This window comes from Odocoileus virginianus, chromosome 16 (genome assembly GCF_023699985.2).
Source record: "Odocoileus virginianus isolate 20LAN1187 ecotype Illinois chromosome 16, Ovbor_1.2, whole genome shotgun sequence".
NCBI classification, from domain to species: Eukaryota; Metazoa; Chordata; class Mammalia; order Artiodactyla; family Cervidae; genus Odocoileus; species Odocoileus virginianus.
Window position 1 is genome coordinate 58,732,557 of NC_069689.1, and position 132,775 is coordinate 58,865,331.

A 132,775-nucleotide genomic window follows, 5' to 3' on the forward strand; every position below is an offset into this window, starting at 1 on the left:
CCACCTCTTCCTCAGATGTGTGTGTTACCCTTAGAAAGGACCTTGGAAGTGTGTGGAGAGGCCGAGAGGCTTGTGCACAGTTTACTCTCAGCCACTCCTTCCCCTGTAACACCATACTCTCCCTCCAGGTACTTTTCTAGAATGTTTTCCAGTGAAGTGATGCTCATAGTTTAAGTGTTCAATGCATTTTCAAAGCACTGGAAAGTGACATGAGTAAGTCAGGATCTCTGTCTGAGGGTGAACTGCTGCTATCTTACCCATTAAAAAAAAATTTTTTTTTAATATTTATTTATTTGGCTGTGCTGGGTCTTCATTGCGGCACATGGGATCTTTAGTTGTGGCATACAGACTCTTTAATTGCAGCATATAGGATCTAGCTCCCTCACCAGGGATTGAACCCAGGCCCCCTGCATTGGGAGTGTGGAGTCCTAGCCACGGGACCTCCAGGAAAGTCCCTTACTTCAAGAGGGCAAATCTTTCAGGTCCCATTCCTGGCTTTGGCAGGCTCACTGTCCTTGGTGACAGGTGGCATAATCTTCCATTTTGTGAAGCCAGCCTTGCCTGGTCATCTTTCAAAAGAAAGGTACAAAAAAGCCCCATTTTCAAACAGATATTGAGGCAATGCAAATGTCTTCAAAACAAGTGAGTATATTCTAGGGAGTAGAAAGAGGACCAGGCAAGGCGTCAAGAAACTTGACTAAATCAAACTATTACTCTCTGGATTATCATGCAGATCACCACTTCTCTGGGCCTTGGTTTTCTCATTTTCTTATTTTGCAGATAATATTGAAGCTTCAATATCAATTCCCTTGATTTCCCAGTCTCACAAGGAAAGACCTCTGCTGCAGGGTGACCTCTTTCTGCCCCCTTTCACCTTTTGTCTTCCAGTCTCTTGCTGCTGTGTCTTTGATCAGTGTCCCCTCAGCTCTGCTGAACATCACTCCTGTACTTACTCCTTTTCTTCTCTATTTTCAACTCTCCTTCTGTAATGGCTCCTCGCCCCCCACCCCCCACACACACACCGTGTAAACTTGCTCAAGTTTCTCCAGTCTCAAAACAAAACTGATACCCTGTCTCAGCCCTGTGTCCTCCTATAAAGATCTCGGATCTCCTTTCCCTCTCATGGGGAGCATCTTACAAAGAGTGCCCACAGCCTCAGCATTTTACCCTCCCCTCTTTTCTGTTCACTGCAGTCAGGTTTCTGCCCACAGACACGCCACTGAAACCACACTGGCAAAGTTCCCCAGACAAAGTTGACCTAGGGCCAAGTTCAGCTGCCGTTGGTTTAAAATCTTCAGTTTATTTACTATCTGGGAAGCATTTGACGCTTTTATCTCCTTCCTCCCTTAAACCTTCTTCTCACTCTGTTTTCAGATTTCTCATGATTTTTCTGTGCCCTGGATTGCTATTTCTTTCTCCTTGGCTGACCCCTCATTCCCCTGCCCATGGCCCTGACTCTGTTTTCCTGGTGTTGCCCTTGAATACTCAGGCTCTTCTATGACTTCAGCTTCCCGCTCTGTGCTGATGACTCAACAATGGATATCCCCAGACATCCATCATATCTGAGCTCTAGACTTGAAAGTATTGCTGCATGCTAGAAACTTCTATCGGATGTCCAGCAGACATCTCTAGCATGTATCTTAATGTGAATTCATCTTTCTTCCTGAAACTTCATCTGCCTCTATCTCTGTTTTCAGAGAATGATTCTTTCCAGTTACCCACATCAGAAACCTGGAAGTCACCCAGGACTCCTTTTTCTCTCGCATCCTACCCACCTAGGCCCTTCCCATGTCCTGTGGACTTCAGCTCCTGGCCATCTCTTCTATTTATTCACTCTCCTTTTCTTCCATCATTCTCTTTGTTCTGACCCTCATCCCTTCTCATGCAGACCAGGTGATGGCCTCTAACAGGTTCCCATATACAGTCAGTGCGTTTATCACAATGCATTGTAATTTGTGTATGTGCACTTAAATGATAAGCTCCTTGAGAGGAAGTCTGTATCTTTCATGCCTTTAGCAATTAACATAGAGTCCGGCAGTCCATATATGAACATTATATGAATAATGTTCAATAAATGTTTATTGATCTTGCCCCTGCCTTCTTCTCCATTGTATATTAGACTAATCTTTTCCTACTCCCTCCCCTCTTAGTACACACTCTGCCTAGGTGAAGACTCAGCTCACCTCCTGAGCATAGCACATGTTCCTCAGACACCCATTTGTCGTGGTACCTGCATCACCTCATTGAGTCTGTTTTCATGTCCATCTTCCCTGTGAGTATCAGTGCTGGAGTCTCTGCCTTGCCAACACCTAACCCCGGGACTGACACACACGAGGCAGTGAAGAAGCCTTGCGACTATATGAATGAAAGAGTTAGACTTGCTGAGCTTCAAGTTCTCCTCCAACTCCAAACCTATACGGTTTGATATAAGAACTGACATAATCTCAAAGTTTTCTCCCAGCAGATGGTCAGAACAGTCAAAACACCAATTCAAACAGTTGGCAAATATAAAGGTAAACATTTAAGAAAGTGAGTCAGAATGAAGGTGAATCCTCCAAAAGGAGTGAGAACATTGGCACAACAGTGTCTCCATGTAGTCACAAGCACCCCCTTTGCATCTGATGGTGGGTTCCATATGTTCCTCTCAAGGCGTGTGACACATATGCCTTGAGAGCTTCTCAGGAGGGTGGGTGACAAGCTACTGATGACTAAACCCCCACTGGCTAGAAGTGAGCTGAAAGCGTGTTGTTTTTCTGGAACAAAAATTACTTTTTTTCTTCAGCATTTTAATTTGCTCATTTTTGTAAACTAAACACAAACTTTAGTCATTTATTTAATATTCTGTTCAGTTAAAACTCCAGGAAAAATCCCTAATCTAAAGACTTAAGATTTGCAACTTATTTTGCACTCCATAAGCATTTATTAACACCCAATATATATTTCTAGGCTCAATGTTGGGGGAGTGAAAAGATTTTTTTAAATGTAAAATACAAATCTTAAGATCTAATTGAAGAATCAAGCAGAGGATAGGTAGGATGTAGATAAGCATAATGTAGAAGAGTGCATCGTAACCTGATGGAGTGCAGGAAAAGGTAATTCCAACTGGATATCCAAGTACGAGAGGCCTCAGAGCGGAGACACTATCAACTCAAAGGGAAATCAACCAGGAGAAATTTACTGAAGGTGGTGAATCTCCAATAAGCACATAAACACACAGAGTATATAGATTGCTGGCAGTAGCACCTGTGTGTAATTTGGATTTGAGGGGTAGAGAGGATGGAGACTGGCCATCCTTCTGTTGAATGCTCTTCAGAGAAAGACTCAGACTGCTCCATCTCCCCCTTCAGGCCGCCTCGTACTCCTCTCTCCCAAGTTCCCTCAGGGGACCCCTGACCCACTGTCGTATTTGGGGTATGAGTTGTGATCCTGGCTCACTTGGGGAAATGCACGTTTCCCTTCAGAATTTTGCATATTCCACTTAGACATTGTCAAGGACTGACTCTGTTTTCCCCAGGGCAAGCAGGAGTCGGCCCCCACCCACAGGTGGGTGGGTATCTCCACAGAAGTCGTCAGCATCTGCAGATGGGGAGGGTGTTGACTTTAGATGCAGACCAACCTGAGTGACTTTAGCCAAGAGAGAGGTTCAGTTTCCTGATTTCTGAAATGCAATTAGGATAATCATTTCCACCACCTACAATGTAAGAATGAACAAATGTCATTTTTTCAACACTTTTCCAGACCAAAGGAGAACACTCTGACTTGGCTGGTTTGAATAGTAGGAAGAGGTTCTGATGCAAACATTTCACAATAGTCCTATGAAAACAGCCCTGTCAAAATGTGGGCACCTCTACAGCTACTATTTACTGAGCATTTACTACAGGCCAGCCAGCTGGGCAACACTTATATGTTACCTCATTTTGTCCTCACAATAACATACCAAGGTAGATATCTCTTTTTTAAAATTTTTATTACATATTTATTTTTTTGCTGTGTAGCTTGTGAGGTCTTAGTTCCCCTACCAGGAATTGAATCTGTGTTCCCTGCAGTGGAAGCACAATGTCTTAACCAATGGCCCACCAGAGAAGTCCCTATCATCATCATCATCTTTTTTTTTTTTTTTTTTAAAACAAGGCTTAGAGATGACAGGTAATTTGTCCAAGGCTACACAAGCAAACAAGAGACGAGATTTGACCTCAACTCTTCTATTTCCATAGAAGGGACACCAGAAGACCTGAAGAACAACATGTTTGAGCTGGAGTGTTTTCTTTTTTTTTTTGAAAAGTAGCTGTGTGACAGGCTCTGTGAGGAGAGAATAGAATGCAGATGTTCTGTGGCATCAAAAGTTGCTAAAAGTCGTGAATCGTTGCTAACAGTCATGAATCGTACTCTTACAAAAAGTGACTCTTGTGGTATGTCAATTACATGGAGGGGTGAGGGGAGAGGAAGAGAAATGAGGACAGTAGCTTTGAACCAGCTTGAATCTATGGCTAGCACTTCAGTGAAGACCTGGAGTAACTGACCATGGAGCACAGAAGAGAAGATTTTGGCCTAGACAATGTTAAGAGTAGGAGTGAATAATTAAAATCTCTGTGTCCAAATACCTAACTCTGGGTAATCTGCCTGCTTGACATACTCCTGGGAAAGGTGACAATCCTGACATGAATAATGGCTGTGGAGAAACAGCTGGTTCTCTGTTGCCCTTGTATCAGTCCTCCTCTTCTTCCGCAGAAGAGAGTGGGTTTTCAGGCACTGGTTCATACCTGCACTGACAGAGTCAGAGTTTAACAGCAAGAGCCATCAGTTTTTGATTCCAGGAATGCTTTACAGTCTATTTGAATTTTAAAATAAATTCCAAACAGCAAGTTGTTGCATTTAAACTGTCAGGTGTAGGCTGGCTAGCCCCCCAGGCTCAGGATTCTTGGTGCCAGGATTACTGACATTTATTTAAAAATGGTGTCAAAGTGAAAAAAAAAAAAAAAGGATACCTTTAGTGGTTTTGCCTTCCCAACAGCCTTTACCCATCCTCTCCCCTTCTCTTTCTCTCTGTATGTGTATCTGTGTCTGTTTGTCTCTCTGTCTCCCACTTTCTCTCCTCCAACCCCCTCCCTTGTCCCTCCTGCCTCTGACCACCACTTCTTCCCTCACCTAGTTCAGAATTCTTAAGAGAGGAAGGACAGGAGTCCCCAGCATTGGAAACAGGAACCGTGCCCTGCTGCCCTTTAGGAAGCTGGCACAGCAGGAGGAAGCACTTGAGCTCCTTCTCCCCTCCCAGAATGATTTTAATTACCTGCACCTGCAGTGTGATCCTGAGCCCAGGCCTCAGCCAAAAAATCCAGAAATTAGAGTTGCTTGTTACCAAGGCTTGGGTCTGTTAACCAAGCTTATTTAAGCGAACCACCATACTGGTTTCTTGTTAGATCAGATACCAGCTTTTTAATTCACAATGAGAAATACACCTTCCTTTCCATCAGTGACTCAGGGTGCCCCTTCCCCAGTGTCTCAGTATCTGGGCACCACTTGGGGCCATGAACTCTGGCCTTGCACCTCTGCATCCTGGAACACAGTTGGTGCTCCATAAATATTTGCCAGACTGAATTGAATTTTGCCAGGGATAAGATGTATGTATCTTCAGCCATTTTTAGTCAAACAGAACCTAGAGATATTTTTACCCCACATATTAGTTTAGTCAAATGCTGTTTCTGAGCCACAAAGATCCTTGCAAACACTGCAAGGCAAGATTTATGAACTAGCCATTTAAAAAAAAAATTTTTTTTCCACACAGCTGACTTCATCATAAAGAACATTCATCTCGGGGGATTTACCTAGCGAGATATCATTCTACTTCATTTTGCGTTTCCTCTTTTCCTTTACATCCAAAATGAATGCAATAAAGGATCCCACTGTGCCCCAGGTAATAATAGCACAGGCAACTATAGACTGTCCACCATGTCCCTGAAATAGATTCTCGGGTAGAAAGAACAACAGTGCTGTCATTTAGTGAGTGCTACGGGAAGCAAGGGTTGGAGCCGAAGACACAAAAAGATTTATGAGTCAGTGGAGTCCAATTTAGTCTTGATGGAAGCACAGGGCACATTATTAGATCCATTTCAGGGAAAATTATATTGTTGGAAAGAAGAGTCCTGTCCATTTGTCAAGCCCTGTCACTAAGGTCCCTGGGGATAGGGACCTCTTCTCAGAGCCCCAAACAGGCTTTCCCTTTTCTTGGTTTTACAGACCCCATGAACTGTAGCCCACCAGGCTCCTCTGTCCGTGGAATTCTCTAGGCAAGAATACTGGAGTGAGTTGCCATTTCCTTTTCCAGGGGATTTTCCTGACTGAGGGATTGAACCCAGGTCTCCTGCATTACAGGCATATTATATACCATCTGAGCCAGCAGGGAAGCCCCTGAATTATTAATAAATACTCCTAAAGGTTTCCATACCCATGTGACAGCTCTGTCCTCCCCTTTCCTCCAGCAGGTAGAGTTTATGATCTGAAGTTTAGGAGGTTTTGCTCAAAACTCTTGGCTGCCATGACACTACTCTCTCTGAGGTCAGTGTGTCCAGGACTCAGCCCTTGACCTCTTCTCATTCTTCATGCATGCTCTTCATGTGAATTGTATTTATTCCTATGGCTTCCACTGCCACTTGTATTGCTGGTACCCTTGACCCTTAGTTATGGTGTATGGTTCTGACTGTGTTTAGACATCAGTATATTCTGTGCCCAAATCCTCTTCCATCCCTCATTGGATATCTCATATCCCTTTTCATCAGGCTGCCTGTTCAGTTCAGTTCAACATTTACTGCGTATGTTTGGCAGAGGTCTTCTGTAGTTGTCGAGGATACCGAGGTTCCATTCTATTTAAGTGAATATTCCTCTAATTAATTTGGAGGGTTCTTTATTTTAACTATCCAGTCATTGTAGTAATCCCTGAAGTCTTAACTATCACCTACTGTTCTCTTTCTCTCCCTGCATCCTCCCTAAGGTTATTCGTTAGTACAGTTTCAATTTCATACAGATAATTTTCAAATATCCATATCTGATTCTAGCTATCTTACTTGTCTCATTTAATGTATGCACTTAGATGTCCCTTTGTGTCCTTAAAATAAACATCTGCCGTGGCTTTGATTTCTGAATCTCTAAAATGCAGAAGTGAATGGGGAGATAATTTAGTAAGTTGCAATGTGTCAATGCAGTACAGCTTTTTGCCTCTATTTAAAATGCTTACAAACAACTATGGATAATTACTGCTTCTCTATTCACTTTCTTAACTCCCTCAAGGAGAATCCCTATGTTTTCTAATCAGGAAAGAAGTAAGGGAGTGAGATGATCAGTTATGTCTCTCAGGGGAAGGTGGAAGAGAGACAGCAGTTTGCTATCATCTTGCAGCCACACCTAGTGAATACCCAAAGATTTCTCAGAACCCTTCAGTTTCTTTCTCTCCTCTCCCTTCCAAGTGCATGGCTGTGACAATAGCTGCCTTGATGTTGAACCTTTAATTTGCCTTTCTCCCCTTCTCCAAACAGTACTTTTAAGACTGTGAGCTGAGCTGCCTGAGAAAAGAACCATTCATTTCTGTAACCCCAAATAGTAGAAGAGCATACAGTTGTAGAAAGAAGGAGGAATGTCTTTCTGTTCTGTTATAGGATGAAAAAAAGGCTGACTGCAAATCAGCAAGTGTAGAGTACTCCATTTAGGTAAAGATGGGGGAAAAGGAACTTTCACTCGTTGAAAGGGTGTATGAGAACTGGAATGCCTCCGAAGAGGGGACTGTGCACTGGAGGAAAAATGATGGGAGAAAAACTTTTCACTATAAACCCTTCTGTACCTTTTGAAATCTAACCCTGTTGAATTTTTTCATGATAAAAAATAAGTAAAATTTAATTTTTTAAAAATATGTTGAATGTATTTGAAGTATCCAGAATAGGCAAATATGCAGAGAGAAAGCAGATTAATGGCAGCCAGGGGCTAGGAGGAAGAGGGAATGGGGAGGGATGGCTTAGTTGGGTCTGGGCTTTCCTTTCAGAATAATAAAATTACTCTGTAACTGAATATTGGTCATAGTTACACAACATTATGAATGTACAAAATGCATTGTACACTTTAAAGTGGTTAAAGTGGTGAATTTTGTTACAGAAATTTTACCATAATTGTATATATGTGCTAAGTTGCTTAAGTCGCTTCAGCCCATATATGTGTGTGTGTGTATATATATTAATGAGTGAATGAATGAATGAATGAAGTGCCTATTTATAGATTTATATTAGATATCAATGAGATATCTATATGATCAGATATCTCTGCTTTGTGAAGTTTTCAGTGGAAAATTCCAAATGTAGAACATTTCAAAAAGTAGAACAGAGACATGGACCCCACTTACCTACCACTCAGCTTCAACAGTTAGCAATTCATGGCAAATCTGACTCCATTTATATCTGAACACTTGTCCTCTATACTTACTGGATTATTTTGAAACAAATTGTACATATTTCAGTATGCATCTCATAAAAGCTATTGACTCTTTATTAAAAAAAAAAAAAGAGCTTACAGTGCATTATCAACCTAAAAAAATTAAGTTATTCCCTAATGTCATCGAAGAGCTGTGTTCATGTTTCCTAGATTGCCTCACAAACGACCCCCTTAGGGCTGACTTGTTACTCTGTGGTTTTAAAGTAACCAATATCCTTTTCCCAGAACTGACTGGGTCAGTTCATTCTTAGCCCTAATGAGATCTGGAGGAATTTAAAGTTTCTTATTGGAACATCTTGAAGTTGGACAAGATGCTATTAAAGTTATGTTTCTCCTCAAACATTTTCTAAAGAGTTTCTGATGAGCTCTTTTGCCTGCTGGGGCCCACAGTACTGGATGGCAGTACATGTCAGTCATGAAAGGCCAATGTAATGATTGAAATCCTAATTTGAGAGGCCCCAGTTGGGCACTGGAACTCACCAGCAAGAACCTGTCTGTTCCCCTTCTTGATTAGTAACTTAACCATTCCTGAAAGTGCAAGTGAAAGTTGCTCAGTTGTGTCCGACACTGCGAATACATGGACTGTACAGACCATGGAATTCTCCAGGCCAGAATACTGGAGTGGGTAGCCGTTCCCTTTTCCAGGGAATCTTCCCAAACCAGGAATCGAACCCAGGTCTCCTGCATTGCAGGTGGATTCTTTACCAGCTAAGCCACAGTTCAGTTCAGTGATTCAGTCGTGTCCAACAACCGCATGGGCTGCAGCACGCTAGGCTTCCCTGTCCATCACCAACTGCAAGAGCTTGCTCAAACACATGTCCATCAAGTTGGTGATGCCAACCAACCAACTCATCTTCTGTCCTTCTCATCCCTTCTCCTCATGCCTTCAGTCTTTCCCAGCATCAGGGTCTTTTCTAATGAGTTGGCTCTTTGCATCAGGTGGCCAAAGTATTGGAGCTTCAGCTTCAGCAATAGTCCTTCCAATGAATATTCAGGACTAATTTCCTTTAGGATGAACTGGTTTGATCTCCTTGCAGTCCAAGGGACTCTTAAGAGTCTTCTCCAACAACACACTTCAAAACCATCAATTCTTCTGCACTCAACTTTCTTTATGGTCCAGCTCTCACATCCATACATGACTATTGGAAAAACCACAGCTTTGACTAGATGGACCTTTGTTGGTAAAGTAATAACGTCTTTGCTTTCTAATATCTGTCTAGGTTGGTCATCTCTTTTCTTCTAAGGAACAATCATCTTTTAATTTTATGGCTACAGTCACTGTCTGCAGTGATTTTAGAGCCCAAGAAAATAAAGTCTGTCACTGTTTCCATTGTCTCCCTATCTAGTTTGCCCTGAAGTCTAGGACCGGATGCCATGATCTTCATTTTTTGAATGTTGAGTTTTCACTCTCCTCTTTCACTTTCATCAGGAGGCTTCTCAGTTCCTCTTCACTTTCTGCCATAAGGATGGTGTCATCTGCATATCTGAGGTTATTGATATTTCTCCCAGCAGTCTTAATTCCACTTGTGCTTCATCCAGCCCAGCATTTCACATGATGTACTCTGCTGCTGCTGCTAAGTAACTTGAGTCATGTCTGACTGTGCGACCCCATAGACGGCAGCCCACCAGGCTCCCCCATCCATGGGATTTTCCAGGCAAGAGTACTGGAGCGGGTTGCCATTGCCTTCTCCCGATGTACTCTGCATATAAGTTAAATAAGCACAGTGACAATATACAGCCTTGACGTACTCCTTTCCCAATTTGGAACCAGTCCATTGTTCCATGTCCAATTTTAACTATTGCTTATTGACCTGTATACAGCTTTCTCAGGAGGCAGGTAAGGTGGTCTGGTAATTCTCATCTCTTTAAGAATTTTCCACAGTTTGTTGTGATGCACACAGTCAAAGGCTTTAGCATAGTCAGTAAAGCAAAAGTAGATGTTTTTCTAGAACTCTCTTGCTTTCTATGATCCAGCGGATGTTGGCAATTTGATCTCTGGTTCCTCTGCCTTTTCTAAATCCAGCTTGAACATTTGGAAGTTCTAAGTTCACATACTGTTGACGTTTTACTTGGAGAATTTTGAGCATTACTTTTGCTAGTGTGGGAGATGAGTGCAGTTGTATGGTAGTTTGAACATTCTCTGACACTGCCTTTCTTTGGGATTGGAATGAAAACTGACCTTTTCCAGTCCTGTGGCCACTGCTGAGTTTTCCAAATTTGCTGGCATATTGAGTGCAGCACTTTCACAGTATCATCTTTTAGGATTTGAAATAGCTCAGCCGGAATTCCATCACCTCCCCTACCTATGTTCGTTGTGATGCTTTCTAAGGCCCACTTGACTTTGGACTCCAGGATGTCTGGCTCTAGGTGAGTGATCACACCGTCATGGTTATCTGGGTCATGAAGATCTTTTTTGTATAGTTATTCTGGATATTCTTGCCACCACCTCTTCTTAATATCTTCTGCTTCTGTTAAGTCCATACCATTTCTGTCCTTTATTGTGCCCATCTTTGCATGAAATGTTCCCTTGGTATCTCTAATTTTCTTGAAGAGATCTCTAGTCTTTCCCATTCTATTGTTTTGCCCTATTTCTTTTCATTGAGCACTGAGGAAGGCTTCCTTATCTCTCCTTGCTATTCTTCCTGCATTCAGATGGGTGTATCTTTCCTTTTCTCCTTTGCCTTTCACTTCCCTCCTTTTCTCACCTATTTGTAAGGCCTCAGACAACCATTTTGCCTTTTTGCATTTCTTTTTTTGGGGGATGGTCTTGATCTCTGTCTGCTGTACAATGTCACAAACCTCTGTCCATAGCTCTTCAGGCACTCTGTCAGATCTAATGCCTTGAATCTATTTGTCACTTCCACTGTATAATCGTAAGGGATTTGATTTAGGTCATACCCAAGTGGTCTAGTGGTTTTCCCTACTTTCTTCAATTTAAATCTGAATTTGTCAATAAGGAGTTCATGATCTGAGCCACAGTCAGCTCCCGGTCTTGTTTTGCTGACTATATAGAGCTTCTCCATTTTTGGCTGCAAAGAATATAATCAATCTGATTTTGATATTGACCATCTGGTGATGTCCACCTGTAGAGTCATCTCTTGTGTTGTTAGAAGAGGGTGTTTATTATGACCAGTGCATTCTCTTGCAAAACTCAGCCTTTCTCCTGCTTCATTTTGTACTCCAAAGCCAAATTTGCCTGTAACTTGAGGTATCTCTTGACTTCCTACTTTTGCATTCCAGTCCTTTATGATGAAAAGGACATCTTTTTTTGGTGTTAGTCCTAGAAGGTCTTGTAGGTCATCATAGAAACATTCAACTTCAGCTTCTTTGGCATTAGCTTTCACTGGTGCATAGACTTGGATTACTATTATATTGAATGGTTTGCCTTGGAAACAAACAGAGATCATTCTGTCACTTTTGATATTGCACCCAAGTACTACATTCTGGACTCTTTTGTTGACTATGAGGGCTACTCCATTTCTTCTAAGGGATTCTTGCCCACAGTAGTAGATATAATGGTCATATGAATTAAATTCGCCCATTCTAGTCCAAATTTTAGTTCACTAATTCCTAAAATGTCAATGTTCACTTTTGCCATCTTCTGTTTGAGCACTTCCAATTTACCTTGATTCATGGACCTAACATTCCAGGTTCCTATGCAATCTTGTTCTTTGCAGCATCACATTTTACTTCCATCACCGGTCACATCCACAACTGGGTGTTGTTTTCATTTTGGTTCAGCCTCTTCATTCTTTCTGGACCTATTTCTCCACTCTTCTCCAGTAGCATATTGGGCACCTACTGATCTGGGGGGTCCATTTTTCAGTGTCATATCTCTGCCTTTTCATACTGTTCATGAGGTTCTCAAGGCAAGAGTACTGACGTGGTTTGCCATTCCCTCCCCCAGTGGACCATGTTTTGTCAGAACTTTCCACCATGACCTGATATCATGGGCTTCCCTGATAGCTCAGTTGGTAAAGAATCCGCCTGCAATGCCGGAGACCCTGGTTTGATTCCTGGGTCAGGAAGATTCACTGGACAAGGGCTCGGCTACCCACTCAAATGTTCTTGGGCTTCCCTTGTGGTTCAGCTGGTGAAGAATCTGCCTGCTAAGGAATATGCAGGAGACCTGGGTTCGATCCCTGGGTGGGAAGATCCTCTGAAGAAGGGAAAGGCTGAGCCACCAGGGAAGCCCAAGAATACTGGAGTGGGTAGCCTGTCCCTTCTCTCGCAGAGTGTCCCAACCCAGGGATTGAACCAGCGTCTCCTGCATTGCAGGCAGATTCTTTACCAACTGAGCTATCAGGGAAACCCGTTCCTGTCTTTATTTAATAGAATTCTGCATGACCCTCCTTCTCGCTCTGGAGACTCCTTTAGTTTTCCACATTGTCCGAACTAGTATCAGAGGGTCAAGTGGTGATGGGGTACCTACCCTAGGGGATCACAGGTTACAGCCAGCACTGTCTTAAAGGAAACTGAGGTTTGACTCTATTCTTTCTCCTCTTCCACTCTCTTCTCTTTTTATAATGTATTTATAATGCATTGATTAACCCACAGAAGTATATATTTCTTTCTATATAACCTGTTTGAAGGTTTGTTTGATTTTTTAAATAATTTTTTATGGGTGTATAGTCTATTCACAACGTCGTGTTAGTTTCAGGTGTACAGCAAAGTGAATCATTTATACATATATGTACAGCCACCCTTTTAAAGATTCTTTTCCATGTTGGTCATTACAGATCACTGAGCAGAGTTCCTGAGCTATACAGTAGATCCTCATTAGTTATCTGTTTTGTATATAGTAACATATATGTGTCAGTCCCAATCTCCCAGTTTATCCCTCCCCTTCCTTTCTGCCTGGTAACCATAAGTTTGTTTTCTATGTCTGTGATTCTATATCTGTTTTGTAGACAAGTGATTTGATTTTTTAATTTTCCTTTCCCCTACATTTCAGTGGACCCTCCTCTTCATCCCGGGTGCATCACCCCAACCTGTTCCTCTATGTTGCTTCCCAAATGAGGCATAATATATTATGATATTTTAGCATAATAGCTCTCTTCAGCTTATTCCCATCTTTTCATTTGTCTCCTCAATTCTCTCATACTCCTAATACCACATGTGCTGTACCCTTTAAAGTGACCACTAGTTTATTGTTGTTGATTCGCTCAGTCATGTCCAACTCTTTTGTGACCCGGTGGACAGTAGCCCACCAGTCTCCTCTGTCCATGGGATTTCCCAAGCAAGAATATTGGAACAGGTTGCCATTTCCTACTCCAAGGCACCTCAAGTTAATAAGTGGAGGGGTCCAGATGCAACTCCAGTCACCTGCTCACCTAACTGCTGTGCTCTTCTGCTGAACTCCAGGATGAGATTTTTGTGGTTAGATGAACGGTACCTCAGAGGGAGGAGAGATTCACCTGAGATGAAGCAAAGTCGCAACTGCTTATTTCTTAGAGGTCAAGTTGTATCCTTTATTTTATTATTTTTTCTTAATTTTTTTTCTTTTTTCTAATTTTTTATTGATGTATAGTTGATTTACAGTATTGTATTTCAAGTGCACAGCACAGTGATTCAGATATATATATATACATATACTTATTTTTCAGATTATTTTTCCTAATAGGTTATTACAAAATATTGAGTAGAGTTCCCTGTGCTGTACAGTAGGTTCTTGTTGGTTATCTATTTTATGTATAATAGTGTGTGTATGTAAGTCCCAAACTCCTCTAATTTATTCCCTCCACCCCTTTTCCCCTTCGGTAACCATAAGTTTGTTTTCTGCGTATTCTGATATTATCCTTTATTTTAACATTTCCCCAAAATGTGTCCTTTGGAAAACTACTTAAAGTTTCATTGTTAAGTTCCTTTAATTTAGGAAGTACAGTGCACTGTATTCACTAAGAGTTTCCTGAGTCTACATTGACATATTAAAAGTTCTTTAAAAAAAAAAAAAAGCCAGGGGTATCTCTGGTGGTCCAGTGGCTAAGATTCTGCATTCCCAATGCAGGGGGCCTGGGTTTGATCCCTGGCCAGGGAACTAGATCCTACATGCCATGACTAAGACCCAGTGCAGCCAAATAAATATTTTAAGAAGCACCAGTAAAGAAACCTATTTCAGTTTGTTTAGCCCAGTATTTCCCAAACCTATGGATTATGGAACCTTTCTCTGATGCTTAACACCTGTTGATATTCCATGGAAACACTGCTATATGTAACTTTCTGAAGGGATGATAACAAGGGGCTGTCTCAGAAACTGTGCTTTCATTAAAGTTTTTATCAAAACCTGCTCTGGCTCGTTTTTGTTGTTGTTGAGTCTCTTAAGTCATGTCCAACTCTTTGTGACCCCATGAACTGGGGTCGGGATGCCAGACTTCCCTGTCCTTCACTATCTCCCAGAGTTTGCTCAAACTCCTGTCCATTCAGTTGGTAATACCATCCAACCATTTCATCTTCTGTCACCCCCTTCTCCTCTTGCCCTCAATCTTTCCCAGCCTCAGGGTCTTTTTCCAGAGTTGAGTCTTTGCATCAGGTGGCCAAAGTATTGGAGTTTCAGCTTCAGCATCAGTCCTTCCAGTGAGTATTCAGGGTTGATTTCCTTTGGGATTGACTCGTTTGATCTCCTTGCAGTCTATGGGACTTTCAAGAGTCTTCTTCAGCACCACAATTCGAAAGTATCAGTTCTTTGGCACTCAGCCTTCTTTATAGTCCAACTCCCACATCCGTACATGACTACTGGAAAAACCATAGCTTTGACTATATCAACCTTTTCAATGATTCCTTGTGCCGTGGAGTAGTTGTTGGGGGTGGGGGGTCATATTATGTAGGCAGGGGCCCACTGGAGCCACTCGAATGTGAATGAGCCTCCCGGGCTTGTATCACAAGGGCCTCAAGGTGAAATTTCAGCTCACACAGTGTGGTTAGTATCCAGTGTCTCCCTCTGTAAATCCTGACCTTGGATTTGGTAGATATAAACGCCCCAACTTATTTCCATACAATGACCCAGCTGACTCTAAAGATAGGCTATGATGTCACCAGCTATCTATAGTCACTCCCTGATTAATACCTGGCCAATGACTACCTGACTCTGTTCTAAACTGGGACTGCACCTCACTGTTATCCCTCAGCTGTGGGGAGCCAAGCCAGGGCACAGGGCCAGAGCCGCCGAAATGTGGGGTCATCCGAGGCCTTCGGCATGGGGTAGAAGAGGTAGCATGTGGGCCTTGCGTACAGAAGGCCTACGGGAGTCCTGGGGCCCACTGGACTTGCAAGCGTTTGGAAAAGTAGTCTGAGTAGTTTCTAGAAACAGGAAGTCAGTCTGGCTGAAAGCCTTCACCTACACAGTTGCAGGCAGGAGTTTCCTTCTCCCCCCACTACAACCCTTGCTGATAGAACTTTCTTTCCAAATTGCCTTTCATAGGAATTACTCCAGGCACTAAACATGCAGCTTTCCACACTCCACCCCCGACATACTAAATTGGTCCATTTAATAAATACCCTGAGTGATCTATATGATGAATTTGTGGAACAATGCCCTAGTTATTCCAGGTTCAGTCCATTCCTCCAAGTACTTTGTTTCCTGTTGAGGAGGAACAGAAGATGCCACCCCAAAGTATTCCACTTTGGCATGTGGATTATTTTGAGCTGAGGACAGTCAGGACCCAAGACTCACAAAGAGGTTTTTACTTTCCCTTACGTGACTAAAAGAATTTAAATAGAGGGCATGTACCAGGAAAACAAACCTAGACAACATATTAAAAAGCAGAGACCTCACTTTGTTGAGAAATTCCATGTAGTCAAAGCTAGTTTTTCCAGTAGTGTGTACATATATGAGACTTGAACCATAAAGAAGGCTGAGTGCTGAAAAATTGATCCTTTCAAATTGTGGTACTGGAGAAGACTCTTGAGAGCCCCTTGGACAGCAAGGAGATCAAACCAGTCAACTCTAAAGGAAATCGACCCTGAATATTCATTGGAAGGACTATTGCTGAAGCTGAAGCTCCAATACTTTGGCCACCTGATGCAAAGACTCAACTCATTAGAAAAGACCCTGATGCTGGAAAAGATTGAAGGCAGGAGGAGAAGGGGGAGACAGAGGATGAGACGGTTGAATGGCAACACCAACTCAATGGACATGAGTTTGAGCAAGCTCCGGGAGACGGTGGAGGACAGGGAAGCCTGGCATGCTGCAGTCCATGGGGTCACAAAGAGTCGGACATGACTGAATGACTGAACAACACAAACATTAGACCAGCCAAAGAACCTAGAGGGGACAAAGGGAAAAGCTTTCTGTCCCTATACTGTCAATTCATTGTTTGGCCTGTCTTGGGATCCCACAAGGGTCTTGTGTTCTCTCAGAAGAAATGGCGAGGACCTACCCTCCTCATCCTCATCTTCTTCAGGGCCTTTGGACTTCTAGCCCCTCTGACTGAGGCCTGTGGCTAGGCCTCCAGCTAGAGTAAGTTTATGTTTTCTCCCTTTTCTTGGGTTATTGTTCCACCACTTGTTTTAATAAGAATTATTTTAGAAGAGGTGGTTGGGTGGACTATTGGTGCTCTTTTGGTGCCTTTTATATTAAACCTGTTCTTTTATATTACCTCTGATTAGCCAAGAGGATTTTTGGAACACATGTACAGAACTAGGAATAAAAAGTGAATAAAAAAGTGTCTGTACTTTCTGGGACATGTTTGGATTTGGGATAAAGAAAAAAATGCTGGAAATAGATGGTGGTGATGGTTGCACAGCAGTGTGAATGTACGTAATTCCACTGAACTGTACACTTAAAAATTATGAAAATGCTACAATGAGGCATCCCCTCATACCAGTCAGAATGGCCATCACCACCAAAAAGTCTCCAAATAACAAATGCTGGAGAGGGTGTGGAGGAAAAGGAACCCTCTTGTACTGCTGATGGGAATGTAAATGGGTACAGCCACTATGGAAAACAGTATGGACATTTCTTAAAAACGAAAAATAGAGTTGCCATGTGACCCAGCAGTCCCACTTCTGGGCATATATCTGGAGAAGACAAAAACTCTAATATGAAAAGATACAGACACTCAATGTTCATAGCAGCACTATTTGTAATAGCCAAAACATGGAAAATAAATGCCCATAAACAGATGAATGGATAAAGAGGATGTAGTATATGTGTGTACATATGTGTGTATGTGTATGTATATGTATGTATATGTGTATGTATATATATACACACACACACACACAATGGAATATTACTCAGCCATAAAAGGGTTAAATAATGCCATTTGTAGCAGAATGGATGAATCTAGAGATTATCATACTAAGTCAGAGAAAGACAAATATTACATGACATCACTTATATATGGAATATAAAATATTGTACAAATAAACTTATTTACAAAACAGACTTACAAGCATAGAAAATAAACTTATGGTTACCAAAGGGGAAGATTGGGGATAAATTAGGAGCATGGGATTAACATATACATTACCATATGTAATATGGAAAGGAAATGGCAACCCACTCCAGTATTCTTGCCTGGAAAATCCCATGGACTGAGGATCCTGGTAGGCTACAGTCCATGGGGTCGCCAAGAGCTGGACACGACTGAGCGACTTCACTTTACCATATGTAAAATAGATAAGTAACAAGGATTTACTATATAGCACAGGGAACTATATTCAATATATTGTAATAACCTATAATGGAAAAGAATGTATATATGTTCATATACATATATAAACATGTATCACTGAATCACTTTGCTGTCCTGAAATAAACAGAATATTGTAAATCAACTATACTCCAATAAAAATTATGAAAATGATAAATTTTATGTTGTGTATATTTTACCATAATTGGGGAAAAAAATCTTGTTCAGACAACAATACACCCTAAAAACAAATGAGGGAGACATTTATGAAGTAATCAGCCAATAAATGTGAAGGAGCATGTGATTTAAAGGTATACTGGCCTGAAGTAGACCAAACACTGAAACAGCTTTTGTGCTAGTTTTGATGGAGGTAAAGAATTGGTAGATTGGAGACTTAAAACAATGAAAGACGTGGCGTGTGCAAACAGAACAATAGATCAGATCTAGTAGAAAGCAAGTGTCTAAAGGGAAGCGTCTGTCAAAGAAGCAGCCCTTACACTACTGACCACCCTGGGCATGGGAAGTGTCCTCTGGGAGGATGAGGTGATGAGAAATCGCAGAGAAAGCAGTGAAAGATATCTCCGCAGGTGGCTGGTGACTGTACTTTGAATGAGTTAATTTATTTGGATTGCCAAGTGTTAGTTGCAGCACACAGGATCTTTGATCTTCATTGCAGTATGCGGGGTCCTTAGTTGCAGCATGTGGGATCTAGTTCACTGACCAGGGGTCAACCCCGGACCCCTGCATTGGGAGCATAGAGTTTTAGCCACTGAACCACTAGGGAAGTCCCAAGACATATTGTCTTGATTCAGAGTGATTTTCTGCTAAGTATTCTGGTAGTATTACTGTGAAGTTACCAAAAGGAAACTCCTGGAGAGCACTGAGGGGTGAGATGTTAGAGAGATGGTTAGAAGTGGCCAGAAAGAAGTGTACTCAGTTCTGGACCCACTACCTGATCATGCATCTCTGCCAAGTGCAGGAGCCGGGAAGGGACTGGAGGTGGGCTTCCGAGCAGAACCCGACTCAGTGGGGAGCCCAGCACACTCAAGGGATTTGAGAAACAGACAGAGCCACAAACCTGCTGGGCAGCTGTTACGAAACAGGTGGCTTTCAGAAAAGGTGTTTATGAGGAGGACCCCAGATTTGTAGGGGGACCTCACTTAGAACAAGTGGCAGATGAGCTGAGCTTGATGGGAGGTGGAGATGCTAGGAACCTGGGCCACGGTGGCCTCCAGATGGGGCTGGGAAGAGAATGGGACAGGGGCTGTGTTTGATAAGCTCCGCATGCCAGCCGAGCCATCTGGGGCAGGGCTGGTGCATGGTAGGCGTTCAGTAAATATTTGCTACATGGAAATGAATTGAAAACCCACTTATTTCTGTGCCATATTATTTGCTTTTTGTGTGTTTGTTTTTGTTTTGTGCTTAGTTTTCTAGTGAAGAGTTACTACATTTTTGTAAAGAGAAGATACTTGATTCAGCTAAATCAGGCTAAAAGTGGGTGGATCCGCATCTAGAACAGAATGGCCTTCTGGGCGCTGCTAATGGCCACTCTTTCATCCTCACAGGCTCCCTTTCCTCCCCATGCCTTCCTGTACCTAACCTGTGCTCCTAGGACAGGCTCTTCCTGTGTTCAGATATTGTCTTTCTAATGGCTCCCAGGCTTCCTTTCTCAGCCCCATGCCTGCCATGTCTAACTACCTATTGGACATCTCTTGTTTATTCCTCAGTATTTGCATCTCAGCATGTCCAAAGCTGCATTCATTGGGCTTTCCTGGTGGCCCAGTGGTTAAGTGTAGGGGGCACAGGTTTGATACCTTGTTGGGGAAGTTCACATGCCACATGATGCAGCCAAAAAACAAAACTGTACTCATCAGCTTTCCACTCTGACCCACTGCTGCGCTCCCCTCCAGAAGTCCACGTATCTTTGAGATGTGTCTTTCTGTGAACAGTATCTCAAGTTGGACACCTCAGTGCCACACATGACTCCACCATCTTCTTAACTCATCCTCAGTCTTGTGTTTACCCCAGATGTGACTCTGGAATCTCGCCTCACCTCTCCGAGCCTGTCGCATCCCATCTATTCCAGGTACAAACAGGTAACTCCCTGTTCTACAGCCGCTGCCAGTCAGAGGCAATTCATCCACGCAACTCCCGCCCCTCTCGGGGAGCTCTGGCAGGCTTTAGAATTCTTCCTGCCCTGTGCTCAGAGGAGGTACAGCTCCTCTTTGGCTCAACAAATTTTTTGGATTTTTGGTTCTCCTCTGGAGTCCTAAGTCTCAAGAAAGCCTAGCCAGCAAGTGTGTTCCTTTTTGTTCCTAAAAGTTCCCAAGCTCCTGGGGCTCCGAGTCTCACATCCACTTCTGTTGGGCACCAGGAGGCTTACAGCAATGGCTGGCAACCCTGGCTGTACATTGGAACTACCTGGGGAGGGTTACTGAAGCCTGGGCACCAACCAAACCAATTAAATCATTCTCTCTGGAGGTGGGACCTCAGCACTGCATTTTGTCATGGTGATTTTAATCCTCAGGCAAGGTTTCGAACGACTGATTTAAAGCATCTATTTCCACTTTCTCTGTCCTGGGGTCTCAGAATTATGCCCATTCGCCAGCTCTCCAGCCTGGCCCTTTCAAATTCTTCTCCAGGAACTTGGAATAACTCTTCTACATCCTTCATTATTGTTCATCCAACAATTCACCCATCTCCTCTGTACCCGACACTGGGAAACAAATATAACTATATACTCAGAGTGGGCATCTATTATTTGGGGGCACCATCCTGTATCCATTGGCTTTGATTTTCCCAACTCTTGCTTTTCCTTGGAGCATCTGCTCTGGTCCTACTCCCAGTTCATGCCCTCCTGTAAGAAGCTAGCCCCAGGGCTGCATGTGACCCAGACTGAGGCAGTGAGGGCATTTCATCCTTCTGGCCACAGCGACTGGCTCAGGGATGGGCCCACACCCCAAGGCAGGCCAGTCAGGCACAGTGCAGCTCAACCCTGGGGCTTTGGTTTGAACTGGTTGGGAATTTTCTCATTTCCTGCTGCACATAAATGTTCAACTAGAGCCACGAAGAAAGCTTGTCTGAGGATGAGCCCAGACAGAGCAAGGAAGACCCAGGGAGGGACCCTGCCCTTGAAGATCACCGTCTAGTGGTGGAGACTCACTTGTTGACAAGTCCCAAAGGAGCAGTGAAGGGGAAGTCAGGGAGGTGGAGCAGCAGGACTTGAATGTCCCTGGAGCTGGTAGTGGCTGAGCTGCTCATGTGGTCATTCCCATTTTGTAAACTTTAATGTCTCTTTTATATCAGAGTGTAGTTGATGTACAATCTTGTGTTGGTTTCAGGCGTACAGGAAGGTGGTTTAGTTGTACACATGTATCCATCCCAGGATTCCCCCGTAGCGCAGCCAGTAAAGAATCTGCCTGCAATGCAGGAGACCTGGGTTCGATCCCTGGGTGGGAAAAATCCCCCAGAAAAGGAAATGGCAACCCACTCCAGTATCCTTGCCTGGAGAATCCCATGGACAGAGGAGCCTGGCAGGCTAGAGTCCATGGGATCGCAAGAGTCGGACACTGACTTAGCAACTAAACCAGCACCACCACCATACGTCTATCCATTCTTTTTAAGATTCTTTTTCCATATAGGTTGTTGCAGAGTATTGAGTAGAGTTCCCTGTGCTATGTATACAGTATATACAGTATATCCTTGTTGGATATATCTTATATACAGCAGTGTGTCTATTTTTTTGTTAATTTTTTTTGGAGTAAATTTGCTTTACAGTGTTGTGTTCATTTCTGCTCTACAGCAGAGTGAATCAGCCATATGTGTACATATATCCCCTCTTTTTGGGATTTCCTCCCCATTTAGGTCACCAAAGAGGAGTGAGTAGAGTTCCCTGTGCTGGACAGTAGGTTCTCATTAGCTATCTATTTTATACATAGTAGTGTGTATATGTCAGTCCCAATCCCCCTGTTCATCTCCCCATCCAGTCATTTTCTGTTTTTGCCTCCTATAGTTAAATTCTTCGTGGAGGCAGCCAGTGAGGTCCAGCCTCTCCTGGAGGCTGGATTGTTGGATGATTCATCTCTCTGCCCAACAGCTGAGCTTCCCAGGGCCCTGCATTGTAGGAGATCCCTGGTCTTCCTGCCTCATTCAGGCTCCCATCCCTTACTGGAGGCTAATAGAGACCCTTCCTCTCCTTTTCTGGCCTTGGCTGAAACCTTGCCTAGATTCTCCTAACAGACTTCTTGCTTCCAGTCTCTGCCTCTCTGGACCATGCTCCCTACTGCTGCCAGAGAATGTAAGATGCTAATCTGATCACACCAGCCTCCTATTTCAAAACTCTCATGTGCTCCCTGTGGCTCTCAGAATCAGGTCCAAACTCTTTAACATTCCCCTGAGGTCTTTCACAAGGTAGTGCCAACTCACCTCTCCTGCCTGGCCACTCCCTTCTTATTGTTACTGGTTAGTCTTTAAGTTGTGTCTGACTCTTTGTGACCCTATGGACTGTAGCCCACCCGGCTCTTCTGTCCATGGGATTTCCCAGGCAAGTATACTGAAGTGGGTTGCCATTTACTTCTCTGGGGCATCTTCCCAACAAAAGGACTAACCCATCTCTCCTATTGGCAGGCAGATTTTTTACCACTGAGCCACCTGGGAAGTCACTTCTTACCACACTCTATTGAGCTAAACACGGGGACATTCCCTTTATGAGTCATACTCTTTAATGTCCTGTGACTTAGCAAGTGCTGGTCTATTTACAGGTATTGACCTTCTCTCCCATACAGCCTTTAAGATCCAGTTTGGGTGTCCCCTTTCGAAGTCTTTCCCAGATAAAGCCAGTATCTCATGGGAATTTATTCATATCTTGGTTACATTATATTTTACTTATTAGATTGTTTGAGAATATAGATTGTCAGATTGTCTGATCTATGTCAGAATAGGTGCTAAGGTTAAATGAATGAATGAATGAATGCTGTCAGAATCCTCAGAGGCATCTAGAACAGATAGACTTCCCCAGATAGGAAGAGGAGAGAACAATAGCAATGTTGGAAACCATTCAGAGTTCGTCTCTCCAAGAGCAGGTCCTTGGCTAGATCAGAAGCAGGTGCTGGAGCTAGCATCTTAAAGAGATGGGCCATAGTCTTCTCTGACCCTCAGGTGCCCTGCAGGGACATCCTGAAGCTATGAAGAGCTTTGTTACACAGGTTGGCAACATGTTACCAGGCAGGAAATGCATGAGCTGTTTCCATACAGTTTCAGAATCCTCAAACCAACTCTACTAAACTTTAAATTACCAACTCTATAAATACCATTATAACAGTGTTAATTCAGTCACAATAAAGAATGAAAAGTTTGCCCTGGTCCCACCACAGTAACCAGTAATAATAATAATACTTGAAATGTATTCAGATGTATTCAGAATGTACTGTACATTCAATGGACATGAATTTGAACAAGCTCTGGGAAATAGTGGAGGACAGAGGAGCCTGGCATGCTGCCGTCCATGGGGTTGTAAAGAGTCGGACATGACGTAGTGACTGAACAGCAATAGCAAATGCCACGGAACTCAGCTAAGCACTTTATATGTTTTCTCATTTCGTCTTCCTCACAGTCCAGTGAGGTATCCCCATTTTACAGGTGAGAGAACTGAGGCTCAGAGAGGTTAAAAAGCTTGCAAAGCATCACAGAGATAGTCAGTGGCAGGGCTGAGACACAGGCCAAGTCTGTCTGACTCCAGTGTTTGTGCTTTTACCCTGTGTTCCTTCTGTCCCAACAAATCAAACTTTTCGTTTTCTATACTTCCATGCCTTGTCCATGCAGACTAGTAGCTTTTACCTAATTATAGCTGCAGCTCAATGAATATAATAACATGGATGATTTTCTGAATTTAACTTTATATCATAATACACACCTAAAATACACACCCATCACCAAGTCCTGTCAAATCTCCCTCTAAAATATACCTCTGATCTATAATCCACTTCCCTTCCTCTCAACCCTTGTCTTCTGTCTGGGTTTCTGCTAGAGCCTCTTAACTGGTCTCCCTACTTTCACTCTTGTCTCCTTATCTCTTCTCTTCCCAGTAGCCAGAGTGAGCTTCAAAAAATGTAAACCAGACCATTCTCCAACCTGTCAGTGTGGTTGGATAAATCCCCTTAACCCTGCATCAGGGCCCTGGGGACCGCTCCCAGCTCATCACCTGCCTTGCTAAACTCTGTGCACTCTAACCACACTGACCCTGCACTTCCTCAGAACTTCCTAGCCTTCTCCACCTCTGTGCTCCTCTGTCTAGGACCTCTTCCCTCCACCATATCCTGCCCTTTGTTCTTCAGGCCTTTTTTTTTTTTTTTTAATGTGGACCATTTTTTTAAGTCTTTGTTGAATTTGTTACAGTATTGCTTCTGTGTTTTATGTTTTGTTTTTTTGGCCGAGAGGCAAGTTGGATCTTAGCTCCCCAAACAGGGATCAGAACCCACACTCCCTGCTCTGGAAGGCTAAGTCTTAACCACTGGATCCCCAGGTAAATTCCCAGTCCTCTTCTTAAATGCCTCTTCAAAGAGGCCACTCCTGACAATCCCTCTCAACCTACATTAGGACCATTTTATTCACACAGGTAACAGTTTACATGTTTCTGATTTTTAAATATTTCTACCCACTCTTATAGTTCCATGACATTATAGAAGTACTTTGTCTCTTTTGTGGAGCACTTTATCCCTAAAACTCAGCACAGTACCAGGCACATAGGAGATGATTAATATTTCTTAAAAGAATATTTTTCTATGTTACTATCTAGAAATATAGTACAAATTATACCACAGATATCTTAATAGCTGCAAAATAAACCTGATTGTTACCTGTTTAATTAATGACTTTAGTAAAACACTTGTTTCATATGTAGTGGAGAGAAGGGTTAGAAGACAAAAAAGTTGAAGTCCCTGGATTAGCAATACCAGAAATCTGAACACACTAATAATATTATACATACACCGTGAGCCTAATTTTGCTGTTGAAAGAAGAAACATACATGGATTACAGGTTTTGAAATCAATTTAGTGGGTTGTGAACAGCATTGCTTTTAAAAATAGAACAGAATGGAAAATGTCTGAATGCTTTGCAGGTGAGAATTGCTTTGTGTAACTTTCACTTATATATATAATTTTTGTTTCCATTTTGTCTAGGTATAACTGTAGATAAAGTGGAAGTACATACCCGGCCACAGTGTAAAATCTGTTTCTTACTGCAGGTTGCAATTTTTTTAAAAACTGGAAAAGCAAGATTTTGATGTGTTGCTTTTGGAGTTATGCAGACAATTTCAAATCCTAGACATTCCCTGGTGAGGTTCTTGTTCAGTGTTCTACACGTTCATCTTTCTGCGATGACCAGTGATTGGACTACTTAGAGGATTCTAGCATACAGGAAACTCCCAAGGCTACTTTCTTTTATTTGGGACCAATTTTAGATTTGCAGAAAGGATGCAAAGACAGTACAGGAGTTCCTATCTATCCCCACCCAGTTTTCCCCCTGAAAAAAAATTTTTTTAAAAATTTTGGCTGCACTGCACAGCATGTGGGATCTTAGTTTCCCAACTAGAGATCAAACCCACACCCCCTGCATTGGAAGGGTGAAGTCTTAACCACTGAACCACCAGGGACGTCTGTCCCTATTGTTAACATCTTACATTACCATGGAATGTGTGGCATAAGGAAGAAACCAACACTGGTACATTACTATTAACTAAATTCCAGATTTTATTTGGATTTCAAAATTTTTTCTTCTTTATCTTCCAGGATCTAAATACAGTGTTTAGTAAATCTTTGTGTCATCGCCTTGGGGCTTACCTGGTAGCCAAAATGGTAAAGAATCTGCCTGCAATGCAGGAGACCCGGGTTCGATCCCTGGGTCAGGAAGACTGGAAGATCCCCTGGAGAAGGGACTGGCAACCCACTCCAGTATTCCTACCTGGGAAATCCCATGGACAGAGGAGCCTGGCGGGCTATGACCCCCATGGGGTTGCAGAGTCGGACACAACTGAGTGACTAACACTCAGCAGCCAAATAACAACTCATATCACCTTAGTTTCCTCTGGCCTGTGACAGTTTCTCAGTCTTTTCTTGCTTATCATAACCTTGACAGTTCGGCAGAGTATTGATCAGGAATTTTGTAGAATGTCCCTCAGTGTGGGTTTGTCTGGTGTGTTTATCATGATTGTGTTGTTCAGTTGCTAAGTCGTGTCCTATTCTTTCGAGACCCCTGCAGCCTGCCAGGCTCCTCCGTCCATGGGATTTCCCAGACAAAAATACTGGAGTGGGTTGCCATTCCCTTCTCCAGGGGATCTTCCTGACCCAGTGATTGAACCCGAATCTCTTGCCTTGGCAGGTGGATTCTTTCCCACTGAGCCACCAGGAAGTGCCCCTTTCACGACTAGGTTATGGGCTTAGGGAAAAATAACGTACAGGTGAGGTCTACTTCTCTTCCATCGCATCAGAGGGTGTGTGATTCCAACATGGCTTACAACTGGTGATGGTAACCTGGATCACTTGGCCAAGGTAGTGTCTATCCAGTTTCTCCACTGTAAAGTTCCTGTTTTTCCCTTCCCATTCTCTCTTCTTTAGAAACAAAGCACTAAGATGCTAAGACCAGCTTACTGTCCAGGAGGTGGAGGAGGGGAGAGCACCTGCACATGTTGTTTGAGATTCTTCTGTAGAGAAGGTTTGTTTCTTCCCACTTATGTAATAATTTACATCAGTATGGATTTGTGTGTATTTGTTATATTTTGTGTTATAATCCTATACAGTGGTTATTTATCATATTGCCCAAATTGTTCCAGCTTTGGCCAGTGGAAGGTCTTTCAGTTAGCTCCTGTATCCCTTCAGCAGACGCCCAGCCCTTATGTTGTTGTTGTTGTTGTTGTTTAGTATCTCCTTACTTTAGTATTACAAGATACTCTGTGCTGGTTTGCATTTTTCCTGCCTTAGACTACTATCAGCCATTTCTCCAGAAGCTAGCTTTTGGGAGACAAGAAGCCAGTGGTGTGGACCACAAACCTCTTAGGCACAGGGGGTGCACAGCGCTCTTCTGCCCAGGATGCCTGGGAGAATTCATTTGCAGTACAGAGGACGGGCACACGTGGAGCCGCTGTTTTCCTTAATTTCGCAGGTTCATGTAGCTCTCTGGTGAGCCATCCACAGTTATCCAGCTTGCCCCTGTTGGACCCAGGGTGTCCTTCCCGTGCCACCTATCAGGTTCCGGAGCCTCTGCTGCCTGCAGAGAACGGCAGGAATTCCAGGTCCCTGAGGTTGTGCTGGTCAAGACATGGCCTCCCAGACTTCTGGGACATCTCTGTCCTGCTCATTTCCAACTCTGAGTCTGTTCAAACACTGGTTTTATTTTCCCAATGCTGTCAAGTTTGGCTTCTGCCGCATCTCCTCTGTCTTGTGCACATTCGGTAAGTGTCCTTTCTTTCCTTAGGAAAAAGAGCCCAAGGGAAGGACAGTGATTCAGACTTCACCTTCCAGTGAGGGGTGTGCAGGTTTGGTCCTTGGTGGGGGAGCTAAGATCCCAGGTGCCTCCTGGCCAAAGAAACAAAACATAAAACAGAAGCAATATTGTAACAAATTCAATAAAGACTTTAAAAATGGTCCACATTTTTAAAAACAAAATCTAAAAAAAGAAAAAGGAGCCCACCAGACAAGGGTTCCCTCTACCTCTCTCACCTTCCCCTCTAAACCCTCCACCCCGCTCCAAGGCCAGCGCCTCTGCCTGGCCTGGACCCCATCATCTCCTGCTTTCCCCAGGATTACCCCTTCCTTTTCACATCTTCAGTCTTGTCCCACGTCACTGACTTCGCTTGGTCAACCTAAAAGGATCCTGAAGTCTTTTGGCCTAAAAAGACTCTCCTTGGCCTCACCTCAACGTTCAGTCAGCATGGAGTCTCTCCCTTTGACTATGGGACTTTTTTTTTTGATATTCATTTATTTATTTGGCTGCACAAGGTCTTTGTTGTGAATTCTTGAGGCATATGGGATCTAATTCCCTGATCAGGGATGGAACCTGGGCCCCATGCATAGGGAACTCAGAGTCTTAGTCACTGGACCGCCAGGCAAGCCTCAACTGTGAGACTCTTGAACAGGAAGGACTTCACCCATCATTTCCCTTGGCAATTGGGGCCACGAAGACCATGTTGATGGGCGATATTTCACAGAAAAAGGGTTACTGTGTTGGCTTCAATGGAGGGAGGAGGCACTAATAGGGAAATTAAGTGGCCTCTTTCTAGGGAAAACTCCAAGATGATGAAGTACTGCTGGCAAGAACTGGAAGCTTAGACAAGGCTCTGGGCATCTGGGAAAGCTCCTGAGAGGCAACACCCAACCTGGGCCTGGAGTTGGGGGTGAAGGAGAGGAGTAGCGGGTACCCCCTACCCCCAGGGACAGCAGCCTGAAACTGGGGGGAAGGAGGGACATCTATTTCCCACTTTTGTCTGATCCACCCTTTCCTGTAGGGAAGCTTTGGTCACTTTAATCCCAGCGTATTTAACCTTACCAGACTTATACCTCCCGCACCGCCCTGCTTTTTGCTGACTGTGTGAAGCAGCCCGGGTGATTCAGCAGCCCCACCTGTGTGGCTTCAGTACCTCTTCCCAAGGTAACTTGGGTGTTGCCCTTTCCACCAGCGGAGCCAAAGGAAACTCCCTCTCAGGCACACTGCCTGCTCCAAGTGCACCGCGAGTCTATTCTCCAATCCTCCTACTCCAGCTGAGCCGGGTTCTTCTAGTCCTCGTCCCTGACTCCTTTTGATACTGCTGGGAACCTCCACCCCCCACCCCCACCCCAACCAGCTTCACCTGGCCTTTGGAATTCAGCTGGGGATGAGTTTCCTCCAGGATCAAATGCTTATCCAGTCCTGGCTTTGTGTGTTGTGTGCTCATTTGCTTCAGTTGTGTCTGACTCTTTGTGACACTATGGACTGTAGCCCACCAGGCTCCTCTGTCCATAGGATTCTCCAAGCAAGAATACTGGTGTGGGCTGCCATGCCTGCCACCAGGGGATCTTCCTGACCCAGGGATCGAACCTCTGTCTCTTAATGTCTCCTGCATTGGTAGTGGGTTCTTTACTACTAGCGCCACCTGGGAACAGAGTTACTTGTGCTTACAGACTCTGGCCAATTCTGTTTATCTGTGGCCTAGCCTATTCACTCATTCATTCATTCAACAAATGTTTGACAGAGGACTTTCAGGCACTGTTCTAGGCACTGGAGATGCAGTGATGAGCAAAATTTATAACAGCTTCATAGAGTGTGCAGATATGCCTGAGAGATGGTTAAATTATTAATTTCACAGACATTATGTACAGTGAGTGCAATGAAGAAAAAGTACATGGATTCACAGTGTTGTCTGGGGCATCAAATAAAGATTCCACAAGGAAGGGACAGTTTAACTGAGATCTGAAAATGAGTAGGAATTGACGAGGCAAAGGGGTTGGGGTGTCAGAGACAAGAGAGGAAAGTATCTCCCCAGACTGAGAACAGCAGGTGCTGAAGGGAGGATGGCCAGTTGGCTGCTGCACAGGAAGCAAGGGGAGAGAATGCAAGGAGAGTCTGGAGAGGGAGATGGAGGCACCATGAGGCCAGCCCTTGTGAGCACGTTCAATATCTTGTGTTCATCCTAAGGATGGTGGGAAGGAGATAGGATCAGGTCTGTAATTGAGACAATTACTCATAGCGGGTCACCAGCCCCAGGAGGAGACCTTGAGGGTTCCCAGGTAAAGCTGTGGTCCCAGGAAACTTGCAGGTAGGCTTGGGGTGGTGGCCCTGCTTCATATGCTTGTCCCTAGACTTTTGTTTACTGTCCTGAGTAAAGAAATACTGCCCAGGCTCAGGTGGGCAGCATGTTCTCAGGAGGAAATGATCCTGTGAAGGGCCCAGAGTGGAGATGACGATTAGTTTGGTCCCTGAAGGGCCCAGAGTGGAGATGAAGATTAGTTTGGTCCCCTGCCGGCCTTTAGTAGGGGATCGGGCCCTGACGTGTAGAAAGAGGACTCAGCGATCGCTCTTCTTGAAGCTCCACCCTTACCATCCCAATTTCCTTTGCTCTAAACCAAGTTGATTAAGCCTCCTGAAAAGCGATTATGCTCTAGTCGGGAGACCTCAACCCATCTTTGCCCATAGAACACCTGCGGCGGGTGTAGGATCCGGAATTTCATGGTGGGGGTACCCTGAGCCAACACCCTGGAGTGGACTTGCAAGATGAAAGGGGGCTTCAGGGCGGCACACGGCCGTGCCCATCGCAGATTCTGAAGACTTTGGGCTCAAAGCTGAACGTATGTCCTTGGGAAAGTCACTTCCTTTTCTGGGGCCTCGTTCCTGCAACTGCAAACAAAGGGTCGCCCAAGTCCCCTCAGTCCCACAGGCTGAATGCTTGCTCTGGCACCAAGCCCCGCGGTGGGCACGGGGCGGGGGAGTGCCAGTGCCGGGTCTCCAAGGGAAAGGCGAGGGGGAGGCGGGTGGCGACCGCAGGGCGGCGCCTGGGGACGCCGCACACCCCGCCGCGCCCCCCACCCCTTAGCCGGGCGCCCAGTCCCGGGGGCCACAAGGTTACGTAAGGAACCGGGCGGGGGGAGCGGGGCGGGGCGGGCGCCGCCCGAGCGCGACCGCCCAGCCCCCGGCGGCCCAGCCCCCGCCCTCCCGCCCGCCCGCGCCTGTTGGCGGCGGCGGCGGCGGTAGTGGCAGCCGCGCAGCCCCGCGGAATGGAGCGGCGCCGGGGCTGAGCCGGGCGCGCAGGGGCCGCCGCATGTGCCGCGCGGGGAGCGGCTGCAGAGCCGGCGGAGAGCGAACGCGAGAGGCCCCGTCGGAGCGGCCGCCGGAGCAGCGCCGGAGATGGGGTGAGTGAGCCCGCGCCGCGCGCGCTCCGCGCGGCACCCCGAAGGGCTGCGGTGCCCCGGCTAGCGTCCCTAGGCTCGAAGCCCCCCTGAGCGAACCGGCCTCTACGCCTAGCGCCGGGAGCCTGAGCCAGCGCGCAACTGGCTCCGGAGAGCCTGGGGCCGCCCGACCCCGCGCTCTCCGCCCCGGAGCGCGGACACCGGGCAGGGGCACCCCGGCCTGGGCGAGGACTTTCAGCGCAGCGCGCGTGGCCTTCGCCCTCTAAGGCAGCCCGGGCGCGGGGGCACCAGGCGGGGACAATCACACTGGCCGGCCTCCCTGCTTCGGCCATTCTGCCGCGGTCCCTTTGCTCCAGGCGCGATCAACTCCAGGGCCTGTGTTTGGGAGTCTAAGAAGCAGTTTGTCTGTCTCCACGGTTGGATTTATTACATACAAAATGGAAATCGAAGTTTTCCTGGAAAGGGAACTCACCAGATAATAATAACCCCCCGCATAGGAATAGTGGACTTTATGCTTTGAGATGACTGAGGATGTGTAGGTAAGGCTTCAGTCTTTGAAACAACTGAGTGGATGCTCAGGAGAGAAGTTGAAGCACTCTGTCGAAGTGACTAATGCATCCGAGTATATAAAGTAATTTAAAAAGCAGGATTGATTTCTCCTTGGCGTCTCTCTGAGCAGTAGGCGCTGTGAGTCAGGGAGCCGCTGCGCTAATAACACAATTAACTCCGTGCATCTGCTCACCCGATGTGAGCACATATTGATGATGTGCTGTGCAGGTTCAGGGAGTGGTTATTATTCCCATTTTACAGATAAGGTAGCAGAGGCCTGAAGTGGTTGGGTGACTTCTCCCAGGTTGAGCAGGCAGCTGATGAGTGTTTGTAGAATGACCCCTGAGCGCAGGGGCAGAGCCACCAGCGCACCCTGACAGCAGCCGTGGGGTGGGTTGGTGGTGGGTACCTGGAGGGGAGTTCCTGAATCTCTGTGTCCCCTGCTGCTGAGCTGAGCGCCCTTCACACATTCCTCAAGACCCAAAGACTTCTGCCGGGTGGTATAGGTCTAGAGCGCTTGCTTTTCTGGGCAGGATTGGTGAGCAGTGGAAAGGGGAAGGGTCCTCCTTGTGGTCTGACAGGGCTCCCATGGTGGCTTTGTTGTGCCTTAGTCCTTACCAGTTTGTGGAGTCATTTTACCCAGTGAATTTTTATCTCTGGGGTCTGTGAAGTGTTTGGAGAAACCAGAGGGAGGCTGAAATGAATTTTGAGAAGGGAAGTGTGAGAACTCCAGACCGACGTGAGCAGGTCAGGGGGGACAGAGAGGAGCCTGGAGATTTGCTGAAGACACTGGTGCTGATCCAGATTTCACACAGACAAAGCTGTGAGTGGTTTCTACCAGAGGCACCCTGGCCAGGAAGCTGTTTTCCTGTAACATTTCCAGTGACCTCTTGGTTGGCTATGAAACGGCTGTTCTTTGTACAGTGGGAACCTTTGAGGTTCTCAGATTTCATACTTTTAAAAAAAATGTATAGAAAGAAGGAGTTGGCAAATGTAGGTCTCAAGATGGAAGATAAAAGGAACCTGGTAATTTTAACTCTTTCTGTACACCGCCCCCTTCCCCTCACTCCCAGCCAACACAAAACCAACCCAACACATTGGCAGGATCAAAAACAAATATTGAAGCTCCGTGGTTGAGATCAAATGATTCTGTGGAAATGAAAATGTTTACTCATAAAAGCTTAAAGAAAATGTCAGAAAATAATTATTGTTTGTAGAGAAGCAGGGAGGAGTAGCTTGGGGATTTTGTTTAAACACTGAATATGTCTTTCATGTAATTTTAACATCATCTGATAAATGTCTGTTACTCACTTCTCGTAGGTAAGGGGTGGTTGGTAACTCCTACCTACTTCTGCCATTTTTAATATATCCACCTCTTCTATAATTTATGTGAACATACAAACCATGGCTGTAAATTGAGATGGAGCTAAGGGCTGGGTAAGCTGTTCACACAGAGGAGGGAGCCATTTTCACCGAAAATAGAACCAATGTCATCCTTTCCGAGGGTTGAGTAGGATGGAGGGAGGTGAACTAAGAAAGGGCAGCCAGTAGAAGAGCTTGCTGTGATCCTACAGCTTTGTCACAGCGCTACTGTGTAGACATGACCAAAATTTAAAAGCCAAAAAAAAAAATCAAGCCTGAGTTTCTCTCTCCCCCACTTAAGATGCTTTTCCTCATTCAGAAGTTTACTGCTGTTTCCCGCTTCTCTTCTGAGAAGTGTTGTGCGTTGTATGTCTGGTTTCTCCAGTAAAGTTGTGTTTTCTCTCCCCAAGGAAATTGTTTCCTACTTTCCTCCTTCCTCAGGTCTCCCTCTTCTCCCCCCTACACATCTTGCCTCCCTTTTCATTGACAAAAGACAGCCACAGTCCAAGGAAGTGCCCCACCACCACCCCCATGCCTACAGTCCTGTGTGTGGCCACCCCCATGTTTTCCTTCCTACCTGTTTTCCTGCCAGAGGCTCTCCCCTCCTGGAGGACCAGCCATCACATCCCCTTTCACCTTGTCAAGAAACATTTCTTGTTTTCTCCCCTCCGTCTGTCTCTAGGGTCTTTCCCATCAGTGTACAAACATGCTTTGGTTCAGTGCTGTCCCGTGGAACTTCCCACACTGATGGAAACATTCTTATCTGCGTGGTCCAGTAAGGTGGCCACAAGCTACCTGTTCCTGTGGGGCACTTGAAATGTGGCTAGGGTGACTGAGACCTAATTTTTTTAAGTTTGAATAGCCACCAGTGGCTAGTGGAGCTGCCATGTTAGACAGCACAGCTTTAGCGTCTCTCATTTTATTGGGTTGGCCAGAAAGTTCATTTGGGTTTTTCTGTACCATCTCATGGAAAAACCTGAACGAAATTCTTGGCCAACCCGATACATCCCTGTCCTTCTTCTGTTCCACTTCTTTGCTCCCCTTTACCCGAGAACATCTCAAAAGAGAAGCCCGAAACCACCATCTCCATTCATCTCCTCTGCCTGTCATTTGTCAGCCCTTCATAGCCTGCAGTCTGGCTTCTGTCCCCACCTTGTCCCCAGCACTGCCGGGTCACTGATGACCTGCATGTTGTCAGGCCTCTGTCCACGTCTTCCTCCCCTCCTCAGCAGCGCTGCTCCCCTGTGGCCACTCCCTCCCCCTCGCCTCCACACACTCCTGGGTTTCCTCTTCTCTTCCTCTTCAGTCTGCCTGCTGGTTGCTCCTCTGTCTGACCTCAGAGTGATGGGGTTACTTAGGGACTGGTCCTGGTTCCTTTTTGCTGTCAACACTCTCTTCCTTAGTAATGTTATCCCATCCCTCCATGGCTTTAAGTACTATCTATATGCTGGCAACTCCCATTATTTATATTTCTTTCTTTTTTTTAATGTTTATTTTATTTATTTGGTTGTGCCGGGTCTTAGTTACAGCTCTTGTGATCCTTCATCTTCGCTGCAGCATGTAGGATTTTTAGTTGCGGCACTAGATCAGGGACCTAGTTTCCTGACTAGGGGTTGAACCCAGGCCCCTTGCATTGGGAGCTCAGAGTCTTAACCACTGGACCACCAGGGAAGTGCAGTCCAGGCCACTGTATTTTTAACACAGCACTTTCCCAGGGCTTCCTGCTCTTGTTCATGCACAGAGCTCCCCAGACCTCTCCTTCCCTCTGTCTCCTCCATCCCCAGTTCTTGACCCCACCATCCACCCACTTGTAAGAGTCATCCTTGAGTCTTCTCTTTCTCACCCCCGATATAGAGGCTGTCAGTGGTTCCCCGGGGTTCTGCTCCTGGAATATTATCTGGGGGTGCATTCACCTCTCCCTAGAATCACAGCTCCTACCCTACTCCTGGCCATTTGCCTCCATCCTGGACTAACTTCCTAATAGGCACCCCCAGCATCCACTCTGGGGTGTCTCTGATCCACTCTCACACAGGAGCCCAAGTGATCGGTCACACTACTTTTCAATCAGGTCACACCACTCTTTGCCTTAAATCCCTGCCAGCTGACAAGGGGTTGTCCTGTGCCCCATCCTCCCAGCCCCTCTGACCTCCCTCCCTGCCTTCTGCTGACCTTGGCCTCCTTTCTTTTCTTGCCCTGCCTGGGAGGTCTTGGAATTCATTCTTCCCTCTACCTAGAATGCTTTTGCCCCGGCTCTGCAAAAACCTTCCTCCTTCTCATCCTTGGCATTTGGGCATGGAGATCACCTGCTTGCCGAGATGGCCATACTTTGTTCCCACCATTGTTCACCACACCTGCCGTTGTTTGGATTCTTTTGTGCTTGTTTATCATCTGCCTTCCCCAATAGCATCCCGAGAGGATAAAGTATTACGTTCTTCACAAGTGAATCCCAACACCTAGCACCATGTCTTGCACCTAATAGGCTTCCAATAAATTTTTTGATTGAGTCAATGCTTGAAGTGGTGGGCAGCCTTGCCTGGACGCCAGCCTGGAAGTCGTGATCATTTCTGGATTACTTTTTATATAGCATGTTTAATTGAGAGTTTCAAGGGCCAAGAGAGAAGGAAATCACATTTGGAGGCAGTTTTCTTTTAATGCTGAAGTATGCTGTTTAGCATTTATTGTGACTTGGGTTAATTTTCAGGCTGTCGGCTGTCACCCGAGCATTGGGGTTGTAAATTGTCTTTCTACCCGCCTGCAGAAGGCTAAGAGAAAAGCCAGCTTGTGTGCTTTTGTTACTTTGGGATGCTTTTGTCAGTGTTTACAAACAACATCTACTGTATTTCTGTTTGGCTTCAGTTTACACTCATTTGTTTTGCCCAGCCAAGATTACGTTGCACTTGGTTATCTAACACCGGGGGCCTTCACTTGGTAATCTATACTGGTTTGCTTTCTTCTGATGATCGTTCCTTCTCCTTTAATTTTCCACTCCTCCTGAATCACGCCTAATTTCATAGTTCTTGCAAGTTAGAGACTTTTGTGGGGGGTGGTTCGCGTTGACCAAAATAAATAACAGGCTCTTGAATATATTGAGGAAACTTGTTTTCTTTTGGTTCTGTTATGGGTTTCGTGTGTGTGTGTGTGTGTGTGTGTGTGTGTTGGCCACAGACCACAGCTTGCAGGATCTTACTTCCCTGTGTGTGTGTGTGTGTGTGTGTGTGTGTGTTGGCCACAGACCACAGCTTGCAGGATCTTACTTCCCTGACCAGGGATTGAACCCCAGCCCATGGCAGTGCAAGTGCAGAATCCTAACCAGGTGCAGAATCCTAACCAGTAGACCGCCAGGGAATTCCTCTGTTGTGGGTTTTTTTGTTTTTGTTTTAATTTTTTAAATATATCTTTGGCTAGTAACTTTGTTGCTGCTCTAGGGCTTTCTTTAGTTGTGGCTAGCAGGGGCTACTGCTAGTTGCAATGCCGGACACGGACTTTGCCTTATAGTGGCTTCTCTGACTGGGAAGCACGGGCTCCATGGTGCGCAGGCTTCAGTAGTTGGAGTGAACAGGCTTAGCTGCCTCACGGCATTTGGGATCTTCCCAGACCAGGGATCAAACCTGTGTTGTCTGCTTTGGCAGGCAGATTCTTAACCACTGGACCACCAGGAATGCCTTGTTGTGGGTTTTTTAAACTTGACTTACTGAGGTCTCAAGCTCGTCATCTGTTAGGCAACTGGAGAATCTGTTGAGGATCCAGGATGAGCAGACCTACCAGTTAGTTCCTGCCTTTGTGGAGTTTGTATTTTAGAAGGAAAACATAAGCCACATACACAAGTGCCAACTATATGTGTGAGTTTTAACAAAATGCTGTAATACATAGGTGTCAGAGGAACTATCGGGGGAACGTAAGAAAGATTCCCCAGTGCACTCGGCAGAAATGCTTAGGGAGACCCTTAACATGTAGGATCATCCTCATTGTTCAGACAGTCCTCAGTGTCACCCTTAGTGTCAGAGTTGGAAAAATACACAGTGTTTGGTGTGGGGTAGATAACAAGTAGATATGTGCTGAATGAATGAATGACTCATTTTGGGTCAACTTTCACTTTGGGAAAATGCCATCATGCTTATTGGAAACAGTCCTGAAACTCCTGAGTTGGCTTCAGGATGGACTTGAGGGTACGTTTGCTGCTTGTGCACAGTTCCCTGAAGGGGGACCTAAGAACAGAAAGGGGGTTTGTTTTTTGTCTGGTGGGCTCAGTGGTTTGTGTAAATTATTGGGTTTCCTTTCTGCAGTGGCTTCTGGGGAGCTTAGGAGACAGATGTGTGGTGACCTCATCACATTGACGAGATCTCATTGTTTACTTCTATTCCTCACTCAGTTTTTTGACCTTGTCCTTGTTTTGCCTTCACTCTTTCACTACGTAAAAAACAAAAATGGAAATAGCTTTGCTTTTTTCTAATTATAAAAGTATTATATGTTCATACTAAAAAATAACAGTGTAAAGAAGGAAGTGAAAATTACTTGTCATCCCACCTTGCAAGGATAACCTCCATCAGCAATCAGATGTCCATCTTTGCAGACTCTTTTCCATGTATACATGTCTCAGTGTCTAGATAGATGTTTACGTAGAGCAAGCAATATTAAAAAAATTGGATATTTTTATCAAAATTGAATCATGTCACACATCTCTTTTGTAACCTGTTTTTCAACTTAAAATACCTTGAATGGACATCTTTCCTTGCCAATTACTATAAATATACACCATCATTCAACTCCAAACCTACTTCTGATTTATCATTTTGCTGAATTTTATACATCTCTGCAAACCTGCTGAAATCCTTTCTAGAGCAAGGCAGGGTATAAATTACAAAATAAAAGTCACATTTTGATAATCTTTTAAATGAATTACTGAAGGAAAGAAATGGTAGAGGAGACCAAGATCACAATTAACATTGGGTAATTTGTGGAGACGGTGTAATTTTGGATGAGTCACCGCTCCTTAGTGAATCCTGGTAAGAACAGAGGATCCCTCGTGGTTGCTAAGGGTGGCTGGTGGACGAGGACCCAGCTGCTCAAACTATCTCTGCTTGTTTGGAAATATTAGGGCAGAGTAATTCTGCTGTAAGACCTAGAAGAGAAGGCTGCCTACAAGCCAAAAGCACCCATGCCCACCCCTTAGACGTCTTCCTCTGCAAAGCCCTGTGTCTCCTGGGCATCAGGCCCCTCCTGCAGAGAGACTTCCCTTCGTAAGGGTATTGACAGGAACGCACAGTCAGGGAGGTCGGTACAGTCCCTACTTCAGTTGTCAGGCAATTTAAAAAAATAAATCTGAAAATGAAAAAAAAAAAAATCTGGTAAATCCTGTGACAGATTACCTCTGCCAGCATTGGCACCTAAAACCTTTGGGAAAAGACTTCTTTTGATATATGAAGTGGGGATGGGAGTTCCTTTTCCCTTTGAAAAGGAAAACTCCGTGCACCTTTGTCAAAAGTAAACAGCACCCCCAAACAGAGTTACAATAGAGAAAAAGCATTCTTCAGAATATTAGAACTCTCAGGTGTGCTGGGTCCCCACCTTATGGATCTTAAGAGTTAGACTTTTTTTTCTTCCTAACATGAAAATAAATTAAGCACAAAGGAGCCTCGAGAGGAGTTGGGGCCAAGAGCTGCTGATTTGCATAGGTTTGGATCCTTGGGTCCCCGAACCCCACATGTTCCCTGCCTGCACTTCTAGGTATTGCACACGCGGCCTGCCCCCCCACCCCCAGTCATATTTATAGGCTTGGAGGTGCGTGTTGGCAGCCGGAGCCGGTTTCCTAGCGGGGTGTGCGTTGTGTGGGAAGAGTGTCAGGTTGGGAACCTCTGCTGAATGTACGATGAAGCCTCCCTCCAGTAGTTCTGCCGCCGGGGGCTGTTAGTCATATGGTATCATTCTGGTAGAATTTATTTAAATTATATTTCAAATTAGCTTGTTAGAATAAAAATATGCATGTGGGGAACACATTTAGACATTTGTCAACGACTGGAGATTTTTTAATTTTTTATTCACAAGCCTGGTTGATAGTCGTTTTCTTCTTCTGAGGAATTGGGGACCATGGTATCCCCCACCCTGTGCAGAAAAGCTTAGGATAAAGCATTGCCACCAGCCGAAGCAGTTAGCTTAAGAGCCGTGCATTAAGAGACCCTGGTAGTTGTTGCTGTTTAGTGGCTAAGTCATATCTGACTGTTTTGCAACCACATGGACTGTAGCCCACCAGACTCATCTGTCCATGGGATTCTCCAGGCAAGAATACTGGAGTGGGTTGCAATGCCCTCCGTCAGGGGATCTTCCCGACCCAAGGCTCCAACAAAGTCTCCTGCGCTGGCAGGCGGATTCTTCACCACAGAGCCACCTGGGAAGCCGAACAGACTTCCTAAAGGGCTCTAAACACCCGGGTACCTCCAGCCAAGTGGAGGCTGCGTCCCAGCTGCCGGCAGGGCTCTGACCAGTCCTCTGCAGTTGCCTTGTCCTGCGAGGTCTTGGTCCAGCTCTCGGGTGATGAGCAGGACCATCCAACCAGCCTTTGTCCTCTTTCCTCCCCTTGTGCACTGGGGGATGTCTTGTCTGTGGGTTACAGGGTAGGGGTTGTCCACAGGGATCTAATTAGTGAGGCATATTGCAGTCCCTGCTACCCTGGCACTGGATCCCTTTTGGGATTTTTAATTGGGAAAGCTTTTAATTGGAGTTGTTCAGATAAATGGAGAATGGGAGGGTTGCTTTGGTGTCTGTGTCCTGGGGGAGAGGGGTGATGGAGAAGGTCCTCCGGGGGACAAGGAACAGAGCCTGTGCTGGGAAGCTCTGAAGGGCAGGAGAAGGACCTCCTGGTAGACATGGCTGATTGCAGCTCAGTTGGTCTGAGGACAAGCTCTCTAACCCCTCCAGGCAGACAGAAACTAGAACTGGTTATCTCAGCAAGATCAGTCTGTTGTCATGGAAGTCCACCTGTCTGGGGACTGGAGAGGATGCTGAGTACAGATCCCAGCCTTCCTGGCTGGCTGTGTGAGCTTGGACAAGTCATTTTATCTCTTTAGCTTCACCATCTACATCTATCAAAGGACTGAGAAACTGATGAGAAAAATGTGTACATAACATTTAACACACTGTTTTGACACATAAATGGCTTCCCAGATGGCACTAGTGGTAAAGAATTCATTTGCCAATGCAGGAGATACAAGAGATGAGGATTCGATTCCTGGGTCGAGAAGATCCCCTGGAGAAGGAAATGGCAACCCACTCCAGTATTCTTGCCTGGGAAATCCCATGGACAGAGAAGCCTGGTGGGCTACTGTCCATGGGGTTGCAAAGAGTCGGACACAACTGAGCATACATATATACTTCACTGACATGAATATTTCATCAGTGGTGGCCAAGTTCGCTAAGATCATCATGATCATTTCTGCCTTGGGTGGAAGGTCTGCAGGGGGCTCCCGATGCACCTTTCCGGGGTACATGATTAGACACGGTCCATTCTTGGGCGCTCCTCAAGTCCTCAGCTGCTCTCTCCCAGTCCTGAGTGTTGTCAGAATTGGTTCCCTGTCACCATGTGACCCAGAGGATGTGCAGTTTGCCTTCTGAAGCTTCTGCTCATATCACTAAGCCTCTCAGTTCATGTAGGTAGAGAAATGTTACTAGCTAGTAGAGAAGAAAGGTCAGGAAGCTGACCCACCTATCTTCACAAGAAAACCAGTCTATCAGCCAGTTACTTTCATGGGGAGGTGCAAGAGTGAACCAAAAACAAAAAACAAAAATCAGTGTCTCCCCATTGTGGGCGTCAGACTAGTGATTTGTGCTGCAAGTTAGGTAGCCCTTTGATGTCATTCACTTATTCATTCAACGAATCATGGCCATCTACCTATGTATTGTGAACAATCACAGTGATGGCCCCATGATGCTTTCAGACTAGTAGGGGAGCTAGACATCAAACAAACATCACCTAATGGACTAACATGGGAGATATAGATATGGGACCAGGGCCTATGTGGACTAGACAGTAATTGGTTTCAGGGTCTCATATCTCTGATTCCCACCCACTTATATGGATCTGAACTCCTCTCTGATCACCCTTCATCTGTTCATCAGCTCTGATAACTTTCTTTTTAATAGTTATTTATTTATTTTCAATTTTTTTGGCTGCACCACAGGGCATGTGGGACCTTAGTTCCCCAGTCAGGGATTGAACCCATGTCCCCTGCATTGAGAGCACAGAGTCTAAACCAGTGGACCACCAGGGAAGTCCCTCCTGTAGCTTTCTTGGCCATCCCCTTAGCTCTTGAGCACCTTCTCTGGGCCAGGTGACAGAATGACAAAGCCTTTTGGGACAGGGTTCCTGCCTCCCAAAGGAGATGGATGGTGGGTAGCTAATTAGGACAATGAAATAGGCTTTTATTGAAATACGCCTAAGGATAAAATTCCTAACTCTTTGAAAAGTTGCAGAAGGCTTCTTGAAGAAGGTGACTTTGGAACTGAGTCTTGAAGGATAAGAAGGAGTTTCTGAGGCAGACAGAACTGCAGGGCAAAGGGAAGCATTGAGATGGAGAGAGCTGCCCACAGGAGGCAGTGGAGTGTTCAGGTCAAGAACAGATACTTTGGACTCAGGCCTGGGCTGGCCATTTGCTGGCTGTATGGCTTGGAGCAAGATACTGATCTTTGTGAGCTTCAGTTTCCTTATGTGTGAAATGGGACTGATGATAGTACCACCATCAGAGTGTGGTTGTGAGGATTAAATGAAGCACACCCTGTGACGTGCGTTAGCTTAGTAGTGGGCAGGGAGGTGAGAAAGAATGTGCAGTGCATGGTGAGCGTGGAGAAGGGGGTCAGGAAGGTATAGACATGAAGGAAAGGCCTTTGTGCTACGTGTTTGGGACTTTATCCCATAGGTGGCAGGGGGAGCCAGCCATGGGTGAGGCTGGAGGTGGGAGGAGCAGTTCGTCTTGGTACCTAAGAATGAGGCCTGAGTCCCAGGCAGTGGCAGGCAGTGGGCTCAGAGAGGATGAGGTAACTTGGGTTAGAAGGCAGAAACATGCTATATCCTATGGAATTTTGACTTCAGTCTATAGGTAATGAGGGAGCACTCAGTTTTGAAGAGAAGAACATTACTTGTGTTAGGAAAAGTATTCCAGAGATGATAATGAAGGGTAGCACAGCAAGTTGAGAGATCAGAGGAAAGATACCTCATAGGAAATAGCCACAATCCAGGCAAGAAGTGTTGAGAGCGCAGAGCATATATGGCACAGAGTTATATAATGTAAGCCATGCCCTGTTCTGTACTGGATCTGTGGCAGCTTCTAGGAATATATATAATACAATAAATCATAAAAATATATGTAAGGCACCTTGCCAGAGATGAGAGAGTGAAAGCTTGAATGTCTTTCCTATAGAGTTGCCAAATCAGGACACAAATTAAGCTATTACTTAATGAGAACTTAGTGGGTTTGAGTTAGTATGCAGAGTGTGTCTATACAATATCTCGTTTAATACTCACAACAACCCTCACTTTCATACTTGGAGAAACTGGGCTTGAGAGGTTCAGTAATCTGTTCAAGCTCACAGCCAGGAAACCAAGCTCATGCCCATTTGAGAGCAGAATTCATGTTCTTAAGATGCATCTTCTGGAGGCAAAAGGCTCCCTGAGAGTCACGTGGGAGGTGGACCCACAGCTCTTGATTGTTGTAATGAGAGGAAGGGAAAGGCGGAGCTGCCAGCAATTCAGGTGTTTCTAGACTGTTTGAGTGGATGGTGGTGCCATTGACTGAGATTAAGAACACAAGAGGAGATGCAGTTTAGGGGAGAGAGTTGATGAGAGTTTAGTCTGGGTGAATACGGTGAATTTCCACTTGTAGTGGGTCATGTGGAGTGGCCTCTATCAATAGAAGTTCAACTCTAGCACTCAGCAATTAGGGTACAATCAGAGGTCCAGATTTGAGAGCCATCACTTCTGAGATGGACTTGATCATCCAAGGAGAGAGTGGATCAAGAAGATGAAGATGGGAGGCTTCCCTGGCCATCCAGTGGTTAAGACTCTGCGCTTCCAGTGTAGGGGGTATGGGAAACTAAGATCCCACATGCTGCACAGCACAGCCAAAAAATAAAAATAAATAAAATAACAATAAGAATAATAAAATATTTTTTTAAATTACTTTAAAAAGATGAAGATGGAACTCTGGGAAAGGACAGTTGAAGAGAAGGAAAAGAAGCCAGTGGGTAAGACTTAGAGGTGATGATATTGGAGGCAGGCTGGAGGAGAGAGGTGTTGTGAAAGCCAGGGGAGAGGCGGCCGCAAGGGAGGTGTACTCAACATGGGTGAAGGCCTTGGGAAGCTGGGTGGGGACCCAACGTGCGTGCTGTTAAATCCTGCCGTGGGGGTGGGAGAGTTAGGGCACCGATGGATTTTAAGAGCAGCTTCAGCCAAGTGTGAAGGCATAAATCCATCTGCAGTGGTTTAAGGAGTGAGTGTACGGCAGGGGAATAAAGAAGTCAGGCTGAGCTTGAGGATGAGTCAGGGTGGAAGGAAGGCTGATTTTCATTTCATCAGTTGAGCATGTTGGAGGGCTGAGAGGGAAACAGGAATGGAGATTAAAGATATTCAAGAAAGATGGCAGGCAGTGTGGTTGGCACAAGGAAGTGGATGCAGGGAGGAACTAGAACAAGAGCTTTATGCTAGGAGGATCACCCTGAGAGACCAGGCAAGGTGCAGGTATGGTGGCATTTTGAGGCTGAAGTGGAAAAGGGAATGAGGGAGCTGGGTTGCCTGGCTTTTCCTTCTCTGTGTGAGCTAAGGAATTGATCTGAGAACCAGGGGGTAGATTAAGAAGAGAAGAAATGGTTTGATACAGCTGACTGTGGGCATTGAGGTAGAGAGTTAGCTGGGACAAATACAGATTTGTGAGCAGCCTTGCAGTGCCCATTGAAGACTGAGGAATGTGTTGGTAAATGTGCTAGTTGCCAACATGTGAGGTGACCTGGGGGCAGAAGCAGAGGCAAGCAGCCCCAGACCCAGAGGGTGGGCAGTCAGAGATGGCCAGCCCAGTTGGGCTCCAAGTGCTTTACCTTCCACAGTCCTGGGGGATACTGTGTGGAGGAGGGGAGAGCCTGCTTCATCTCCATCAGTCACCTGTCTGCCCTTGCTTCTCCGAATAGCCAGCCATTGTTCTGTTGTTAATAATCTTCCAGACCTTTTCTAAAAAATGCATTAAAATTTTTGCCAGCATGACCTCTTTGAGTAATGAGATCTGTAAGTTTATTAACCTCTGTGAGAAGTAGATTTTCTTGCTCCATGGGAGCAGATAATCTCTTGGAGGGAATGAACATTAATGTGGTGACCTAGAGGGTCAGCTCAACACCTGAGGGCACAGGCTTTTCTGTGGGGATGGCTCATCTTGTGCCCTCGCCCCCATCAGCTGACGTGGCATGTGCCCCATGGAAGATGGGCTGGGTGCTTCTGCATAGCCCTCTCCTTGGTCCCGCTCTGAGTCTTGCAGTGGCCAGAAGCTGAGACAGTCAGGGAAACCAACATAGCAAAACCTCACTTCTTTCCTTCCTTCCTTCCATGTTTTGCTGTGCTGGGTCTTCCTTGTGGTGTGTGGGCTTCTCTAGTTGTGGCGCTCAGTCTCAGCATGTGGGATCCTGGTTTCCCAACCAGATATGGAACCTGCATCCCCTGCACTGGAAAGCAGATTCTTAACCCTGGACCACCAGGGAAGTCCCCTTGTTTCTTTTGATGAATCTAGTTCTCTAAGTATGAGGAGGAAAAGGCTGGGCATGAGAGCACTGAGTTATATGCAGACAAGAATATCTAGACAGTAGGTCTGTTCATAGAGGCCCAGGAACCCATTGGAGTTGGGAGGGGCTTTAAGACATGTGCTATATGGCCATGTTGAAACACACCCTCTGTTGTTCCAGTGGCAGCCTTCAAATCTGCACATGTATTGGATAGTTGGCGTAAGCTACTTTCAGGGCATTCAGTGAAGTAGCAGTGATCCATGACTTCATCCTCATTAGTTTGGTGTTTCAAGTCTGTTCTATCCTAGTCTGACCTACCTGCCTTCTGTGTACCTGAGTGGTTGGCCTGTGCCTCTCTATATTGTTTATCACATAAAACAGTTGATTATAATACAGTGTTATATCAACAGCATGTCATAATCCTGCTTCCTCCCACCCTTGCTAACTAGACCAGCACAGTCCCATAGAAATATGAAGCCACATATGTAATTTTACATGTTCTAGTGTCCAATTAAAAAAACAAACAAGTGAAATGAATTTTAATGTATTTGATTTATTTATTTATTGGAGTATAATTGCTTCAAAATGTTGTGTTAGTTGCTGCTGTACAACAGAGTGAATCAGGTATGTGCATGCATGTGTCCCCTCCCTCGTGGCCTTCTTCCCTCCCCATCCTACCCATCTAGGTCACCACAGAGTACTGGGCTGAGCTCCCTGTGCGATACAACAGGTCCCCATACTGTTTTACACATGGTGGTGTGTATATGTTGTTGTCTAGTCACTAAGTCGTGTCTGACTCTTTTGTGACCCCATGGACTACAGCCCCCCAGGTTGCTCTGTCCATGGGATTTTTCCAGGCAAGAATACTGGAGGAGGTTGCCATTTCCTTTTCCAGGGGATCTTTGTGATCCAGGGATTAAACCTGTCTCCTGTTTCTCCTGCATTGGCAGGTGGATTCTTTATACCACTAAGCCACCTGGGAAGCCCCAGTAGTGTATATCTTGTCAATCCTAATCTCCCAGTTCGTCCCACTCTCCACTCCCCCACCCTCCGTGTCCACATGTCCACTCTCTACATCTGCATCTCTATTCCTGCCCTGCAAATAGGTTGATCCGTATCATTTTTCTGGGTTCCACCTATATGCATTAATATACTACATTTGTTAATTCTAACATATTTTAACCAAATGTATAAAAAATATTATTATTTTTAACATTTAACAATTTAAGTCAGACATGGCCCCTCTTATTTCCGTGGAATTCTCATTCTAGTGAGGAAGACAGATTCCACCTGTCTCTGCCCACTCCCAGCCCTCTCTTCCCCCAACAAGCATCCACAAATAAAATAGCTGCAAGTTGTGCTCAGTGCCATGAGGGAAGGAAGCAGGGGCTGAGCCCAGCTTTAGGCCGTATGCTTATGGGCTGCCTCCGAAGAGGTGACATTTAAGCTGCTGTATCACGTGAAGAGCAGGAGCAGATCGTTCTAGGTGGAGGGAGGGGCGGGGGTAAAGACCCAGTGTGGGAAGGGGCTGCCCAGAATGTTTCAGAAACTGAAATCAGACCTGCGGGACTGGCTGGCAGTGAGGGAGGGAGGGGCGCCCAGGCTAGGGCTGGAGGGTAGGTAGGCATGAGGGCAGACCAGATCTCAGAGGCTGTGGCATGGACGATGGTTTATATTTGAAATGCTGTGAAAGTAGATAAGACTGCAGGGTTAGAAAAAAAAAAAAAAAAGACTGAAGGGTTAGGACAGACCTGTGGGTGGTTAAGATTCTGTACTTCCAGTGCAGTGGATGTGGGTTTGATCCCTGATCAGGGAACCAAGATCCCACATGCCAAGGGACGCTGCAAAAACAAACAAACAAACAAACAAAGGTGTTAATAGGCCTGTGACACAGCCCTTCCTACCTGTTAAGAAGACTTCTCTGGTGCTCTATGCAGAATGGATGAAAGGGGATAAGACCTGAAGCGAGAAGTGACAGGGCTCCTGTGTTCTAGTTCAAAGAGGATGCTGGCTGAGCCTGAGAAGGTCACAGAGGGAATGAGAGAAGTGAGCAGACTCTGCAGATAGTTTGGGGGCAGATTTGTTAGAGCTTGGTTATAAGGTAGGAATAACAAGGAGGGAGGGAATGAGGAGGACCCCTTTGGTTTGGGGTTTAGCAAGTGGTGGCCACTTGATGCAAAGAGCTGACTCTTTGGAAAAGACCCTGATGCTGGGAAAGATTGAGGGCAGGAGAAGGGAACAACAGAGGATGAAATGGTTGGATGGCATCACCGACTCAATGGACATGAATTTGAGCAAGCTTTGGGAGTTGGTGATGGACAGGGAAGCCTGGTGTGCTGCAGTCCATGGGGTTGCAAAGAGTTGGACACAACTAAGTGACTGAACAACAATAAGGTGTAGGGAAGCCTGGAGGAGCAGAAGGTGAGGGGTGGAGTGGGAGACTCAATGTCAAACGGCCACATCATGTTAAGCTTGAGGGGGTGTGTGGAGCTGGGCAGAAGACAGGGAGTTAATATAGCTTGGGTTCAGCAGAGATCAGACTGGAAGAGACTGGGCGACCTCATGATGGATTGAGAGGGAAGGCAGAGGAGGAGAGGGCTCAGAACTGTCCGTTTTCGAGGGGGCGGTAGAGCAGAAGGAGCCAGCAAGAAAGATAGAGGAGGAGAGCCCAGGGAGGGAGGAAGCACTGGGGCTGTGTCTCAGTCGGGGGTTGGGTGTCAGTGTTGAGTGTTGCACAGGTGACCTAGGACTGAGTGGCATGGTGGCTGCTGGTAGCCCTGACCTGAATCCAGACAGCGGCGAGTCAGGTGGGGCTAGGCACCAGATGGACTGGAAGATGAATGGGAGGCTGGGATGGGGGTTGTGTGGGGGATGTGTGGACCACTTTTTCAAGAAGTTGATTGGAACTTCCCTACTGGTCCAGTGGCTTAGACTCCATACTCCCAATGCAGGGGACCCAGGTTTGATCACTGGTCAGGGAACTAGATCCCACATGCCGCAACTAAGAATTTTCCTGTCTGTGTTAGTCACTCAGTCGTGTCCAACTCTCTGCAACCCCACGCACCATGGCTCACCAGGCTCCTCTGTCCATGGGATTCTCCAGGCAAGAATACTGAAGTGGGTTCCTCCTCCAGGTCTTCCCGACCCAGGGATTGAACTCAGGTCTCCCACATGGCAGGCAGACTCTTTACGCCTGAGCCACCAGGGAAGTCCCTAAGAGTTCGCATGCTGCAACTAAAAGATCCTGCATGCCGCAGCTAAGACCCAGTGCAGCCAAATGAATGAACGAATGAATGGAGTTGACGGTTGAGGGAACGGAGTACTGAGACAGTCACATGAGAGGCTGTGGGTAAAGGGAGAAGGTATTTAAGATAGGAGAACTCCAGCATGTGTGGATGCTGGCGGGAATGCTGCCCAAGAGAAGCAGGGTGATCCAGGAGCCCAGGCCTTACGGTGACAGGAATGGGTTCAGGATATCAGGGAAAGATTGTCCCTTGGAGCAGAGAGAGGGAAGGAGGGAAGGAGGCCACAGTGGGAACAGATGGAGGCAGGTCTGGGTGTGGTGGAAGGTGCTTGAGTTCTAGTCCAGGGCTCTTGTTTCTCTCCTGGGTGTATGAGGCAGGCTCATTAACTCAGAGCAAGGGTGGAGGACCAGGGGTGGGAATCTGAGGAAAAGAAAACGGAGTGAAATTGTCTGGGACCAGGTGGCCAGCCTCCCAGAGAAACCTAGGCTTTGTGGGCCTTTGTAGAGCAACAGTTTGAGGTCAGAGAACATGCATTTAAAATGAAACATGGTCCACCCAGTTTTGTCCACCCGGTTGCTTGGGTGTGGGCGCGGAGGAGGCAGATGGCAGAGTGCATCAGGTTGGGAGGCAAGGAATTCCCACAAGGTGGGGAACAGTGGCGGTCTGTGGGCAGGGCATGGGCCATTCAGGGAAGAGAGTGAACTCACTGAGGGGCATGGGGAAGAAGGCGCTGGATGGTAGGAGCTGAGTCCAGGCCGAGGGGTTTGTCCTGTGGATGGGGGTGGTGACAGAAGGTGGACGGAGGATGAGGTAGGTTCGGAGCTGAAGCCCCATCAGTGGCAGGAAACACTTGGAGGCTGGCACGGATGTGGCAGGGGGCAGGTGACTGGAATGGCCTCACCTCCAAGGGCACAGAGAGAGCCACATTCTGGGGGCCATGAGGACACCAACCGCCCGTCTCCCCTTGTGTTCTGCTTTTGTGGCGGGTGAGAGGAGTGGACCGGCTGTGTGTGGTGGGGCAACGCTGTCCTCACGGACTAGCTTTGTGTCAGTTACAGTGTGAAGGTAAAGTGGGTAGTCTGGCTGGGCAGCTGGTCCTGCAGGTTTCAAGGACTTCAGGAGATTTGATTGTGTAGAGAGGAGGGAAAGACTGGCTCCAGTTCATCAGGGAGGACCAAGAGCCTGGATGATGCTGGATGACTGGGAGGGTGTAGTCCGGTGGCTGTCCACCAGGTAGAGAGATGAGAAGTGAGACGGATCTTTCCGAGCACGTGAAAGACTTGGGGATTTGAGTTGGTGATGAGTTCCCTGTGAGTCAGCCCCAGTGATGTGGTCATCTCGAAGGCCGGCTAAAACTTTGAAGCTCTTAGCCGAAGTATGAAATAGGTGGAGGCGAGGGGTCTGCCTCACGTGACATCTAGAATGTTGTGTTTAGTTCTGGATGCTGAAGTTCACCTGATTTAGGAAGGAGAGCAGAGCTGGAGGGGTCTTGCCACATATTTCATGATGGTGACACAGAGAAAGGTTTCTTTTTCTTTATCTGTTTGTCTTAGTTGCAGCACATGGGATCTTTGTTGCAACATGCAGGATCCAGTGACCTAACCAGGGATCAGACCCAGGCCCCCTGTGTTGGGAGTGTGGAGTCTTAACCACTGCCTACCAGGGAAGTTCCCTGAAGGAAGGTTTCTTAAAATGAAGTTTCTAGGGCCTTCCTTGGTGGTCCAGTGGATAGGAATCTGCCTGCCAAAGCAGGGGACATGGGTTTGATGCCTGGTCAGGGAAGATTCCACAGGGCAACTAAACCCATGAGCTGCAACTAGTGAAGCCTGCCTGCATGCCTAGAGGGTGTTTTCTGGAACAAGAGAACCCACCACAATGGAAAAACCCATGTACTGCAACTAGAGAGCAGCCCCTACTTGCTGGAAGTAGAGAAAGCTTGTGCACAGCAATAAAGACCCAGCACACCCAGAAATAAGTAAATACACAATTTTTAAAAATGAAGTCCCTATATGCAGTTCAGAGGTCTTTGAACACCCCTCCCCACAAACTGTATGGAGCACTGTATATGTGTATGTTCTTTTCTAGGAAGGATGGCTGTAGTTTTTGATGAGATTTTCAAAGTAGTCCTTGGCCCTAAAGAGATGAGAATTGCATGCTAAAAGGGTCTGGGCATGTTCAGCTGAGAGACGAGAGAACTTGGGCCAAGAGGCAGGGACAGGAGAGAGTGGCTTTCACATAGAGGACCACTGCTGTTTGGAGGAGGTGGTTTGCTCCTGTGGACACATCTGGAGGAACTGGGATCAGAGGGAGGGAGGCGCAGGCAGAGGGTTTGGCTCTGTGGGTGGCTGAGGGGGTCTGAGCGCACCTGGATGTACACAGGTGGGGTGTACACAGGGCAGGGACAGAAAGACGTGGCCTGTGATGGCTGTGAAACCATTGTCCAGACCTTCTTGTTCTGAGAAGCAAAAAGTTCTGGGCTCTGCCAGGCTTTCCTCTAAGGTGAGGACATGGTGTCATGGGCTGAGCTTCGCTGGGAGATGTGAAGCCCCTGCAGGGGCTCAGGGTTGCAGCTCATTGAATGCTGAGGCCCCGGGAAGCCTGCCAGCCTGCCTTTCCTCAGACAGTGTCCTCTCAGGGTGTGGGCCCCTCGCCCATCCTGGGGCCTCAGTGGACCCCTCTGTGTGGTGTGGTGGCTGTTCCCTGGGTACAGACTTGAGGGGTGCCTAGCCCTTGCCCACATCTCAGCCAGGGCTGTGAGCCCACCTTCGTGGGCCCTCAGGCGCCCACCTTGGTGGTCTGTGGCATCTCTTCCAGGATGTGGAGTTGGGTGAGACGAGCACTGAATCGGGCCTGGGGTGGAGCAGTGTGCTTGCTCAGGGGCCCCATCCCTCCCCACAGCCAGCGTGCTTCCAAGAGGTTCCTGGCCTCCCACCTGACTTTGGCACCCACAGCATTTGATCTGCTAAATCTGAAAGCGACTCCCCTGGGACAAAACTGATGATTAATCAAGTTTGACTTTTGTCAGAGCTTCCTCTCTCTCTCTCTTTTTTTTCCTCCTCTCAGTTTTTTTTCTTTTCTTTTTTAAAGCAGGCATGTTTCACCAAGGATGGAAAATTCTGGAAAATTGGAATCCCACCACCCTGATTGAAAGCCGTATCACTTGCTTCAAGGAAGGGAGCTTTAAAAAGTCACTCCTTGGCTTCGCCCATGAGTTTTAAGTATTCTGAAAGCTTTGCTCACAAAGGCAGCAATGCCTCATCCCTTGAATAATTAAGTAGAGCACCCTAGGGATGGCAGGACGGCATAGGCCCAGGCACACCGTTCCTCTGGGAGCCTCCTTCTCAAGTGGGGAGCTCAGGCAGTAACCCAAGGAGGTCCTCCTCGCAGAGAGATGGATGCAGCTGCAAACAGCCACAGTGGCTGAGGTTGGCACAACCCTCGCAGTGTCACGGAAGCGGATGAAGGTGTCCCGTGATATGGCGCGTGTTTTTCCCCTGAGATACTGCCACGGAGCAGCTGTTTGCAGCGCAGCCCTGTGAAGTCTTAGTTGGTCTTTCTTGTCCCTTCACTGCTGCGTGACTGCCCACATAAGGTGTCCATGGTCTCGTGCCATATCTCTGATCTCCCGGCCACTGTAATATTGGCATTGGTTTCTCTGTGTACTTGGTGGAAATTTCTGGAGACTCTGTGAGGGCAAGAGAAGGCTATTTTATCTTCTGGCAGGTGACCCTCCCATCAGGAGCCATGGTGGCATCTCGGAACTGGCTAATTTTTTCCTGGCTGTCTTCTTGTTCCATGATTACACAGGCTCTTTATCTGTGAGGCCACAGAATGGTGTGCTGGACAGCCAGAGGTCATGCCAGATGGTCACTGTGGTGTCTTCCTTGAATTCTGTGGAAGATTGAGTTTTGCTGGGAGGAAAGGAAGGAATATTTGTTGATTATCTATAGGTATTATTTCATTTAAGCTTCATGTTTTATGGGTAAGGAAATGATTTCAGAGAGGTTAAGTTACTTGGCTAATGTCACACAGCCAGCACATTGAGTGGGCTGGTAGTTATGTATGTTGTCTGACTCTGAGACTTGTACAGTTCCAGGAGAAAAGGAAAACACTCTTTGTTTCAAAAGTACATCTTGAGGTCTAAAAGAAAAGATGTGTTTAAGGAAGCTCTGTTAGCACACCTTCCAAACGGCAGGGGTTAAAAGCAGGTATCTTTAGTCTGGTGTGAGCACATAGCCATTCACACAGCTGAGTTTTCTTTACTTTTTTTTTTTTTTAACATTTATTTATTTATCGCTGCACTGGGTCTTCACTGCTGTGTGTAGGCTCTTCTCTAGTTGAGGCAAGTGGGGGGCTACTCTCTAGTTGTGGTCTGCAGGCTTCTCGTTGGGGTGGCTTCTCTTCTTATGGAGCACAGGGTCTAGGCGCTCGGGTTCAGTAGTTGTTAACAGGCTTAGTTGCTTCCCCGCATGTAGGATCTCCCTGGACCAGGAATCAAACCTGTGTCCCTGTATTGGTGGATTCTTAACCACTGGGCCACCAGGAAAGTCCCTCTTTCTTTCTTTCTTTCGTTCTTTTTTAAATCCAAAATGTGTTTATTGTGATGGTTTCCCATTCATCTGGGCTCAGGGTGCTTATCATGCTGCTTCTATCTGAAAGAGCATCCGTCTGCAAGCCTGGCTTTTCCTCTTGTAGGCTGGCAGAGGACAGTAAAGCAGCCAGCACACAAAGCTAAGTTTGTGCCTGGCTAGAGATGGGGAGCCTGGTGGGCTGCCGTCTGTGGGGCTGCCCAGAGTTGGACACGACTGAAGCGACTTAGCAGCAGCAGCAGCAGAGATGGTTGTAGTATCCTGGGCATTTCACATCCGTGAGATGGGAACTGGGGCTTCACACCAGGCGCTTCTTCTTGTGTGTCCTCTTCTCCTCTTCTGTAGAGGGACAGAGGAGATCGTTTGTGAGAGGCATGTTCTGGTGGGGAAGTTGTCACCACCAGAACACAGACAAGTTTTCTACAGATTTCTTTCACCCTGAACCTACTGAGCCATTCCTTGTTCTTCCTCTTCTCATCCTTCTCTCTTCCAGTTTCTCTCGGCCCTTTTCCTCAGATCTAATTAGAGGTTCTCAGAATGACTTAATTCTTCACCCTTGTTGAGTTGTATGTTGCAATCGACATCTATTAAGACGTTGTTCAGATCACGTAATAGGAGTCCAAGTCCCCAATAAGTAAACCTGTTAGGCTGGGTCTGTATCTGATGACTTACTTCGATATTAATCTTGACACAGGGCAGGGTGGTAAGATCACCAAAGCCCACACTGTTCTCACCTGCTTTTTGGCTGTGAATCAGGATCTTTCTCATACTTGCCAGGGGTTCAAGTTTTAGTTGATTGCCTGCATTGCTTGTCTTAGAGACGCACAATAACTTTTGTCTCCCCAAGTGTTGTGGCTGAGGTTCTCCTGGCTGGAATAGAAGGACTCACCTATCAGGAACCTGAGAAGCAAGGTACTTGAATGATGTGATTTTCAGGACTGGTTTCCCTGGCAGCACTTTATCTCTGTAGAAGAGGGGGATTTTCAAGCTCCTCCATCTTGGGTGAGAGGTCAGACTAAGTCTGAAGTAGTGAAATTTGGTTCTCTTTGTGCCTCTTACAAAAAGTGTTTGGTTTATTTATGTGTCTTTTTTCCTGAAGCAAATCTCTTACCCATGAATGGCGAAACTAACCTAGTGAGCCGTGAGTACAGCTTGAAGAGGAAGTCACAAACTGAACTTCTAATCTGACGCCCAGATAGGACACTTCTCTGGTAGTCCAGAGACTTAAGACTCTGCACTCCCAATGCAAGGGGCCCGGATTTGATCCCTGGTCATGGAACTAGATCCCATATGCTGCAACTAAGAGTCTGCATGCCACAACTAAGAGTTTGCATGATGGCAACTAAAATATCCCAAATGCCGCAGGTAAGTTGCAGGGCAGCCAAAATAAATAAAAATACTAAAAAAAAAAAAACCCAGTTAAGATCTTGTTAAGTGTGTTTTCCTGAGAGGAAGTTCATGATTGAAGGTCCTCTCCGTCATGCTTTTAGGATGAATTTTTTCAGGTAGCCACTGAAACTATTCTTGATGACAGGTAAAATTAGTTCCCCTGCTTCTATCCACGGGATCAAATATTTGCACAGTGGCATCAGAAAGCGCTGCATGTGCTCAGATCTCCATGTCTGAGGGCTTCTGTGCTTCGTGCTTGGGCTTATCAGAATCAACAGCTTTATTTAGGTTACATGTATTCAGGTGCCAGTCAGTGGGGACAGAGCCAGATCCAGGCAGTCCGGGAGGAGGTGACCCTTGCAAGCATTCAATTTAGCCCAGCAGTGCATTTCTTAAATCTGAACTTTGGTCCTCCATTCCCTCAATTAAGTAATATTTACTGAGTTCTTCCAGGGGTGACTAAGATGGATCTTCGCCTCTGTCCTTGTAAAGCTTACAGTATAGAAGAGGAAATGGATATTGAATAATTACACAAATGATTAAAATTCATTCAATAAGTTTGTTGGGTTTCTGGTGTACCAGGTGCTACTCGTGGTGCTCCAGGCAGGAACCAGAAAGACAAAAGTCTCTGTCTTACTGGCTCTTACATTCGAATGAGATGCACAATAAATCAAATGAAAACAAGTAAATTATATAGTATATTAGAGGTGATAAATACTGTGAGCAATAGAGCAGGTAAAGATGATTGGGAGTAGTAACTGGGTGGGGTGGGTGAGTGGGTGCCAGTTGCAGAGAGTGAGTTGCATGAAATGAAGATTATAGATGGGTTTGGAGTTAGTGATAACTGTCAGGTCTTGACAAGGAGTTAGAGGGACTGAAGGCAGTGCAAGCAACTGGCAGGCCAGTTGGAGGGATCATATGTATGTGTGTGTGTATTGAAGTGACTGAGAATCAGGACAGGAGTCATGTAAGAGAGAGGACCTGTGATCCAGATGCTAAAATGTGTGTGTGTGTGTGTGTGTGTGTGTGTGTGTGTGTGTATTGAAGTGACTGAGAATCAGGACTGGAGTCATGTAGGAGAGATGGCCCATTATCCAGGAGCTAAAATCATCAAGAAATGAGGGGGAGTGACACGGAGGTTGGTGCTTGACAGCAGCAGTGAGGGGTAGAGGATGACAGGGCCTGATGACAAGAGATTGAAGACTGGGGAGTTGGAGGGAAGAGGGAAAGAGAATCACCTGGAGTAGGCAGCAAGGAGCTTGGTGATCAGCTCTGAAAAATGCCTGCAGGAGAGATGCAGGGTCCCCTGAGGATGGATTAAAGGGGCGTCTGGCCAGGAAGAGAGAGGCTCAGCAAGGCTCCTGTGATATTGTGATTTATAATAAGAAGTAGATAATTGGTCTTCATCCTGTTCCTGGCACAGAGCTCCTGAAACTCTTGGAATTTCCTGTGAAGAGAGCTCTAAAAGTGTCTTGTTATGTTGAGGAGGTGACTTTTAGAAAGCTCCTAAGTATGGGGACCCAACTATGTGATTGTTGTCATTCAATTGCTCGGTCATGTCTGACTCTTTGCAACCCCACTGACTGCAGCACCCCAGGCTTCCCTGTCCTTCGCCAACTCCCGGAGTCTGCTCAAACTCATGTCCATTGAGTCAGTGATGCCATCCAACCATCTCATCCTCTGTTGTTCTCTTTTCCTCCTTCCCTCAGTCTTTCGCAGCATCAGGGTCTTTTTCAATGAGTTGGCTATTCACATTAGGTGGTCAGAGTGTTGGAGCTTCAGCCGCAGCATCAGTCCTTCCAGTGAATGTTCAGGGTTGAGTTCCTTTAGGATGGACTGGTTTCATCTCCTTGCTCTCCAGAGGACTCTCAAGAGTCTTCTCTAGCACCACAGTTTGAAAGCACCAATTCTTCAGTGCTCAGCCTTCTTTATGGTCCAACTCTCATGTCCATACATGACTACTGGAAAAATCATAGCTTTGACTATAGGGACCTTTGTTAGAAAAGTAATGTCTCTGCTTTTTAATACGCTGTCTAGTTTTGTCATAGCTTTCTTCCAAGGAACAATACATACATACATAAATATTTTTTAAAAAGAGAGTTGTATAAGGATGAGTGTATTTACCCAGAGGCCCATCAAGGTCCTCAAGAAGGCTTCTGCCTTAACATGGTGGCCTGGGGAGGAGGGTCAGGGAACACAGGTGCAGGACCTCACTGGGCATGCACTCAGGAAGGGATCCAGAGATGCGTGTTGGGCCTAGGTGTTCCAGGTGACTCCCAGCTTATAGCTGTATGTGCCTTTGAGTAAGTTACTTCATCTTTTCCTTCTGTTTTCCTCTGTTAAAATGAAGACACAGACACTGACTGTCAAGGTTGTTGGGAAAATGAGGTGAGCTGTGTTTGTCAATGCCCAGAACAGTGCCAAACAACCACAGATGATCAATACACACCAGAACCTCTGGGAAATACCTTTTCTGAAGTACTGCTGATACTGCTGGTGATATGGATCTCAGCATTGCTGTAGGACATGGAAAGGCATCTCCTATTTAAAAGCCAGATCCTTTAGAAGAGGAACATGAGTTGCACTGAAGATATGAATGTGTTTGTGTGCTGTGCTAAGTCATTTCAGTCATGTCCGACTCTTTGCAACCCCATGGACTGTAGACTGCCAGGCTCCTCTGTCCATGGGATTTCCCAGGCAACAATACTGAAGTGGGTTGCCATGCCCTCCTCCAGGAGATCTTCCTGACCCAGGGATCGAACCCAGGTCTCTGTGTCTCCTGCATTGGCAGATGGGTTCTTTACCACCTGGGACACCCATGAGTGTGCATGGAAGCCTGCAAATCTGAGGATGGAATCTTGAAGCGGATAAAAATGGAGCAGAGAGAGGTCTACACACAGGACATCTGGGCCTCCAAAGGGGACGGGCAGTGTGTCCTTGGCACGGGGGAAGTTGTACGGCTGTTCCAAGCCAGACTCTGGGCACACGTAGGCCCCAACTGTCTAGACACCTGCTGGCTGCATGTTTCTGCTGGAAGTCGAGTATCAGACCTTTTCCAAAAGGGGTAAGAACCTGTAGAAAATCCAGTCTGATAAATAGTGCCCATCTGATTCATCAGGAGCAGAGCACAGAGGGATAGGAAAACATGTTGTTCTAATAGTCACTTCTTTCTGTCTACTGAAGACCCACCAACGCTCTGTACATTCCCTTCCAAACCTGAAGAAGTATAAGTGGAACTTGACTGTTTGCTCTAATGCTTTTGTTCTCTGTCTCTGTGTACCTTTTCTCTCAGCTCTTTCTGGTTTTTTGTTTGTTTTTTGGCTTGTAGGATCTTAGTCCCCTGGCCAGGGATAGAACCTGGGCTATGGCAGTGAAAATGCTAAGTCCTAACCACTGGACTGCCAGGGAAGTCCCTCATCCCTTCATAACACATTATTGACCAGAGATATATTAATGTTTCTTTTGTTACCCAAACATTATTGACCAGAGACGTATTAATATGTTTTTAGAGAGTGATACAATTAATGTCACTGTGTGAACTTGTTAGAGCTTAAAACTGATCAAGGGTTCATCATACATCTCATGATTGTCATTATCATTCACATTTTGCTCCATCAGGTTTTTGTTCCAACCTCATATAGATAAAAATGCGAGTTTATTAGCATAAAGTTTTCAAAAATGACACATCATGAAATTTTGAGTGAAGAAAATTTTTCAGTGAATTTTGTGCAGATATTTTCTCTGATTGTCCAAGTGATGTATATTCTAGTGTCTCAGAAGATGATAGTTCTTCAGAATATAATTATTCAGATGATGTGAATATTAGACCGACAAAAAGACAAAAATTAACTTAGCGATTGATTCTGATATGGACAGTGAACATGAAACAGTGCTGGAGAAGGCTCTTTGCCTCTACAATTGAAGACAACATTTCACAAAAATTAGACCTTACAGGTGTCTCAGGTATAACTATTGAATGTAATAGTGTACAAAGTGTTGGTGAAATAACAGAATTAATTTTTTGGCTGGCCAAAATAAAACTCACCAGCCATAGGCCTTAGTTTCCCCTGGTCAGTAATGAGTTAAGACATGTTTTCTGGGTGCCAGGCTCTGGCTGTAACACAGCACATCAGACGTAGTCCTGGCCCTTGCACTTACCCCAGGAGAGCTGTGCTTTCTGGCCAGGCAGGGTGCCTGGGAAAGGTCATCTGCACAGCACCTGGGATAAAGGATGGAGTTGCTGGTGGGAGCCACAGGCTGGGCCTTCTGCTGACCTGGTGCAGCCTGGAGCTGAGAGGGTCAATACCTCGCTGCATACCTCTGTGTGTGTGTGTTATGTGTGCTGGGAGGAAGACAGTCCCTAGCAGTTCTTCTGTGGGGAGGGGGTGTCGCTGCTGTCCGCAGAGATCTGCTTCTCTGCCCTGTGGAATTTCATAGGATCATGCTTGCCAGCCAGTGGCCGGACGTTGCGGGCCCTCTGTGACATGGGCTCACTGAAAACTTGGGCCACGACTTCAGGTACTTCCTCTACCAGGGTCTGCATGGATTCTGGAGATAATCTGATTCCTGGTCAAGGGGGCTCGCAGTCCCAAGTGGGGGATACAGCACACCTGCAGCTACCAGAGACATAGCAGAACCACATGAGGGCCACAGGGGAGACACAGAAAGCTGGGCTCCAGGGAGGGCATCTGGGCTGGTGATGGACCCAGGTGCCTCTGATGGAAGAGGTGACCAGTTTGCACTTTGCTTTGAAAGGTGGTAGGGTTCTGACCAGTGGGGGTGGTCTAAGTGGTAGAGGGATGGCCATGAATAAGAGGCATTCCAGGGAGAAGGCACAGGGAGGGACAAGCAGAAGCTTCTGTTTCCTTAATCCTATAGGCTGGCACAGGGATTGATGGGGAGGAGGAGACAGAGGCCAGCTGAGGTCTTGGGTTTGGGCTCCGGTGGGGCACGGCGCACTGCCTTCACAGCCCCTGTGTGAAGAGCCAGGCAGGGCGGCCACCTGTGGTTAGTCTGAATGGATTGCAGCTGACTCCGTGTAGTACAAGAGAATCCAGCACGAAAAGGCTTTCTTGACTCACGTATTGCTCGTTTGAGGTCCTCTGGGCTCACTTTGAACATGGCCTCAGCTCCTCCTGGGCCAGCAGACACCTAGAGCTGGGGGGGTCTGTGGAGCTGCAGGCTCAAACTATTTCTGTGCTCCTTCAAATGCCCGTGTTTATTTTTAAACTTGAGCCTTTGTAAGGCAGAGATGTATCATGCCAGCTCTGCTTTTGAGTAAAAAAGGTCCCCTTGGGCTGATGGAACCTGCAAAAGATGATCCCCATCTAAAGCTGTCCCTTCTCTTCGTTTCGTGTCCCGGCGTATGTATGCGGGCCTTACAGGGAAGGCCCTGGAAGTAATTTGCTTTAAAAAAAAAAAAAATCCTGAAAAGAGGAAACCCGCATGCAGGTCACCAGTCCTATAACTCACGCTGGCAGATCTGTGTCAGGCACAGTGGTGCTCCGACAAGGAGGGTCTGTGTGTGTCGGAGGCGGGCAGGAGGTGACAAGCTGCAACGCCAGCCTGACCCCTGCCATCACCACCCCGACTTACCAAACCCATAAGAGCCTGTGGACAAGGGGCTTAGAAGAGACCGTCTGTTATCTTTTAAGCATATGCAAGTTATAACTGAAAAATTAATGAGATTAACATAGAGTTCAAGATGGAGGACTCAGCACAGTGCTTCTTTCTACCTTTCCTCCCCAGAACCCATTAAAATGATAATAAAGAGATTATTAAAAGTATAATCCTATGACAGCAAAGTGAATGGGAGGGAATTATCAGCAGCTGAGAGACTGGAACAAATTTCTGGATGATAGAAGGCAGGTAGAGGCATGGCCATGTCAGAAATGATGTAGAGACATCCAGAGCCCAGTGGGCCCAAGAAGAGGGGCCGATCGGCCCCGCAGAACCCCAGAGAGCCTCCGGACCAAGCCTGTGAGCCCATCCCAGAGCAGAAACGTGGTGCTGAAAGCTGGGATGTTTTTCTTTTTTTTTTCTTTTGATTTTTTTTTCATATAGACCATTTTTAATGTCTTTATTGAATTTGTTACAGTATTGCTTTAAAAAAATTTTTAATGGGGTTTTTTTGTGGGGGGGGTTTGGCCTCAAGGCATTTAGAAACTCAGTTCCTCAACCAAGAATCGAACCTGCACCTCCTGCATTGGAAGCGCAGAGTCTTAATCACTAGACTACCAGGGAAGTCCCAAAAGCTAGAACTTTAATGGACGGTCTCAGGAGAAGATGAGGACAGGTGGACTTGGTTGGCAGAGGCAAGGCTGGGATGTGGGTATTGGCATTCTGTCAATAGAATAAAGCCTTGCACCTGGAGGGGTGGGATGGGTAGGGTTGGGATGGAGACTCCAGAGAGAGGGGACGTATGTGTAACTTATGGCTGATTCACGTTGTTGTACAGCAGAAACCAACACAATACTGTAAAGCAGTTATCCTCCAATTAAAAAAAAAAAAGGAATAAAGCCTTCCTTGGTCCTGCGTGGATCTGGGGTCAGTGGATGGCGTTTGAAGCCCTGGTGCCTGCTTGGTTAGGTCAGCTAGGGAGGAAACGTGGAGTGCTCTTACACCGAGGAGCCAGGAAGAGGAAGAGCCAGCAAAATAAACGTCTAATCAGACAACGTGGGCACAGGACAATAGATAGTAAAGCTGGGCCTCCAAGGCTCTGAGGGAGAATAATTTTTTAACCATTGAAAAAAAAATTTTGTATACAGTGTGGTAGACTGAAAACTGTCTCCCGCAGATGTCAGGCCCTAATCACTGGAACCTGTAGTGTTATCTGATAAAAGGGTCTCTGGAGGCAATTAAGGGAAGGATCTTGAGATGAGGAGCTCAGTGTGTGGATTATCCCTGTGAGCCTGATGCAGTCACATCGTCCTTATGAGGGAGAGGCCGAAAGAGATTTTACTGCATGCAGAAGAGAGATGGGGACGCGAGCTCAGCAGAGGGAGATCTGAAGGCAGAGGGACAGGTCATGGAGCAGCCCGAGCCGCTAGAGGAGGCCAGGTGGTCGGATTCTCCCCTGGAGCCTGTGGAGAGAGCTTCCTCACACCTTGGTTTTAGCAGTGAAGCTGATTTTGGGCCTCCGATCTCCAAGCTGGGAGATGATAAGATCCTTTAGTTTTTTAAGAAATATTTATTTATTTATTTGGCTGCACTGGGTCTTAGTTGTAGCATGCAGGATCTTCGATCTTTAGTTGTAGCATGCAAACTCTTAGTTGCAGCAATCTAGTGGAATCTAGTGCCCTGACCAGGGATCGAACCCCCAGATTGCTGCATTGGGAGCCACTGGACCCTCAGAGAAGTTCCAAAATCCTGTAGTGTTTTCTTTTTAATATTTATTTATTTTATTTATTTTTGGTGGTGTTTGGTCTTTGTTGCTGCGTGCAGGCTTTCTCTAGTTGCGGCAAGTGGGGGCTACTCTTTGTTGCAGGGTACGGGCTTCTCATTGCGGTGGCTTCCCTTGTTGTGGAGCAGGGGCTCTAGGGCAAGTGGGCTTCAGTAGTTGTGGCACACAGGTTTAGTTGCTCCTCAGCTTGTGGAATCTTCCTGAACCAGGGCTCAAACCCATGTCCCCTGTATTGACAGGCGGATTCTTATCTATTGTGCCACTAGAGAAGTCCCAAGACCCCATACTTTTAAGCCACCCAGTTGTCGTTTGCAGCCCCAGGAAGCAAATGCGCTGAGCCAGCCTCATCCAGTGCCAGGGGAGAGTGAAGTCAGTTATGGGTATACAAGGACTTAAGGTCTATTCCCACTCATTCTGATGGTCTGTGCCAGCCATACAAGGGTGAAGCCTAGTAAGGAGGCAGCTGGGGGCAGAAAGAGAATGGGTGGCTTCCAGGAGTCTGAAGAAAAGAACTTCCAGACAGACGGCTGTGAGTGGGCCTCAGAAGCACCCAGTCCAAATTAGAACTGGAAGCCGTTGGCTCCAAGAATAATATCTCCAGGACAGAGACTGGAATGGATTCCAGGAAACGTTCAGAGAGAACAAGAAGCTGGAAGACACGAGGGTTATAGGAAGGTGGGCTGTTTCTTTTCTCAATAGGAAAAAGAAGGCAGTAGAAAAACTCCACAAAAAATAAAAAACAATTTCGAGCATGTTGTGATCCAAATGTGAAGCACACTGAGATACCACCTGCCTTGAACAGTGGGGAGCATGCTGGCAAGAAAAAGCTTCTCTTTAAAAAATAAATTTACTTATTTATTTGGCTGTACCCAGCCTTAACTTTAGGATCTTTAGCTGCAGCATGTGAACTCTTAGTTGGGGCTTCCTCAGTAGCTCTGCAGCAAAGAATCTGCCTGCAATGCAGGGGACACAGGTTTGTTCCCTGGGTCAGGCAGATCCCCTGGAGGAGGAAATGGCAACCCACTCCAGTATTCTTGCCTGAAGAATCCCAAGGACAAAGGAGCCCAGCAGGCTACAGTCCATAGGGTCACAAAGAGTCGGGCACGACTGAAGCAACTTAGCATGAATGAACGAATGAACACATGCGCAAACTCTTAGTTGTGGCAGGCAGGATCTTAGTTCCCCAACCAGGGATCGAACCCAAGCCCCGTGCATTGGGAGCACACAGTCTTAGTCCCTGGACCACCAGGGAAGTCCCAAGAAGCTGCTCTTTGACCTGGATGCTGGGAACTTTTCCCTCTGAGGAGTGCTTGACTCCTGACTTTGAACTGTACAGAAGGAAATAGAATCCCAGTGCATTTCTTGGCTCTGCAGGGAGCAGTATTTATATAGTCACAGTCACGCTCTCTTTTTAAACGGTGATGTAGTGCTCTATTGTGTTCATATGTTGACTGTACTCTTCCTGGTGCTGGACATTCCATTTTAATTCCTGCTTACCTCTGACTATTTTTTTGGTAACTAATGCTGGAGTCTGTGGTCAGTTTGACCCATGAAGCCTCTTTGTGGGGAGAATTGAAGAACTGAATTGTCAAGTAATGTGGAGTTACATACAGTGGGGAGAAGTATCCCAGGTGTAAGGGTGACTGTGAGATTCCGGAGGGAGGTGATTATTGGACTCATCGAGACTGTCCCCATGACTGGGCCTTGGTCCTCCTGGATCCTATCCTGGCAAGTAGCCTGGTGCTGCTTCTGAACAGGGGCCCGTGGGCAGAAGCCGGGGCAGGTACATGGCCTTACAGGTTTGGTGCCTGTGGGAGAAACCTGAGCTTGTTTATATGCCGGTAGAAAGACTCCAGAAACAAAGAGAGCTATTGTTGTCAGCAAGGTCAGAGTTGCCCAATCTTCTTGATGTCATGCACACATAGAAAATATTTGTACAGCTCACGGATAAATGCATAAGACTGTTCACAGTCAGAAGTGACCCATCCAGGCCCTCCACGCACCCCAGGCTCTGCTCTGGCCCCAAGGGTTGAGAAGATCTCCTTGTCAACAAGCCGCTTCCTCCCAACCCAGTGACATCTCATCTACAAATGAGAAGGAGGGCACTTCTTTTTCAAGACAGCTTCTGGACACCAGCTCTGCCAGGCAGTAGACAGAGTCAGTGTGCCGGCCTTTTATGAGCACGGTGATGAACAGATGCCCTCTGGGTTCTGTGCTGTGTGGACCTGTGGCTCAGCATACCTGTGGCCTGATTGAGGACACTGCTAGGAAGAAGGCTAAGGGCCTGAACTGCTGGGGGGCGGATGGAGGCCGGAGATGTTCTTGCCATCTGCTGGCATGAGACTCCTGGGGTTCTGCTGTTCTGACAGATCTAAAGGTGGGAGCACCTGAAATAGGGCTTCAGGGAGGTCAGGTGTGGGCACCAAGCCCGGGAGAGATGCCCGGAGCAGCATCTGGGGGCAGACATCTGGGCATCGTCATACAGCAATGGCGCTTGAAGATGTGGATGTGAGTGTGTGTGAGAGCTCCACAGAGAACTCAGGGACAAGCAAGTAAGGACCTGTGGTCCATCCCACGCTTCTGCTAAGATAGGGCCTGATATTCAAGTAGAACATAGAAACGAGCCTCCCATAGGAGGGGAATCTGAGCACTGTGATATCCTGTCCCGTGGCTCATGGGCAACGACCCAACCTGGTCAGGGATCCCAGGCAGCGACCTCTGGCTGCCGTACCTGAGCCCTTAGCTCTGCACCCTCGGGTGCTGGCGTTCTCCACCAGTGCTCACTCGGTGTCACTGCCGGGGTGTGCTATCCGGGACAGTGTTTCATTCATCTGTCTGTCTGTCCCTAGGGCCACAGTTAGATTTTTAAGAATAATTTTATGTGATTTATTTTTAATTTTTTTATTATTATTTTTGCTGCACTAGGTCTTTGGTGCTGGACTTGGGCTTTCTCTAATTGCAATAGGTGGGGACTACTCTTTGTTGCCTTATGTGGGCATCTCACTGCAGTGGCTTTTCTTGTTTCAGAGCACAAGCTCTAGGCATGCAGCTCAGTAGTTGCAGCGTGCGGCATATGGGATCTTAGTTCCCTGACCAGGGATTGAACCCATGTCCCATGCATTACTAAGCAGATTCTTAACTACTGGGCAGCCAGGGAAGTCCCCCGAGCATTAGATTTTTGAAGGACTTTTAAGAGTACAGATAGAGGTCTGGACTTGGGTGCTTGGGTGATGAAGGGCTCCAGCAACCCTGCCTGCTCTCTGCCCTGGGTGGCCTTGGTAATCCACTGACCAGGTGTTCTCCACAACCCCGACTCTGAGCAGCTCTGAGGAGTGTAGAGTCCAGTCCTGTAGAGCTCTGGCCTCGGCAGTTGTCCCAGGAACACTCCCCGGAACTGAAGGAGGCCTGCTTTGGGGCCCCCACATCTGAGTTCTTGGACGGGATGTGCTGGTTATAGTTTTGCCATTGACATTATGGGAAATACTAGAAAGGAACTTTTGCTTTGTTGGGCACGTCTCATATGATTTCCACATTGCATCAAAGCCAAATCATTTAGTTTAGCAAATATTTTGGACTTACATTGTGCATCCAAACCAGTTTCATGATGAGTGTAGCCTTGAAATTAAAAGATGCTTGCTCCTTGGAAGGAAAGCTCTGACAAACCTAGAGAGCATATTAAAAAGCAGAGACATCACTTTGCCAACAAAGGTCCATGTAGTCAAAGCTATGGTTTTTTTTCCATTACTCATGTACGGATGTGAGAGTTGGACCGTAAAGGAGGCTGAGCACCAAAGAAATGGTGCTTTCGTGCTTTCAAACTGTGGTGCTGGAGAAGACTCTTAAGAATCCATTGGGCAGCAAGGAGATCAAACTTGTCAATCCTAAAGGAAATCAACCCTGAATATTCACTGGAAGGACTGATGCTGAAGCTCCAATACTTTGGCCACCTGATGCGAAGAGCTGACTCGCTGGAAAAGACCCTGATACTGGGAAAGATTGAAAGGAGAAGGGAGGCAGAGGATGAGATGGTTAGATAGCATCAACGACTCAATGGACATGAATCTGAACAAACTCTGGGAGATAGTGAAGGACAGAGAAGCCTGTAGTGCTACAGTCCATGGGGTCCCAAAGAATTGAATATGACTTAGCAAACTGAACAACCACAATTGTGCACGTAGGAGAGAGGTGCATTACTTGTGCATGTCAGAGTGAACTCACTGTGGCTTGAGAACAATGGATTTATTATTATTTACTTCTCTTAAGACACACAGTGTTTCAGCCCCATAATGTTATACTAAACATGTCACTTCTCCCTTACTTGGTGCTGGGATTTGTTGCTGTCCCCATGGGGACAGGTCCTCCCTGCTTGTGTCTTTGGTGTCACGTGCAGTGTCCTTGGGTGCAAAGAACTGTCCAGCAATTCCCACCCAGGGGCCTGGGAGGGTAGGAACCATGCCCCAGCTATTTCATTATTTCCCCAAGATAAAGGGCAGTTGTTCTGCTTTAGGCTCCTTGGGTAGGTAACTAATGCACTTTCCTTTTTGGCTGGAATCCTAACAATTCTTGAGAGCACCTTTGTGAAATCCTGATGATTAGAAAGCTCTTTGGCAGTTATATGTGACTTCAGCCCATAAAGAAGTGAGAAAACAAATTACTCTTTCATGAATATTGCCTGGAAGGTTAAAATCTTTCCATAAATGGGGTCCACAGGGACGATATGAATAAGTGACACTTCTTGGTTCACTAGGGTGGGAGTGGATTAACAATGAGTTAGAAACAAGCCCAAACAACCACTAAACCCAAGGGTTCTGACTCTTTCTGGGGAAGCTGGTGGTTTGGAAATACCCAGCCAAACTCAGAGGGCCCCTTGGGATCTCAGTTCTGTTGGTGCCAAGTCCCCATCCAGCTTCAGTCATTTCTGTTCCCTTGTGATCTAAACTTTTTAAGGAAAAACAGTTTATTGAGGTATACTGTTGAGTGCTCAATTGCATCCAACTCTTTGCAACCCCATGGACTGTAGCCCTCCAGGCTCCTCTGTCCATGAGTTTCCCAGGCAAGAATACTGGAGTGAGTTGTCATTTCCTCCTCCAGGGGATCTTCCTGACCCAGGGATCGAACCTGTGTCTCCTGCATTGGCAGGCAGATTCTTTACCACTGAACCACCTCAGATAGCATACCAAATTCTGTACATAATTGATGTACACAACTTAGTGAGTTTGGAGATAAGAACACCCTGTGAAACCATCACCACAGCCTACGCCATAAAGACACCCATTCCTTCAAAAGCTTCCTCATGGCCTTCTTGCTTATTATTTGTGTATTTGTGATAAGAACACTTAACAGAAGATCTACTCTTTTTGCAAAATCGTGAGTGTACAGTATAGTATTAATTGCCAGTACCATGCTGCTCAGAGGTTTTTTTTTTTTGGCTGACCACCAGGAAAGTCCCTGTCTGAAGTTCTAAGAGCACTTATCCCTCTCCCTCTGTCAGCCATGGTGTTTGGGGTCCTGTCACACCTGTCTTATTTGGTCTGGACAGTTCTACACTTGACCTCTGGGTTGGAAAGCAAGCAACTGGCCTCTCTTGCCCAGACACGATTTTAGGTTGTAGCAAGGCTCACTGTCTTTACCTCGCATGTATTCAGTAACCCTAGTGTCTCTCTTGCTGGAGACAACACCGGCGCTGTGGTCACCATTCCATGGTCTTTCATGGTCACTCAGGTAGGTCCAGAGCGCCCTGGATTCTGAGGCAGAGGCCATGGGGGTCTTGTTCCTGGGGTGTTCCTATGGAACTGCAGAGTAGATGTTTGCTAACTTAATATATATACTAGTATATGCATTTATAAGAATGAGATCATAGAATGATGCTCTCCTGTAATCTCTTTTTACTTTAATACTGTATATTCTTATTAACATCTATAGTGTTAGTGTTGGCTGGCTTTGGTCGGAATTCTGGAACATCTGAGTTCTTTTTGTTTTGTTTTCTCCTAATAAAGAGGTTTTGAGTGTCACTGGGGCCCTTCAGGATCTAGCTAGCTCTGTTCGGAAGGATAGAGGACACAGACTGGACTCAGCAACACCTGTTGGCCTCCTTATTCAGTAGCTTCTGGATGTAAGTCATTGAACTATAATTTAATGAAGTTGAGAGTATATCACAATGGATTAAGAAAGAAAGAACACCTTTCCATCTTATTAAATATTACAGTTTTTAAAGGATGAATGGTATGTCTTGATGGGTCTATTATACTTGATTTAAACAATCCCTCACTTTGGAACATTTAGATTATTTACAAGGGGTATGTGTATGTGTAATAAACAGCTCTTCAGTGACTGTCCATTTGCCTGTATACTTTGCACATCCTCATTTATTGCCCTTGAATAGATTACTCGAAGTGCAGTTGCTGGCTTTAAGAGAATACAGTCTTTTTTTTTTTTTTTTTTGGCTGCACCACGTGGCATGTGAGATCTTAGTTCTCTGACCAGAATTCAAACCTGTGCTGCCTACAGTGGAAGCACAGAGTCTTAATCCCTGGACCACTAGAAGTCCCAGGAGAATGCAATTGTAAGGCTTTTGATTCACAATAATAAATTGCCTCCCAGAGCATTCTCTCAAGTCACACCCCATTAGTAGTGTAAAAGAGACAGATGCATTCCACTCTAGCAGGCTGGATATTTTTTTAACCTTTTTTTGTTATTGCGGTAAAATATACACAACATATGATGTACCATCTTGACCACTTTTAAGTGTGAACTTCACTGGTGTTGGGTGCTTTCACATTGTTGTGCAGCCATCACCGTGTCCATCTCCACAACTTTTTCAGCAGAAAAGTGGGGTTTTTTTTTGTTTTTTAGTCTGTGCAATTTGATACTGGAAAGCTTCTCACTGTTTTATCTCTCAGTTCTTTTTCTACTGAGAAGGTGCAGCTTGTGGTCAAGTGCTGTGGACATTGGGTGTCTCTGCACTGCAGTCCTCCACATAGTCAGAGCTGCTTGAGGCTCCAGACAGCTCCCTCCATGAAGCTCTAAGCCCCCAGCCTTGGTACTGGCCGGCTTCGCTGCCCCCTCTTGCCCAACTTGCCCACCTCTGCTCCACCTGCCTTTTCAGTGCCCACTATTTGTAGTCTTCTCTCCCATGCCTTTGAGCTGTTCTTCAAGGTTGTCCTTTCCTGCCTCATCCACCTTAGACCCTCTCCATCAATACTCCCTAGGATCTGTTCCCGATGAATTTAAGGTTCTTGCCTCATCCCAAAATAATTAGGAGACAAAGTGATAGTAAGAATTGGATTTATTTAGAGAGAAACACATTCCACAGGCAGAGTGTGGGCCATCTCAGAAGGCAAGAGGCCCCAAAATATGACGCAGTTAGTTTTTATGGGCTGGATCATTTCATAGGCTAATGTGTGGAGGATTATTCCAGTTATTTTGGGGAAGGGGTGAGGATTTCTAGGGGTTGGGCCAGTGCCCATGTTTTGGTCTTTGATGGCTGACCTCAGAACTGTCCTGGAGCTGGTGGGCATGTCACCTAGCTTATGCTGGTGTTAGGGTGAGCGTGATGAGGCTCAGTGTCCACCGAAAGTTGACTCTTCTGCCATCTTGGATCCAGTTGGTTCTTACCAGTCTTTGTCATGTCCTGTAGCCATGTCAATCTTTTAAACATTGCGCCCTTCTCTCTTTCCTCCCATTTCAGCAGCACACTCTGCTATTGTTGTTGGAAAATATATAGAATGTAAGTTTAGCACTTGAACCCCTTCTGAGTGTTTTCACAATACATCAGCATGTAGACCATCCATAGTGTTGTGTACCTGTCACTGCCACCCGTCTCCAGACCTTTATCATTCACCCAAACAAAGGCTCTGAACTCATTAAGCAGTAACACTCATTCTCTCCTGCCCTCAACCCCTGGAAATCACCATTCTCCTCTCAGTCTCTGCCTTTGACTGTTTGATCCCTATATGTGGAATCATACAGTATTTATCCTTTTGTGTCTGGCTTATTTCACTTAGCATCATAATTTTCAGTTTTCATCTGTATTGTAGTATATGTCAAAATTCCATTCCTTTTAATGTCCGAATAGTACATTGCATTATATGCATGTAACACATTCTGTTTATCCATTCACCTATTAGTGGACATTTGAGTTGTTTCTGTCTTTTGGCCACTGTGCATAATGCTGCTATGAAGAGTAATGGATAAGTATTTATTTGAGCCTTAAATTTCAGTTCTTTTGGGGTATATACCTAAAAATTGAATAGCCAGATCATACAGTAATTGTGTTTAACTTTTTTGAGTAACTGCCAAACTGCTTCCCACAGTCCCAGCACAGTTTTTGAATAAGTGACCAAAAGAGGTGGCACGTGAGGTTCTGTAGGCTGAGGGATTTTACTGTACAGGGAGCCTGGACCTAGGAATCCAGAGAAAAGGGTCCAAGCAGAGTGTGATGAGAACCATTTCCTAAGGCGTGCAGAGCTTGGCTGTGTGATCGCCATCCACCTGTGGTGTTAATAGTTTACTCTTCTAAGCAGTGGCTTCTGCAGCTTTAAGGTAGGTACCCAGAGAGAGGGCTGCTATTCGGGTGAAACCACAGAAGCAAGAACAGTGACCGAGACAAGGCAGGCAGGGAGGTGGGGTTCCTTGGGCTGTCGGTACCAGATCAGGCTCTCCATCTCTACCAGCAGGCACCATTGGCCAAGAGAGGCCAGGGGGCTTCCAGCTTCATGCGAGAAATTTTGGAAGGATCTAGTGCTCTCTTCTTGTAACTCAAGCCTCTATGAGATGGTCACGGTGGCCTGGAAGCAAAGTAAGAACTGTGGACATGCTCCTGAAGCACCAGGCATTTCTGTAACCACCTCTCCCCCAGCCACAAGGGTGCTGAGCTTCAGCTCTGCCCAGGCCACTCCACACATGTGGAGCACGGCAGAGCCCCATAGAGCATCTTCCTAGTCTTTGAAATATGGCCTGCCCACCAAATCTGCAGGTTTGCTTGTATCTCTCAAGGTTGCCTTCTGTTAAAAAACCATTTGCTTTGGTATTTACTGAACTCCTTTCTTGCCCCTTTGTAAAGCCCCATTTTCTGTGTTTTCAGTATTTCTGAAAGCATTAAAAAAATCCTCCTGTTAATAAAAGACCCTGAGAGGGACTTCCCTGGTGGTCTAAGTGGTTAAAACTCTATGCTTCCACTGCAGGGGGCGTGGGTTCAGTCCCTCGTTGGAGAACTAAGATCCTGCAGGCTGCATGGTGTGATCAATCAATCAATCAATCGATTGAGTCGGTAAAATAGGCAGCCTAGCATGAGGTGGGTTCCTCCCTGGGACAGCAGTGACCCAGGAAAGACAATGGAAGCCCAGAGTGGGCACGCGTTCTGTCTGCCTGGGGAGTAGGTCACCTTCAGTCAGGTGCACCACTGTTCCCCTGGAGATATGCTAAGTATCCGCTACCCTCCATTGCATGCCCACTGAGAGGGCTGTAATAAAAACGACAGTAACAGATACTGGCAAGGATGCAGCACATTGGAACACTCATCCAGCACTGGTGGGGGACAGAATGGTGCAGCCTCTTTGGAAATAAGCCTGGCAGTTCCTGAAAAAGTTACACATAGAGTCACCATATGACCATATGACTATTCCACGCCTAGGTATAAACCCCAAGAGCCAAGAAAACATGTCCACATAAATCTAGTACACAGAGAGTCATAGCAGCATCATTTATAACAGCCAAAAGATGGATACAGTACAGATGTCCATCAGCTGATGAATGGGGAGACAGAATGTAGTATATCCATACCGTGGACTAATAGCTCAGCCATAGAAAGGAATGAAGTACTGATACATGCTACATCATGGATAAACCTTGAAGACCTTGTGCTCAGTGAAAAAAGCCAGACACACAGAAAGCCACATATTGTGATTCTATGTATATGAAATATCTAAAACAGGCAAATCCATAGAGATGGAAGGTAGATCAGGGTTGCCTGGGGCTAAAGGAGGGAAGAATGGGAGTGATTGCTAATGAGCATGGGGTTTAGGGGTGATGAAAGTGCTCTGAAATTAAATAGTGGTGATGGCTGTACAATTCTCTGAATAACTACAAAGCCCAGAACTGTATACTTCAAAAAAAATAATTAATTTATTTGGCTGCACCAGGTCTTAGCTGCATCATGCAGGATCTAGTTCCCCGACCAGGGATTGAACCCAGATCCCCTACATTGGGAGCACAGAGTCTTAACCAGGGAAGTCCCTGAACTGTACAGGATGAGTTTTATGATATGTGATTTTACAGCTCAATAAAAACAATATGAAAATATCCATAAAATTAAAATTTTGCCAGTTCTGTATTTGTGTGTGTGTATGGGTGCATGTGCCAAATCTGGCAGCTCTCTCCTTGCCACCTACTTTTTGTAGATAACGTTTTATTGTAGTACACACATGAAATATCTACTAGTCTGAGAGACAGGCTGATGATGTAATGAATACAACACAAATGCTCTTTTGAGGTATGTCTGCACCTTTGGTTTTGTATTTTACACTTTTGCAGTTGACTTGGCAAGTTAACAACCTGTTCACACTGTGTGAGTCTAATTTTAAACAAGAGGTTCCTAGGAAAACAAAAAGAACTTTCCCCCCTGAACCCAAATTCAGAGTGGTAAGGTGTATATTTAACCAGGGTTGGCTTCCCAGATGGTGCTAGCAGTAAAGAACGTGCCTGCCAGTGCAGGAGATGTAAGAGACTTGGGTTCGACCCCTGGGTTGGGAAGAACACCTGGAGAAGGAAATGGCAACCCACTCCACTATTGCCTGGAGAATCCCATGGACAGAGGAGTCTGGCGGGCTATAGGCCATGGAGTCACACAGTCGGACATGACTAAAGTGACTTAGCACACACGCATGGCTTCTAGAGCTGGCACCAGGATCCCTGTTGCTGCTGCCTGGGGAACCCAAAAGAAAAAAAAAAGAACTGCAAAACCAGTTTGCCATAGTACTCTTTGCCAGGAGAGGAAAAACCAAGTCCCAGGAGGAAATGAACCCTGAACGTTCATTGGAAGGACTGATGCTGAAGCTCCAATACTTTGGCCACCTGATGCGAACAGCCAACACTGGAAAAGGCCCAGATGCTGGGAAAGAACAAGGGCAGGAGGAGAAGGGGATGACAGAGGATGAGATGATTAGATGGCATCACACACTCCGATGGACATGCATCTGAGCAAACTCTCGGAGGTGGTGAAGGACACGGGAACCTGGTGTGCTGCACTCAAGGGGGTCACAAAGAGTTAGACATGACTGTTGACTAAACAACAAAAACAAAGGCTTAGAAACAAATTTTTTAAGCTATGAAAAAGTTTTTGTTAATAATGAAAGTGCACAGGTATTCTTTTTGAAGATTCTTTTCTGTTTAATTTGCTGATAATAACAGGGAGAGAGCGCTAGTTCTCTTTGGTGGTGTGGAGCTGTTTAAGGTGGAGAATGGGATTATCTTCCCCACAGTGATGTCTCACGCCTGTAATTAACGTATCACAATATTCCTTTAACAGGCTGCTATTACTAACAAAAAAGTGCTTTGCAGACATTATCACGTTTAATCTGAGAGCAGACTGGGCTTCTGTTAAGGTCAAGGGAAGTGACTTGACCAAGGTCACACAGGTGATCAGCTCCTCCTTGGGTGCATGTGCTGTTCCTGAACCGATTTTCCCCTTATTCTTAATGAAGGGAAACAACCCTCCTCCTCTCCAGCTGTGTCTCTGACAGGTAGACAGAGCCATTAAAGGAGCTAGAATTAAAACCAAACCCATAAAAAGGAATGGATTTGAGTCAGTTGTAGTGAGGTGGGTGAACCTAGATCCTATTATACAGAGTGAAGTAAGTCAGAAAGAGAAAAACATATATCATATATTATACATACAGAATCTAGAATCTGGATAGTACTGATGAACTTATTGCAAGGCAGGAATAGAGACACAGGTGTAAAGTGTTGTCTTGTGGACACAGAGGGGGAAGGTGAGGGTGGGACAAATTGAAAGAGTAGTGTTGATATACATACACTATCATGTGTAAAATAGATAGCTAGTGGGAAATTGATGTATAACTCAGGGAGCTCAGCCCAGTGCTCTGTGAGGACCGAGAGGTGTGGGATGGGGGGTGAGTGGGAGGACGGTCCAAGAGGGAGGGATCATATGTATACACAGAGCTGATTCACATAGTTGTACAGGAGAAACCAATTGTACAACAATATACCAATTAAAAACATACAGTTAAAAAAAAAAAAAACCCTGTTATGTTCTTGACACAAAATGGGCACTGTCAAGTCATTTCAGTATATATTTCAGATGCCCATCACTCTGTTTTCGTTTCCTGATAAAGGCTGGGCTGTTATGTGGTGGGCTTTCAGGATGATGTGGAGCCAGGTGGATTTTTGCAAAGCTCAGTCAGCCTGCAGGACCTGCTCCAAGGCTCTTCCCTGCTCCCCTGCTGTTTTCCTGCCCTGGTCCTTCATCTCTGAGGATGGCTCCTCTTCCTGCCCCTGTCCTGGGTGCCTCTCAGTTGGGTGGTCCATTTTCTCCTCTCTCCCTGGGGACTCTCCCTGCGTGGTTTCATTTACCTGTGATTATTTTTTTTAATTTATTTATCTGTTTGGCTGCTCCAGGTCTTTAGTTGTGACACATGCAGGATCTTCAGTCTTCTTTGTGGCCTGCAGGATCTTTAGTTGTGGCATGTGGGATCTAGTTCCCCGACCAGGGATCAAACCCAGGGCCCCCTGCATTGGGAGCATGGAGTCTTAGCCACTGGACCACCAGGGACGGCCCCCACCCCTGATTTTTATTCCGCTGTTGCAGTGGGTTTCCCAGTCTAGTCTCCTAACCTTGCAGTCACTCAAAGTAGGGGTCCCAGTTGCCTTCTAACATCTCTTCTAGAGGGTTCATAAACAAGGTCCTCTGTTCAGTACTCATATTTCCTCTCAACTGCCCAAGCTAGAAAATGTGGGTCTTTTTTCTCTCTTATCCTTTTCCACACTTGATCTTACTAACAAACAAACAAAAACAGCTTTACTGAGCTGTAATTCATACACCATACAATTTACTTATATAAAATATACAATTCATTGTTTTTTACCCTATATTCAGAGCTTGTACAATCATCAACACCATCTTACTCTAGAACATTTTTCCTCCTCCAAGAAACCCAGAACTTAGTATTATCAGTCACTCTCCCCATTCTCCCCATTTTATGTTTACTATAGATGAATACAAAAACCCTCAACACTTAAAATTGAGAATATTATTTGTCCAGTCCTGTAAGAAAATAGTATCTGCTTAGTATTAGGAATGATGTTGACGAGTCATGTCTTCAAAACAAACATGGCATGAAGCCTTCTGTATTTTGTTTTCATCTAGTGTAACAGGAAAACCTCCATGCACAGACACGTTATAGCACAAGGAACAAAGCCAACTGCTTCTTGGGCAGTGTTTTGCACTCTCTTGAATTAGCTGTCCCAGGAATCATTAATCATTATGGCTTGGCGGCTCGCCACCTGGCTTTTTAGAAATCATCCCTTGGATGTTTTCTGATTCTTGGCCTTTGGGGTTCACAGCACGTGAATCATAAAACTCTGCTTTGAGGTTTAAAACTCCCATCTTTCACCATAGATTCCAGGGGAGTGAGTTCTTTAGTGTAACTTTTCAATATGCCGAATATAGAATACATCACAAATATATGTTGAAATCCTAAAAATAAAATGCCTTTCACAGATGAAATATCATGCATATAAGGTGCCTGTTGGTGCAGTGGCTGCTTTATCAGTGCAGGTCATACATGTGCATGAGTCTCAAAAGACAGGCGTTGGTGATTTCTCTGAAGCCTTGGGTGGAGAACACAATCTCTTAAGCGATGATATCCCATAATTTTGAGAACAACTATCCAAGTGCATTTAACATTTTTCCTACATATATATTTCTTGGAATGTATTTGGAAGAGAAAATAGCTTTGACATAAATTGGCCATGGAGCACAGTTGGAGATGGTGGCCCCTAAGAGAAAAACCGATTTCCTTAGTGGGTCATTCAGTGTTCCCCTGGCTTCAGCCCACCCTCAAGGCCTCGTCTCTTGCCTCGCCTTCCTGTATCCCTGAGTGGCACTTGCCAGTCTCTGAGCACACCTGTCACATCTTCAGAGTCATGTCCCCCTCACATGCTAAACCCCGATGATTTCCTGGGTTCTGGGCTGGGTTAGAGGCAGGGTTTGGAGGAGGGAGAGGGGTTTCTGTGCAGGAGTAGAAGGGTGCCATTTGAACACAAGATGGGATTGTAGTGTTTCTGGTTTTTTTGTTTTAAGTGTTTATTTGTTTGACTTTGCTGGGTCTTAGTTGTGGCATATGGGGTCTAGTTCCTCAACCAGGAATCGAACTGAGCCCCCTGCATTGGGAGGGCAGAGTCTTTTTGTGTGTGTGTGTGTGTATGAGTGTGTGATTCTAAGGTCTTTATTTATTGTACAATGTGTTGTGATAGTTGACATCTTAAATAAAAAATATCTTGAGAATTGGGTCTTTCTTTAAAAAAACTGGAGGATAATTATAATGTTGTGTTAGTTTCTGCTGTATAACACCATGAATCAGCCATATGTACACATATGTCCCCTTCCTCTTAGACCTCCCTCCCACCCCTACCCCTTCCTACCCCTTTAGATCTTCAGAGAGCCCTGATCTTTACAGCCGCTTCCCACCAGCTACCTGTCTTACACATGGTAGCGTATATATGTCAGTGCTGCTCTCTCAGCTCATCTCACCCTATCCTTTCCCCACTGTGTCCACAAGACCGTCCTCTAAGTCTGCGTCTCTAGTCCTGGGGAGGGTGGAATAGCGGGGAAGTCCTGGTATTGCAGTGTTGGTGAGTTTTGTTTTATTTTCTCCCTTGATCCTGTGCTTGGTCTCATCCTCACATCATACATTTACCTATCCAGCATCCTTCAGAGAAGCTCCCCACCCCATGCAGATATTCGCCTTCCATCATAGCTTTGCTTTTCTGAGATTCTGCCTCTCCCCCTCCCAATGATTGGGATCCTCTCCCACTGCTCTGGATCCACCACTCCTTTCAGATGGCGCAGAGCCTTTCCCAGAGCACAGGGTAGTGGACCTGTGGGCCCTCCCGGGCAGCCCTCAGCCTGCGAACCAGCCCCAGAACTCTGTCAGACCCACATCACAGGAGACCCACAGGAGGACGTGGGCTGAGAGCTCCTGAGAAACTGTCAAACCCTCTACCGTAAAGCTGGTGTCATCACGGAAGCCTGTCAGCGTTCATCAGGATGCTTGCCTCATTCTGTTCCCTGATGTAAATGTGACCCGAAAAGGGGATCCCCAGTCAGTGGAGTAGGAAGTTTTGTGACAAATGTGACTTATGTGATAGCTCTCATTTATCAGGTTTGTTAATCTGGGCAGTTTGGGGGCAGGTGGAAATCCCTTTAACAGAATGGGTCTGCTGTGACCCATTTGAAGGGGCTCAGACCAGGCAAGGAGACGGATTCTGGCTAAGGCCGGTCCAGTGTGCAAGTTTTCTCCGGGGAGGGGCCGCTCTGTTGTTCTCGGAGGGTTTAGGGAATGATTTCCATGTCCCCACTGATGGGTAGTACTGCCTGCATTGTATACTTAATTGCCTGGACTTCTGTTTCTAGATTCTGTTCTGTTCCATTAGTCTGTCTGTTTATTTGCTCATACCTCTTATTTCATTTGCTGGAACCGTATAGTAATATATTTCAATATCTGGCTAAATTATGGCTAAACCTCCTCATTGCTCTTCATCTTCAGAATTTTATTGGCTATCCTCTCATATTAAGTCTTCCACATGAATAACTCTGTCTAGTTCTAAAAATAATTCTGTTGATACTGGCATTTTTAAGATGTATATATAATTTAGGGGTAATTGACATCTTCATATTGACTTTTCCTTTGTAAGAACAGGATGTCTTACTTATTAAGGTTTTCTTTTGTTTGCCTGAGAAGTTATCTTTGTTTTTTCAGAACAGATCTGGCTTACTTCTAAAATAGATTCCTAGAAATTGGATCTTTTTGACTGGTACTATAAATGGAATCTTTTATTTATTTTTATTTTTCGGCCATACCATTCAGCATGTGGGATCCTGGTTCCCTGACCAGGGATGAAACCTGCACTCCCTGCATTGGAAGGTGAATCTTAATTACTAGACCACCAGGGAAGTCAGTCCTAAATGGGATCTTTTAAAATCTATTATATTGTCTATCTGGAAAGGCTATTGATTTTATTTTTCTTTGGTAATTTTATACTTAGTCACCTCACTAGATTTTATTATTCATAGTCACTTTTTCAGTTGATTTTTTTTGGGTGTTCCAGATGTGTGATCCTGTTACCTGCAAATAATGATAACTTTATTATGGGGATTTTGTATGAAAGTAGAATTACAAGATAGTCGTCAGTTTGGTAAGTTCTTTTTATGAAAGAATGTGCTAGAACCTTTTGTCCATTATTTCCTTTTTCCACCAGATCTTTTTCCTAGGCTTGGGGACTTGACCCTGCCAGCAAGAGCCTGTTGGTCTAGACGTAGACCAAGGCTGGAGAGCTTGGTGAGCCATGCTTCTGTTCCCACATGCCAGGTGCTCAGTCCAGGCCTGTATCCTCAGAGCACAAGTTAGATGTCTCATGATGTTGTCGTGGGGACTTCCCTGGTTATCCAGTGGTTAAGAATCTGCCTGCCAAAGCAGGGGAAACAGATTCAGATCCCTGGTCCTGTAAGATCCCACATGCTGGTGAACAACTAAAGCCCGTGTGCCACAACTACTGAGCCCCAACAAGAAAAGTTACCACAGTGAGAAGCCTACACACTGTCGCAAAGAGTAGCCCCTGCTCACCCCAGCTAGAGAAAGCAAGCACAGCACTGAAGACCCAGCACAACCAAAAATAAATAAATATTTAAGTTAAAAAAAAATTTTTTTTTTAAATATGCTATAGTAGGACTCAAAGCACTAGTGGAAGGCCAGTCAAGGGGGGAGGATGTTTTAGCCCCAGTGAAGGGCACGTACATGGTCCTGTGAAAATGCAGGTGCTTTGGTTTGGAGGTGCTAGCAGAAAAACACAGAGCCTGTCTGGTGAGGGCGCATGGCCAGGTGCTCAGCACCCGTGGATCACTCTGATGCATCTGGAGCTGGTCCTGTGGGGCACAGAGCCAGGGAGGGTCCTCGAAGCTGGGTGGATAGTGCCACACCCATCGAGGTTTGGGCTGAACACTTCTCTTGGAGCTATGTGAGTGATGTGCACAAGGATCTAAGACCCAAGGAAGATAAACGAATGAGGGCATCCTAGGAGACTTTGGACCATGTTTAAAGGGCTGTAAGATAATTACTGAATGGTTTGTTTTCATTCACATCAGACAGAAGTCAGAATAATAAGAATCATGAGGTTTTACAAGTTCATATCAGGAAAAGCCTAGTGAGCATTGCAAGTGAAAGATTATAATAAAATATCATTTTACTTTTTTTTTCCTGCACAAAGTAGTCATGCCAGTTCTTTGCAGAATCATTTTGCATGGAGCCAGAAATCGTTCATTGCAGGAGTGGCCTTTCTGCCGAGCGGTTTTCATATTCCAAACATACATATGTTTCGCAGTGTCTAATTATTCTTGGGGACAATTACTGTCAGGTTCCCAAATGTGTTCAATGAGCAGCAATTGGTGTTTATTCAGCTCTAAAAAGACTGTGCAAGGGAACAGTAGGTTATATTGTCTGCCTAAAGGAACGGTTTGCCATCCGGAAACATCTGCTTTCTATTTAAAGCACTGAAGAAGGAATGGGAGTATATTTCACATATACCCCCTAAGCATCAAACACCAAAGAAAGGAGAATAAAATTGGGTATGAAGGTAGTTTCTGTTCTCTGATAGACACTCTTCGGCGTTTCCCTGCTGGGAAGGAAAGGTGGCCTCCTGGCATGGACAGTTGTGTTTCCTTTGAGTTTTTCTATTTATACTGATTTGCACACTTACAGGAACTGACTTCTGTGTCCTAGTTCCAGCTCTTACTTTCTCCGGTAGGGCACGGTGCTCTTTCAGAGTTGGGGTCTGCTTTTCTGGATTTTGTGGTGAGGTTTGTACTCTGATTTTGCCCATTAAGGTGTAAAGGTTTGCTGTCCATGTTGCCTGAAATCATCCTGCAACTCTCAATTTCATTTTTTTTTTCTTTTAAGTATTTATTTGACTTTATTGGGTCTTAGTTGTGGCCTGTGGGATCTAGTTCAGTGACCAGGGATAAAACCCAGGTTGCCTGCAGTAGGAACACAGAGTCTTAGCCACTGGACCTCCAGGGAAGTCCCTACCTTCACTTTTCTATGTAGAGAATGTTACCCAATCACAGCTCTGTCCAAAGGGTTGAATGAGAACATACATGTTGTATATATATACCAGCTAAATATTAACTGACTTTTCTTTCCATCCTGTCTTTTTCTTCCTTTTCTTTAAATACCATTAGATTTTTTCTTATACTTTAAAAAATATATAACTTTTATTTATTTATTTATTTGTCTGTGCCAGGTCTTAGTTGAGGCATGTGGGATCTAGCTCCCTGACCAGGGATAGAACCTGGGTCCCCTGCATTGGCAGCACAGAGTCTTAGCCACTGGACCACCAGGGAAGTCCCTAAATACCATTAGTTTTTTTTTTAATTTTAGAAAAAATAAAACAGAACTCCCCCAGCAGCCAAGGACTTGGTTATTCATGTAGAAATCCCAGTACTGTGGGTAGTTTCCTGGGCTCAAAGCTGTGCCACACTGGCCCTGTCTAGCCCAGGTCCCCAGGCCCGAGATCGCAGGTCTTTGAAGAGCCGTGGCAACTCCTGTGGGGCCCACCCTCAGAATAGATGGGGTCAATGGGTCTCCCTGCAGCTCCCTTCCTGGGCCACCATGCTCCCTCTGCACCGGAACAGAGCTTCCCCGGCAGAGGCCTGACCACCGTGGAGACCAGGGCTGCAGCCGCTGAGGGTGTGGCCAGCTGAGCCCACCCACCGGGCCCTCCCAACGCCCCTGCATCTCTGGTTGGTTGGTGTTCAGTCACTCTCAGAAGGTCACAGCTTGACCAGCAGAGGCTGCCCTCTGTCCTGACGAGAGCACCTCTGCCTCTCCATGCCCCTCCCCCATCCTTTGCAACCAGAGATCCTGTTCTTGCCCCTCTGTTGTCCTCTTCAAGCTGTGGGAGGGTTTCAGAGTTGTTTTTGTCATTCTGGAGGAGAGGTGCTGGCTGTAGTGGCCACTTCTACCATTGTTTCTAGATCATCTGATAATGCCTACTGCAAGCTTCCTAAGGATAAAAATCACCTGGAGCTTTTGTTAAAAAATAGAGCTGGGACTTCCCTGGTTATCCAGTGGTTAAGAATCTGCCTTCCAATGCAGGGAACGTGGGTTCAATCCCTGATCTAGGAAGATGCCACATGCCATGGGGCACCTAAGCCTGTGCTCCGCCACAACCACTGATCCCTGACTCTAGATAGAGCCCGTGCTCCACAACAAGAGAAACCACCACAACGAGAAGCCCATGCATGGAAACTGGAGAGTAGCCCCTGCTCGCTGCAACTTGAGAAAGCCCATGTGCAGCAACAAAGACCCACAACCAAAAATTAATTAATTTAAAAGATAGAACTATGAAGGCCCCTTCCCTGCACAGCCAGGTTCCTATGGGGCTAAGTTGGGGCCCAGGAACTTGTATTTTTACTGAGTGCAACAGCTAATTCCTATCAGAGATTTAGGAAACACTAATCTAAGGGTGCTAAACCCAGACCCAATCCATCTTCCCTAGTGTGGAGGACACAAGGGAAAGCCTGACCCCCTCCCCTGGGAGGGCTCCTGCCTGACGGTGGGTCCCTGCCCAGCTTGTTAGTGCTGTATGTAGAGGAAGCAGAGATGTTAGCTTAATTCTCTTTTTTAAATTGAGGTATAATTGGCATGTAACATTGTTAGTTTCAGTAGACAACAACGATTTGGTATTTGTATACCTTTCGTAATTCGATCCTTTTAAAAAGATTTTCTGTATTCCTGCCCTTTCAGTCGCTCCCTCTTCTTAAACATACAGAAGAACTCCAGGTAAGCAAGTGTTTTCCTTTCTGGTGTTGTACTTGGATGGTTAGCAAAACATGGCACCGAGTGTACAGATGCAAGGCTTTCCCGTGTGGATTGATTAGGCGGGCTGGTATTCACAGGCACACACATGCTCCCCAACGACTGGTCCCCCTCTCAACAACAGATGCAGAACACTATAGTGAGAATATTCCTTTGTTTCCACAGCTGTCATCCTGTGGACAGAAGCGTGTCAGTTTGGGACTGAGTGGGTGGGTGAACCTGGTCACTGTGGCAGGAAGACAGAGTGTGGAAGACAAGCGTCCTTATGATCCACACCCCAGAGGCTCTTAACCTGTTCCTGGGACCTACAGGGGAAGGTTTCGGGGGGCTAGGAGTACTGAGCGCTGTCCCTTCTGGAAAGCTGAACTCTAGAAACAGCTGCATTGAAGTAGCAGGAGGATCGTGCCCTTGGCTTTTATTCATTCAGAGAAATAGTCATGAGGAAGCTTCTGCATTATCTATAACAATTGATGGCTAATGCTGGTATTCATGGTGTTACTCAGTATCTCTTGCGTGGGGTGCAAATGTCTAGTAAATTGCTCTTCTAGGATACAGTTTCTCTCTTAAGAAGGGGTTTCCTTTCCAATAATGAGCCTTGTTTAGTCAGGATTGGTTCAGAGAAGAGTTTACCTAAAACCACTCCTTTCAGTGACCAGAGCACTTACAATTCACTTTTTCCTTTTGATTTTATCTTCAGTTTCCACTTGGGTGTCCCATTCTTTTATGTCATCTCTTTGAATTGTGAGGATTGAAAAAATTAATTTTTCTAATTTTGATTTAATTTTTTGTCTCTCATAAGTGCTTACTAAATCGATAGCATTTTATGAATGAGAGGATTATTTTTATATCCTGGTGTGGTGGCTTCCCCCTACCCCCATCTTGTCTTATTTGGAAAGGATTTTCCAGCCAGTTAACCTGAATTACCTTTCTTCAAAAATAATTATATTTTAAGAAATTATATTTTGTAATGAGTCTGTGATTTATTTTGTGCTACTTTGTGAAGCAGACACCTTAAAATATGAAGTGCAGTGAAATCCATTATAGTTTTTATTCATCTGTCTTATTAATGCTATTGTCAAGATCTAATTAATTCCTCACTTAATAGAAACATAGACACTGTGCTAATTTGGTTAATAATCACATTAAGAGTTTACAGGCATGTGAGTGAAAAAGCAACAATGCAGAGACAAGAATAGCAAAAGAGATTTGATGAATACTGCATAAAACCCAAAGATCTGTAAGTTGAAAACATAAAACTTCAAGGCTCAGTCAATTATGAATGAATGCATTGTTCATAAAATGCTGCAAATATGAGAAGTATTTAGTAGAAATACAGTTGTTGTTGCTTAGTTGCTAAGTCGTGTCCCCATAACTGTAGGGGACACAATTACATGGACTGTAGCCCACCAGGCTCCTCTGTCCATGGGACTTTCCAGGCAACAATACTGGAGTGGGCTGCCATCTGTCCCTCCAGGGGATCTTCCCAACACAGGGATTGAACCCACGTCTGTTGCTTGGCAGATGGATTCTTTACCACTGAGCCACCTGGGAAGCCCATAGAAATATAGTATGAAGTCACAAATGGTTTGTAAAATCTTAAAACTTGCAGAATCCCTACCTGCCAATACATTTGTTGCAAAGCCCTAAAAACTGCTAAGAGGATATCAGAAAAAGAGCAGGACCCTTGACCGGTATGTGAAAACACTGCACCAGGAGTTGCCTTTTAAGCAGATTGCCCATTAAGCCAATTGCCCCTCAGCCTCAGGGTGTTGGGTTTCAGTAACCACTCCTCAGGTATCTGTTTTTCTCCTCCTCTCTTCCCTTTTCTTGTTTTCATTGTTCTCATGCATATGCATCTTTCCCCATAAATGATTAAAATCTTAGGTGGCTTAGAAATCATAAATTATACATGAAGCCATGTTCCATCCAGTCATGGGCTTGTCTCTCCTCTTGCAGAGAACAGCCCATCTTCACTACCCGAGCACATGTCTTCCAGATCGACCCCAGCACCAAGAAGAACTGGGTGCCTGCAAGCAAGCAAGCTGTCACCGTCTCCTACTTCTACGATGTCACAAGAAACAGCTATCGGATCATCAGTGTGGATGGAGCCAAGGTACCATTTCACCAGCTCATTTGAACCTTCCTAGTCACTTATTTTTCATCAAAAGCAATATGATACATTTTTAAGGTTCACTTACTGTATGTCCTACAAACATATCCAACTCTTTGTGACCCCAGTGGGCTGTAGCTGCCAGGCTCCTCTGCCCATGAAATTCTCCAGGCAAGAATACTGGAGTGGGTAGCCTTTCCCTTCTCCAGTGATATGTCTTGCAGACAGATTGTACCTTCTTTCTTCCCCCTGCGCTGTACAGCAGGTTCTGTATTTTATACATAGTAATATATGTGTGTCAATCCCAGTCTCCCAATTCATGCCACCCCACCTCTCCTCTCTTGGTGTCCATACATTTCTCTACCTGTGCCTCTATTTCTGCCCTGCAGATAAGTTCATCTATACCATTTTTCTAGATTCCACATATATGCATTAATATACGATATTTGTTTTTCTCTTTCTGACTGACTTCATTCTGTATGACATTTAAAAGAATAGATTTCCTTGTTAGCACATTGTCTTCGTAAGTAGCATTTTAATACCATTTTGATCATTCTACCAAGGACCTATAATGTCCTTAATCTCTCCCATTATGGGTAGATACTGAAGTAGCTTTCAGTTTTTTCACTATTATAGATAATGAGCATCTTCATGAAACAGATAACCCTGTTTGTTCATCGTGCATATTGCTTTTTTAAACAAATAAATAATTTGGCTGCTCCGGGTCTTAGTTTCTGCATGTGAACTCCTCATTGCAGCCGTGGGATCTAGTTCCCTGACCAGGGATCAAACCCGGGCCCCCTGTATTGGAAGCATTGAGTCTTAGCCACTGGACCACCACGGAAGTCCCATGCCTATTGCTTTCTTTTGGATAATTCCTTAGAACAGATTCCTAGAAGTAATGTTATAGGTCAAGATACTAACACTTTATGGCTTTTGATATGATTATTGCCAAGTGGCTTTCCAAAGAGTTCTGTCCTCTAGTATGTATGAGAATGTCAGTTTATTGCATCCCTTGCCAGCCTTAGGTATTAGATCCTGTTTGGTTTTGATGTTATTAGCCATGGGAGTTGAATTTTATTAAGTGGTTTTGGAGTATTTCTTGAAATATCTTTTTCCTGGTGTTTTCATTGTTCTGCTCTCTTCCTCAATATTTTAAATGATATTTATTTATTTATTTATTTCACTGCACCAGGTCTTAGTGGCGGCATTTAGGTTCTAGTTCCCTGACCAGTGATTGAGCCCAAGCCTCCTATGTTGGGAGCTCAGAGTCTTAGCCAATGGGCCCCCAGGGAAATCCCTTCCTCAGTATTTTGCCATATTATTATGGGAGCAGAATAAAGAAGGGTTATCAATAGACATATCATCAAGTTTACAAAAGAAAAAAGCTAGACTCAATGCTTCATAATTTCTTCTGTGTCTTTAATCTGTGTTCATCCTGATGGACATTTTCACATGGATTATCTGCTGTCACCAGAAATTCAGTGTATCTAAAGCTGAATACCCTTATTTGTCCTCTAAACCACCTCTCCATTTTCATTTCCCAGTCATTTGTTGCCAGAAAAATATTTTTAAAAAGAAAGCAAATAGAAAAGCACAGAGTCAGTTCCCTTTTAGTTGATCAAATGAAAGTCGGTCTCACGTTTATGCGTCATTCTAGATTTCAAGGCCATAACTCTTGTACTGGTACAGTCTTGCTCAGACTGTTGCAGTAGCCTTCTCACTGGCCTCCTCCTGCCTACAGTGTGTCTGGTCAGTGCTCCTAGGCAGTTGGAAGCAGGGAAGTTTTGGGTGCGGTCTGGTTGGCAGAATGGGTTCTGGCTGTGGGCTCCTCCCTCCATGACCCCACGACCACAGAGCAGGAGGCAGAGGAAGCCTCCATTGAGGGTCCCCCGGGAACGGCGCGAGAGCTCATGGTGCCCCAGATCTTTTGATGAGGCTCCCGTCTTCAGGCAAATTCTGCCTTCAGCTTAAGTTCTCTAAAGGCCTCCTTTGTACTCTCAGCATTGCTGAGGTTGCAGATAGAGGAGCTTGGCCTCGCGATCCTCTCTTCCTTCAGGCTGCCACAGCCCTTACTCCTATTTTACGGCTGAAGTCAAAGACAGGCCGTGACTGGCTGAGTTCACGCTGCTGTTGAGGCTTGATGGGCTGCTGCCTGTGCCCAGGTCCTCAGATACCAGCTCCCAGCTCTCTGAGTTAGGGCACACTTCCCCCTGCAAGCTGGGTGATCAGGTGTGGCAGGGGTCCGGTGAGCACTCAGGGAGTGTGCAAGTGCCTGGCGCATAGTAGGTAGGCACCTTGTGTCTGATGATTGAGGATCTGCTTTTATTTTTTTTTTTTCCTCCGGGAAACATGGTGATAATGCCATTGTGTTACCACTTTCCTTCTCTGTGCTTTTGGACTGGAATCCCATAGACTCTTGCCAGGATGTTCTGCTCAGGGTGGTGAGTCAAGCTGTCTTGCTTTCTTTTATCTGTAGATCCTGTCAGTTCATCCTCCCTCCCTTGAGATGGGTTTGCACTTTTGTCAGCTGAGTTATCCAAGGATAGAGTGGGCTTAAATACAGATCAAATGACTTTCCTAGAGAAAGTGTTTTAGTCCTATTAGCTGGGCTCTGAGTAATGTGTCAGCGTGTCAGCCACTGCAGCGCACAGCTCTGCAGCTCCTGAAGCTGTGACAGTGGTGGGGTCGGAGCCAGAGGAGCCAGCTCTGAGCAATCGGATGGGTGAAGGGCCCCCACTACAGATCAGAGCTAGTTCAGGCTCAGTGTGGGGCCTCCATCAAGTTAGGAGTCACTTAAAAAGTGGGAAAGGGGGCACTTCCCTCATGGTCCAGTGGCTAAGATGCTGCACTCAACACTCCTGAGTTTGATCCCTGGTCATGGAACTAACGAAGATCCCCTCTTCACGTGCCCCAATGAAGATCAAAGATCCCAAGTGCCACAGCTAAGACACAGTGCAGCCAAAAAGAAAGTGAGAATGGGGAACTCAGGCTGTGGGGTGCCCCTGGAATCCAGCACTGGAGCCCAAGGATCTCCAGCCACCCCTCCTATGATGCCTGACCATCTGGAGTTCCAGGGGCCCACCTAGAGCTTCTGCCTAAGCAGCAGGGCACATGCAGTGTGACTGGGCCTTGTTCTGCAAAAGGGAGTGTCCTGTGATGGAGCAGAAGACCCGGGTAGTGGGAGGGGCCGGCCTTAGTTGTTCAGGGACTGTGAATGGCACTTGGGGCTGAGGGTAGGGGACGAGTGTCCTGAGAACTGGAGCACAGGATACCAGACAGGGATCCCCAGGCCTCCTCAGCCCGGCCAGACTTTTCCTGGAGCTGCTAGGCCAGTTCTAGGTCAGCTCTTGTACCTCCAGCTGCTCCACACATCAGGTGAGACATGGAGAAGAACCCCAGCATGGCGATGGCCACCACCCAGTCTTCTGCACCTTCCTCCTCCCCACCCGTGGCTGAATTCCTTAGCTCCACAGCCCCAGCCTCCGCCCTGCCCCAGTGATCCAGATGGATCTCCTTTCTTCCCAGGGACTGGAGCCAGGCACAGTATGCTGACCTGAACCAGGGTCGTGCCACTCTCGTCCACTGCCCCTCTGCATCCCACCCCTGCTTCCGGCTCCCCATCTCTGTGTCCTACCACGTCGGGACAACTCCACTTTGTTTTAGGCCTTTGCTTCCAAGTGTTATCTGAACTGCAATGACAGATGGTCAGGTGCTTGGAGCCTCGGGGGCTGTGTCTTGGCCCACGGGCTGCAGCTCTGACCTTGGGCTTCCTGTCCTGCCTCTCTCTCCTGGCCTGGCCATATCAGGTCTTGTGCTTGATGCTGCTGGGCCAGCTGTCCCTCCGCTGCTGTGGGCTGGAGGGGAAGCCTGCTCCGCCCCTCCCAGATGAAGGAGTACATACGCTTCAGGGACAGGCTGCCGGTGTGGACAGGACTCGGAGGTTGTGGTGAGCAAGGGCCACAGCCGCGGAGCCTACCAGGGGCAGCCCGCAGAGCAGGGCTCCCCATGAAGGGAGGAGGTGCAGCAGCAGCTCTCACGGCTGTTGTTCGCAACGGGTACAGCGGCCCCTCTGCCCTGTCCCAACACTCGATGTGCTCTCCTTGGGGAAGGCTGCCAGGAGACCCCCTCCTTCCCCTGAGAGCCGTGGGTGCTGCTTATCATAGGAGAAACCTGTGGTCAGGCCTGTATCTCCTCCTTCCTGAAACACTATGGTGCTTGCTTCTGGGGAGAGTGTTTCACACCTCAGTCACAGCTGCCCCTCAAGGCATATGTGGGTGGGAATACATAGCTCCAGCGTTGCCTGGGGCCTCTGTGGATCCATTTCTGGGGAGGGAGGGCTGCCAGAAGACTGTGCTCTTGGAGGAGCAGGCCTAGTTTACCTGTGGGGTCCCAGCACCAAGCTAGAGTGGGCGACGCCATAGACGTGGGTGGGGGATGGGGTCAGGCCTGCAGGAGGTGTGCCACGTCCACAGGAGGACGAGAGGAGGGTCACCACCAAGACGGAGCCAGGGCGGAAACCTCAGCACGTCCCCCCCGGTCGGCCCTGTGCATGGACAGATGGGAGCCATGTGAGGCTACCTCCCACCTCCCAGATTCCCAGAGCCCTGATACAAGCCATCATATCACCCACAGCCACAACCAACAGCTGTGTGAGTGATGGCAAGTTTCTGCGCAAAACCTCCAACTCCATTATAGAGGAACTCTGTTCCCAGAGCATTTGTTAATTGAGCCATCGCAGTGCTTGATTTCATTGTGCTGTTGGCACTCTTTGCAGACAGCGTTAATCATTGCCATCCTTATGAGAAATTGCATTCACCCGTAGACAGGATCTGCCTGGAGCAGGTGTTTCTCCCAGGGGCTCTGGATGGCTCTCCTGCCCTTGGTTCTCAGTTATTTATAGGATCACAGAAGCCTGTATTGGAAGAGACAATAGAGGTCATCCAGTCTAGAAATATTTAGCAGCACCTGCTGTGTTCTGCCTGATCGCCAAGGTTCAGAAGATACAAGCCCTGAAACCCTGACTTGTTTGGTGTTTTCTTCTAGGAATGAAAATTGCTTTCAAGAACACAGTCAGGGTCCCCTTCACCACTCATTATTATGATTGTTGTTGTTGTTCAGTCACTAAGTCATGTCCGACTCTTTGCAACCCCCCTGGACCACAGCATGCCAGGCTCCCCTGTCTTTCACTATCTCTCAGAGTTTGCTTAAGCTTATGTCCATTGAGTCAATGGTGCCATCCAACCATCTCATCCTCTGTCACCCCCTTTTCCTCTTGCCCTCAATCTTTTCCAGCATCAGGGTCTTTTCCAATGAGTTGGCTCTTCGCATCAGGTGACCAAAGTATTGGAGCCTCCGCTTCAGCATCAGTCCTTCCAATGAATATTCAGAGTTGATTTCCTATAGGATTGACTTGTTTGATCTCCTTGCAGTCCAAGGGACTCTCAAGAGTCCTCTCCAGCACCACAATTTAAAAACATCAATTCTTGCATGCTCAGCCTTCTTTATGGTCCAACTCTCACATTATAGTTTCCTCTTTTGAATCAATGTAGACCACTTTCTATTAAGGGAACAAGTATCGGAAAGGTTCTCAACACATAGTAGGATTTCAGTGAATGTTGGTTTCTTTTTTTCCCTGACTGTGGTTTAAAATAAAAAAGAATAAAAGCATCTATTGACAGGATTTCCCTGGTGGTCCAGTGGTTAAGAATCTATGCTTCTAATGTAGGGTGCATGGGTTTGATCCCTGGTCAGGGAACTGGGATCCCACATGCCATGCACCATGGCCAAAATATTCTTTTTTAATGTTTTTTTAAAATAGTCTATTAATACCTTTTCTGGAAGCAGGCACCAGGTCTTTTAATTGTTATCAGTCACTCCCAGCCTCTTGTGGAAAATTTCTAAGTCCTTCCAGCTTCTCTCTCCTTGGATTAAGGAAAACTTGCCTTGAAAAGGAATCCAGGGGACCTGCCTCACATTTTGTGACAAGCAGCCGCCTCTGAAATCTGGAGCCAGACAGGAGACTGGAGGCACTTAGCTTTTTGCTTCTTCCGAGTACCTCTTAATGGCATGTGTTCTGTGCATTTTCTGAAAAGTTGATTTCAGGGCTCTGCAGGAATTGAGTCTTTACCAAGGAGTCTCTTTTTCCTCCATGAAAGTTTCAGAGAGAATTCACAGAAAAAGGAATAGGCATAGGGGTCGGGAATCCACATTAAAGGTTGTGCTTTAATCTTTTTTTTTTTTTTTTCTTTTTTGGCCACCCTGCAAGGCACGTGGAATCTTGTTCCCCTGACCAGGGATTGAACCCTGATTGCCTGCAGTGAAAGTGCAGAGCCTTAGCCACTAGACCACCAGGGAAGTCCCAAGGCCAGGACTCTTGACTCCCTTTTTGTACCTTTGGCCAGCAGAATCCCAGACACACGGTGAATATTCAGTGAGTGCTTGTTGCATGAGTGAGAGCACCGTGTGCTGGATCATCATTTCACCTCCGCATTCATCCTCTGCTCTTCTTCACTCTGCTCTGGTCCCGAGGGGCTGCCCTGTTGATGACATTGGAGGGCTTGCGGGGCCACTGGCTTATGGTTGGCTCTGGTGGGTGGCGGGAAATCAGAATGGCAGAGTTGAGGGCATTTGTCCTGTGGGCTTCCTCTCCTGGGGGTGCTCACCATGTGCTGGTGGGGCCCTCAGCAGAAGGTCACCTCTCTTGTTAACACAGCCTGTGCTCCGTGACTATCTCCTTCCACATCCCACAGCCTCTTCACTCCTTCATCCTTTATTTTTTTAATTAATTTATTTTTAATTTTGGGAGTGCACTGCGAAGTATGTGGGATATTGGTTCCCTGACCAGGGATGGAACCCATGCCCCCTACAGTGGAAGCATGGTCTTCACCACAGGACCACCAGGAAATTCCCACACCTCCTCATTCTTTAAAGCCAAGGGGCAGCGGCAACAGCTAGCCCCAGGTCCCTGCACTGTCCTTACAATCTCCATGCACCCAGCTTACACCTGCCTAATTAATCGGTCAATCAACTCTCCACCAATTATCCCAATCAGAGTGTACCTTTACTTTCCTGTGGGAAAGCAGCAAGCCACAATTGCTTGTGAAGATTTTAAATGGTTTGAGGTAGGCCCTGGGGCTCCAGGCACTTACTTAGAAAGGTGAGCAGCTGGGTTCTTCAGAGGATATGTGACTCGGCTAGCCATTAAGGACAATCGGATGCACAACAACTTTGGGATAATAAATAGCAGCTCTGGAAACTACTCTCTCCCACTGATAACTTGTGAAATCTTATTTTAGGCCACTGCCTGTTTTTAAGTCTCTAAAATTGCCCCTTATCATGGCGGTGTGTGTATGACTCAGTGTGGGATGAGCCAGAAGAGGAAGAACTCAGGACCACATGTAACAATGGGGGAGGTAGGCTTTACATACGAGCTTTGCCAACAGAGGGTGTTTTTAAGGACTCCCTTGGGTGTCTAATTCGATGTTTCAGCGTCACTCTTTGGGCTATTTCGCTGCAGGTGATCATCAACAGCACAATCACGCCCAACATGACTTTCACCAAAACGTCACAGAAGTTCGGGCAGTGGGCGGACAGCAGAGCCAACACGGTGTTTGGTTTGGGGTTTTCCTCGGAGCAGCAGCTGACAAAGGTAATCAGGTGGTCCTCCCCGCAGCACCATGAGTGCCGCTGTCCAATGCGCTCTTCTTAACTCGATGCGTAATTGCCTGTCAAGGGATCTGGCACTGCCGCTGATGAGCAGATTCCTCTGTGGCCTTCAGCCTCTCCCCTGTGGCACCGCAGGGCTGCCAGACCAGGTCCAGACCAGGTGTTAGAAATTACCAGGTTCCTTAAAAATGGAGATGTAGTTTGGAGAGGGAAAACATCTCTAAAAATGCTGCATCCCAGCCTCAGGACTAGCCTTGCCTGGTGTCCACAACCCCCCACCACCCCAGCTCCCTGCACCCAGGGTGTGTCTGACAGCCAGCAATATCAGTGACTCTATGGTTGGAGCCCACAGAGAAAGGGAGCAAGGTGATGCTCAATAAGAGTTTTGAAAGGTTTCTGCTCCCAATTTCCAACATGCATGCAGGTGGCGGGGGTGTTTCCTACAGCACCAAGAAGTTCTCAGGCTCCCGTGGGGTGTCCTGCAGTGCACCTTAATTCTGACACTGTTTACCTGGAAGTAGTGCCTGCTCCCCCAGGTTTAGGACTCAGTCCTACGAGAACCCCCCTGCTTCAGACTCCCAACTGTCACCTGTGTTTCTGACTGACCAGCAATAGATCAGGGCTTCCAGTGACCCCCTCCTAAGGTTTAATTAATTTGCTAGAGCTGCTTATAGGGATTCCCTCATAGCTCAGTCAGTAAAGAATGACTCAGGTTCAATTCCTGGGTGTGTAAAATCCCCTGGAGAAGGAAATGGCAACCCACTCCCATATTCTTGGCTGGAGAATCCAATGGACAGAGGAGCCTGGCGGGCTACAGTCCATCGGTCACAAGAGTCAGACACGGCTTAGCGACTAAACCAGCATCAGCACCAGAGCTGCTTACAGAGCTCAGAGAAGCGTTTTACTTACCAGGTTACCAGTTTATAAAAGGGTGTATGTCAGGAACAGTTGGTTGAAAGAAATGTTGAGGGCAAGGTGCGGGGGAAGGACAGAGCTTCCACACCCTCTCTGAAACGTGCAGCTCTCCCCATATCTCTCGGTGTTCACCCACCTGGAAGCTCTCCAAACCCCATCCTTTTGGAGTTTTATGGAAGCTTTATTAGCTAGTTGTGATTGATTACATCATCCACCTTTGGTGGTTGGTTCAGCCTCTAACCCTCTCCTCTCCCCAGAGGGACTAAAAGTACCCCCTACCCCCACCTCCATTCATGATTGGTTTCCCTGGCAAATGGCCTGCATCCTTAGGTCCTTTTCAGAAGTCACCTCATTGACATTAACCCGGTTTTGATGGAAAGGGGCTTGTTCTAAATCACAAGACACCCATTTCACCCCTATGGCTCTGAACTCAGAACTGACGACAAGAGACCAAATATTATGACAAAAGATGCTCTCACTGCCCAGGAGCTATGAGTCAGGAACCGTGGAGGAAGACCAATATGTGTATTTCTTGTATGTCACAATGTCACAAGTTCTTAACCTGAAGTCCCCACAACCATTCAAATGTCACCCAATGTTCTGTGTGTGTGTTGCTGTTTTTTTTTTAGGGAAAGGGTTCATAGCTTTGCTTTGATGGTCCAGGGGATCTGGGGCACTGACTATGGATGGTTAGAAAGGTGTTGAGGAGCCAAGCAGGCTGACCGCAAACAGAATACTGAGGACTGAGGGAACAAACTGCCCACCTCTAAGAGGCCTCCCCTGGCCGATTGAAGGGCCAGCAGCTTGTTTTAGGAGAATAGGTTTTCCTGTAGGATGGTGGAGAGCCCTGTGTAGGTGTTGAGCATGTACCAGTTAAAAGCAAGACTGCCTGGGGACTCCCTGGTGGTCCAATCGTTAGGACTCCCCGCTTCCACTTCAAGGGACACGGGTTCTATCCCTGGCCAGGGAACCAAGAGCCCACATGCTGCAGTATGGCCAAAGAACAACAAAACAAAACAAAAAGAAAGACTGCTTAGTTTGTGTGACACAAGAATTTACTGGAAGAATATCAGAGGATCCAAGAGAGAGTTGAAAATCTGAGACGGGCTGGAGCCAGGCTGGCTTTGGGCAGCTCGACTCCAGAACTTGTTTCTCACCCATTGCCTTGACCATCTGACTGGCCGCTGGGCAGGTGTTCATGGAGCTCCTGCTGTGCCGACACCGAGCTGGGCCCCGAGGATGCAGAGCTGGGGTCCTGTCGCCAAGCGCCTTAGAGTCCCAGATGCCTGGGGAACCGACAGGGCTGTTTAGTGCAGACTGGGCTGCTCGGGTTCCCTGTGCACATGAGCGTGACTTTCATAGGGCGGGACTGAGATGAGTCAGGAAGCCACCGTGAAGAGACTTGCTAAATGCACCTTTCGTTTGTCCAGTGCGCGTGTGTGTGTGTGTGTGTGTGTGTGTGAACACCACATATACACACATGGACATTCTAAGGAAGCCTCCAAACCCAGCACCTACACCCAGCCACAAACGAGTCCCCTGACGAAGGGCACACCACAGACTGTGTTCCTCTGCGTCCCAGCTACTGAGGACGCTGCTCCTAGAAGCCCAAACCCCAGATGGCCTGGTAGCACTCTGCACATTCTCTTATTCCAGCCCCTCATAGAAGCGTTCTCTCCTGGGTACTAAAGTCTCCAGATCTCCAGGGCTCAGCATCATGGGGCAGGAAGCAGAAACCCAAAGGGTAGCTCATGGGGTGTAAACATGGGAGGTATCATCTCCACCTCTGGTCCCTCAGTCTCTGGACCATGGCCCTGGGGAGACGCATCCCATCCCATGGGCCTGCATGATGCTGTGTTCTAGCAGGCAGCACGGCAGAGTTCTGGAAGGCCTGCTGCTTCTGCTGATAGGGTTCGTGGGAGGATTGAGAATTCTGTGGTGTGTAGACCTTGCTTCATTTCATTTGTAGAGAAGCTGTTTGGTTGTTTGGAGGTGGTGCTGCATGGTACAGAAGGCATTAAGTCAGTCTAAGGGTCGTGGGGCCAGGAGGCCTGATGGTTCAAGTCCATGTCTCTTTTCTGAGGGTAAATCACTATGTGCTCTGGAGGAAGGGCCTGGTGCAGTCAGCTTTCCCCAGGGAGCTTCCTGGTCACTTCGAAGTGTGATGCAGAATCCGGGCCTCAGGGTGGGTCACTGTTGTTGGCAGTTGACACTCGGCAAGGCCAGAAGTCAGAGGGCCATGGGGAGGAGGAGGTGTTGTCAAGGCCACAGTTCTCTCCCTGGCACCAAGGCCAGTGTGTCCATAACCTTCTGAGTAAGTGCCTGGGGAAGAGAATGACTGGGTGTCCATAGAGCAGCTTTCCTGTCCCTAGTTCTCAGGATTCTCTTTGCTGAAGGGCAGGGGCTTCAGAAAAGCATGGCCTTAGTCTGTTCAGTCTGTTGTCACAAAACACTATAGATGGGTGTTTAAACAGCAGCCTCTCACAGTCTTAGAAGCTGGAGTCTGAGATCAGGGTGCCAGCATGGTCAGGGTGAGGTGAAGGCCCTCTTCTGGGTTGCAGACTTTCAGCTTCTCATTGCAAGGAGGTCAAGACCACTCTCTGAGGTCTCTTTTATAAGGGCACTCTTCCCATTCATGGAGACTCCATCCTGTGCCCCAGTCACCTCTCAAAGGCCCTGCCTCCTAATCATCACACTGGCAATTAGGATTTCCACCTGCAATTTTGAGGGAGAACACGGACTTTCAGTCCATTCATTGCAGGCATTCATGGGGAAGGTGAATATCTCTAGCCTCTGGCTCCACTCGGACCCACTGTTGTAGCCATTTCCCAAATCTCTTTGTCACTAACCCTTCAGCTTGGTTTCTTCCCAATAGCTCCCATCAAACTTGGCCCTCACCCGTGTCCCCAGGGCTCAGTGTAGATCCCAACTCCAGGCCACCTCTGCTGTGCACACCAGGCAATGAGATGTTCAGATCACGCCACAGGGAGCATTTCCCTTTCCCTCCATCCTCCACACAGCAGAAGGAACACAAGCAAAATCCTGACACTGTGTGAGGGAAGCTGCAAACGGTCCACTGTTGACAGGGCACCCAGGTTTTGGGGGGTGGGCAAGGCTGACTAGAGGCCAGCTTTTGAAAGGGCCTTCTGTGCCATGCCAGAGTCTCTGGACTTTATCTCACAGCCTGTGAAAGACTTTAAGCCAAGAAAGAAAATGATCAGATTTGCACTTTAGGTAGGTTTTTTTTTTCTGACTTCAAGACAGATTAGGTTGTTTTCATCCAGATCAGAGATGAGGAGGGCTTGCATAAGAGCTGGAGAGATTTAAGAAATATTGAGGAGCTAAAGTGGCAGAACTTGGTGAGAGGATGTGGGAGGCAGAGTCTGTGGGGTGGTGATGGATGGACGATGTGATGCCATTTTCTGAAATGAGGCAGAGGAACAGGTGCTGTGAGGATCTGAGAAAATTTCTATAAAGTGGAAGCAAGTCTGATGGTGATTTGTTGAAAGAATCATTAACCAGAACGTCTGTCGGAAGTGGCTGGTAGGGATCACATGCCTTTTCCCTCTGAAAAAGTGCCTGGTGGAGAGAAGTGGGGTGGCGGAACAACACCTGCCCTGCCGAGTGTCTCCTATCCAGGCTGAGAGGGCTGGAAACCTCACACTACTGGGGAGGGTCAGATGGGGTGGCTTCTGTCAGAGACAGAGTCCTGTCTGGGCCCTCCTCTTTGGCTCACCAGCCCCTGATCCCACCCAGAGCTGGAGTTTTCCACAGAAGCTTTGAGGGTTACCCTCAGCTGCCTAGAATAACTTCTTCAATCTTTGGAGGACTCAGAGTAGCTAGGAAGGACAAAGGGGGAACGTTTCAAAGAAAAGAATTGAAAGAAGGGAGAATTCAGAAGAAAAATGAGAAGTGGTTAAAGTTCCATTCTTTGTGCCTCTGAGAACTGACCTTGGTCTGTGCCTGCATCCAGGCGTGGCCACTTCTAATTTTTCCCAGATGGAAGAAAACGTCCTGTCATTGAAGAGGAGTGCCCTGTCACCCCAAGTCACCCGGTCTCCTCCAGCGGCATCGGAGTCCCGCTCTGTGACTGTGACCTGCCATTGTCACAAAGACTTATCAAACAAGCCCTGAGATGCCTCCTTTGTTCAGAATGTTGCAAATCAACTTCTCCCCTTTCTCATTGAAGGGAACAATTAGCCACACACTGATAAATTGCCATGAAGTGAGGCTGGCAGTCTGGACAAGTGGCAGTTAGCGAGCACAGAGGAACTTGGGCCCAACGGGTTCCCAAGGCATGTTGCTGAGGGGACAGCTGTGGCTGAATATTCCCAACTTCATGGAGCAACCACCCACAGGCCTGAAAGGGGAATTGATAATCAAACACTCTAAGTAGCCTGGAAAAAGGAACTCCACTGTGGATGTTAGCATTTAAGAACACTTCATACATACTTCCCTTTTTACTCCTCCAGAAGGAAAATAGATACCTTGATCTTCATGGCTCCCGTTATAAGGACCACTTCACATCAAAATTCAGAAAGTATTACAGGGACACTATCCACTCTCTGTACAGGCTTTCCAAAATAACAGGAGCTGTGTACTCCCAAGGGTGAGCTGGAACGCTGTTCACCCACTGGAAAGGGTGTGATGCCTCAGCCCGCTGGAGAGTGTTGAAAAGGGACTTGCCTGTTCTGACAACTAGAAAGCCTTCTGAAGAGATCAGAGGAAGGAGAACCAAGTGTAAGAATGAGCCAGTCATCCAAGTTTAGATGGTTCCTGGCATCTGACCTTGATACTTTTGGCTCCGTCTCATCCTGCCACAAAGGGGAGTAATCAGGTTGGAGTTGCCTGTGCTGTGATTGATCCATTATTCTTTGTTGAAAGAATAATTAACCAGAACTTCTGTCTGAAGTGACTAGTGGGGATTGCGTGCCTTTTCCCTGTGAAGAAGCGCCTGGTGGGAGAAGGCGGGCGCTTGGAGCGATACCTCCCCTGCCAAGTGTCTCATATCCAGAGTGATAGGGCTGGAAACCTCAACGTGCTGGGGAGGGTCGCTTCTAATTTTTTCCCAGCCTGGGGAAAACATCCTGTCATTAAAGAGGAGTGCCCGTCTCCCTGGGTCACCCGGTCTCCTCCAGCAAGAGTTCTTACGGGAAGCCCAGGATGGTTTGAGGGTTACTGTCAGCTGCCTGGAGCACATTCTGCCACAAAGGGCAGTGATCCAGGATGGAATTGCTAGCGCTCTGTAGTTGGTCCAGCTAAACCCTGACCCCCTAAGTGGCGTTTGCCTTTCAGTATCGCTAATTCAAATTTGCATTCTTGACTCAGTGTCCTTGTAAGAACATTTCCTGATCTCCTACCTTTCTGATTTAAAAGGCTCACTTTTCTTTCAGTGGAGGATATTGACCATTCTTTTGATAGGTTTTAGTTAGAATGTTTGGTGGCTACAAGTAACAAAGAACTAATCACGGTGCTTATTCTTTTCATTCGGAAAAGAAGTCCTGAGGCAAGCGGTTGCCAGCGCCAGTACAGTGCTCCATGATTTGGGATGTAGGACTCTGTGTGTTTTGTCTCTTTGCTTATCCTTTTTCCTTATGGTGATAAGATGGCTTCTCAAACTCTGTCTGTCACATCTGCATTTATGGCAAGAGGGAGGGGGCAAGAGGATGGTACCACAACAGCGTCCCTGTAAACTCCTGTGGCAGATTTCTTTTGGGATCCCAATGTCAGTCTTGGGTCTCTGGGCCACCCTCCCATACCCACTTTCAGGGAGAAAAACAGAGGCAGGGAAATGAGTTATCATGATCAGCTTAGATCCGTTCTTATTCTCTACCATCTAGGAAATTTCTGTTCTAGACAAATCAAGATTCTCTTAAGCTAAAGGGAAAGAAGAAATGGATTTTGAATAAGCAAATAGGTGATGTCTGCTGCCATAGAGTCTTCAATGGCCAGGGCCCCCCCAAAAAAACAAAAATGAAATAAAACAATAATCTTTCACTTTCTATCATAATGATGATTTTGATTATAAAATTACTGCCATACATTTAAAAACCATAAAAAATGATCCTAATGAGTCAAGACATGAGAATTTGACATCTATTTAGAAATCTTTATAGTTTGAATAACCTTTGATTCATGGGTTTTATTTATAGGAATCTATTCTAAGGAAATAATTGTAACTGCCTACAGAGAATTAGCTACAAGAATTTTCTTCATGGCATCATTTATAATACACCAGCCTAAATGTCCAGCTATAGAAATTAGTTAAATAAACTCCAGTATACCCTTCAGGGTAATATTGTACAGCAATTCAGATAATGTAATAAAAGATAATTGCATAGAAATATTGTCATATTAATATCAAAAGTAGCGATAAAAGCAGATGTGTTGGGTTGGCCAAAAAGTTCATTTGGATTTTCTGTAAGATGTTATGGAAAAACACAGACGAACCTTTTGGCCACCCCCCTACAATATCATTCTGCTTTTTAAATATGTGTGTAGTGGATGCATATGTACAGATAGAAAAAAGTAAAAAAAAATTCACGTGATTAGTGCTTATCTCTGGATGATGTGACTCTATGTTTTTAAAAAATATTTTTCCTAAACTATACTTACTAAGTGTACAAGCATATGTGCTTTTTCATAATAAGTGGGGAAATATTAGAAAGCTTAAGACTTGGAGAGAGGAGCTTTTTCACCAAAGGACAGTGAGACCACCTGTGTCCCAACAATTGGAGGCTCTGAGTGGAAACCTTCTTCCATCCTTCTCCCAGGGCTCCCTGAATTGCTTCCAGTGTTTCATGATGATAGATAATGCTAGGATTAACATCTTTGTATAGAAGACCTTTCTTTTTTTCATTCTCTCAATTATTTTTGTAAGATAGTTTCCCAAAAGTGATACCACTAAGTCGGTGGGTATAAATGTTTTTTCTCACTTATGATCAGTAGTTCCAAACTGCTTCTCCAAGGGGCTGTACATTCACAACATTGCCAGGAATACCTTGCCAGCACAGGGTATTATAATTGTATTTAGCATTAGCTAATTTAGCAGGCCAAGAATGGTGCCCCATTATTTTGCTTTTGCATTTCCAACAAGGCTGAACAATCTTTTCTTTAAGTTGCATAATTATTATGTTTTTTTATTTGTGAGTTTTGCCATTTATCTGTTGGGATTTTCATATTTTCCTTTTCAATTTGTACAAACTCTTTCTGTACTAAAGATAATGGCCCTTTTTCTGTTGTACTAGTCTAGCGATAGATACTTTCCCCAGGCTGTAGTTTCCCTTCTGCGTTACTTTCTTTCTTTTTATATACAAAAGCTTTAAATTGTTCCGGCAGTCAAGTCTGTCACTTTGTGATTTTTCTTTTATTTCTTCCAGGTTTAGAAAATTACCCTCACACCCCTCAAGCAGAAGTTTGATGAATGTTCAACTCTGTTTGCATCCAGATTTTAAAAATACAAAACAACTTACCCCTTTAGCTCATCATTAATTTATCATGCTACTGGTTTGTGTAAGGATTTAAATCCACTTCCCATCAGTTTACCAAAATTATTGCAGTTATATTTTGAATAATTTTCCTCATTAATTTATAATTCCTCCTTTGTCATAGCTAATCTTTATATAAATTATAGGGCCCATCCTGCCACTGTTCTTTATTTTTTAATTTTTTTTTCCATTTATTTTTATTAGTTGGAGGCTAATTACTTTACAATATTGTAGTGGTTTTTGCCACTGTTTTTTAAATGATTATTCAGGGACTTCCCTGGTGGTCCAGTGGTTAAGACTCTGCTCTCCCAATGTAAGGGGCACAGGCTCGATCCCTGGCCGGGGAGCTAAGATCCTACATGCCACATGGCACAACTTAAAAAATATAATAAAAATAAATAAGTTTTTATTTATTTACCTAAAATTTATCTGATAGGGCTTATCCTACTTCATGACATTTTGAGCTTATTTTCTGATAAAAATTCTTTGATTATCACCCATTTGAATATAAAGTCCTCTACAGACCGAGAATTCCTTTGAAGACAGGAACTAAGTCCTGCTTAAGTATTTCAGTGTACCTAGAGATAGCTAGTTAATATTTTTGAATGAATGAATTCACCCTTTTGTGGAGCTCTGTTAATAAAAATCTGTGGCTTTTTTTCCCCTCATGGCATGTGGGATCTTAGTTCCCCAATCAGGAATCAAACTCATGTCCCCTATGTTGGAAGCACAGAGTCTTAACCACTGGACCACCAGGGAAGTCCTAAGTTCGTGGTTTTAAGTCAAATCAAGGCCATGAGAAGGTATGCTTCCCTTTGTTGAATGCCCATGGCAAAGCCCCATCTCTCATCCTCCAGGGATCCATGGAGATTGCATTATTATTACTCATTTTTCACAGATGAAGAAAGCAAAGTACAGAGTGGTTCATTTGCCTGCATTTGAAAGAAGGATAAGGGTTAGAGCTGGGCATCTTAGCTAAGGTAGCAGTTAAGTAGGTAAATCACAGGACACTGGAATGTCCAGCACTGGCGTCAGGTGGCCTGTATTCAGTCCCAGTGTGACCTTGGCCAGTTATGAAACCTATCTGTGCTGCATTTGTATATTGACAGTAGTAAGAGGACCTCAGAGTGGCTGTGAGTGCATAGTACTACTGTGCATCCTGACTGCGAGAATACATGTACTGTTTTGCCCTTTTTGAGATGTTCTAGGCTGTTACTGTTCACAGGCATCCCTCAGAGATACTGTGGATTTGGTTCCAGACCACTGCAAAGAAGCAGATATTGTGTTAAAGCAAGTCACAAATTTTTTAGCTTCCCAGTGCACATAACAGTTTTATTTGCACTATACTGTAGTCCATTAAGTGTGCACTAGGATTATGTCCAAAATAATAATGTATATACCTTAAATACATAGTGGCTTCCCTCATAGCTCAGTTGGTAAAGAGTATTCGTATTCCTGCAATGCAGGAGACCCGGGTTCGATCTCTGAGTCGCGAAGATTCCCTGGAGGGGGAAATGGCAACCACTCCAGTATTCTTGCCATAGACAGAGAATCTGGGAGATCCCATAGACAGAGAAGTCTGGCAGGCTACAGTCCATGGGGTTGCAAGAGTCGGACATGACTTAGGGACTAAACCACCACCATACCTTAAATAAAAGTACTATATGGCTAGAAACTGCCAACTGTCATCTGAGTTTTCAGTGAATGTAATAACAACAAAGATCAGTTATCACAGATCACCATGAAAGTTTGACATACTGTTAGAGTTACCAAAATGTGACACAGAGACACAAAGTGAGTAAATGCTGTTGGGAAAATGGTGCTGATAGACTTGCTCAGTGCAGGGTTGCTGCCAGCTTCAATTTGTAAGAAACACGGTATCCGTGAAACACGATAAAGCGAGGTGTGCCGGTGTAGTAGCGCTGTCACCTCAAGGTGACATCCTTTTGAGATGTTCTAGGCTGTTACTGTTCATAGGCATTCCTTGGAGATACTGTGGATTTGGTTCCAGACCACTTCAATGAAGCAGATATTGCGTTAAAACAAGTCACAAATTTTTTAGCAATGATAGAGCTGTTGCCCAGGCCACTCACTCCATTAGCATCTGATTTTCTGATCCTCAGGCCTTGTCTTTACCTTAAAGGTTCACATGACCTGCCTTGGAATTAAAGCTTTTATAATGTTCTTTTAAAGAGGAAGTGAGTACAATTCTATTTTAAGTACAGTTCTCTTCGCAAATGGAAAATCCAATTGATAAATGTTTAACAACTGTTGTGCAAGTCTCTGGCATTCGTGTAGGCACACGAAAGTAACTGGATGTGTAGATGATCATGTAGAAATCAGATCTAGGCTCAAGTTCAGGTTTATTATTTACTAGCCATGTGACCATGGGCAAATATTAACCTCTCTAAGACTCTATTTTCTTATGAGGAAACTATGAATAAGAATTCCTGCCCAATAAAGGGTAACAAACAGGAGAATGTGTATTGAAAGTCATTAAATTTCTGGGACTTCCCTGGCAGTTCAGTGGTTAAGATTCCGTATTTCTAATGCAGGGGGTACAGGTTAAATCTCTGGTTGGGGAACCAAGATCCCGCATCCTGCAAGGCATGGCCAAAAAATAAATAAAACCTAATAAAAGAATCCATTAGACTCCTTACCTTGTAGATGTGACCCTGCTGAGGGTCTAGGGGAAGAGGGTGATAGTTATGCCCACCCAAGGTAAAACTGTGGGACACCTGGAGGGGTCAGCATGATGGGTGTCAGGGGACCGAGAGAGAAGGGACCATTGGACCTTCTGGACTGAGTCTCCAGGAGTTGAGCTGAGGGTCATCGCGACGGTCAGGGTCAGGTTGGAAGAGACAGAATGGAGGCCCCAAGCTCCATCCAGAGGCCACTTGTTTTATCAAAACCTGGCAGGGCTTTAATTACTGATTTGTTTGTCACTCTCTCCTGCTACCCAAGTCTGGCGCTCTCTCTGATGTTTACAGTGTTCATACCCCAGCACCCAGCTTAGGCCACAGCCCCTTATTTGTTTGCTGAAGTCCTTTTGCTCAGACCACGTTTGTCGACTGAGTAAACATGACCCTGGTGATGACATTTCTAATCTAGTTTATAAGCAACTTCAAATAAGACCCCAAGAGAAAGAGACCCTGACAGGTGCAAGAAGGGTCTGTAAAAAAAAATAATGCCTTTGGTTTGGGAGCCTGGTGAAGTATTCCCATGTCTGTGGGTACCTCCAGTACCATGGTACCTCCCCAGGTCCTTAGGTTTGGCCGTACTTTGACGTGTTTTGGGTTTTTTTCCCCAAGACGGTGGAAATGTGCAAATCTAAAACCCAGAGCTCATTCCTTCTCTTAACAAACTTACTTACACCTGCTTTCCACCTGGTCTCGTGGGGAGGTGCAAAGGGGAAAAGCATGGGCCCTGCCATCAGGTAACTCATGACTTGATGCTTTTACTCACGGGTCCCCTAAAAGGAAGGGGGATGCTTCATCCATCCCCTCTGGACCTCAGACCTTTTAAGCAGCAGGTAATGTGGTTTTTCTCTGGTAGCTCTGGGTTGGTTAAATGAAGCTCTGTGTCGGTGGCTTAATTTACGGGCCTGGCGGAGCAACGCCAGCCAGCGTTGCAAGGCTGACCTTTTCTGCTTCCGCCAGGTGCTTGGTTTACCAACAGCTGCCATCCGTCAGGGTTTCCCAAAGCAGACTGCTGTTGTTGACCTGTGAGACACTCAGGGGGCAGTCTATGCTCAGAAACCGAGTTCTTGGTGAAAGACATAGCATTATCGGTGGCATTGGCACTGGCTGGCTTTTTCTTGCTAGTCAGCAACCACATTGGGCTCTCTTGCTGTGTGATGTCAGCATTAGCTATCACAGGCAGTTCTCTGTTCAGTGTATTTGCTAATTAAAATCAGTTGCTTTGTCAGTGACAATAAAGCAGTGACTGACTGATATGATTGCTCTGGGATTTTAATAATTTTTTAATTTTAAGAAAATATTAAAACATTCCTTTAAGCAGAGAGCATAGTAGAATGAACACCCACAGATGCATTACATAAATTTAATAGTGAACACTTTGCCACATTTCTTCATCTGTTTTCAGGCTTTGCTGGTAGCTCAGTTGGTAAAGCATCCGCCTGCAATGCAAGAGACCCCAGTTCAATTCCTGTGTCAGGAAAATCCCCTGGAGAAGGGATAGGTTACCCACTCAAGTATTCTTGGGTTCCCCTTGTGGCTCAGCTGGTAAAGAATCTTCCTGCAATGTGGGATACCTGGGTTTGGAACATCCCCTGGAGAAGAGAAATATTCTGGCCTAGAGAATTCCATGGACTATAGTCCATGGAGTCACAAAGAGTCAGACACGACTGAGTGACTTTCACTTTCACCTGTTTTTAATTGTTGTTGAAGTACTTTAAATTACAGACATAAAGACATTTCATGCCTAAATACTTCAGAGTGTATGTGTGTGCTCAGTCACTTGGTTGTGTCCAACCTTTTACGATCCCATGGACTATAGCCTGCCAGGCCCCTCTGTCCATGGGATTTCCCAGGCAAGAATACTGGAGTGGATTGCTGTTTCCTTCTCCAAGGGATCTTCCCGACCCAGGGATCGAACCCACATCTCCCACATTGACAGGTGGATTCTTTACCACTGTGCCACTTGGGAAGCCCAAATTCTTCATTATTATCTCTAAATAATGACATCTTCCAATAACCACAACATCAGCAGCACTTCTAACAAAACTAATAAAACAGTAAATCCTTGGTGTCATCTTATCCAGTCCATGTTCACATATCCCTTGTTGTTGCCCAGAAATCTTATAATTGGTCTGTTTAAAAGAGGACTCAGACTTCCCTGGTGGCCCAGTGGCTAAAGGCTCTGAGCTACCAATGAAGGGGGCCTGAGTTTAATCCCTGGTGAGGGAACTAGATCCCACATGCTGCTGCTAAGACCTGGCGCAGCCAAATAAATAAACTTTTTTTTTTTTTTTAAAGAGGACTTAGTCCTAGGCTAACATGTTACATTTTGCATCTTAGGCTTTTAAAATCTAGAACGTTCCTTCCCCCCAGCTTTTTGGATGTTTTTGTTATTCATGCCATTGACTTGGAAGAGTTCTTGGATCTTTCATGAGAGATTATGAAGTTTTGGGGGGATTCCTTTTGTGCTATAGCTAAATTTCTTTCGTTGCATTTGTATTAGGTACTGTTAACCAGAGGTGTGTGTTTTTAATATTTCACTATCAAATCTTGTTTCAGTATCTTAAAAACTCATTTAGATCTGACTGTGGCTTTGTTGTTTTTTGTTGTTGTTGTTCAGGAAAAAGAATTTCTTATATTCACTTCTTTTAAATCTCAAATAAAATCTCTCTCCTGGATTTATACAGAATTTATTGACTTCAAATGAATGCAAAATAATAAAGGTGGGTTCTGAATATCAGCCATGTATAAGGTTAAGGATACCTCTAATAATTCTTCTTCATGTTCAGTTTGCAGAGAAATTCCAGGAAGTGAAAGAAGCTGCCAGACTAGCCAGAGACAAATCCCAGGAGAAAATTGAGACTTCGAGCAATCATTCCCAAGTAAGTAATTTGCCCGTAAAATAAATGAGCGTGATCAGTGATTGGGACTTTGTTCCTTGTCACTTTTGACAGGAAAGAGCAAATTTTCACAGTAGGGCATTTCGAAGGCTTTTCAACTATTAGCCTGTTAACAGTGAGAAAGATGTGAAATGTTTTTATGAGACTTGAATTTTTCAAGATGTGGTGATACATTTTGAATGGAAAACAGTTGATGAGATGAGAGTTAATACATGTCTCTCATCTGGAATTCTCTCTGGTCACTGTTTAAATACCAATGTCAAGAGGACGTGTTTTCTTTCTGTGTTGGGAAGGGAGGTCTCCATGAAGCATGCTCATGGACCAATGCAGCTACCTGTGCCCGTGACAGAGAAAACTTGGTCGATGCCAGAGGCTCCCTGTCTGTTTCCCTATTATAACAAAAGTCGGGTGGGAGGTGGTATTTCAACAGCTCTAGTTTAGTCAACGAAAATGTGGCTTTGCCAGGAACTGAGTCATCTGTCTACTTAAAAGTGTGATCACTGACTAAAAGGGACCTATCTTAACCTGAAATAAAACTGTCTGCCTTCCTGATGTCTAGGGTGGGGTATGCAGTATTAGGCAGAAGCCTTGACCTTGTGACAGAGTTATGTGTAGAGAGACAGGGCAAGAGAGACATGAGGAGCAAGCATCTGGGGTTAGGAATAAACATGATGTAAGTGAAAGCCAGGAGTCTCCCGGCCTGGGGGGAAGAGTGCGGTGGGAGGACCAGGGACGCACTTGGAGGGACTGTAAAGGACCCAGACTTCTTCATTACTGGATCCCTTCCTACCTAATTTTGTACTTTTTGATAGTGAGAAGACACCTGAGGTGTTTTATGGCCACTGATCAGGAATTGACACGATGGTTGCATGTGGGTGGTGAGGAAGTCAGGGAGCAGCCGAGGGCAGGAAGACTGGCGAGGAGGCTGTGGGATGGAGAATGGCCATGCCGGGATGGCCATGGATGGATTCTGGGGCAGAGATGAGAACCTGCCTCCTGGAAGAGAAGCTGGAGGCACGGGCATCCTGAGTGGTCAAGGTCAACACCCTAGGCTTGGTCATCGGCCATAGCCGAACCTGGATCATATAAAAGATGTCCCTGTGGATGTATGGAAATGAATGTGTGTTAGACTCCAAGTGGACAGGAACTTTCCTGAATCTTTATAAACAATCTGTAATATCATCTAAATGATACTGTTGATTTAGCATACTAATGTCTGTACTGAGTAATATCTGAGGAACTCTAAAATTGGGCACTTGAAGTGGTCCATAGTCTGAGGAGTTTCTTTTTTTTTTTTAGAATGCTAAATTTTATTTCATTAGATAGAGGAAAATCTATCTTTTAATTAATTGTTATTGAAATATAATTGATTTACAATGTTGTATTACTTTCTGCTGTATAGCGAAGTGATTTAGTTGTGTATACATACACACACACACACACACACACACACACAGAGTTAGATTCTTTACAGAGAACTGAATAGAATTGCCTGTGCTATTCAGTAGGTTCTTGTGAAAGTCTCTCAATCATGTCTGACTCATTGCGACCTCATGGACTATACAATCCATGGAATTCTCCAGGCCAGAATACTGGAGTAGGTAGCCTTTCCCTTCTCCAGGGGATCTCTCAAACCCAGGGATTGAACCTATATCTCCCACATTGCAGGCGGATTCTTTACCAGCTGAGCCACAAGGGCAGCCCAAGAATACTGGAGTGGTAAACGTATCCCTTCGCCAGGGGATCTTACTGACCCAAGAATCGAACTGGGGTCTCCTGCATTATGTTCTTACTAGCTATTTATTCTATATATACTAGTGTCTATATGTCAGTCCCAATCTCCTAATTTATCCCCCCCCACCCCTTTTCCCCCTGGTAACCACAAGTGTGTTTTCCACCTCTGTGACTCAACTTCTGTTTTGCAAATAGGTTCATTTGCACTATTACCTTAAATTCTACATATAAGCAATAACTTATGATACAAAGTTTCTAATATACCATCTTTTTCTAAATGTCATGGTATAGTGATATCTTTAATATCTGAATTTCTTTATATAAGGTTTTTGCTTTAATGTTTATTTTCGTCCCTGAAGTATTTTAAACCTAAAAAAGTCAAATGTACAGAGAAGATGTTATTATATAGATACATATTAATTAAATATAAATGGCTTTTCTAAGCTTTAGTTTTTACTTACCCTTGCTGATGTTTTCCCAGATATGGAGATCATTGTCCATTTTTCTTTTTATTACAAATCACACAGTTGCTTGGTTTTTTGAATTTCTTAGAGAATGAGCACTTTGGCCAAGTTTTCTAAATACTTGAAGATTTTAAACAACCTAACTACAAAAACTTTTAATGTGTTTTTCTGAATGTAAAAGCAATATATATTTATTGCAGAAATTTAAAATATGCCATACTATAAAGGAGGGAATAAAAATTACCTATATTCTTACCGAAGACATTTTGTTAATGTTTTAAACTTATGTTTGTTATAATCATTTCCTTGTGTTTTCAATTATCACTTTTCAAAACTATTTTAATGTCTAGATTGTATTCCAGTGTTTGTTTATATCACAACTTATTCCACCAAACTCCTGTAATTTGGGACATCTATGTTATTTCTGATTTTTCATTAATATAAATAACACTGTGATAAGCCGTTCTTGTGTACTTTTTGTGCATTTGATGGTTTCTGCAGGATAAATTTTTTTTAACTTTTCATTTTATATTGGAGTGTCATTCAGTTCAGTTCAGTTCAGTCCCTCAGGTGTGTCTGACTCTTTGTGACCCCATGGACTACAGCACACAGACTTCCCTGTCCATCACCAACTCCTGGAGCCTATTCAAACTCAGGTCCATCACATCAGTGATGCCATCCAACCACCTCATCCTCTGTTGTCCCCTTCTCCCACCTTCAGTCTTTCCCAGCATCAGGGTCTTTTCCAGTGAGTCAGCTCTTTGCATCAGGTGGCCAAAGGATTGGAGCTTTAGCATCAATATAGTTGACAACAAAGCTGTGTTAGTTTCAGGTCTACAACAAAGTGATTCAGTTATACTTATACTGCAGGATAAATTCTTGAAATGGAACTATTGAACTAAGGGTAGGAGGTTTTGTGAGCTTTTGACGCATACTGCAAACATCCCTGCAGAAATGTACAATTCTGACTCCCACCAGGAGTGAGTGAGAGCAGTTTTTCCTCCCACACCCTCACCCACAGAGCTTTGTTGATTTGACAGAAGAAAAATGTATTTTATTGTTTTTTTTTTTCATTTTGCATTTCTTTACTAGTAAGATTAAATTTTTTTGTTTACTGAGTCTGTATATCTTCTACTGTAAATGTCAATTGCATATCCTTTCCCTTTTTTATGTTCATTTCCAAGAACTTTATTTTTTAGCATGGATAGTTTTGAACCTGTACAATACTAGGCAAAATTATGTAACTGAACCCCATGGGCCCATAGATCAGTTTTAACAACTAGGAATTTATGACCAATCATTGTGGCTCAGCTAGTAAATAATCTACCTGCAATGTGAGAGACCCGGGTTTGATCCCTGGGTTAGGAAGATCCCCTGGAGAAGGGAAAGGCTACCCACTCCAGTATTATGGCCTGGAGCATTCCATGGACTGTACAGTCCATGGGGTCACAAAAAGTTGGACACGACTGAGCGAGCAACTTTCACTTCACTTCACATTTCATCTACACCCACCCTCTCCCTCCACCTTTGTTTTAAAGCCAATCCCAGACACAATTTCACCCACAAATATTTCAGAGTGTAGCTCTAAGAGCTGGGAACTCCAAGAGTTTATTTTAAATATAAGTATTGGCATTTTGTTTTTCATATCCACTTCAAATATTTCCCCCACGTTGTTGTTTACATTCTGATATAGTTTTTGGCATTTTTTTGTGATGCAGAAGTTTACCCAGAAATTCATTCCCTTCATGGTTCCTCCCTTTGGCTGTTATGCTTCTTGGAGACTAAATAATGTCTTTCTAAGACCTTATCCGAGACCAGATGAGATTGACCTCCAGGTGGTATGTCTTATTACAGAAAGCATTACAGAATATTCATAACAACGCTAATAGTAATGGAGACAGCAGACACCCATATCTGATTCTTGGCAGTTTTTTTTTTTTTTTTTAATGATCTTTCTGTAGCCTTGGGATAAAAAGTTATCTCAGCTTCTTCTTGTCATTTGGTCGCTAAGTCGTGTCCGACTCCTTTGTGACCCCATGGACATAGACCGCCAGGCTTCTCTGTCCATGGGATTTCCCAGGCAAGAATATTGGAGTGGGTTGCCATTCCTTCTCCAAACTCAGTCACTGTTTCTTTTTTTTTTTTCACTGTTTCTTATTATAACCACCCCCACCCCCACTGCCTTTTTAATCTGTGGCTTCTGTCCTGTGTTATTTAAGGAGACCAGGTATCCTGACTTGTAGGTTTACCTGTAAAGTTTGATTTAAAAAGTTTCTGCCTAACAGCCCCAGATGCTGTCTTGTGAATAAAACACACAGACTTTCTGGACTCTATGTGGACTCTTCCAGGGCCAGTCTTGTTATCAGTCTTTGTGTTGTGCGTTCTGGTTGGAGGCGTTGTGTCTCCCACACTCATAAACACTCAGCTCCTGCCACTGTCAGGACAAGTGATAAGGTGCAAAGGTAACCCCATCTTCCACTCAGGCATCCAGCATCAATGGGACAGACGACGAGAAGGCCTCTTGTGCGGGTCCTGCCGATACACACCTCAAGTCCGAGAATGACAAGCTGAAGATCGCTCTGACCCAGAGGTGAGCATGTGCAGATCCAGGCGCTGTCGTCTCCAGAGTCAGCACTCCCCTGCAGCCTCTCCCACTGGGCAGGGCTTCAGGAACTTGGGGGAGGAGACTGGCTTCTGCTCAGAATAGCCGGTCTTGTCTGCTGGCCAGAGGAAGACCAGCTGCCTACGTGGCCGTTCCCTGTCCACATCAGCATCTGTGTGTGTGTGTGTGTGTGTGTGTGTGTGTGTGTGTGAAAGAGAAATGTGACCCTATGCTTTTTTTTTTTCTTCAACTGTACTGCATAGCATGTGGGATCTTAGTTCCCCAAGCAGGGATTGAACCTGGGCCTCTGCAATGCAAGTGTGGAGTTCTAACCACTGGACTGCCAGGGGGGTCCCTGTGCTTATGTTTCACTTTGTTTTGTTTTTTGAGAAGCCAAATTTATCATTTATTTGTATATAACAGACTGTCTTGAACATCCAAGAGAAACATATAAAAACCTTAAGAGACTATCTTTAAAATAATATAAAGTCTCACAAAAATCAGTAACTTTTCTATATGCAAACATCACATAGACTATATATTTGAAGAAGAGATTTCCTTTATAATGCCTATATGCTAAGTCTCTTCAGTCGTGACTTCATGGACTGTAGTCCGCCAGGCTGCTCTGTCTCTAGGATTCTCCTGGCAAAAATACTGAGGTGGGTTGCCATTTCCTCCTCCAGGGGATCTTCCCTGACCCAGGGATCAAACCCAAATCTCTTACGTCTCCTGCATTGGCAGAGGCGTTCTTTACTACTAGAGCTACCTGGGAAGCCCTTCCTTTATAGTATGAATTATTAAATATAATATGAACCATAAAATACCTAGGAATAAACTTATAAAATGTACAGGATCTTTGTGAAGAAAACTCAAATAATTTTGAGGACCATACATGAATAATTTAACAAATAGAAAAAAAGTCTATTGGAAAGGAGTAGGAAGCCTTAATATTTTTAAAAAAGTATCAATTTCCCTTAAATTGATATATAAAGTTAATGCAGCCCCCATAATGATATCAGCAAGATTTTAATTTTCAGTGACTACAGTAGCCATGCTTGTGTTTTCGTATCTCGAGAATGTGGCCCCTTTCCCAAAGCCAGGCTGGACCTCATCGTGTGGGCTGGCCCCATGAGCGTCCTCAGGGTCACTGTCTTTGGGATCATTCTGTTCACTTGGCAGGGAACTCTGCCAGCTCCCCCAGCCCCCCTGTGGCTGCGTTCTTCAGAGCTGCCCTGTGTAAGAGCTCTGTCATATTAATCCCTCCATTCTACACAGATAAGGAAACCAAGGCCCAAATAGTACAGCCAGTCCTTGCCCAAGGTCACACGGCTGGTAGATTCTCCACCGTCCCACACTGCCTGTCTATACTCAAGGCAGGAACCTTCAGGAATCCTCCCGGGGCAGCCAGTCGTGCTCCACAGCTGGAGCCAATGGGTTAGCACCCAGTGGCCTGTCCGGTGCTTGGAACTCAGTTCCCATGATCTGACCTAGGAATTCCAGAAAGAATGTGAGATCCACAGATCCAGCACCTGCTTTGGACTGTGGGTTTTATCAGGTGCTTCAGAGGACAAAACTGTGACCAATCTCTCTTAATCATCAGGCAGTCGTGAAGACTGTTTTTGAATGTTTAAGTCACAGTGGACTGCCTGGTTGAAAACGTTTCACCCCTAAAAATAAATGTTTTTTTTTTAATTCCAGTTTAATGGACAAGTGAATTACAGGAATGAGTGTGAAGTCATTTCCCTAAATCAGGTCAGATTCTCGCTCATCAACTCTGAAATTAATCACATGATATTATCTGCTGTGTTTTCAGTCTGTGGTGTTTGAAACCAAAAGTACGTATTTTCCAGTCACATTCCTAGGACCTTGAGGTGAATGAAAGATAATGCAGATTATTAAAATACAGTTGTATTTACTTAAAAAAATTTTTTTAAAGAAGACTTTAGATAGAGAACTTTCCTTAGCCAGGCAGTATAGCTTAGAAGCCAGGAACTTTTTTTTTTCTTAGTGGCTAAGTCTGATGTGTTGGGTTTTTTAAAAATTAATTTTTATTGGCATATTCGATCCCTGCGTTGAGAAGATCCCCTGGAGGAGGGCATGGCAACCCACTCCAGTATTCTTGCCTGTAGAACCCCCATAGACAGAGGAGCCTGGTGGGTTACAGTCCATAGGGTTACAAAGAGTAAGACGCAACTGAGCGACTAAGCACATAATTGCTTTACAACATTGTGGTAATTTCTACTATACAGCAAAGTGAATCAGTTCTACCCTTCCTTTTTAGATTTCCTTCCCATCTAGGTCACAGTAGCTGTACAGAAGGTTCTCATTAGTTACCTATTTTATACATAGTAGTGTGTATATGTCCCAATCTCCCAATCCATCCCACTCCCAACTTCCTCACTTGGTGTCCATATGTTTGCTCTCTGCATCTGTGACTTTGTTTCTACTCTGCAAATAAGTTCACCTCTACCATCTTTCTAGATTCCATGAATAAGTGATATTATGAGATACTTGTTTTTCTCTTTCTGACTTATTTCACTCTGTATGACAGATTCTAGGTCCCTCCACATTCCTGCAAATGGCACTATTTTGCTCCTTTTTATGGCTGAGTAGCATTCCATTGCATGTATGTGTCATGTCGTTTTTATCCATCCCTCCGTTGGTAGACATTTAGGTCACTTCCATGTCCTGGCTATTGTAAATAGTGCTGCAGTGAACATTGGGCTCCAGAGCAAGGAAACAAAGGGAAGTGTTGAATGGGAACAGCAGCTTGAGGGGAACCTAACTGCAGATTGTTTTTGAAAACTTCCCTCATCACGGAGGATCAGAGATTATCATGTGATTTGGTGATAACATGGAGGCATCCCTCAGGCCTGAGGTGACATGGGGTTGGCCAGGACTCCCGCACACACACTGTGGTTGGAACCCCGCAGGGGAGTCCCCGCCCTGCCTCCTCTGTCCTCTGGTCCTCAGCTGTCAAAGCTGGATCCAGGCTGTCTGTTTAAGCCTGGGGTCGTTGGGCTCCAGAGAGCGGGGCGTCAGGAGCTTGTTGGGAAGATCCACAGCTTTCACGAGAGTCTCAGGGGGCCTGGGCTCCACCCCAGCACTTCAGAACCTTTATCCCTGAGACTCATTTCAGGAAGGAGCTAGACATGGGGCAAGAGGGACCCCTCCTGTGGCCTGGAGTCAGTAGGGAGCAGGCAGGGGGGTCTCTACCACAGTGTGTGGCTTCATTCATAGTTTTTAATATTCTTTTCTATTGTGGTTTATCCCAGGATGTTGAATATAGTTCAAGGGTTCCCTTCTCTCCAGAGTTCCCTGTGCTATATAGGTGGACCTTGTTGTCTATCCATTCTGTATGTAATAGTTTGCATCTTACTAACCCCACACTCTCAATCCATCTCTCCCCCAGCCCCCTCCCCCTGACAATCACAAGTCTGCTATCTACATCTGTGAGTCTGTTTCTGTTTTGGAGATAGGTTCATTTGTGTCATAGTTTAGATTCCATATATAAGTGATGTCATATGATATTTGTCTTTCTTTTTCTGACTTACTTCACTTAGCATGAGAATCTCTAGTTGCATCCATATTGCTGCCAATGGCATGATTTCGTTCATTTTTATGGGTCAGTTCATTCTTAGTTTCATCTCTTCCTTCTCTGAGAATTCTGTCCTTTCTGAAGTGATGCCTTGAGAAAAATCACCCAGGAGGGCAAATTAGTGCCCCTTTAGTGGGGCAGATATGTTCCCACTAAAGAGAAGCGCTAGGCCTGCGGGACCTGTGGTCCTTGTGGCCAGGCCACGGAGGGAGAGGATGTGGCCTTGAGGGCTGGGCTGAGGGGGTGGCTGGCAGTGGAGTGGATGGCACCTACCACCCCCGTCACTGCCTGGCCCCTGCCCCACAGTGCTGCCAACGTGAAGAAGTGGGAGATTGAGCTGCAGACCCTGAGAGAAAGCAACGCGCGGCTGACCTCGGCGCTGCAGGAGTCGGCGGCCAGCGTGGAGCAGTGGAAGCGCCAGTTCTCACTGTGCCGAGATGAGAACGACCGGCTCCGGAACAAGGTGGGCTCAGCTGAGGCCCCAACCCACAGGGAGTGGGAGGCAGGCATGGGATGGGGCAGCTGGGGCCTTCCTTCCACTCCATCCCCCCCTCCCTCCACCTCCCTCCACCTCCCGCCTGCTTTCATAAGGGGAGTGTAGCCACGCACAGAGGTGACTTAATCCTTCTATTGAACCAAGTCTCATCGTTTGTGTTGCCAAGGGGAAGAGGAATCAATGGGAGACAGCAGCTTTGTCTCTCAAAGAGCACTGTCCCATGTGCACTGCAGGTTGGCCTTTCGTGGGCAGCCTCCTTTTGCTATTCTCTGTTGGTTCAGTGACCTTCCAGAGGGTGAGAGAAGAAAACAGACTGAGGAAATGGTGGGGTGTGATTGCTCAGAAACCCTGCTTCTGTGCAGACCACTATTTCTGAAAACATGAATTAGGAAGCCAGGACAGGAAGTGTGAGATGGGGACGGGGTGCCCACTGCCCTCATGTGCCCTCCACCCTCCTACCTTGACATCCGAGCATCTTGACTTTTTTTCAGGATTTACCCTTGCCCTTCTCTGTAATCAGTCCCTCACACTCTGATGTTGGGCTGAATTGATGTGGAGGTTTGGGGGCCCCCAGTTGAGATCCCGGGGTTGCCATGCTGTTTTGCTGGTCAGCACTTTCCCCAAAGTGACCATGGTCTGCTTTGCAGATTTCAGGGTCTGCACCACATTGAGATGGGGACTGGCCCCCCTCACCCCCGTTTGTAACCCCCCACCCTGTTCTGGGCGGATCCCCTGGAGACCGCTTGCCTTCCATGTCTCTCTTAGCACAGATGGCACGTGAAAGTGCCTCGTGTCCTTTTTTCACAAAGTGCTGATGGTGAGGGGCGCAGGCCGAGTGCTGACTCTGCACCTTCCCTCCTGGGCTGGGCTCATCTGCCTGCCAGAGGGATCGATCGCCCTCTTTTCCCAAGCCAAGAGCTGAGTTTTCTTGCTTCATGTCTGAGTGTAAGAACCAAAGGGCCATGTTGGGGGGTTGGGGGGATGGTGTGTGGAGGAAGTGCCTGCTGTGTAACTTGCTTGCTGCATGGGAAGCCCTGGGAACTTGACTTCCAGGGTGGGGTGTGGATGTTGGGGGACCTCTGACAGCCCCCAAGGCTGGGGGTGAGATCCTGAGGGTTGCTGCAGTCATCTCTGAGAATGGTCCTCAAGGTGACCACCCAGTGCCCTTCACCCTGAGGACTGCCACTGCCCACTAGCGGGGACCCCATTGACCTGGCGCTTTTGTGTTACTTGGTTCCACTCCTGCCATCCACTCTGGCCCCTGGGAATTGCCCAGCATCAGACAGCAATGTCAAGGTTGTCAGGCCTGTACATCCCTTCCTGGGGGTCAAGCTGGAGAAGGAGAGAAAGAGGCACTCTGAGGATGTGCCAGTTCAGCCAGCAACTGTCATCTGTCCAGGAAGAGGCCCACAGGCCAGGCCCCTTCTGCGTGCATCAGTGGGGAAAGGTCATCTTGATTTAAAAGCATTGGAAATGTCATTGAGTCCCGCAGAGCTGCTCGGTTCTCTACCCTGCTGACTTCAGCTCTGGAGATGCAACAGAATCATTCAGGGCACGATTAAAATAAGGTGAACATCATTCTGGGGAGAAGCAGAGAGATTCATGGGACATCTGGCCCCTACTTGTGACAGATCCTTAAAATCAAATCTAGAACTACTGTCCTGTGGCTACAAGAGAAAACCAGAATCCTGGAGCATCCTGAAGCCAGGTTGTATGACTTCCGTGGCTTCACTGGTATTAAGTGAGGCGCCCTGTGCCAGTATGAGCAAACAGCCTGGGGCAGCCCCATAGAGTTCATTTGTAGCCACAAGGAAACATTTGTAAGTGGGTTAATTTAGGGTTTATTTTAAAAGAGCTGTGGCAATCTCTTGTTTAATGATTAAAGTAAACCCCATGGACTGCAGCCTGCCAGGCTTCTCTGTCCATGGAATTCTCCAGGGAAGAATACTGGAGTTGGTAGCCATTCCCTTCTCTGGAGGATCTTCCCAACCCAGAGAGCAAACCCAGGTCTCCTGCACTGCAGGCGGATTCCCTACTGTCTGAGCCACCAGGGAAGCCCAGAGTAAGCTGGCACCCCTGCTTTTAACATGTGATATTTATTATTAAAGATTGACGAGCTGGAAGAACAGTGCAGCGAGATCAACAGAGAGAAGGAGCAGAATACCCAGTTGAAGAGAAGGATTGAGGAGCTAGAATCAGAACTCCGAGAAAAGGAGATGGTGAGTGGCAGAGCTCTGAGCCATGCTGCTCATGTCCCCTGGGCCTCGGCAGGTGATCACCCAGGGACACAGCATGTGGCCGTGGGACGTGTGATCGGCCCTGGCAGCTGCCCAGACAGCAGCACAGAGACCGAGCCAGGAGCCACACCAAGGCACAAAGAGCCCAGAGCAAAGGCCTGACCATTACCCTGTGCAGCCTCCTTGAGTTTATTACATATAGTCAGGCTCTCAGATCCCAGAGGAGTTGGACATTTTCAAACGCTCTTGGAAACTTTCATAGATGGTCCCTCATCAGAAGTTGAGTTCTGCTGTCAAATTAACACAGCAAGAACCCCCAGTCACACAGTCATTTATCTCCTGGGGGACAGGACAGAGTGACTCCCCTCTGTCCGAACGAGTCCCATTCCGAGAGCCTGTTCAAAAGTCCAGTTTGTTCCTAAGTCCAACAAAGTTAGCCTTGGTAACCAACTAACACAATCGGCTATGTAGTACTGTGCTGTAATAGGTTTATCATACTTTTCACACAAATAATACATAAAAGGCAAACCCCAAAAATAAGACATCTTTAATCTTGCAGTTTAGTACCTTGAAAAGTACAGTAGTGTCAGCTACCTCACCACTGCTTTTACACTTGCTTCTGGACATCCTGGACTTGAAATAAAGATACTATACTACTGTCCTCCATACAGTCCTGTGTGGTAAAGTACACAAAAGCTCAACCATGTGTAGAGGATGCTTTCATGTGACAGTGTACACCAAGCACATGAACTAATTTATGCAACTAGACATGCGAATGAACGTTCTCATCTTTGTAAGTTTGCAGCTCGAAGGTTCGTATGGAGGGGACTCACTGTCCACAGAGGCTGGAGACTGTGGGCAAGTTACCAGTCCTCTCTCAGCCTCACTTTCCCTACAAAAACAGGAATCTTACTTCTCTTTTCATGGTGGCATGCAGGCTTCATGCTTTAATTCACAGGACATACTCAGCCTTTAGAATTACCTGATGTGTTTTAGGTATAACATCATCACCATCATTTACACGGACAACACAGGTTCCAAAAGGCACTTCCATGACTGTACGTACACATTTAGGGATTTTCAAGAGTACATTTTGTCTGACATGTTCTCACATTCTTCTTCAAACTTCTGTCTCCCGTAGGAGTTGACAGACCTCCGAAAACAGAGTGAAATCATACCTCAGCTCATGTCAGAGTGTGAATACGTCTCTGAGAAGTTAGAGGTAAGAGCAGGGAGCACATGCACTCTGACTCAGATTCGAAGGCATCCGTCATGTTACCCATTTCTCTGAGGCTTCTCCCATTCTCGCCTCACTTGGTGAAGAAGAGTGACTTCGGATTCCTAAACAGCCAGCGTAACTGCTTGCTGGATGCCTGCTCTGCCCCCAGGGGAAGACTCAGCCGGTCTGCCTTTTGTTTTTCTACTTTCACAAAGCTTTCGTGCGAAACTGTAGTGCAGGTGGCTGTTTCCTGCCGGCAGAAGTCCCTGCAGACCCACTGAAGGGCCAGGAAGGAGCAGGGGACAGAGGGAGGGCTAAGGGAGGGCCTCAGACCAGGGACTGTTCCACTGCCCCAGCCAGTGACCTTGGATATGACCTTGGGCAGGCCGCCCCTTCCTGGCCTCAGATTTCTGATCCACAGAAGGAGTGTTTTCAGGCCCTCTCTCACCTCCGAGGGTCTCCTCACTTCTAGAGCACTTTGTTCAGGTACACAGCCTCAGTATTAGTAACTGGTTCCTGTAACACATATTTAGAAGGCCTCTTTTTATCCCCACAAGATGGAAGTTCTTGTTTGCTATGAAGAATGCTCCCGTAAGGACTCACAGCAGTCCCGCCATTGGAAGCTTGAATGTCTCCATGGCAACACCACGGGACAGACGGTGCACAGACCCACCATCCCTGCGTCTGGCACGGCCAGTCCTCCCTCACGGACGGCCAGAGGCTGGCCTGGGGCCAAGGAGGCCTCACCTTCTCAGTGGAGACAAGTCACTCTCCCATTCATGCTGTCTCTCCCCCAGAATGGACCCCAAAGGGGGCCCTGCCAACAACCCTGGGCCTGGGGCTGAAAACCCCACGGGCTGGGATGTCAGATTTCCTCTGCCAGGCACTTGAGGAAAGCATCGCTTGGCACCGGGCTGCTTTGGGCAGAACTCCGAGTTCTGTGTTCTCTGTGGGCATCGTTTTAAGATGAGATCTCTGCTGGCAAACAGCAGGAAGGAGGGGCACACATCTGATGTCCAGGATTGGGGGGGGGTGCACTTGACACCTCCAGAGAGGCAGGCCCACCTGCGGGGACTGACTGACTGACTATCACAGGTCTCAGTGGGCTCCTCCTGCTTTGTTCCCAGACCCTTCTTTCTGTCTCCTCTTTTTTTAAAAAAATTATGTGTTTGTTTTTGGCTGCGCTGGGTCTTCATTATTGTGCTGGGGCTTTCTCTAGCTGTCGCGAGCAGGGGCTACACTTTGTTGTGGTGCGTGGGCCCCTCACTGCAGTGGCTTCTCTTGCTGCGGAGCATGGGGTCTTCACTAGTTGCAGCTCCCGGGCCCTAGAGCAAAGGCTCAGTTGCTCTGAGGTCTGTGGGATCTTCCCAAACCTGGGATCGAACCTGCGTCCCCTGCATTGGCAGGACTCACCCCCACTGTATCAGCAGTCCGTCCTCTCTCCTTCCGCTGCAGGCGGCAGAGAAAGACAATCAGAACCTGGAGGACAAAGTGCGGTCCCTGAAGACGGACATCGAGGAGAGCAAGTACCGACAGCGCCACCTGAAGGTGGAGCTGAAGAGCTTCTTGGAGGTGCTGGACGGCAAGATTGACGACCTCCACGACTTCCGCCGGGGCCTCTCCAAGCTGGGTGCCGACAACTAGGTCCCGAGTGAGTCCCCAGGGTGTGTGTGACCCGCAGTAGTGCTAGGACGTCCTCCTGTTCGCGTGGCTTCTGTCAATGCAGGCGCGGTCTGTCGTGTTTCCAAACCAGGGGTGCCGTCCACCCTCTCCTCTCCAGAATAGAAATCCCCCCTCGCTTCTTCTCTGGCCTCGCGAGGTCGTGGATGACTGGACGATTCTGACTCAGGAATCCAGAACTAGGTCTACCTTAAACGTTTACGCAGTTAGGGCAGGGATGTTTATATCTTCTTTGAGGGCTGTTGCAACCATATGAACTGGAAAAAAAAATAGTATTTTCTAATCCGAATAGGAATAGCCTTTCCACCTCTTTTTTTTTTTTTTTTTTTTGGTTTGTTTTGTTTTTTTGAGTAGAGTTCGGAGTATTCGAATGTCCACCAGGCTCCAGTGCATGGGGCGTGGCCATAGTAACTTCCCTCTCAGCATATATAGAGATGCTTTCAAACAATGACTTAGTAGATACTTGTCCTGAGAGGAGACATGTGTCTCGTGGGGTTGTTTCCTGGCTGGGAAATCACCTACATCCACTCAGCCCACTTCCACCGGCCCTCCAGTTTATAAGGTTGCAACAACGTTCCTTTTCTTGGTTTTAATTTCTGAACAGGATACTGTGCTGTGGGAACAGCACACAGTGAGGGTGCCTAGCACAAAGTAGGTGCTTAATAAATATTTGTTCAATTAAACGTATACACAGAATTTAGTGTTTTAATCAATGCCCACCCCCCTCCTGCCAAAGCCCCTGTTGGAAAGTCTCCCGTCCTGGTGCACTGGGTCATTCTTTATCAGCCATGAATGTGACTTTGTGAGCAGACTCGTGGATTGGCTCAGCTGGCCCTGGGGCCGGGCAGGTAGCGGTGGAAGCAGCAGGAAATGGTCTGAGCCCCAACCCCCAACCCCACAGGAGTCCATCCTGGTTCTCTGTCGGGGTAGGGGTGGGCGGCACCTCTAACACTGCAACCACTCTTCCTCTCCAAGCGTGAGGGCTGGGGATTCCAGGACTGCCGACTGTCCCTGGTAGAGGGGCTGTCCAGGGCTTGGGATTTAGGATAGGATCCTCTGTTGGGTTTAGATAATTGAAAAAGAAATCACATAGGATCACACAGGCCCATGAGGGAGAGTGGGCTCGAAGTGACCAAGCCTCGGCCTTAGAGGAGTTCTGCCAAAGTCTGCTTCCTGCGTCCATCTGTTCCTGGGAAGGAAGGGACCAGAGCCGTAAGCCTCTCCTCTCTCACTGAGTTTCTTAGTGGAGCAAGTAAGTGGGTGTCTCATTTGCCCTGTGCATGACACAATTGTCTGAATTTCCCTGGCTATAGGCATTTCTAAATGCCTTTGATGGAGGGGGAGGCTTTAGTGCCTCCATACCTGCTCTGAGAACCGCTGTGAGAACTTCTCCCTCTAGAAAGGTTTTCTCACATGTTAGAATTTATCCCTGCTGAATGTAGATAAGCAATACAATAGCCTGAGGAGGTGGGCAGGGGACATGAGGATGTGACTGCCATGTCCTACTGTTCTTCGTGTCACTGAAACATCTCCCAGAGCGAGGAGGTCTGGTTTGGGATGGGGAAAGACAGGAGGCTGGTGGTCTGGGGCACTGGGCCATGCCAGGGAGACCTGCAAGCAGAGTGGGCGGCTTTGGTGAGGTCCACTGGGCCGGAGGCAGCCCTCCTGATGGGCGGTAGGGCTGCTGGCCACCCCCCTCCCTGCTGCTCCGGACAGCTCTCAGGGCAATGGCGACCTGGAGAGCTAGACTGGTCCTGGGTCAGCCCTGTGGTCCAGCATTGGGCTAAAGGGTGTTCTTCTCAGGTCAGGTGAGTGCACTGACAGAAGGTGGGGCGAGTTTGCTGTCCAGGAGCAGCAGACACCAGGATTCCGAAACCTCAGCTTGGGTCATCTGACACCCACCACCTCTGTCTGTGAGGCGGTTTATTCATCTAGAAGAAGCTGTCCTGACTACCCTGAATATACTCAGGGGACGTATTCATTAGAGGACAGAATTGTCTGAGCCACCAGCATGTTCCAGAGCAGCAGGGCCCTGAGCATGGTGGGCTGCTTTTATCCCTGTGTGGTTGAGACCCCTGACGCCTGTTTGCCGACAGCTAAAGAGCTGGGTGAGTGCTGGCAGGTCTAGGTGAGGAGTTGCGAGCCCCCATGGGGTGGGCCCAGCTGGCTCTACACCATGCAGCCCAGGAGAGGGGCCTCTCACGAGGAAGCTGACATGGGCTCAGCAGGGGCAGAAACCGTGGACTCTCAGTTCCTTCTGCTTTTCTTTGAAAATCTTAATGGTTCTTCATTTGCTCTTTTTAAAAGGAAAAAACAGGCCCAGGACAACCTCAGCAGTCTGTCGAGTGCCTGGCCCTATGCAACAGCCTCTGAATGTCATGATAATGACCCACCGAATTTGTTGTAGTTCCCTGTGAGCCAGTTAACTGGGCCCTTGTTTATTAGGAAGTCCAGCTCCCCTCTCGGCACTCACACCCTTCGGTTGTCTCAATCTTAAGCCAAACGCAGGCAGGGCATAAACGCCACCCCCACCCCTACCCCCGCAGGCACCTCGGCCACGTTGTGCTGCTGGAGGGTTTATAGCCAGGGCTGCATCTTTGTCCTGAGTGGTGTCTCCTGATTTGACATTTCCAAGACTGGCTGCCTAAATCCTGATGTGCTTTCTTTTTTTCTTTCTGCATCTGTAAAGCCCGGGACTAAAACAAGCGAAGTAAAATTTAGAAGCCTTCAACCATAATGATCCTTAAAAATAATTTTCGTTTCAAGTAAAGACCCACTGGGTATGTGATCCAGTGGAGGGTGAGGAGGGGAGGTGAAATCTTCCTAGTGCGCAGGGAACAGAAAACCACCCGAGAGACCAGGACAGCGTGATCAGGCCTGGAAAGAGGGTGAGTGTCTACCCGAGACCCGGAACTTGGGTGCCCCCTCTGTTCCACACTCCCTTGTAGGCTGTTACTCTGGATCATGGTTGGGTGAGAGAACATGGCACAGATCTTTCCCCATTTTGCAGAGGAAGCAGAGACAAGCGACTCCCCCAGGGTCAACCAGCTAGTGAGTGAGCAACGGCTTGGGTGGCATCTGGGTCTCCTGGAGACCCTGGTCCTGTGTCTTCCTACACATGTCCACAGCAAGTGATGACTTACAAATGAGCAAAATCAGAATTACATTTGTGTTCATTACAGCAGTGAGTCCCCTTTTGAATGATTCTGTGTTTGCAGGGATCTTTTTAAGAGATCATTGTTTAAAATGATGTGGGTGCTCTGAGAGGCAAGAGTGATGAGATGCAAACACTTTGAGTCTTTCATCAATGGCTTTCATGGAGACGGAGCTGTTTGTTCAAAACAAGCAGGAGGCCCCAAGATGTTTACAGAGCAGTAAACAGAATGCTGGTTCGGGGATGGGAGCAGTTGGGGGAATGGCCATCACTGCCCACCCCCTTCCCAGACTGGAGCCAGCACCAGGGAGGGAGCAGGTGGGCCAGTGGTTAGAACAGGTTGAGTAGGACCTGACCAGCCCCCGGGAGGACTGTCTGCTATCCGGGCTGTTGGTCTCCATCCTGCAGGCTCCTTGGGGACTTCTCTAGGCTTGGCAGCCCACGGGCACAGCCTGGAGGGTGGTTGGCTGATGTCTGACCAGTGGTTACTGCATCTGACATAAAACATCGAGCAAAGGGGGGGATATAGTTATTGTGCTGTCCAGAGGTGTCACTATTGCCCATTGTGAAAAGACTCCTTTTCTGTAGGAAAGACTGCTTTTCCACAGAAATCAGGGGCCACTCTCAGTGAAAGCCAGAGCCAACCACAGACCATGCCAGGGACCTTGTTGTGGGACATCTGGTGTGGCCAGGTGCACCTTTAGAAGGCAGGCAGGCAGGCAGCCGAGGTGGAACTTAGCAGAGGCACTCGATGGAGGCTGCCCTCTTAAGTCAGAGGGTGCCCTTTAAGACAGAGCTAGCCACCGCACTCTCTTCACCATTGAAAGTGGCTATTTTGGTCATTTGTCCTTCTAAAAGCTCTGATGATTCTTTTATTCACTTGAAACGTCACTGGGTGTTAAAGCACTGACGATGTAAACTAGCAGCCTGCAAATCAACGTCCGTATAGATTTTTAAATGATGTGCATGGTTGAAAAGGACCCTGATTTCTGATTGCATGGTTTTCTCCAAAAGAAATATATATTCTGGGGATGGTGAGTGTGACGGACGGCATGGAGAGGGGGATCCTATATAGAAACGTGTGTTGTGTTACGTCTCTCTTGCATACACCTATCTCAAGAATATGGGTTTCCCAGTTCGTTTTTAAACACCAGCCAGGAAGAAGGTGATTATGGTAAGAATCTGGCAGCTGAGTGAAATGGTCTAGTGAACTTTGGAGAGTGTCTGTTGCGGGGCGGGGGGTGGGCGGCGGGGGCGCGGGGGTGGTGGTGAATGTGTTGGGGGAGGAAGCAGCAGGGAGATGAAGGAGAAACAAGGAAGGATTCTCAATTATAAAATATATGTGTAGCTAAGAGGAGTCTTCAGTAATCCTGGTGGTGATGTTATATATTCTGATATCCATCTTTGAAAAGAAGAGCTTGTGAGTCTTTTGTTTTGAGCGGAATTGTACAGTGCCCTACTCTCTTTGACGAATACAGAGCCTTGTGAAGAGGGGTGCCCCCCACCCCTAGACCACACAGATCCCTGATGCACCTGGCAGGAGCCCAGAGAAACCACAGTGGGGTCCAGACTGTGGGATGCTTGACAGGTCTGATGGATACCCAGCTATGGGGAATGTGTTACTGTTCTTACTCTGTGTTCCACTTTTAAAGTCCTGACTTTAAATAAATTGTTAGAGCAGTGTCTTATGGTGTGACAGACAATTAGGCATTTCTTGCATCACATATAAGAATTTAATGATAAGTGTGAGGTAGTTAAATGGACTGTCCCAAAAATACTGGGTTTTTTTTTCATGCCTTTTTGGTACATAAATAATATATACTTTTTTTTTTTTTTAAGAAGAAACTACAGATGAGTGAAAAGAAAAAAATCACCTGTTGTTATACCATCTGATTATAACCACTGTTAACATTTTGGCATATATCTTTTCAGATATTTTTGTATGCATCTATATAAGTTTTATTACTTTTTTCTTGAGATGCAACCATGTTATACATATTGTACTGTTTTAACTTGCTTTTTTCCTTTTAACACTATATTGTGACTATATTTCTATGTCAGTAAATGTGTAACAGCATCATATTTACCATCTGTGTAGGTTGTACTTTTGGTACTTAGGTTGTTCCCAATTTTATATGGTTGTGCTCAAGGATATGATGAAATCCTTTCTTCTAACATCTTCATGAACTTCTCAGAATACTTACTTAGGATAACTTTCTAAAATTGGACTTGCTGGCTCAAAGTATGAAGGGTGGTACAAGCCCGCCCTGTCTTCTCCCCCAGTCTGTCTGGGCACACAGGAGACACCACTTCCCAGCCCCTAGAGTCATTCAGGTCTTGTTCCTAATTATGGCCAATGAAGTATGAGCAGCAGTGACATGCGACACGTCCAGGCTCAGACTCTGAGATGCCCCGGGCAGATCTGCAGGCTCCCTGTTGCCTTGGTGACGTCCCAGGGCTGGAGCTTTTATCAGCCTGGGTCCTTGAGTGACTGTGTGGATAGCGCCCCTTCTCCCACTTTGACATGGCCCCACCTGCGTGAACCTACAGTGTGAATAAAGAATAAATGTTAAGTCTTAACACTACTGGCATGTCAGGGTTATTTTGCTATTGCAGCACATATAATGTATCCTGACTAAGAATGCAATATGCACATGTTGGGAACTTTTAATATGGGGCTTCCCTGGTGGCTCAGCTGGTAAATATCTCGCCTCAAATTGCCTTCCAGAAAGACGATACCAAATTATACTCCTGCCAGCAGTGTGTGAGAATGTCTGACTCCCTCTTTTGCACTGGTATTACTGTGGGGACTACGGGGCTAGTTTTGATATGCTTTTTTTTAATTGAAAGTGTGACCTTCCCTAGCTGAAATATTCATTAGATTATATTCTTTTCTCGTTTACCTATTTGTCTTCTCTGGCCAATTTTCTCACAAGGTGTTTAACTGTCTCATTGATTTCTAAGTTGTTTCCCCAGCCGCCCTCACTGCTCCCTGATTAGCTGACTCATTGATTTCTAAGAAGTTGTTTTTCCCCTAAAAAAAATTTTTTTTAAGTTCCATGTATGACTTGGACTAAAAAAAATTTTTTTTTTAGTCAACTTTATCTTTTCCTTCATGACTGCTGCCTTTGCTGGCCTGCTTTTAAACATCTTTGCATTTCTGATTTCAAGTTTGTATGAATTTTCACCAGTCTTTTATTTGTGTACTTTTATTGTTTTGTTTAAGCAATTAAATCTGTGATTCATTTGGAATTTATTTTCCAAATTACCCCAACATCACTTATGGGGAAACCTTTCCTTTCTCTACTGATACAAGATCCCATTTTTCACTGTGTACACAATCCTTAAATATCATAAACATCCTTCTGAACTTTCTGTTGTGGCCCATTGTGTACATTTTGGCACTGGTACCACATAGTTTGATCATCTCAAATTTAAATGTCCCCGTTTAAATAAATGTCTTCAAAAATGCCCTAGTACTTTTGTATGTTGATATTTCCAAAAGAACATCAGGATCATTTTGTAATGTTTATAGAAGAACTGGAAATTGAATTGTGTAAAATTTATAGGTTACTATAGAGAGAATTGGGCTTCCCTGGTAGCTCAGACAGTAAAGAATCCGCCCGCATTGTGGGAGACCTGTGTTCTATCCCTGGGTTGGGAAGATCCCCAGAGGAGGGCATAGCAACTCACTCCAGTATTCTTGCCTGGAGAACCTCCATGGACAGCCTTAGTAGGCTGTAGTCTATGGCGTTCCAAAGAGTCAGACACGACTGAGTGACTTAGCACAACACATAGCGAGAATTAACATTTTCATAATATTTAACCTTTCATTTCAGTAAATTTATAAAGTATTGTGTTCCTCTGTGTATTTTTTCTGGTATAGATCATTTTTTTTGTGGTTGTGGTTACTATGGTAAATGAGCTCTTTGTCCATTATATTTTCCAATTGCTAATTGTTCACATAAAGGTACACCACTGATTAAATCAATTAAATCCATTGATTTTTTTTAATTTAAAATATTACTTAAAAGCTATGTAAATGTAAAGATTATGAAAAAATATAATATGGAAACTGAAAGTCCCCCATAATTAAAAATCCCTCTGCCCCAAGATAAAACAGTCAACAGGGATCTGCTGCTGCTACTGCTGCTGATGCTAAATCGCTTTAGTCGTGTCTGACTCTGTGCGACCCCATAGACGGCAGCCCACCAGGCTCCGCCGTCACTGAGATTCTCCAGGCAAGAACATTGGAGTGGGTTGCCATTTCCTTCTCCAATGCATGAAAGTGAAAAGTGAAAGTGAAGTCGCTCAGTCGTGTCCGACGCTTCGCGACCCCATGGACTGCAGCCTACCAGGCTCCTCCGTCCATGGGATTTTCCAGGTAAGAGTACTGGAGTGAGTTGCCATTGCCTTCTCCGCAACAGGGATCCCTGGTCCTCAAATCTTTTTTTCCTGAAATATGTTTTATCATTTTGACCATATGATAGACCCTTCTGCTACTTGCATTTTTCCCTTGGCAATAGATCTTGGACATTTTCCTGTCTGTACATATCAATCTACCTCATTTTTCTTAACTCTTCGTAGAGAGTTCTGTGGTTGTTTATTTGTTTATCTAACGTGATAATTGGTTATTTATTTTGTAGCTAGCCAGTTACCAAATTTCCTTTTAATTGTTCTGTTGTTATTGTTAATTCTCTTGCCTTTTTCATGTAGATAATAGTTCTGAGTAGTGATGGTAACTTGACCTCCATATTTTTAGTAATCTTATTTCACTACCTTATCACATTGACCAGCACTTTTGAAATAATGGTAAATAACACCTATATAAATTGTGCCGATATTGTACATTCTTCTTTATATATATTTTTTACTTGGCAAGAATACCTCCATTGTTTCTCTAGAAGTACAGATTTGACTCTTAGTATGAGATATTCTTAACAGTTAAATTTGTATAGTGTTAAGCCCTTCTCTTTCTAAGTTTGCTGAAAGTTTTATCCATAATGGATGTTGGCATTTTATTAAATGCCTTTTTTCCCCCACATCTTTCAAGATGATCAAATGGTTTTTCTTTATCATGACTTAATATGAATCATTTTAATAGATTTGCTAATGTCAGACTGTCTCTGCATTTCTAGAAAAATCTAATGCTGTCATGGTATATTATTCTTTCATGTACATCTCCTCTTGGTGTTAACAGTGGTTATTTATGATGGGTTGGTTTATGGTAGACTTTTATTTTTTGTTGTTATCTATCTTTTCTGATTTTTCTACATGGCTCTGCTATGACTTGTATAATAAAAATAGGAGCTTTAAAATAAGGAAAATGCTCTGGATTTGGTTTCCTCTTGTTATTTTGAAATTTTTCAAATGTTAAAGTGGATACTTGTATAATTCTTTTTTCCCACTGCCTTTGTCAGGTATTGATGTTGGTTTTGTGTTAACTTCTTTAAAAAAGGACTTAGGAAGCTCATTCTCTTTTTTCTATGCCCTGGAGCAGTTTAAATAATATTGAGAATTTTTCGCTCCTTGAAGTCTTTATAACATATATAAATCTGTCCAAGTCTAGTGCCTTTTTAGGAAATAATTCTTTGACATTTTATTCAGTGTTATTCCACATTCATTAGTCTCTTTAAACTTTCTTCCTATTCTGTAAATTTTTGGCAACTTAAACTTCCTAAATAATAATTCTGTTCAGACTTTTCAAAGTTGCTGGGTTGGCACTATTGTATTTTCTTTCCTCGTTCATAATGTTCTATGCCTGTGCTTTTTATTTTAGGGCTTAAATCTTAATTTAGTGTTTTACCATTTTATGATGTTCTGGTTACTTTTTGTTTTTATTAATTTCTTCCTGTATCTTATGATGCTTTTTCACCTTCTCAAGTTGAATGCCATTTTAACTTTTTCCTGTTTAGTAGTAGATATAGTTACTAGCATTCATAAGGCTATATGACTTTTCTTCTGAATATTTCTTTATCTGTAACCCTTACATTTTTAGGTATGGTGTTCTAAGTTCTAATAACTTGTAATTTCAGAGTTGACTTTATATTTTACTTAAGAGTTATTTGAAATTATACTTTTAAATTTCCAGATAGTTTGATACTCTTTGTTGTTGTTTTTAACACTTGTTATAAATTTCTACTTTTACTGCCTTGTTGTCAAAGAGGGTATGGCCTGTACAATTTCTGCATTCACGAGTTTATTGATGTTTTCTTGGGACCTAATAAATTGTTTATTTTAATAAATATTCCCAGGAAACTGGAAAGGAAGGTATATTCTCAGAAGGGAACAAAATTCAATCTATATGTATTGATTTGACCTTATTAATTTTAATGTTACGGACTTTTAATTTTTGCTTACCTGATTCATTAAAGACTAAGGAAAGTATGTTAGTCTCCCACTACTGTTGTATTTCTATTTCTCTTGTGTTTCTAACAGTTTTTGCTTCATGTGTTTCAGTACAATGTTATTTGACATCTTTTTATACTTAAAGGGAAAAGGTATTTTCCTTCAAAGACTTGTATACTTTTGTGGATTTTACCTGATTTTGTTGTAACAGAGTTGTTTATGTAGAAATACATAGTTCAGTAAAATGTTTGTGTCTGTTTTTAAGCCAACAAAAATCTTTGAGAAGCCCTCTGTGTCTTAAGATACTTTGGAAATTCTGGCTCTTCCCAAGGGTAGGTGAATATTCTCCAGGGTGACTTCCTGAGCCCAAGCAAGGAAGACAGTGTGTGTTGAGGCATTTAAGCCTTTGCAGCAGAGTGAGGGTTTAGGGGAGTTGCCATCAATTCCAGCTCCTGCTTCAAGGCAGCCGCATGCTTGGTATGCTCGGAGATCACCTGCCCTCCAGCTGGTTATCTTCTGCCTTCATGAAGTCAATACCGAAGCTTTCCTTTTTTTTTTTTTTTACAATTTTTTTTTTGATGTGGACCACTTTTCAAGTCTTTATTGAGTTTCTTCACTGGTGGCTCAGATGGCAAAGCGTCTGCCTATAGTGCGGGAGACCTGAGTTCGATCCCTGGGTTGGGAAGATCCCCTGGAGAAGGAAATGGCAACCCACTCCAGTACTCTTGCCTGAAAAATCCCATGGATGGAGGAGCCTGGAGGACTACAGTCCATGGGGTCACAAAGTGTCCACGACTGAGTGACTTCACCTTTTTTGGCCGGTAGGCATGTGGGATCTTAGTCCAACCAGGGATCAAACCCACACCCCTTGCATTGGAAGGTGAAGTTTTAACCACTAGACCACCAGGGAAGTCCCAAGGCTTTTCTTAACCCAAGAGGCACTTTTCTGCTGCAGGGCTGTCCTTCTGAGCAGAAAGCAGCAGAGAGTGTTATGCTTGTGTTCCTGGCTATTGCTTGAAAAGCTAATCTTAGGGACTCATTCCACTCGGAAAGATTTTTCCAGAGCTGTTCAAGCAGATTATTCACACGGCAGAGTCTGTGCCCGGCAGAGAACCAACTTTTCCCAAATACATGGAGGAGGTGTGAATCTCAGTTCACAGCTCAGGAGTAAAAGAAATACCACCTTCTCTATCATCCCTTCATTCAAGAAAATTTCTGTTTGGGGCCTCGATCTACCAGCCTCATGCAATTTGATCTCAGTCACTCCTGGGACCCCCTTTTCTCCAGAGGTGAGTTTTCAGAGGCTGAGGGCTTACGTAGTCCCAGGATGGTGGTGGGGAGCTTATGTCTGCTGAGATGTCCCCTGTTCCTGCCCCTGCCCTCTCACTCCACCACCTCTGTTTCACAATTCCCCAGCTGTCCCTGTCCTGCAGAAATCCCCATGAGGCTGTCCTGGGCTCTGACCCCAGATCCTCTACGCACCATCCCGTTTGACAGCAAAGGTTGAGTGGATGGTGATTTGACTTTCATGTGTGCATGCTAAGTTGCTTCAGTAGTGTCCGCCAGGCTCCGGCCCATAGGATTCTCCAGGCAAGAATACTGGAGTGGGGTGCCATGCCCTCCTCCAGGGAATCTTCCTGACCCAAGGATTGAACCTGTGTCTCCTGCAGCGCTTGCATTGCAGGCGGATTCTTTACTGCTGAGGCACCTGAGAAGCCCTGATTTAACTTGGAAGGCTGCTAGCTGGATCAGCCGATGCGTGTTTGCAAGAGCAAGCACACTACTGAGTGGAAGTGATTCTGCGGCCACCCATGTCCACTTGCTTTCCAGACCCTCCCAGCTCACTCGTGAGTGGCCTCAAGTGCTACGTGAACCACCTCCCAGAGGGGCCTCCTTACACCAGTCAGGCCCTGTGTTTGGGGCATCAAACACCAAACGCCCCTTCTCTGGGACGTTTGGGAAAATTGACCTCAATTTTGCAATAATCTTCCCATGAATGAAGTTTTCCTTTCCAATTCTTTTTTTAAAAAATGTTTATTTATTTAATTCACTTATGGCTGCACTAGGTCTTTGTTGCTGTGCTCAGGCAAGTGGGGGCTGCCCTCTAGTTGCAGTGCACGGGCTTCTCACTGAGGTGGCTTCTCTTGTTGTGGCGCTCGGGCTTTAGGCGCGTAAGCATCAGTAGCTGTGGCACATGGGCTTAGTTGCCCTGTGACTGTGGGATCTTTTTTTAATTTCAGCATGTGAACCCTTAGTTGTGGCATGTGGGATCTTACTTAGTTCCTTGACCTGGGATCAAACCCTTGTACCCTGCATTGAAAGGTGGATCCTTAACCACTGGACCACCTGGGAAGTCCTCATATGAGTTCTTAAAAGAAGAGCACCTTTCCTGGCTGTGGTCAGAAAGAGATGGTAATGAAAGAAGAATCAGAAAGATGCCATGTTGCTGTCTTTGAAGATCAATGAAGGGGCCACAAATCAAGAACTGTAGGCCGCCTCCAGAAACTGAAAGAGCTTCTAGCTTCTCCCCTGGAGCTTCAAAAAAGAAATTCAGCCTTGCTGACACCAGGATACTAGCCCAAGGAGACCCACACTGGACTTCAGACCCATGGAATGGTAAGTAGATCTATGCTGTTTCAAGGTCGATAATATATTTTCTGTAGTTAGTTCTGGCAGCAATAGATATACTCTTGATAGATATACCAATAGATATATTATTGTTATAAATATATAAACCAATATACTCTTCCCATGAGTTTACATATCTGAGAGTTGAGAAACTCTGCTATGTAAATTCAGTCAATTACATGGCTTCACATGATGGATGGTCATTAATCAAAAACCTCTTGTTCTGGCTCCTGCTACTACTACCTGCTTGATTCCCCAGTTCAGATGCAGGAGAGGGAATGAAAGAACACATGAATAAGTCACTCTGATTGGCCCAACTCATGGTCTTTCACGTTGGGACCATCCACAGGATGCTTCTAGTTAGGGATTGGCTGTCCTAGAATCAGGTTTGGCCAGAGGGCCCATCGTGGGATATGAAACCTGGCCGGAGCAGGCTGCTCTTGTGGCTGGGACTATGGACTGGGGAGGCATTGTGACTGGGGTCCTGGACAGGGTGCAGTGATCCTACAGAGGCCAGGGAAGACTTCAGAGAGGAGGATGCTGTGGAGCTGAGACTGAAAGGTGGGTGTGGATTTTCCAGGACCAGGTAGCAGAGGCCTGGGACATCCCAGGCATTGAGGCTCAAGAGAGCAGAGCCGTGTGGGAGCTGGTGGCAACCTGCTTGGTGTTGCTGGGGTAAAATGTGTGGTGGGGGAAGGGTTGGGGGGGGGAATGGTCAGGTCCTGAGGGCTTGGCACACCGCACCAAGGGGCAGCCTTTACCCGTGTGGGTAGGAGAGTGGAGAAGGACATCACAGGGAGCAGTGGAGACTGACCGATAGCACTCTGGAGGGTGGACTAGGGAGGTTTGAAGCCAGACAGTAGGAGACAATACTTTCCCCCACTGTGACTCTGGACCCTCTGAGACCAGTGTGTGTGTTCAGTTGCCAAGTCGTGTCTTGACTTTGCAACCCCATGGACTGTGGCATGCCAGGCCTCCCTGTCCCTCACCATCTCCTGGAGTTTGCCCAAGTTCATGTCCATTGAATTGGTGATGCCATCCAACCATCTCATCCTCTGCCACCCCCTTCTCCTCCTGCCCTCAATCTTTCCCAGCATCAGGGTCTTTGCCAATGAGTCGGCTCTTTGCATCAGGTGGCCAAAGTACTGGAGCTTCAGCTTCAGCATCAGTCCTTTCAATGAGTATTCAGGGTTGAGGCCGGAGTCTGGACTTAATTCCCAGCTTGGCTGGAAGAAGCGGGGAAAAGGGAGAGAAATGAAGGAGAGAAGGTTCCAGAGAAGTTTTGATGCACTAAAGATGGTTGAGTGAGGAATTTTCTTTGGAGAACTCTCTGAAAAGGATTTTTTTTTAAAGCTTCTCATTTTTGGCAGCCCTTAGAAAGCAAATTCTGAGAATTATCCAAGTCTGAATAAGCTCACTCGTGTCTCAAAATACTGAAATTACAATAATTAAAAATACTGAATTGCAAAAT

The 132,775-nt window shown here is 45.8% G+C and overlaps 1 protein-coding gene and 1 non-coding gene across 2 annotated transcripts; one reads left to right on the forward strand and one right to left on the reverse strand.

The window, feature by feature from the left end:
• The first annotated feature begins 30,792 nt into the window (after positions 1–30,792).
• HOMER2 (homer scaffold protein 2) lies at positions 30,793–119,861 on the forward strand. Its single transcript, XM_070478282.1, has 9 exons — positions 30,793–30,976; positions 83,322–83,478; positions 90,995–91,126; positions 105,034–105,126; positions 109,826–109,932; positions 113,849–114,005; positions 116,147–116,257; positions 117,417–117,497; positions 118,950–119,861. Exons 1-9 carry the CDS (start codon positions 30,972–30,974, stop codon positions 119,136–119,138), a joined length of 1,032 nt encoding a protein of 343 aa, XP_070334383.1. The 5' UTR covers positions 30,793–30,971; the 3' UTR covers positions 119,139–119,861.
• On the reverse strand, positions 79,816–79,888 carry TRNAG-GCC (transfer RNA glycine (anticodon GCC)). The gene has a single exon. It is a non-coding gene; the product is annotated as a tRNA-Gly (tRNA).
• Positions 119,862–132,775: the final 12,914 nt, after the last annotated feature.

Excerpts from the sequence above, each read along its gene's own strand:
- HOMER2 (XM_070478282.1), top strand. Across the intron at positions 105,127-109,825 it reads CTTCGAGCAATCATTCCCAA|GCATCCAGCATCAATGGGAC; the intron begins GTAAGTAATTTG and ends TCTTCCACTCAG. Across the intron at positions 117,498-118,949 it reads ACGTCTCTGAGAAGTTAGAG|GCGGCAGAGAAAGACAATCA; the intron begins GTAAGAGCAGGG and ends CTTCCGCTGCAG.